This window comes from Typopeltis vanoorti, chromosome 3, assembly GCF_054136105.1.
Source record: "Typopeltis vanoorti isolate ZY-2024b chromosome 3, IOZ_Tvanoo_1.0, whole genome shotgun sequence".
NCBI lineage: Eukaryota > Metazoa > Arthropoda > Arachnida > Uropygi > Thelyphonidae > Typopeltis > Typopeltis vanoorti.
This window is the reverse complement of record NC_143551.1, coordinates 108,581,404-108,698,977: the sequence shown is the minus strand read 5'-3', so window position 1 is coordinate 108,698,977 and position 117,574 is coordinate 108,581,404. Positions and strand designations below refer to the sequence as shown.

The 117,574-nt window shown below is 36.8% G+C and overlaps 1 protein-coding gene across 2 annotated transcripts; it reads right to left on the bottom strand.

Annotated features, from left to right (window-relative positions):
- Window positions 1-26,357: 26,357 nt before the first annotated feature.
- On the bottom strand, window positions 26,358-114,042 carry LOC150108457 (mitochondrial potassium channel-like). Of its 2 annotated transcripts, XM_090390796.1 has the most exons (4): window positions 113,664-114,042; window positions 86,451-86,597; window positions 36,910-37,453; window positions 26,358-31,442 (listed from the first exon to the last, which is right to left on the bottom strand). In XM_090390796.1, exons 1-4 carry the CDS (start codon window positions 113,907-113,909, stop codon window positions 31,351-31,353), a joined length of 1,029 nt encoding a protein of 342 aa, XP_090246922.1. In that variant the 5' UTR covers window positions 113,910-114,042; the 3' UTR covers window positions 26,358-31,350. The 2 variants fall into 2 exon arrangements, with proteins under 2 accessions (XP_090246922.1, XP_090246921.1); XM_090390795.1 differs by lacking the exon at window positions 26,358-31,442 and having other exon boundaries at window positions 36,654-37,453.
- Between the last annotated feature and the right edge of the window lie 3,532 nt (window positions 114,043-117,574).

Below are 117,574 nucleotides of genomic sequence, written 5' to 3'. Positions count from 1 at the left end.
ACCAATCTGCCATCTTGTGGTCTCCCTCCTATCCTTTGATTCGATTGCCAGCTTTCTTGTTTACTCATTCATTGTATCATGATAGATGATTTCTCTCATCAGATTTATCTATCATTGCTAGGTATTCCAGAGTTTTCTTCTTTCTCTCTATCTATATATGTCAGTGGTGAAATCTTGAAATTCTATATATATAGTTTTGCTGACAGCACACTATTCCTCTTCTTCATTCACAAAACCTTTTAGTGCTTTACAGTGGCGTAGCTGGGGGGGGTCCTCCCCAGGCAGCACTTTAACAACTATACTTACAACTAAAATAAACATAAACAGTGATTTACTTTATTTCCCTATACTTCGTTTTGACTTTTTTTTATAGTATTTTTGGTGTGTATTGATAGGAGTGGCAAACTCAGGAACCGGTCCTGGGGACAAAAGCTCTAGCTACATCACTGGTGCTTTAATGATTTCATGATCTTCCATAACCAATGCCCTGAAACTGATCTCTCTATTTAATCAGAGGTGAAGAGTGTATCAAAATATAATCCTGTCTTATTACTCAAAAGTTTGGAAATCTCGCACCACTCCCCATTCATTTCTGTTAATATTCCATTTGCCAGTGAAAGGTCAGCATTGCTTCTTGGAATGACTTTCAAATCTGGTCTGTCTGTCTGTCTGTCCTGGCATAAAAGCATCTATCCACTATTCATCATCCAAAAATCTTGGCACTCTTTCCATTCTAAACACCACTTCTGGACAACTCCTAACACTTTATAAATCCACTTAAATAAACATTCTCTTTCTCTCACACAAATTTCCTCCAGTTGCCTTTCTCAGATGCTGTTTTGGCATTGTGTTTCCTGTAAATATTTTTTATGTTCACTACTCCACCACCACTCTGCTTCTCTTCTCTAATCACATAAGAACATGGGCAGCAATATCTATAAGCAGTTTCAGCTCCAATCCTTTTGCAACTTATCTTTTATTCCATCTACCACTGTTCTTTGGAACAACCTTCGTGATACCATTTTCCCCCAATGAATTCAACCCTCAGCTCTTCAAGAATATGCATTAGCATTATTCCTTCTTTATATTAAAGATGCCAATGAATTATAGTATCGGTTTAATTCCTTATTCAAGTGCAAGCAAACAGTGTTTGCTTACACTTGAATAAGTGAAGTATCTTCACAACTGGACTACTTGTAAATAAAGAGGCTAATTACTTCGCATCAATTACTTTAGAACGTCATAATGCAAAGCACACACCCTTTCAGATGTGTGTAATGCAATGCATTATGGAAAAGGTATGTTTAGGTGCAGGGACATCTCTCCAAAAATTCTGCGTGATCTACAGGATCACTCTAAATCTCACTGACACTAAAGGATCACTACTATATTATTCATCTATGATATACTATATCTATCATAGATGAATAACTATATTCAAAATCGATGAATCACTCTAGGACAGGAAACTCACCAGTGTTTCCACCCAGTGACAGGCAAAAATACACCAACAAGTAGAACCTCTCTACACTCCAGGAAGTAAGCAAACACAATGACGAATAATAAACATCAGTGGGAGCTAGACCAGAAGAGATACCAAGGTTGAAGTAATGCAGAAGTCATATTAGCCATATATAAGTACTTGAAAGGTGTCACACATTATTATTAAAATACTCTGGATTAACCATCTAACCGGCCATTATGGATCAAATATGCATCCTCATATGCTTTATATCCATCATATATTTCAATGTAATATCAATGGTATTACAATTTTAATATGCACTTTCCATCCATGATAACCTTAACATCTATAGACGTCTTGGCCGCTAGTGTGGTTAAGGATAGATGTTGAAAGAAGTTTTTTCACTTGTTATACTATAAATTAGAGATGCCAAGAAATTATATTCTTGGTTTAATCCTTTTTCCCAAGTAAACAGGTAAGTCAAGTTTGTGTCTGAAGTATTTTCAGGTCTGAGGCAACTTGTAGTAACAAAAAAAAAAAAAATTCTTCGTTTAATCCTTTTTCACAAGTAAACAAACAGGTAAGTAAAGTTTGTGCCTGAAGTATTTTCAGGTCTGAGGCAACTCGTAAAAAAAAAAAAAAAAAAAAAAAAAAAACCTTTCAGTCTCTATATAAGTAGCCCTGTCACTGAGTGGAACCACTGAGTGATCCTTTGGATCACTCACAGAGATTAGAGTGATCTGGGGGATCACCTGAGTTTTTGGAGACCTTCCTTTACTTATATATATATATATAGTATTTGAGCTATTGCTGAGTTTCCTGTCCTGTAGTGATGACTAGTAGTGATACTTTGGTTACTGGTGGAGATCTCGTAGATCGCCATGAGTTTTTAGAGAGGACCACTAACCAGACCTGTTTCAACTTCAATAAAGGTTGAAACAGGTCTGGGTAGTGGTCCTTCCCATAATGTGTTGCATTGTACACATCTCAAAGGGGTGTGTGCTTTTGCATTATGGGATGCTAATGCAATTGATGTGAAATCAACCTCTGTATACAAATAGCCCAGTTATGAGACTTCACCTGCAAACATTGTTTGCTTACACTTGGATGAAGAATTAAACCAAGAATATAATGAAGGAATAATGTTGAAAGTTTTTTTTTCAACATTCTTTGGTGATTCCAATGAGAGTCAACTCACAAAAACCAGGAAAAAAAATTTCTAGGAGTAGAGAGGACCTTACTTGCCTTCTTGAAAGATAAACCGATGCTTAATCTTTCATGAAAACAAGTAGTTTTTTATTTATTTTTTTAAACCTCTAAACAGACTAGAATCAAAGCTGTAATTGTTTACAATATCTAACATCATTAAAGTTCCAATAAGACCACTGCTAACCCACATTCGAGTACAAAACATGCACAAAAGTATAAAGCAAAATTTTTATTATACGTAACATTTGCTTTAAAAAGGAAGGATAATATATATACTTATACGTAGGTAGTCTGAACACTTCTCGGCCTAACAACGAAGAAACGAATTTATAATTTCAAAATTATTTTTATTTTTCAACATAATCTCCCTGAAGTACATTTATTCCGGATGCTCCAGCGCCATTATCCCATCCCTGTAGTGATTCTCAGTAAGATCTGCAAAATACCCCTCTACAGCTACAATCACCTCTTGATTTGAAGAAAAACACTGACAGCAAGGAAGAGTTTTAGTTTTGGGAAGAGATAGAAGTCAGAGGGAGCCAAATCTGGGGAATAGGGTGGATGTTCCAACAATTCATAGTGCAGATCCCTTAATTTACCCATTGCCAAAACACCTTTGTGGGTAGGTGCATTGTCCTGATGAAAAATGATCTTTTTCTTCTGCAAGCCAGGTCTTTTCTCATGAATTTTTCCATCTAGTCTGGTTAAAAGATTGGAATAATATTCCCCGGTTATTGTTTTGCCCTTTTCAAGATGATAAACAAATTTTAGCATCCCAAAACACCAATGCCATGACCTTGTCTTCTTTGGCACTGAACAACTGGATTCTGTCCACTGTTTTGACTGCTGTTTGGATTCTGGTGAGTCCAAGTCTCTTCCATAGTACACGAAATCAGTTTTATTCTTGTTAAAACGCTCCAAGCACTGTTCAGAGGTTTACATGAGAGTACGTTTTTAATCTTCTGTGAGCAAGTGCAGCACCCAACTTGTGAAAGCTTTTTCATTTGCAATTCTTCATGCAAAATATATATTATACGTTCTTTTGAAATGCCTATAGTCTCAGCAATTTCACGCACATTGACTGGCCAGTCATCCAATACCATATCGTGCACTTGATCAATGATTTCTGGTGGTGTTACACTTTTTGGATGCCCTTCACGTGGATCGTCTTCAAGACTGGTACGGCCGTGTTTAAACTCGGCAGCCCATTTCTTAATTGTTGAAAACGAAGGAGAAGAGTGCCCATAAACTTTTATAAACTTCGAATGAATTTCTTTTGGTGATGAAACATTTAAAAAGAATTTTATAACTGCACGATACTCATTATCCATTTCAAAGGATACAGACAACATTTTTGTTTCAGACAACTGTATAAAGCAAACTACTTGTAGAATGACTTGCAATTTCACATGGATGCTTATGACAGATGTATCAACTTAGAAAAAAAAAATCTTGCCGATAGTGTTGCCATCTGTGGTTGAGGCCAAGAACTTTTCAGACCATGTTTACAAATTTTAACACATTTGGTTGAATTTTATTGCTGCTTTGCAGGGGAGGACTCACACATGTAACTAATAAGTTTTTAGTTTGTTTTGTTGCATGGGTAAACTCAGTTTGCAGTGCGACATATTGTTTTGCTTGAGTCTATAGAGCATAGTATTTGTATGAGGGGACATGATTTATTAATTAGTGTCGTTTTTATCCCGGTTGTCTCTAATTGCACTACTTGTTGGGAAATATATTACACAGACTGCTCATACCTTATTCACTGACATAATAATGGTACTTGTTTTTCTTGCCTCTGCAGTATAGTGGCTATTAGGGTGGTTGTGTTGTTTACCACGGGAAGCAAGTTACTATCGCCAAGACGTAACGTATTTAAGCTTTTTATCATGTCCTGGGTATCAGCGAAACTTTTTAATTTCTTTTTTTCGAAAAGTAAAATCAGGGATGCTGGTTGTATGCAGGGTCGAATTATATTCGAGTGAGCACTGTATTTCAACTATGGATAAGTACATAATTACCTTCTTTAAATGAAAAAACAGCTTGAATGACTGTGATAATACAAAACGAGTTTGTAATGACAGTTTGTGTGTAGTTTTTGAAGAGAAAGATCTGTAACGAATCCACAGAAACAGAATTCCCACCAATTGCAATGCGATAATATTATTACATTGAACGAAAGGAAAGATTTGCCAAATTGCTGGATACTCGATCAGTGGATCGCAATCAAAGATAAATACAACTGGTTATTTTGTAAGGACAGTGGTTTGGGCATGTATAACATGTGCAGAGGTACAGACCCTAGGCCAGGAGTGGGCAACCTTTTTAAGTGTGTGTGCCAAAATCGCCAAATCTTTGATTGATGCAAAATTTTCTCACGTACTAAACGAAATTTAGGGGAATATGACTTGGTGTCTTTTAAGTATTGGGAGAACCTTTTCAAATAATCAAAATCACACTAGAGCAGTAAAATCAAAGAATATTGTAGTAAGTCATGAAACACTGAATGAACGTAAAAATTAGCGACGGAATTTTTGTCTTTCTATCCTGTTGATAGCATGGATATTTTTATTGCCTTTAAGTGTAATTCTAGCTGCCATATACTGCTACACAATTTAAAGATGCAATTTTTAAGATCAGCAAAAGAGTAAACAATAATCTTGAGTTTTTTGTTTTTTTATATAAAGATCAATCAGACGTAAGTTTTTCCAATATATTACAGTGTACAATCTCCTAATCGTTTTACTTGACTAAAGCACAATAAAAGAAAATAAAATGAAACATATATTCTTTTATTAATTCTTAATCCCTTTCGAGTAATACATAAAAACTGCAGATAAAACAAAATGTTATTTTACCTACATACTATCTTAAACAAGTTAATCTTTACAATTTTTAGCAGAAAACATCAAACCACAACTAGAGAAAGAAAAATAGTGGACGTTTTATTTATTTAGCATTAATGAGACTTCCGCTGCTGTTGCATCACTTATGGCAGATAATTTAACATTATTATCAACATTTGACCTCCATGGAGTCAGAGACTCATTATGGGAGGTACTCACTATTGCATACAATGCTCATCCAACTGTGTGTTAAATTGATTCAGTGTGTCCATATCCACAACACACTGAGGCAATGCATTTCACTCACTAACCACTCTCCATGCAAAGAACCTGATTCTCACTCCTTTGCTCACATCCTCCTTGTACAGTTTCCAGCAATGGTCTCTTTTCTACTTCCCTCTCCCATTCTATGAATAATCTCTTCCATGACTACCTGATAACAACCCTGACCAGCTTATATGTCTCAATCATATCCCTCCCCTTCCTCCTATTCACGAGGCTCTACAAATTACATTCTCTCAATCTGTCCTCGTATTCCTAAGACCACTGACTACCTTTGTGAATCTTCTCTGTACCCTTTCCAACATATTTTCGTCACCATGAAAACCCGACGACCAAATCTTTGCACAGTAATCCATATGAGACCTGATCAAGGCCTTATAACAATGGAATCATAACCTCTCTATTTAAATTAAGGGGATATTAAATCCCACATTGTTTTAAAACTGAATAAGAAACTCAAAGATTAGAATCAAAGAGTTTCATGCCGAATATAGTGTAGTAAACTATAAAAATATCGGCGTGAGCTAGTAGTCGCCGATATTTTTATATACTTACTTTTATATTTTTATATACAGACTTGGACTACGTGTCCAACATACTTGGACACGTAGTCCAAGTATGTAGTACAAACTTGGGCAACTCGCAGCAAAGGTGGTAAAGTTCTGATCGCTATTCTTGGTATTTTCCATAATGTAAAATACATTTCCTTGGAAATGTATGCTGTTATTACATTATGGTGGGAGTTCACTACCCAGACCGGTTTCAGCCTTTATTGAGGCTTCGTCAGTGAGTAGCTAGACCAAATTAATATTAATACCAAAGGGTATAGCGAAAAGAACTTATATACTCTGCTATACGAGTTGTCAAAAAGGTGCACCCATTAAGTTCCTTAAATATAAAAAGCCAATAGGCTTCATTTCGGCGATATAAATATTATTTAAATTAAGGGGACATTAAATCCCACATTGTTTTAAAACCGAATAAGAACCTCTTTATTTCTGCATGTCAGGGTTCTCCACATCATTGCCATTATTCGATGTAATGTCTTCACAACTTGTGCAATGTGGCCCCTGAATTTCAAGTCCTTGTCCACCATCACTCCTAGATCTCTCATCTCCTCTACTTCTGTTAAAGTTTTCCCACCAAGTGTATACTTTGCATCCCATTGTTGCTTAGCAAATCTCAAAATCTTACACTTGACAACATTGAACTGACAGTTCCACATACCTGCCCATTCATGCAATCTATCCAAGTCCTCTTGTAAGGCATTAACATCAGCCTGACTGTGCATTGCTCTCTCCAGTCTTGCATCATCCGCAAACAGCTGGATATCACTAGCTAAATCCGACCCAATATCATTAATCCCCTAACGTACCAATTAAAAATCAGAAAGCAGCGTCGTTTTTCTGCCAATTTTTTGGGCGAGGGTAATTTGCTGGATCAAATTTACCATTATTTGAAAAATAATGAATTTGTGCAAATGCAAACGAAATAGCCGATACATGCCGTTGGCAACTTTTCTCGACTGAAAGGAAATAGGCACAAGATTGTCTAGCGTCTATATTCGGTTGTATTTATATGTGAAACAAAAATTCAAAATCAATTTTGGTGCAATAAACAAAAGACGTGTCAGAGACGTCTTTGTATGTTAAGGGGTTAACATACAAATTGAACAACAAAGGCTCCAAAACTTACCCCTGCAGCACACCATTGGTGACCTTTCTCTTTCAAAATACTGCACCCCCATATACAACTTTCTGATACCTATCTGACAGTCAGAAGGGTGTATACGGGGGTGCAGTATTTTGAAAGAGAAAGGAAATCATTCATGCTTAAGCTCCACATTCATCCATTTAACATGTAGTGTCTTGTCACTCTGGATTGAGGATTGTAACCAAAAAAGAATACCTTTTAGTGCAGGAAACATTCATTCAAAAGCTCTCAATATTTTTACCTCATTGAAAGTGACCAAATTTCAAGAGGAATCTCTCGGCAATACTCATAGAAGGGTTGTAAGTTCTGTTCGCTACAAACTTGATATTAACTAGGTCTACCTACTCACTGATGAGACCTCAATAAAGGTTGAAACCGGTCTGGGTAGTGACCTTCTCTCATAATGTAGAACAGAAATACAGCTCCTAGGAGCTAAGTTCACATTATGGGTAAATATCAAGAATAGTGATCGGAGCTTGCTCCACCTTAGACATGAGTTGCCTCAGCTTGCACTACCTTTAGGGTCAGTTGCTGCAATATCAAGGTATTTGCTTACGCTTGGAATCGCCGAACTTTATATAGTTTCTACTATATTCGGCATGAAACTCTTTGAGTTTCTTATTCGGCTAAGAAACGATATGGGATGTAATATCCCATATCGTTACTTAGCCGAACAAATAAATCCATTTAACACCTACCTTATTTAGCCTTTTGGACACATTCGTACATGATGGTGTTATGTATTTCTTTGTAAGTTCCCACGCACCATTTATTTCCTTACCGCTCAACTCCTCGTTTCATGTTATAGCTCAAAGTTGTCTCCTAAGCTTGTCATAATCACCAACCTTATAATTCCACATATGCAGGCTTTCCTCGCAAAAACCTGCATATGACTAGCCACAACATAGCTGATTCCTTCACGATCACTTTCACCAAATGGAGGAAAATGTGAAACCCCTCTAATAATTACATCCTCTGATGAAATGATCAGATCTAGAACTCATGATCCTCGCCTGCCTTCCTTTATGTGCCACCTGAGATAGTTATCTCTCAAGAACTCGAGAAATTCACCTTCCTTATTCCGAAATGCTACATCTTCATTCCAATCTATACTTCCATAATTAAAATCACCCACAATAACTATTAGGTTTATATCTTGTAAACTTTAGAGATATGCATGTGATACTAGTTTCATCTATAAGGCTTCTTCTATTACGAGAATTAACAAAGTTCATCATTGAGAACAATGATTCACAAGAATATGTAGGTACAAAAATGGATAGTAATGCTGTTGCAAGGGTTTTTAAACATACCAAAGTTTCTGGAATAGTATCCCAAGTCGTTAGTACCTCGTTTTCCGAGCTTATCTCTGTTACTCCCGTCTCCAATCGTTCCCTTTCAGTATTTTCTAAGTCAACTCTGAGGTCAACAAACTTCTGCCTCCAAATTGAGCTACTTTGAAAATAAATCAATCAACTGCATTTCAAAATCATCCATATTTATCCACGAAAAAATCTACAAGGTTAATTCATACAGCTTTATAGTGGCTGAAACTTAATGAATTTTGTAGTCTCTTGCAATTCTCTGAACCAAATCTTAAAAAGAACTGCTCAACAATTGACACAATGACGTTTAAAAATGACCTTTTGAAGACATTGGCAGTCTCTTTTGGAGATCATAGGTATATTTCTTTAGGTTTGGAAAATATTTAATCTCATTTGTTGATTAGTCAAAAAGAGATTTAATCCATCTTGGTTAATCTAGGTGATTAGCCAAGTCAATCACCTAGATAGCTAAACAAGAGGAACAGTGTGTGTGTGTGTGTGTGTGTGTGTGTGTGTGTGTGTGTGTGTGTGTGTGTGTGTGTGTGTGTGTGTGTGTGCGTGCGTGTGTGCGTGCGTGCGTGCGTGAGAGAGAGAGTATTTCTAAAAAGAATCAGCAAAATCAGTCAATAAAATTAGTTAAGAATACAATTTCTGGAAAACTAAGTGAACTTTAAGTACTCACGTAATTAAACAACAATGTGCTAAAATGAATAACAATATATAGTATTAATAGTGATAAAAATGGAATAAGTGTACAAAACTGAATGTAACTAAGAATGTAATTATTATTATTATTACTTGACACCTACAGGGAGTCCCAGACTCATCGAGGGAGGGTACTTGCCCTACAACTCTCCGTCTCCACCACTCAATCCTTTACCTACAGCGAACCACATCAACTACATCAACGCCATCTACTGCCCACCACCACTAGTCTTCTCATAGACAGACAATCACAAACATCCACGCCCATGGCAGGATTCGAACCCGAAGCCTTTTGGCTGGAGAGCGGATAAGCTAACCACTAGGTCAACCATGCCAGCATGTAACTATTCTTATGTAATTAGAAATAAGTATGGAAACATCAGTGTGTCACAGATTTAACAAGAAGTACCTTAAATATAAAATAATTTTAAAAATTGGTCAAACTAAAACAGAAATGAACTTACATATAAACTATGATCCTTTGTAGGACTATAGAATGTGAGAAGTAATTTCACAAAATTAAATAGTTGTAGCAAATAATGATACCTCTCAGGGTAAAAGCAGTTGTATGTATTGTGAATATTATTTACTGTGGTGTATGTATTTATGTATGGTTTAACAAAATAGTCTCAGTGGAAGATCTCGTACTGTTTAAGACACCAACATATTATGTTAGGAATCAAAATATGGCAGCACTTCTTTGACAGTCTCCACTGGATGTATTTATAATTAGTAATAGTCTTGGGCCATCTATCTCTGATTACACTGGACAACACATAATTTGTCTCTGAAATGAAAATAGCAATTCTTAACTAATTTCTCTGTGATGAACACGAAAATGACGAAAAACTATCAATTGGTTCTTGTTTAGGAGAGAGACTCCGTCTGCGGTGCATACATAGGTATCATTTGGCAATGCTGTTTTCAACTCCTGATTGCAACATAGTAGTGTCATATTACATCAGCCAACCGTGCATAACCCCAGGAGCTATTGCATCATTGACTTTTGCAATGCAATTGAGTCATGGCATCGCTGTTGTAAAACGATGCAAACATTAGTATAAAGTGAAGTCTTGTAGGGTGAGCAAGTGTTTGTGTGACTTCCTGGACTACACTTCCATTTTGTCTTGGATCATTTGTGTAGTACTTATGACATGTGTACGTATGATGTGATGCCTCGTACTTAATAATGAATTAAATAACTTTTGTTACATTTGCAGGGAAGTGAAGTTTGCAAGCCAAAAAAAAAAAAAAGTCATCATTCCGTTAGTGAAAAGGGCATATCAACTTTATTTCAAATGTAAAATCGTGGACCAGGAAAAGGCCTGTGCCCCACACATATGCTACAGTACGTGTGCTAGAAATCTTCCGAAGTGACTGAAAGGTGGTCGAGTGTCAATGCCATCTGCTATTCCTATGGTTTGGATGGAACCAATCAATCATGCAAATGACTGCTACTTCTGCATAGTACCTCCTGCTTTGGGAGGCATCACGAGAAAAAGAAGTGGACAATAGCGTAGCCGAATATACCATCTGCACTCCGACTAGTTCCGCACAGAGAAGGAATATATATTTCCAAACCGCTGAAAGAATTTTCCATCGATTCTGAGAACGGAGATGCACTGATGTCCGGTTCTCCTGAGCCTATGGCGTCTAATGATGATCCATATATCGGCCATGGTGCATCATCTGCACAACACATTCTCACACAAGAAGAGCAACGATCTTGTTCATGATCTGGAGCTATCCAATGCTAAAGCGGTGTTACTGGGATCAAGACTTCTTCAATGGACTCTTCTCAAGAAAAATGTCTGAATGGCTGTATCACACTCGTCATGAGCAGTTTGCACCTTACTTCTGAAAAGAAGATGACCTTTTGTTCTGCTACAATGTAGACAGACAATGAATGCCCTTTGAATCAAATATGACCTGCACGAATGGCGACTATTCATAGACTCGTCGAAATTGAGTCTCAACACGGTGTTGCTGCATAATGGAAACCAGCTTTCATTCGTTCCAGTCGGACAAGCTGGCTATATGAAAGAAACCTACGACAACCTAAAACAGCTGGAGGACTGTTTTCAATACAGCAAGTATGGCTCGCATCTCTATGGTGACTTGAAAGTAATGTCTGTGTTGATGGGTCTGCAGCTGGAACATACGAAGAACTGATGTTTATTGCGGGAATGGGACAGCCAAGCAAGGACTACACTATCCGAAGAAAGAGCCTGCGAAGAAATCTCTGAAGGTTGGAGAGAAGAAATGTGCAACACCCAGCAGTGGCAGAAATGCACAAAATTCTGCTACTACCGTCCTTACACATTAAGCACCGCCTGATAATAAAAAAAAACTTCGTAAAAGCCATGGACCAGATGGGATCAGCTTTCATATACCTGGCTGACAAATTCTCTCGACTCAGCGAAGCGAAAATTAAAGACGGAGTTTTTGTGGGTCCTCAGATCCAATAGCTTTTCATTGACGTGATGTTGGACAACCTGCTTTAGAGCGATGAGGAAAAAAAAGCTTGGGTTAAAAAACTTGGAAATGTCAAGGCAGAAAACTACAACTGTTCGAGGACTTGTCTCTGTATCAGAACCTTGGTTGCAATATGTCCTTAAAAATAAGCTTGCTCTATTTCCACTTGGACTTCTTCCCTGACAACTGTGGCATGGTTAGTGATGAGCACGTGGACGTTTCCATCAGGAAATTTCGATGATGGAGAAATGATACTAGGAAAAGTGGTCCACTTCCATGTTGGCTGACTATAGTTGAACGCTCGCCAGAGATGATCCTGAACGATAGGCAAAGCGACGTCGGACGTACAAGTGGACATTTACCGGAATATGTGATAAGTATGTATTATTCTATTATATAAGAAACTATTGCGGATCTCTCACAAACAGTAACCAATTTTGCATTTTCATTGTCACATTCGTCTTCAGTCACTCGAAATCTATAGGAAATGACTGAATTAATCTGGGAGAATGACTTTTATAAAATTTTGTTTTCCAGTTTCAGCTATTGGTGGAGACTGAAGTCTCCACTCAATCTTGAAAAGTAGACAGGACTAAACGGCATCGCCTACTTCCTATAAAGGAATAGGTGTTAGTGGATTTTTTTTCCGCTTATGCCACTACAATCCTGTTAAAACAATAAAATCCACTAATTCCTTTAATTTCTTCAGAGGAAGTAGGTGAGACGGTTCTAGTCCTATCTAACATTTGGAGGCTGAGTGGTCAGCTCAGTCTCCACTGATAGCTAATCAGAGATGACTGGTTGAAGACTACCACTAATTAAGCAGCATCCAGTAAAGAGAAAGCAGAGTGCCACTATTTCTTGGTCCCTAGTCCTAACAAAATGTGTTAAATTTCTGAAATAATGTGGATTCTAAAATTTATTTTCTCCGTTTTAAGGGATGAGAAACCTGGATTTCTGGAGAAAAAAAAAGGCTCATGCCAGATCTCTTCGATAATTCAGGAACCAGTGGAAAAGACGCTTAGAAAAAGTTGCTCTGTTCAGCAACTAGAGAAGAATTGAACTTAGGTTTTTCTTCGGGCGCTGCACGTGCCGCTGTGGAAGCAAACGTATTTCAACTGAGCTACGCAGGCCTTTATTACTAATTTCATTAAATAAAACAGCTTCATTAGTAGAATAAAAACTGCAATCATTGCAAGAAAAGGAGAATGTTGCTACGTCTCATTACTTATTTTCTAAAAGTGTATGTGTTGAAATGAATTTAAGATGTTCATTGAACATATACAAAGAATTGTGCTATAAATTAAAAAGTAATAAAATAAAATAATTATTATTATCATCATTAGAGACCTCGAGCGAGTCAAGGACTCATCGAGGGAAGCCTGAGATCACCCACAGCAGATACCATATCTTCTCTTAAATTAATTCACTCTGAGTGCACTCGCTATTTTAACAGGTGAACTGTTCTAGTCACTCACGGTTCTATGAGAGAAAAATCTACTTCTCACCCCTTTCTTAACTGCGCACAAACTTAACTTCCATGAATGTCCCCCCCCCCCGTCCTTCACCACACCTGCCATATAACTAACAATTGACTCATGCAACATCCTATAACACTCATGGAGAATTTTATAGACACTTATCATATAATCCTTCTTTCTCCAGTTTAAAAGGGTCTGTCAGTTCACACAATCTACATCCATAATTCCGATATAATTTTTTAAACTATTTTTTGCACCTTTTCGACAGTGTCTTTATATCATTCAAACCCAAGAGATCAAATCTACAATGACGGTATTCTATGTACTGTCATATGAAGGCCCTGTAAGTAGGCAAAATTACTTCTTACATATGAATCGTTTCAACACAGCAATTATTTTTCGAATAAAATTTACATCTTTTGAACGTGCAAGTTAGCCGTATAAAGTTTTATGCACTACTTGTGGAGCTGAATTTTCTATTGAATATGATAGTCGTTCAGATATTATATAGCACACTGCTAAAATGAAGCTTAAAGAAACAATCCAGCAAAAAGTGTAAACTCTAATTTAACTCTTTCATGACAAAACAAGACGTAAATAGTGAATGGAAATGTCTCACTGCACAAAAATAATCGCTAGTTTTCCATATCATCATGAAAAATTATTCGTTTAGTTGAGCACATCTACCATCATATCATTTATTCTAACCAAGATTCACATACGTAAGAGCAAAATGAGAAAGTATAGATGGGAACGTATTGGCTTCATTTGAATATCGTGAAGTGATAAGTGTCTTACGTGAAGCAAAATATGTATCTTTTATGGCAGACTCATCAAATCACTGTAACTTGATGTCAGTCTCAGTTTTGGTGAGGTAATTTATACCTACGAAAAGAATGTAAATGAAGTTGTTGGAATTTCTTTCGCTCCGTGCAGTAGCATATTTTGCCGCCCCGTGTAAATGCACTTCATTAGAGTCGGCCCTGCACGTAGGGGAGAAACGGTTGAGATATTAGTGGACCACATTCTGTCCATATTAAAGAAATATAAATTAACCGACAAAACAGAAAGCATTTTGCGGTGACATCTGCATCACTATCTTCTGTGTCATTGCGAGAAAAGGCAATAATGAATCTGTCGTAAGTTTAGCAAAACGTGTAAATGAACATCTTGGAGTTGATTGTACTGCACATATCGTACATAATTCTTTGAAAACAAATTCAAGTATGTTGCCAGTTGATGAAGAATCAAATATTAACAAAGTGTTTCAACATTTTTGTTTTCACTACTATAGTCAAGTCTGAAATTTTGTTGAATTTTTATACAAGAAAGTTCTAGGGTAGTGTGAAGATGAAATGGCTTTTCATGCTGCCTGATGTAGAAGGAATGATCAAAATGTTTGATAGTCTCAAGTCATATTTTATATCAACATAAAATCCCCAAACCCCTGATGGATTTTTTTTTCAATAATCCACAATCTCTTCTCTGGTTCGAGTTCACCGAAGCCAATTTCAATTATGCAATAACACTATAAATAAGATTGAACGATGTAGCATTTGTGTCAATGAAGTCGGAAAGAACTGATTGTCCATCAGAGATGTTGAATTTACTGATGCTTGCATCAATTTCTGCGATACTTTCCTACAATACGTGAAAAATTGGACCAAAGCTTTTGCAGAGGTAGGTGATTTAAAATGGGCTTTATGGAATATCCTACCGTTTTGAGGTGTGGTTCAAAATTCTGTCTAAAACATATCGAAAATTAATATCAACATTCTAAAAGTGTGTTTATGTCAATTTTTGAAGTTGAACTATTCAGGGAAGCGAATCTAGGATTGATCATTGGAAGAAATGTGGTGCAACAACTAGCGAGAGTTGCACTGAGACAATTTCAGACAAATGAAGAATCAGTTTTATGAATAATATTTATCGAGAGTTTTGGACAAGAACTGATTGTCCTGACAACAAATTCTTAATAGAAAGGAGCACCTTATATATATATATATATATATATATATATATATATATATATATATATTTAAAAAATACTTAAATTTGGTATTTTTTTAAATTTTGTTTTGATAAAATACTTATAAGCTCTGTATTACTTAACCTTAGTATTTCCCAGCCTGACTCCCACTGATGAGACCTCAATAAAGGTCGAAACTGGTCTGGGTAGTGACCCCCCTTGCCTTTAATGCATAGCATCATGCATCTCGTCAAGGAGATGGGCTTTGCATTAAGGATAAATATTAAGAATAGTGATCAGAGCTTATTCCAACTTTACCACGAGTTGCCTAGACTTGTACTTGTATATATATATACACTTGTACTTATATATATATAAATTTAACTGATTAGAACCCGAGAAAGTATAACAAAAACCTTTAACATGTTCATTGCCAATCAAGCGATATCGCGTGATACGAGTTCTCACCAAACGGCCGATCACGCGTTATCGCGTGGACGTCGCTAACTAAATAAAAAAATAAAAAAAATTTGGCCACCACACGAAATTCCAATTTTCAGCTTGGCAATGAAAGTGTTAATCCATCACGACTAGTTTCATCGGTGCTCCGACTTCTTCAGGTGAGAAATAAAAAACATAAGACATAAAAATAACAAGGTAAAAAACATGGACTTTCCAGCTTAATAAAAAGTAGAATAGTAACAGTCATATTTGAATAGGTGACCGCGTGCTACCGTTGGCATGCGTTGAATGTGTGCGGCAGCTAATTTTAGAGCGCCAGTACTGGATTACTGCGCTATCAGGCAAATTGTAGCTTAGATTGTTGTTCAAATGTGAAGGGTCCAGAACTATTTCTTTTGATTCGATACTTCTTTCGAATTCATCCTTACATATATATAAATTAGTAGTGCGTTCCCAGTCAACTTGATGTGGCTGTTCTTCAAGGTTAGAGTTTGCCGAGAAGAGGACATGATTGGAAATGGTGCTCGCTCATGTTCTATTGTAAGAGATGACACGTCTATGTTCCTCAAGACGAAGTGAAACAGATTTATCTGTCTGGCCAAAATAAGGTCGACCACAGTCGCACAAAACTTTATAAACACCAGGAAAATGCAGTTGGTTGTGTTTTGGTTTGGGTCGACTCAGAAAAGAACGAAGTTTTTACAGAGTAGTATAGTCGGTCTTTATGTTGAATTTCTTCAAAATCTTAGCTAGTTTTGGGGTAAGAGAGCTGATAAATGGTAACTGTATATGAGTGATAGGGTTGGAATCATCTTCTTGTCGAGGATGTTGGCGTAGTCTCAAACGTTTAGTGATGTTACGAGAAGAATATCCACTATTTAAGGTGTTTTTCAGGAAGTTAAGCTCTGTTTGAAGGTCTTTTTCTGTGGAAGTGAGACATATTGCTCGGTAGGCAAGGGTGGAGATGATAACCAGTTTCTGAGGAGGGAAGTGATGAGAAGAACCATGTAAATATCTATCAGTGTGGGTGGTTTTTCGAAAAATTGAAAATTTAAGACAGTCAGGTAATCTGTTCATCTTTAGATGCAAGAAGGGGAGAATGCCGTTAATCTCTAGTTCTGATGTAAATTTAATGTTCTGATGTTGGTTATTTAAATGGTTTAGGAAGTTTTGCAGTTCCTCTAAACTATGTCCCCAGATAAGGAAGACGTTATCAATGTAGCGTAACCACAGTTTAGGTTTTAAAGTAGCTGAAGAAATAGCTTTCTCTTCAAAATCTTCTAGGAAAATGTTAGCTAAGACTGGGGATAGATGGCTGCCCATAGCTAACCCGCTAGTTTGTATATTTTATCTTCGTAGCAGAAATAGCCGGAATTGATGCAGTGAGTTAGAAGAGCAAACATTTTTTAGAAACCTTGTCCTTAAGAAGAGTCAGAACTTCATCTGTAGGTACATTTGTAAACAGATATTATTTTATCTACTGATGAAACTAGTCGTGATGTATTAAAGGTTTTTGTTATACTTTCTCGGGTTCTAGTCAGTTAAATTAATTTTTATAAATGTATACATCCCGAGTAAATCCTAATTTCAATCATATATATTATATATATTATTGAAATTAGGATTTACTCGGGATGTATACATTTATAAAAATTAATTTAACTGTGTGTGTGTGTGTGTGTGTGAGTGATTGAAGATTTACTCGGTTTGATATCATATTTAAAAATAATTTAATGACTAGAACCGAGGTTTAAATAAAAAATTTTAAACTTCGTTCCATCTTAAGTCGTTCTAAAACGAAACACAATAATCTTAAATATCCTGGTGTTTATAAGATTCTTTGCGATTGTGATAAGGCATACTTCGGACAAACGGAAAAATCTATCGAACTCCGTTTAGAGGAACACCAGAGAGACATTACTTATAACAGAACTTGAGCCAGTACCTTGTCCAGTCATGTGTTATTTTCAGTGAACTCAAATGATGCAAGTTTTCCACATCAGATACTCTGGGATGAAACTGTCAACGTACACTGATGTTATGAAGAGTTAGAGAGAAGAATTTTAGTCTAAGGAGATAGTTATCAATCCCGTCCATATTAATAACAACCAGACTCTCACAGCTCAACCATTCAATATTGGCGCTCTCGAGATCTTATACGCGAGCATGTGCATAACGATACAGTCAGTTCATTCTTCTATTTAAACTCTAGCCTTTATTCTCTTTAGTGTTAGATACGTTACTCTGTTTTTAAAAAAAACAATTCCTTTATATTGGTGAATGGTATTTATATGTTTATCTCACACCTGATGAGGTCTAGATTTAGACGAAACTAGTAGTGTATTCTCATCTCATCTTCTTTTTTCTCTCTTTTACCTTGCGGTGTCGAAGATTTATTAATCATCGGACCTCAAGCCGTTCACAGGATAAGGTGATCAGCCATACGCCTCGATGTATCCTATGTCCGTGGTGTTGAGTTCTCAATGCCAGTTTGCCTGCTTTGAAAAACCCCAGGATAGACTGGGGAAAAAACCCTACTGTCTACGCCCAAGACTAGCTGACTTGGCTATGGCTGAGGAAGATCCTTCAGCTCCTCACGTCACCGACGGGAATCGAACCTAGGACACTCCTTTCCCAGGCATATGGTTGCGAAATGCACATCCACTAGGCTAACCGCGCGGCCAGTAGTGTAATTAAAGTTTTTATTTAAACCTCGGTTCTAGTCATTAAATTATTTTTAAATATATATATTACCAAAGCTTTTACAGAGCTAGGTTAGGAATATCCCACCGTTTTGGGGGGTGTGGTTCAAAATCCTGTCTGAAACATATCGAAAATTGATATCCACATTCTAAAAGGATGCTGATGTCAATATTTGAAGACAAACTATTCAGAGAGGGGAATCTAGGATTGATCATTGGAAGAAATGTGGGGCAACAACTAGCTAGAGAAGTGGACCTAGACAATTTCAGACAAATGAAGACTCAATTTTATGAACATAATACTTACCGAGAGTTTTGTGTTAGGAATACCGGACACAAATGCACCATTAGCTGTTTTAATGAGCGCATGATGGATTGATAAAAGTAACCAGATATCCATCGAAACCGTACAGTCAATAATAACAAAAACATATTTTGAAGACATTTCTTGTATTGACAGTTTCATAACGGAGCAACTAAAACTTTTGGAAGAAATTCACTCATCTAAAAATATGACAAAGATACTAGATGGTCTTGGAACATTTGTTCAATAAATATTTATGTAATTTGACACTGTTAATGTGAGAGTAAGATGGAGATAAATATACAAGTAAGATTTGTTAATGTTGGTCAAGTAAACAGTTATGGCTAGTTGGAATGGAACTAATACAAGATGGTTTGAATTATAACAATCGATTCATGTCAACTCACCATGAGTGTCCCATTTTTTGTTTTGTTTTATAAATCTGGTCAACCTATATTAGGTGTGGGGGGAAAGGAGAGAGTTTAGTATTTTAACTACTATAGGGAGTTATAGTCATGCGTACCAAAAACTAGTGCATTTGATGGCAAGAATAGCATTATTAGAAGAGCAGTGACTCTCTGCCTTAGAGCTTTTTGAATACTGTAGAAAAATGAAATTTTTAAAAGGACTGTGACTACTATATCTGAGGAGGGAAGCCACTTATTTGATTTATTTTGAATTGTGAAATGGATTTTTACACACATCAGCCACTGGATTAGAAATCTTTATGCAAATGTACGTGAAAGTCATTTATGCAGCGTGTATACAAAATACTTGGTCACATGTTCTAGGCATCTATTTGCGCATGATGCTGGTCAGTAATCGTCAACAGTGTGGATCACAAAGGGATAAACACATGATCATGATCTTTCTGAGTTCGATAAAGGGCTTATTGTGGATTCCCGTCTGGCTGCAGCCATGATTTTGAATAAAACAGAGCTTACTGGTTTCTCAAAAGGTAAGTTATCCCAGGTGTTTAATCAGTGGAAAAATAATCTACATTGCTTGTATAAGAGGTGTCATTGTGGAACTAAGACAGCATGTCAGGAACGAGATCGCCATTATCTGAGAAGGCTTGTACAGACAAACAGAACCTCCTCTGTGCAGCAACTGACCAAGGCATTTAATGAAGGCTGTTCCCGACCCATACCACACAGAACTTTGCATAGGGAATTGAAGAGGATCGATATTGCAAGTTGCGTACCTATACGGAAACCAGATTTCAATGAAGAAACAGACAGTTTGCCTACATTGGTGTCCGTGACTAAACACTGGAAAAAAGTCCGACTATTTACAGTACACTATGATCTGCACTGGTGGCAGCCAGAGAATTTGGCAGGAGACCCATGAAACAATGAGCCCAGCTTGCCTTGTAAACAGAAATCAAGATTCTGGATGTGGCCATGATGTGGGACATGTTCTGTTGATTTGGAATGAGTCCACTGATATTGCTGGAAAGTGGGTGTCCTACAAGGATTATATGAACATTGTTGCTGATTAAGTACATTCTGTAATTATTATTATTATCCCAAGACCTCATGGAGTCAAACACTCATCTGGGAGGTCTTTTTATCACACACACATCTCATCATACCATGTCTTAAACACACTCAAACTCCTTGCAGACACCACACTCTCAAGCAAGGCATTCCAGTCATTCACAACTCTGCACGAAAAAAACCTGCCTCTCACACCCTCTTTATAGTTTCCAGGGATGACCTCTGGTTCTCCCACTATTCTCTGTAGAACTTCTCCACCATTGATCCTATAACAACCCCTTACCAACTTGTGTCTATCCTATCTCCCCTCTTCCTCCTGTCCACCAGACTGCAAATTACATCTTCTCAATCTTTCCTCATACTCGACATTCCAGAGGTCAGAAACTGCCTTGTTAGTCGCCTTTGGACCCTTTCCAAAATCTCTTCATCCTTCTGAAAACCCGGTGACCAAATCTGGGCACATAATCCATGTGTGGCCTAATCGAAGCCTTATACAACGGAAAAAGAATCTTCCTACTTCTATACATCAGTGTCCTCCACATCATTCCCGGAAGCCTTTGTGTTGTGTTCACAATTTTGGCGATGTGTCCACTAAATTTTAGATCATTATCCACTATCACCCCCCCCCCCCCCAATCTCTTATTTCCTCTACCTCCAATAATATATTCTCACCAAGCATAAATTCTGCATCCCATCTTTGTTTTCCAAAGTTAAAAACCTTACATTTTGCAACATTGAACTCACATCCCCATTTCCGTGCTCAATCACTCAATTTATTCAAGTCTTCTTGTAAGGCCACATCTTTACTCTTTATGGTTCGTCCCAACTTTGCATCATCTACAAACAACTGAATATCTCCATCCAAATCTTCGCCAATATCATTAATATTCAAATTAAACAGTAATGGACCTAAAACAGACCCCCTGAGGCACTTTACTAGTGACTTTCCTTTTCCTGGATATCACACCCCCATACACAACTTGTTGATACCTATCAGATAGCCAGTCTCCAATCCAATGCACTAATTTAACATCCAACCCCATATGCTCTAGTTTGACTGTCAACTTATCATGAGGTACCCTATCAAAAGCCTTTGCGAAATCCAAGTATATTACTGTGTATCCTTCTCCTCTGTCCAAGGAAGCAGTCACTTTATTGTAATAAGTAAGTAGATTACTAAAACATGACCTCCCTTTAACAAATCCATGCTGTCCATCAAAGATAATACCATTGTTGTCAACTCAACTCTGGATCCTAGTTCTCACAAGCTTCTCCAACACCTGACACACAGATAGGCCTATAGTTTGATGCTTGCATCCGATCACCTCCTTTATGAAGTGGCACAATCTTGCCCTCCTTCCACTCCTCAGGAACTTGACCAAGTGCAATTACTCGTATTAAAAAAATATGTCAAGGCATGTGTCAACTCCCTGGCACATTCCTTCAGAATATGCGGTGATATATTATCAAGTCCCACAGCCTTATTTACACCTAGTTTATTTACTCAACTCCCCAAACGCTTCTTGCTCACTTACAGTCAGTCTCTCCTCTCCATCATCAACTGCTCTCAATCTCTCCATGAAGTCACATTCACAAGATTGAAAGATTTTTATGAACTGCTCATTAAGTATCTCCACCACACATTCTGCAACAGCTGTCTTTATACCATTTTCTCCAATCAATGTCATCCTTCCATAATCATTCTTTCTTTTGCTGGTAGCATATCGAAAGAACTCCCTAGGATTCTTTTTGGCTTCATTAGCTAACTGCTGTTCATACCTCTCTTTAGCTACTCTCACCAACCAAGTCACCCTCCTTGCCTGGTCTCTGTAGACCTCATGAAATTGGTTATTTCCACTTCTCTTATGCTGCCTCCACAATGCCCTTTTTCTCTGTATCGCATGCTTAATCTCTTTATTTATCCATCTCACACCTACCTTATTTAACCTTCTCACCCTTGGAATACATTTAAACATTGCATCTACTAGATAGTTTTTGAAAATCCCCCAATCTGCATTGATCTCTTTTCCAACTAACTCCTCATTCCATGCTATACCTGCAAGCTGTCTCCTGAGCTCTTCATAATCATCACCCCTTGTAGTTCCACATATGCCCTTTTCTCACAGGGGTCCTCACACTGCTGGCAACCACCCAGGTAATCACCTCATGGTCACTCTCACCAATTGGTGGGTGATTGGACACTTCATTTATAATTACATCCTCTGATGAGATGACCAAATCCAAGACTCTCAATCCTCGTATGCCCTCTGTTACATACTGTCTGAGGTAGTTATCCCTCAAAAACTCAAGAAACTCATTTTCTTTACTTCCAGTTGCTATCTCATCATTTCAGTCTATATTGCCATAATTAAAATCACCCATAATCATCACACTTTTATTTACTTGACTAATTTGACTATACATTTCACTATCACCACCATCCACATTACCTGGATGGTGTTGACTTTTTATACAGAACGTGACAATTATTTCCATGGAAGACAATGCCAATGTCCATATTGCAAGAATTTTTGTTCAGAAAACATGGCAGCAACTTCCCCTATCTGTAGCCACTAGAAAACTCAGATATGTACCCCACCGAGAATGTAAAACATGGGAACAAAGTTCTCTTCCATCAAATCTGAGCCAGTTAAAGGACTGTCTTTGAACACCTGGTATGTTGTAGATAGATGCAATCAGTACCTTGTGGAATCTATGCCAAATCTGTACACAGCAGTAATTCGAGCTAAAGGAGGTCCAACACAGAATTAAAGTTTTTAATCCACTGGCCAGTATGTGTAGATATTGATTGCTCAAATGCACTAGAAATGTTTATTTATAAACCATGAAAACGAGTAAAAAGACATCTCCAAAAGGCAAACAGATCACCAAGCAGGTGGGAAAAAAGCCTATTTCTGTCAAATCAAGTTCTCTGTATTTTTTATTCTCCATGTGAAATAGCCAGCATATACTGTAAATTGGGATAATTGAATGTGTCTGGAAATGGGTCAATATTATTATTATTATTGTATGAGTGCCTCCATGAAGTCCTAAGACTCATCATGGGAAACCTAAACTATTGACACAATATCTATTGTACCTCTCCTTGGAAACCATTACAGCCAAATCATGAAACCCATTCCATTCATTCACCACTCTCCAAGTGAAAAATCTAGTCCTTACGCCTCTACTAACCACATTCTTATTCAATTTCCAGTAATGTCTTCTTCTGCCCTCTAACCAAATGCTAAAATAATTTCTTCTGCATTAATCATATAAAATCCTTTAAGTAACTTAAAAATTTCTTCATATCACCCCTTTTTTGCCTATCAACAAACCCTCAATCTAACCTTATAGGGAGCATTGTGCAGACCACTCACCATTTTGATCACTTGCCTCTAGATCCTCTCAACCCCTTCTTCATCCTCAAGAAAACCAAGTGACCAGACCTGAGCACAGTAATCCAGATGTGGTCATATTAAGGCTTAATGAAGATGAATGATAACTCCTTTATCTCTGCTTGTTAGTGAGTTCTTCAATAACCAAGTAGTCCTCTAAGCTATCCTGCTATTACTGTAGCAATGTGTGTTCTAAACTTCAACTTCTATCTCTACTATCACCAAATCCCTTGCTTCATCAATTTCTTGGAGTATAGTTCTCTCAATGTGGTACTCGGTTGTAATCTTTGTGCTTTTATGGCATGGTCTTGACTGAAAGTTATATTTTCAAAAAGTGAGTTTTCAGTCTGTACACTTGTTTAATGCACAGGCTAAAATAAGTTTACATGAACCCATTTCTATATGTCAGCTCTCAACTTTACCAAACCTCCACCACCAATACAACCAAAATTTTGGGAGTCAGAGGAATTACCAAGACTATGAATTTCCATTCATAGTCTTGGTAATTCACTGTAGCAATGTGTGTTCTAAACTTCAACTTCTATCTCTACTATCACCAAATCCCTTGCTTCATCAATTTCTTGGAGTATAGTTCTCTCAATGTGGTACTCGGTTGTAATCTTTGTGCTTTTATGGCATGGTCTTGACTGAAAGTTATATTTTCAAAAAGTGAGTTTTCAGTCTGTACACTTGTTTAATGCACAGGCTAAAATAAGTTTACATGAACCCATTTCTATATGTCAGCTCTCAACTTTACCAAACCTCCACCACCAATACAACCAAAATTTTGGGAGTCAGAGGAATTACCAAGACTATGAATTTCCATTCATAAAGCCACGCTGATCCAATAGAATATCACATTTCTGTCCACTCGTTTTTGAATTCTACCTTGTACCAACTTTTTCAACACATTGATCAGGCTATAATGTACTATATAATGTCTTGGCAACTGTGACATATAATGGAGCTAGTTTGTCCTCTATAATAGGATCTGCACTTAATATATTAGCGATAGTATATATTTCTGTAAATTTTATTCTTACTTTATCTCCTCTCATAAAATTAGATACGCTACCATTTATTTTTTTAATATATTTTTATATGCTTCATATTCATTTTCACAGAGCTATGATTATAAGTTATCTAAGAAACCTATCTATTTTCTAGAATTATCTGTAAAATATTTTTTGACATGTCAATGGAGCTAAAGACTTACTGTAAGAGATTGACTCTGTTGTTTACACAATACCTATCATACCTCTCTTTAAACTCATTCACTGACGAAGCAATCAACAACATTAAATATAACCATTATGGTGAAGCAGGCCTTTCAGACCACGCACTCAACACCTTACACCAAATCAACTGGAAAAGTACAGTAATATATTTAGATCTTGCAAAGGCTTTCGATAGATTGCCACATGACAAACTAGTAGTTAAATCGGAACAGATAGGGTTGGATAGTAGATCAGTATTGTATTGGAGATTGGCTGTCTGATAGTTATCAGCAGGTTATGTATGGGGGAGTGATATCCCAGAAGAGGAAAGTCACTGGTGGCTGTCCCAGGGGTCTGTTTTGAGGACACTATTGTTTTAACTTGCATGTAAATGACATTAGAAAGAGCTTAAATGGTAATATACAGTTGTTCGCAGATGATGTAAAGTTTGGAAGAGTTATGTGAAGTAGAGCAGATGTTATAGCAAGAGGACCTAAATAGACTGTCTGAATGGGCAAGTGTGTGGGGATGTCAGTTTAATGTTGCAATGTGTAAGGTTTTAAAATCTGGAAAGCAAAGATGGAATGCAGAGTATAGAATTAGTGGGAATATTTTAGAAAAGTTGGAGAAGATGAAAGATTTGGGAGTTATGGTGAATAGATTTGAAATTTCATGGAAATATTTTTTCTAAAATTGTGAGGACAACACATGGGATTATGAATGATGCAGAGAACCCTGATGTGTAGAAGTAAGGTTGTTTTGATTCCACTTTACAAGACTTTGATCAGGCTGCATATGGATTACTGTACACAGATTTGGTAGCCAGGTTATCGAATGGATGATGAGATGTTGGAGAGGGTTCAAAGACGATTGAATAAGTTGGTTTCTGGTCTTCGGAATGTGGAATATGAGGACAGATTGAGAGAATGCAAATTACAGAGCCTAGTCGAGAGAAGGAAGAGGGGAGTCATGATCGAGACATATAAGTTGGTAAGATGTAATCAGCAGATTAGCATGGATATTGTTCATAGAATATTTGTAGACAGGGAGATATAATACACATAATACAAAAAAAAAAAGGGACAGGGAAGTTGATCTTAGGTGAGATCTTAGTAGATCTAATTTGTTGAGCCCTAGTTCTAAGGATAAGTAAAATAGATGAGCAAAACAGTAAGTCACTTTTTTCCACTAAGTCAAATAAGCACAAATAAAAGGATTTTTCATTTTTTAAAACAGTGAGATAAAAGAATCAGTCTGATTTTTAAAATAATAGTTTATTATTATTAACAATAGTATTTTCAACATTAACAAAATAAATTATTAGCAAATTATTGTTCTGTAGTCAAAATATATTTATCTGTATTTAAACATTGAAATCAACACAATATTGCTCATTTAATAATATGTAATACAGACTCACACACACACACACATATATATATATATAGCTATGTATAAGTTAAATGTCCAAAAGAACAAACTATGGAACAAATATTTGCCTATTTACAAAAAACATTTTATGTATTTCCAAAGAGATTACACTTTTTTTTTTAGTTAATAATATACCAATCATTTATTATCCTCAAGAACGAAATCCTAAGTAAATAAAATTTTGTAGCACTATGAAAGTATTAAATTATAACACAGTTTGTCTTCTGTAATAGGTGGAATGTATTAACTGATAAAAGACAACTAAAATATAACTGCAAATATAAGACAACTGCAAGGACAAAAGTATTTGAATAAATGGATGAACTACTAAAATTAGGTTTATTTTCAAAAAAGTCATTATTACTTCTGTTAAATCAATAACTATAATTTGCTCAGAACAGGGGAGGGGGAAGCAACCTGCAACTTTCAAGCCAAATGCATCTGAGAAACTTTTGCAGCTTTTCAGAGAATAGTTTATTTATTTATGAAAAGAATTGGAGAATAATCTATTTCTATTTTCTGAAAGCCTTTTTCATGGTAATATGCATATAATCACTTTAAATCAGAAAGTGCTTGTATTACTTATAAGAGTTGCAGCTCACAAAACATTCAATTGAATGCAATTTTCATCAAAATACAGTAAAAAAATGCCAACCACTGGTTCAGATGGGCCATCAAGAATTATTGAATGGATTACTTGATCATGAATTTATATCATATGCCATAATACAGAACAAAGAAAATGTATGCATCATAATTATTCTAATTACTCTAAATTTAGTTCCATTCTTAAAACATTTCAGAAAATTTCCACTAAGATTAATCATGTTCTCTCTCTCCCTTTGATTTTCATTTTTTGAAAGATGATTTGTTTTTTTCTTGAATGAAAGATGATATCAGAGCAAGTAAGGCTAGACAGGGAGATTGAACATTTCTTCCTAATAATTGCATTTGTTCTCTGTAAGCCATGTTGGAAAAGAAATGTGATGTGATAAAATAATAATTGGCATGAATGCAAGCATACAGATAGGGAGTGAGAGAGGGGGAAATGTATTATAAAAATACTAAACAATATAAACTTATATAAAACTTAATATTCAACAAAATTAATGCAAAATTTATTTAAAAAAAAAAAACAGAAATTTAAAAAAGTTTATTTTTCAGAAATTAGAAATGAAACTATACTGTATGCAATACAATGTTATAAATGACAACAGTAAAAAATAGTTTCAGGAGAATGGGCAAAAATAAATTCAAACTAGTACAACATCCTACTTTAAATGCTATTACTGTAAATATGTTGCTGAAATGATAATTGCCTAATTATCATTTCATTATTTTAAAAACAACTATCATTCTAAGTATCCAATAATTTTCTTAAAGAGAACTTTACAAGATAAATTTATAATTAAAAATTTTTTATTTTCCAATGGTGATGGTGATATGTCATTAAAACTGTAAAATGTTTTTACAGTTTTAATTAATTCTGATGTTTTCTAAGTAAAAGAACTGGAAGACAAAATGTATTCATTGGAAGCCATAACATTTCCCAATCAGCTTAAGCCAATGTGCAATTTTAACAGTACATGTGAAGTTATAATTATGGAAGAGTGTGCATATACACATACACACACACACACAATTCTCATTCAAGCACATGAATACAATGAGCTTGGAAACCATTTGCTGAAATTACTGTTTTTCCTATGCCAATTATATCTAAAGAGGCTATACTATATATCTATACATAGCAAGTATCAGTTTGGTACAGCTAGTGTTGTTGCCAACACTACTACCATTAAACTTTAAATGATATAAATAGTAATAAGAGATATGGAAAGACTAGTAACATATGCCAATCTATAATTAACTATGTCATATCTTTAGATAGCCCATGGATATAAAAATATACTAAATGAAATTCATGACACTTCATCTTTAATTCAACATGTTAGGCTCAAGGCCTTGTCATAGCCAAATGAGTTAACTGTATACAAATTAAGCAATGATAGGATAGTTAATCCTATCTAAATACACTGATGTTTCAGACCCTATATGTTTTTGATTAATAGTGCCTGTTTTATAGGATGAAAAACAAACCAAGATTTTGGGAGAAAAGCCCTTTTACTTCCATATGAGATTGCTAACTCATTTTCAGTTAAAACTTCTTAAGGATACTTTGTATATTGTGGCAGGACTCAACCAAATGATGAATATACCTAGGTTTTCACATGAAGAAGAAAAACAAAGAAATGAAAGGAGTCGCATATAAGAGACTAAGAAGGTGAATCTTTTTTATATCAGTAACTGACTGGTTGATTGACTGCTCAGTTTCTGCTGTTTTGGACTAATAGGCTGTGGATTTGAGTCCCACTGTGACATGAATGTTTGTGAATGCAGTTAAGTGGCAGAGGATGTTCATTATTCAACATGAGACCACCTACCTGCTTACTAGGCCTGAAACAGCTTGAAAAAAATTCCATATTTGGTCTTCACACCAGGAATTACCCAATCAATGATATTAATATGCTATAAGTTAACTTTTCATAAATGGAACTGATGGAAAAAAAAAAAAATCTAAACCAGATACAAGCTGTGCTCTGTTTTCATGTAATACCTTTGTAATATAGATAAAACCCTTTGAATGGAAAGACTGATTTAAATCCCATTTAAGATGTAAGGAATCTTTTTAATTAGAGGGCATTCTATGCAGAGTTAGCCAATATCACACAGAAGTCAGAGGGTTGTGAAACAGACAATCAATCACGTGTACTAACTACCAACCCAGGAGAGTATGGAAATAATGATAGGATTAATCACCCATCATTATTAAAATCAGATGTTATAAGAAGCCAAGCTATTTGAATATAACAGACCAATCGGTATAATAAGTTTAAAGAAACTCATGTGGCTCACTTGATATTTCCAAGGCATTTAATAAAGTCTGGCACTGTGGTTTTCTTACCAAGCTACCATTTTATGGTAGTGATGTGTTATCACTTCCATAAAAGCATCACGCGTGGTGATATGTCATCAAATCCTATGGCCTTATTGACATCAAGTTTATTCATTTCCTCATATACCTCCTACTCACTCACAATTAAGCCATCCTCTCCATGCTGAGTACTTCAACAATGGCTTCAGCAGAAGTTACCATTCTACCATTTTCATCCATCAACTTCATCCCACCAGAATGATTCTTCCATATCAAAATATCTTTACTATGATAGTATTATCCATATTTTTAGTGCACTCACTGCATTCTGTCTCAGAATGCAGTGAATCTTTGACTACAAATGGAGTTAACACAAGAATTTATATATGGATATCTTACACTACACACTTTTCTTTCATTTCACAATTCATAGAGTAATAAACATATACTGTACTAATCCAATGGTTTTACTGATTTAACACTTGAACCACACTAGTTTTAATAACATACTAGGAAGGAAAGTGTTATTTAAAATGATTCATTTCATAATAAGCAGATTGCTTCATTTAATATTCTGCTGGTATTTGGTTTGCATCACTGGTTGTGGCTGCTTCCAAAATTACAGCAAAACAACTAAGATGATACAGCCTGTACTCTGTCTCTAAACTGCAAACAGAGTACATTTCATTGTAGATGAAAAAATCCTGCCACTTCAGTTAGCCATATGAGATCGTAACTACATTATCTGTATTGTTTGAAATTATCAAAGTGAGAATATAAAAGAACACTGGTATCTTCCAAAGATAACATGAGACTAAAGAATGGAATAAGTAGTGACTACAAAGTACAAAATGATATTTCTCTAAAATTTCTTTAAGCATAGTGACATCCATTGGTGCACTCCCAGGGAGGGGGGCCAGGGGGCCCTGGCTCCCCCCCCAAAAGAAAAAGGAAAAAAACACTAGAAAAATTTCAAAAAATCTTTTCCTAATTAAAATTCGTTTTTTTTAAAAAATTTATGTTGTGTCGTGTCTTCTATTTCTATGCTACTTATGAATTATTGGTCACATAAGGTGGGAATACTCTACAGCACTCGGAAATCCTGGTCACTGTGAATGCAAGGCGAATGAAGTAGTGCTCAGGCACAACTTCGTTTGCCTGAGCCAGGCCAGAGGAGATCATGTATTGGCAGATGCTCAGTCATAGCTCGTATGCAATGCGTAGTGTGTATTCTCAAATTGTCTACTCACCCCCCCCCCCCCCCCAAGATTAAATCTTGAGTGCTCGGCCCCCCCAAGATTAAATCTTGAGTGCGTCACTGGTGACATCACATTTTGCATAACTCCATCACTACACTATTACAAGCCAACAGTTTCTGCAATTTTAAGTTGATTCTGAACTGTAACTATTGTCACATTCCAAAAATCAGAAAATTAAAATTCTATAATTACATTTTGGATAACTTATTCCATAATTTCTGAAGTGGCTGTCTTGACTCAAACAATTACCAATACACCAAAATAGTTGTTAGTAATGCTAATCTGTCTTGGTATATTATTCATTGAATTATATGAGAAGCAGGGGAGAGAGGACTTTTCCTACTCTATACCATGGCATACTTAAAACTTCCTTGTGCCTTAATTTCCAAAATGCTAGAAGAATATTTTGATCAGTGAAATATAATTTTCACTCAGAAATTGAACTGAATTGTTCAAATTAATCTAAATAAAATGTTGCTTAAAAAACTTTTGTGAACATTCCTATACATTATCTCTAGGCTAGTTGTAATCCAATTTAAACTGATACTTTAATGTCAGATAATAATTGTACTTCGAGTTCAAACTTAGTCAAAAACAAGTGACACAATAGGTATCCAGAATTCCAGAGTACACTTGTATGTTTCAGAGGACTAAGATGCAATAAACTTCATTAGAGTAGAAAGAATATAAGTACAAACACTGCACTCAATATTACTCTTAACTGGTACTTGGAATGCTGTGTCATCATCCTTTGCAAACTACCTGAGAAAACAATGGAACCTTTTATATACTTCAACAGTACAGACTTTTCCCTCTATTTATAAAGAAAAAAAATCTGGAATATTTTGTATTAACTATTGTACACTGAATGAGCAAATATTATTCAATATGCCATAAATAACACATAATTCTCTATATTTCATGTTATTCACTGAATATGCTTGGACAATGGACAACTTCTCTATTTCATTAACTACCAGTTATCCGTTCAAATTTCACTGTTTAGGTGGAAGATGATTTTCAGTACTCAATTATTGCCACTCATTCTCTTAACAGCAGCCTGAAGTGGTATGATAAATATATGTCTTTATCATACCACTTCATTTAACATTTATTCCACATCAGAACTTGGTACCCATGTTCTGATGTGGAATAAATTTCCAACCTCTCTTTGTCACCAAGATTAAGATTAAAAATAAATAAATAAATAAAATGAAATATTCCAGGAAGTATTAACATTAAAAAACTAAGTTTTTTTAATACTAATATTTATTTTAGTTTATCTCCCATGTCATTTTCTCTTTACTACTATAAGTAATCCCCTAATTTGAAACTATAATGTAAACTTATGTACAGTTAATAAAATACTTTTTTTGGGGGGATTAAATTTCGTTATATATATTCAAACTGTTACCTTCATACATGAAGGGCTAAATATACTTTTTAAAATTTAACACACTTTTTACAGTTTTAATCCAATTAATGCATTTTAATTTGTTATTCAATCATATTAAAAGACTGCATTTCAAAAATTTAGATAATTTTCAGTGAACCAATAGATGTGTGTGTGTGTGGGGGGGGGGGGAGCATCATCAGTATCATCAGCAGTTAACTATTGTTTTCTATCATATGATAGAAAACAATAGTTAACTGCTTCAAAAATAAATGAAGGCACAGGATATTACTACAATATGCTAATGTATTAGAAGATAACAGCACAACTATATTTCAGAAGTAGGTAAGAGAGGGCAAAATCTTACAAGTGAGAGTAAATCAATTTTGGCAAATGATACTTGCAAAAAAGATATGATTTTGAAGATGGTCACACACCTATAAAAATTTCTTTTCAGAACGACACCTGATCAATAAGCTGTGCTTTCATACACTTCTGAAATAACTATGGAGAACTATGCAATTGTAATGTTTCATGCATTACAGATGCTCATTGAGGGGGGGGGACATCTTTTTTCAGAAGTCAATCAATCCTGAATCCTTTTTTACTATAATGATGGTTTATCTCCTTTTTTTATTTTTTTAAAGAATAATAAAAATAGTGCTTGATTGAAGAAAATCAATCATAAAAAGATGCATTTCATAACAGCATTATGTTATGAAAAAATGAAACTAGAGCGATTTTTGGCTTTATGCATTACAGATATAATTCTTTTTTTGTCTACTTTTCTGATTCTAATCAGATCAAATTTCATGATGGCTAAAGTGCAATTTATTACTGTATTTTTGAATATTTTGCTGAATTTTGTCAATAAAAAAGTTTAGTTGTAACTAAAGCAATGAGCAGACACATTTTAGCATACATCCAAAGCAGTAAATCAAAATTTCCTGCAATTTCATCCAAAATTATACTACTTTGTATAATTTCACAATAGAACCACTTAAGGATAAAGTTAGATAAATGGGAGATGTCACATAGCTTATAAGAATGTAGAGAACCAACTTATATCCAATACCTAATCCACATTCTTCTGCGGTGCACTATCACTAAGTATAATCATAGAAGCTGAATGAATGAGGACAGGCTGGCAATTTGGTACTCAGATGCCCCAAATGCATTCTGTACTACCTGAAAGCACATCTACATAACTTGAAGAATAAAGCAGCTAATAATACAACAGGTGGAAGAGTTTGCAGCAACTTTGTAATAGTTATCTGAAACAACATATATGTGAACCTACTTGGTTCTTGGATTTCATAAAAATACCACAGAATTAACATGAACCATATGATAATTAGAAAGCATTAGAGGTGATATTTCAAAAAAAAAAAACCTTTGACAGTATAATAATTATGAGATGAGAAGTATTAACTGAGACATTAATTAATGAAATGATATTAATGCAAAATGAGTAACACAGAAGGACATCAAGTTTAATTTATTCTGAGAAGTAAACTTCAAACTAAATCTTCTAATGGTTAGATGATTAAGTTTTTAAAGAATAATGTAAGAAAAATACTATGGAAATAATAGATTTGATAAATCAGATACTAAGTAAAAGTATAGATAAAAAGTATAAGCAACAGATTACATTAACTAAATTGTTAATTAAACACTTTGAAACTATATTTGAATTACAGCTGGCTAAAAATGATAAGATTATTCCAACAAGGTTTAACAGACAATACGTAAAGAGGGATAAGGATAATAGAAATAAATGAAACATGACCAGCTAATCATAAATAATTCCAAATGATCTAGATGGAATTGAAGAAGTTAATTACTACTTTTATGTGACACCTCCAGGGAGTCCAAAGACTCATCGAGGGAGAGTGTGCCAACACATCGAACGATTGGATCCCCTTCCAACTACTAACCATACTCAAACTTGCTTAAGCCATTAGTAGCAGAGGCTCTACCAATCGACCAACCTTCGCTGGCTTAATAGATATTTTAAAAGTGTATATGGTTGACACACACATTACAGCAAATAATGCAATAAAAAAATTAAAGATAAAGTACTTTTTCTCACTATCATAAACCAGCAAAATGTCCAGACCAAAGCTTCATGGTAGAATGCTATGCATAAAAAAAATTCATTATAGCAAACTATCTAACTATAACAAACTATTCCTCTGATCCCTATAGTCTGCAATAGTGAGCATTGATTGTATATATATATTAACATTAGTAAAGTTAGATGAGGAATTACTACAGGCAAGACTTGCCTACTGATGTAATATTGGAGCAGGAGTTTGTTTTGGAATTACAGCTGAAGCAACTAGGACTACAGACCAGCGTATTATGTCTATTAATTGATGTATTTTCAGGCTGATTTTTCTGTTTTTGCAGATTGAAAACCAGTTTCCACGTTAAAAAACCTGCTACCTCTATATGAGAGCAGGAGGAGGAGGATACTATTACTATTTTAAATGACCTAGCACTAGCAATTGATAAGGGCAGAGGTAGGAATGATATATCTCAAGTCGTGGTAAGGAGATGCATGTTAGGGTTAATCAATTCACTTTTGATCATATGATACTAGGAATTTTATGTTCAGAGTGGAAATTTGCAGGTGTTATTTCAATCCCTAAGTGGGGGGGGGGGGTATGGCATAAAATGGAGAATTATAGACTACTGCTTGGTTAGCTAAGCCATAGCCATTCTCCAACCAGAAGGCTGTGGATTTGAATCCCACACTAGTATAGATGTTTGAAAATGTTTCTAGGTGGTAAATGAGCTTTTAATCACTCAGTGTGACACCAACATCCTATTATATAGAATATCTGAAGTGCTCTGAGAAAGCTTCAAGTTTGGAATCTGCTCTAGGAGCAGAGTTTCCAGATTTTTTTATTATTATTCATTTGCATACAAAAATAATAAAAAGAATAAAAATACATATACATGAATATGGAAGGGGGGGGGGGGTCTTAAATTATGTGTATCAGTTTGTTTTCACTGCTATTTTTCTTTCTTTTTTTTTTTTTTTTAATCTTTTCCAGAAAACTGGTCTCTGTAGTGGGATTGATTTTCTTCTAGTTGCTGAATTATATTACATATACTGTAAACAGGCCCGGCTGGTGGCGTGTGCGAAGTGTGCAATATACACAGGCACCGCAGAAGAAAAGGCACCTAAAAGATGTCAAAAAATATGAGATAACAGTTTAAATGAACAATGAATGGTACATATAATTATGAATGTACGTTATCTGTTCGGGCCCCTTCAGATCTTCCTGGAAACGAAGAAATAAATTCTGAAATTGTATCCTGGGCCCGATTATATCACTGTAATTTTTGATTAAAATTTACGAAAATATACCTAAAATAGTTCTTTATTTTTTGATGTATCATAAATCAACTTATGATTAATTGTTGAGTTCTGTGTAAGGGCCGTATACTAATTTTAATCGGATCAGATGCATGTGGTCCGGCCCTAAAAGTCAGCTTACTACTGATAACTCATTCTTCTCGACTTTATTCAAAAAAAACGTTTTTGGAAAGGAGCCAAACATTAATCGCACACACAAGAAAAATACTATGCGCCAGTCCTGACTGTAAAGGTATGACGTATGAATGTGAATAATGCAAGTTCTTCCCCATTACCTTCCTAAATGGAGTAAGTCTCCTATTGGAAGCCGATAATAATAACAATAAATGTCAACATTTGTTTGATATAACTTGGCTATGAAATATACATTTTTCTCCTTCATTCCTAAAATATTTAGTTAATTTGTGTAATTTTACAAAAACATTTCCACACAAAATTTAATAGTTGACTGTCAATGATTGATAGTGTAATCAATGTGGTATCTCTAATATAATAAAACAGTTTTATTTAAGATGGTGTGATATGATGGATATGTTTCCAGTAACACTTTCTATTGCATCTACCAGGTAGCAGACCTGTCAGTATCAGCAACACAATGTCACCAATAAATGTTTTCATTATTATTCTATTAGTTAGTTATTTGCTGTGTGTGTGCGCGTGCACACACTATAGTTCTTAAAGAAGAATATAGTAAACATAGTACTGTAGACTATTCATAAGTGAAAACTTGTTACTGACTTCAAATTTAGATGAGGATGAATCAGCATAATTATATTACTTGAAAATACTATTTATCCTGAAGATAATATTACCTTTCAGCAATTTTGATAACTGTGAATAAGTGTAATATGCAACTTTATAAGCAGTAATTAAATAATTGGAAATGATACAATTAGTAATTATATAAATTGAATATTGTAACAACATGTTTAAAGCAATTTGTCAAGTCAATTGGCATAAAAATCATTGCAAAAATAAATAAATAAATAAAGAAGTAGAGACGCAACTATCAAAGTTTAAAACACCATATAATAGATACAGTAATGAACAATGCAATATCTGTACTGACCAAACATGAAACTAAGCTTCTTACCAAATGATATTTATATTCCAGATAACTAGACTTTCCATCTGTTTTGTGAGTTTTACTATATTTAAAAAAATACCAAATATTTTCTAATTATACTCTATACTGATCTGCTGCAATATACAAACTACTGAGGTGTGTCAATTATTATAAATGGGTCTAGGAATATTTTATTATATATCTTTAAAAAACTGCATGACTAGTGGAAATGTAACTACGACTGTAGCATAAACAAAGGCAACAGTAGCAATTGAATTAATTTTCATTCTCCATTCCAGATTTTTCTGGGCATTACTTACTAATTTCTTGACATCGTCCTCAATATAAACAGTCCCAGGAGAGACAGAGTCATCAGCCTTACCTGACATCGATGTTTTCAGAGAAGATATAAATGTTTTAATTTCTTTCATTTCTTCTGCAATAGTTGTATCCTGCTTTTGAATAAGGTCAAGGATTCCATCAGTCTGAAATTCTAGTTTCTCAAAAGGTAATTCAGCATCCTGCAAATGGATATCTGAAATAAGACTTGGTTTACTCATCTGCAGTCCCAAGGTATTTTTTAAATCTCCAACAAATAAAGCCATTTGATGATGCTGTGACTGCATAACATTCATAAGATCAGCAACCAATCCTTGAAGCTTGCTTTGACCAGATGCCTCTTCAACTATTCCTTGTAGTTCTCGCACACGCAGTTGAGAACTAATATTAGTTCCAATGATCCCTATCACTGCCCCAATAATGGACCCAATTATAGACCAATACTTAGTTTTTTCTGCTTGAAATCTTTCCTTTTCATGACTTTCCCTTAATGCTAAGGAAAGTACTGAAAAATAATCTCGTTCTGCTTTTTCTAACACTTTGAAATCTTCAAGCAAATATTTCTCTTCTTTAATAACAGCATGCTCCTAATCAGAAAAAATATAAGTTTACTTTTCTTATAAATAACATTTACTTACTATACAGAAATTATTAAATATAATAAACAACTCTTGCAAGTTTCAGAATTCTGAGAAAATAAACTTCTCCCCTCCCCTCATCCATAATCTTTGTAAAACTGTAAATCTTTACTTATATGGTTTTATGAAAAATAAACCACAATCCCACTTAGGTGAACTCTGAATTAGTTATGCTACTCACTGTTATGTAAATAGCACAAGATGGAGGTATTGTAGAGATATTTAGTGATCACTTTGCTGAGGTATTTCACAGTAATGCTACAGACAGAATTTTGAGAGAGAGAGAGAGGTATGAGGGGATGCCGATAAAGTTTTGGGAAAAGTGTGTACCTGAAAAAATAACAATTTCCTTGACTTGGTTATTTAATGAGCCTCGTAAGAATTCAAGTGGAATGGAAGCAAGGTAAAATAGTGCCAATGCACAAAAGTTGATGCATTGATCTACAGACCAGTTTGTATGTCTGGAGTGGTGATTAAAGATTTGAGAGAAATTGATTAGGATTAGGAATGAGGGAATGAGAACATGATTCTTTGTGAGACACAGCATGGACTGTTTTAGTAATCAATTTACATTCTATAACATAACAGTAGGTTGATAAGAGGAATGCATATACTAACTTCTGGATTTTACAAATGCATTTGAATAACTGTTCTATGGTGAATTAGTGCTGCTTAAACTGTGAGAAATAGAATCATAATAGGTAAAGCATTAATTTGTCACAATGCAATCTGAATTGAACCATTACAAGATGTTTTGATTAGATGAGAGAAAGGAATCAATCAAAATGGCATATTTCTCATTGCATAGATATTACCATTGTTACTAAATTTACACATGCACAACAAAAATGAAGTAACTTAAAATTATACTATTGTAATAACTAAACTACATTTATTGATTATATAATATTTTAAAAACTACACAGAAATGCTGAAATTGAATTTTATTATAAAAGTATCATATATCATAAAATATGTTACAATATCATAATGTAAGAAAAGGAGTTTATTAGAGTATACTTCTGCTCTTACAACCTAATTGGTTCTTTGACAGTCTTTGTTAACTGAGTCATTGTAAGTTAAACCCCAAGCTCAGTGTCATAATACAGTTTAAACCACCACCAAATTGCCACAAAACTAAAATGTGGCACTTAAATAATGAAATGACAAACATATTTAATTATGTAAAAGAGAAATATGTTAAAAAAAAAGTGAGATTCTTAACATAAAAACAGATTAGTTTCTTCTGAACTTGATAAATTTCTCTGTGGTATGACAAGGCATTCCCAACTGTGGCTAAGGGCTTCAAGCTCCATTTAGAATTGGATCATCAGTTTCCAAATTTTTTAGATCAAAATCATTTTTGTTTCTGATGATATAACTAAGAGCTATGCAGAAATGAATATTAAATCTTTGGAAGTCTCTGTGTGAATAAATCTTTAAATATTGGTTTTTCTAATAATTTTTTTTAATCAAGAACCAAAACCAGGTCATATATTTATTATTATTATTATTACACCCGCCATTAAGCCGACAGACTCATCGTGGGAGGTTCATTCAACTGACAACATATTTATCATATAGAAGCTTAAAGTCCTTAACACTCCTTGCATTAACAACACATTCTGGCAATGCATTCCATTCAATGACAATTTTTCCATGTAAAAAACTACTCCTCACACCCCCTCTTCACCACACTTTTACATAACTTCCAGGAATGACCTCTGGTTCTTCCCATCCTCTCACTAACTTAAATGTCTCTATCATATCACCTCTCTTCCTCCTATCCACCAAACTCTGCAATCCACACTTCCTCAAACTCTCCATAGCCAGCATTCCACTGTCTTCACATAAGATTGAAAACCACGCGATCAGATCTGAGCATAACAGTCCAAGTGTGGTCTGACCAGTGCCTTATACAGTGGCACAACCACTTCCTTATCCTTGCATGTTAGAGTTCTTATCATAGCAGCACTACAATGTGCAACCTTTGCAACACTAGCAATATGCCCTCTAAACTTCAGTCTACTGTCAACCACCACTCCCAAATCTTTAATCTCATCCACTTTCTGCAGTACGGTACCATCGATATAGTACATAGCCTTATATTTCTGCACTCCAAAATGTAACATCTTGCACTTATTGATATTAAAACTACAACTCCACTCTTTTGTCCAAGTAAAAAGTCTATTCAAATCTTCCTGAAGGGATTCAGCATCAGAAGCGCTACTTATAATTCTTCCCAACTTTGCATCATTAGCAAATCCCCAGTCAGTCCACATGATATATCGTTTACAAACAAGTTAAAGAGTAGGGCCCAAGAACAGAACCATGGAGTGCCACTTTACCCTTCTTTTTTTTTTTTGAGATACTGTCTCAAAATCCCAATGTTTGATCCATCTATCCGATATACTCTCTATTCCCATCCTCTGCAGTTTATACACCAACTTATCATGTGGTAATCTATCAAAACACTTCTGCAAAGTCTAAGAATAACACTGTATATGATTCTCCCTTATCTAACACACTTGTCACCTTATCATAAAATGCAAGTAAATTACTGAAACAGGACCTACCCTTTACAAATCCATGCTGACCATCATAAAGAATGCCATCAACCCAATTCTGTATTCTATTCCTTACCAATCTCTCCAACACCTTGACCACAACTGCAGTTATACAGACTGGCCTATAGTTGGAGACCTCTGTCTTAGAACCATGCTTGTGGAGTAGTACTATTTTGCCTTCTTTCCACTCCTTAGGAACCCTACCCTCTGCAAGACTTTCATTAAATAACCCAGGTTAAGGGCATAACCAAATGTGATGCACATTCCTTAAGCATACGTGGTGATATGTCATCCATTCCCACAGCCTTATTCACATCTAACCCAACCAACACCTGATACACTTCTGTTTCTTTCACTTCCAATTTTCCTAATACTTGCCTCTCTTCTATATATTGCACCAGATCATTTACACCAGTCCAGTATGATAAATGCTGATAAAATGCTCATTCAACAATTTCACTATATCCTTTGCAGCTGTTAAGTCTGCTGCCAAGACTATCCACCAATGTTAGTCTGACATAATTATTCTCCCTCTTGCTTGCCATGTATAAAATCTCCTCTCATACTGCACCTTTTCTTTCTTTCTTTACCATGCTTGTCACCTTTCTAGCCTGCACCTTCTACTCTTCATGGATCTGATTACCACCAACTGTCTTGTACCTCCTGCATAACATTTTCTTTTCCAGCACAGCTTGCTTGATTTTAATGTTCATCCATTTCACTCCTACTCTATTTACTCGCTCAACCCTTGGTATGCAGTTATACATTGCTTTTGTCAGATACTGCCTTGTGAGTTTCCATGCATTGTCAACATCTTTTCCGCTAAGCTCATTTACCTAGCGTATTGATGCTAGCTGACTAAAGAGCTTCCTATAATCGTCTGCTTTATACTTCCACATGTATCCATTTTTGACAGTAACCTTTTCTTGTTTCATCACTTCCTAAACAGTACTGCATGATTACTCTCACCAACCGGCGGCAGCATCAACACCTCTTAAACAACTACATCTTGTGAAGTTATCGCCAAAACATTCCAAAATGGTTGCTTCAATCATGCTGCTTAAGATACTCATCTCTTAGAAATTCCACAAGCTCATTTTCCTTGTTCCCATACACTATCTCTTCCTTCCAGTCTATATTCCTGTAATTAAAGTCTCCCATCAGGATCACTTTCTTTTTACATGCCCAACTAATTTGCCTAAACATTTCACAGTCAGTATTCTCTGCATTCCCTGGCCTAGAACAGCATCCTATCAGATATACTAACCTGTTTATTTCAATTTTGCACCACACAGATTCAAAATCTGTGCACAGACCATCAACTTCCACACTTTGTGGACACAAATTCCTCTGCAATCATTAACAGAACCCCCCCTCCTCTTTTCACATCTCTATCCTTCCGGAAAATTATATATCCTACTAATTCTATTCCTGACATCACATCCTCCTCAGGCAGCAAAGTTTCACTTATTCCAATTACTTTTGGGCACACACCATCTCAATCGACGCCACAAACTCAGCTCTCTTGTTTTGAATACTCCTTACATTTGTGTATAAACATAACAATCGTTGTGTGTGTTTGAGGCCATCCTACATGCACCAATATTTAGAATATCTTAATTAACACTCATAACAAAATTCACACAAAAAAGAAATTAAATCATTTTGACTTCCTTAAAATAAAGGAAATGATAGAAAATATTAATAATTTATACAAAAGCTACATGTATTATGCTATGAAATGTAACATAAATCATTGCATAATAGAACAAAGATTAAAATGTTCTTACTAAATAGCTTAAGGAAATTACAACGTACAATAGAATATACATTAAAATAAATTTTAATACACTTCCAATATTTCGGCAATGTCATGTTGCCATTATCACAGGAATTTAAATACAAGACATGTGCATGCAAGCACAACACACAGTAAATGAGGAACGAAGCAGGAAGCTATTCTTTCTCCTAAAATTCCTGATGGTGTTCCCTAGTGGGCAATGTTGGTATTCTTAGCCAATTGGGCTGAAGGTCTTCTGATGTAGATTTCCCAAATTTGGGGCAGTCTCATGCAACCAAATTTGTTGAGGTTTGGATTGTTTCTTGGGGTTGAGGGTGATTCCATGAGTAGCCTTTCGTATTTGAATTTACTACGGTGTATTATTGTGGCTTTCTTCCACTGTATTCTATGGCAGGTATCCAGCGCATGCTCTAACCATAGAACTAAACCACATTCTCAGCCAATGGCTAAGGTCTATACAAGAAGTTAAGTCATGTTTTTTTAGGATTTTTGTAATTTCTTCCGAGGTGCCTCGGATATAGGGAATGGTGATGGATTTAGAGTAATCTTTGTTGTGAAGGGGGGAGTAGGGTTGTGGTTTATTGGTTTCAATATTTTTTGGATTTTTTTGGGGGTAGCCATTGGCTAAGAAAGTGTTGAGAATGTGGTTTAGTTCTGTGGCTAGGGTATTGTCATTGGAACAGATAAGTTTAGCCCTCTTGTGTAGTGTCTTAATGACTCCATACTGTTGTGAGGGTGGGGAGGGGGGAATTGTTGTTGAATGTATCTGCCTGTATGGGTGGGTTTTCCATAAACTGAGAAAACCAAGGTTCCCTCAGGCTGGCGGGTGACTAGTGTGTCTAAGAAAGGAAGGCAGTTGTTTTATTCTTCTTCCAGGGTGAACTTGATTCTGGGGTGTTGGTTGTTTATGTGTGTTAGGAAGGAGAGCAGTGCATCGGAGCCATGTGGCCAAATAGTGAACACATCATCAACATAGCAAAGCCATATGGTTGGTTTTTTGTGGGGCAGAGTTTAAGGTTTTCTTTTCAAAAGTCTCCATATAAAAGTTGCCCAAGGGTGGGGAGAGTGGAGAACCCCATGGCTGTTCCCTCTATTTGTTTATAGAATTTTCCTTGCCAAACAAAATAGCCTGAGTTCATTGTGAACTGATATAGGGCTGTGATATCGGGAGGAAATTTAGCTTGATTAGAAAGATTAGCTCTAAGGATTCTTTGAGTGGGACATTTGTGAATAGGGAGGAGACATCAAAGCTGACCATTATGTCAGTGTGTTTGAGTGTAAGGTTTTCTATGCTGGCTTTGAAGTGGGCTGAGTTTTTTATGTGTGAAGGTGTGTTGCCAGTATAGTGTGTGAGGGCTTTTGCCAAATGTTTAGCTAGTTTGGTATGGGGGAATCAATGCCATCCACTATGGAACATAATGGCACATTTTCTTTATGTATTTTTGGGAGTCCACAAAAACCAACCATATGGCTTTGCTATGTTGATGATGTGTTCGCTATTTGGCCACATGGTTCTGATGCACTCCTCTCCTTCCTAACACACTTAAGCAACCAAAACTCCAGAATCAAGTTCACCCTGGAAGAAGAAAAAAACAACTGCCTTCCTTTCTTAGACACACTAGTCACCAGCCAGCCTGATGGAACCTTGGTTTTCTCAGTTTATAGAAAACCCACCCATACAGGCAGATACAACCAACAATCCCCCCCCCCCCCCACACACAACAATATGGAGTCATTAAGACACTACACAGGGCTAAACTTATCTGTTCCAATGAATGCCCTAACCACAGAACTAAACACATTCTCAACACTTTCTTGCCAATGGCTACCCCCCCCCTCAAAAAATCCAAAAAATATTGAAACCAATAAACCACAACCCCCTCCCCCTTCACAACAAGGATTACTCTAAATCCATCACCATTCCCTACATCTGAGGCGCCTCGGAAAAAAATGACAAAAATCCTAAAAAAACATGACTTAACTTCTTGTCAGACCTTACAAAAAATTGGCATCCCTTATCCGCTCCACTAAAGACCAACCTCCCCCCCCCCATCACCAGACCTACTTGGTGTATACCAAGTCCCTTGCAGTTGTAAGCTGTCCTACTTTGGTCAAACAGGCAGGACAGCTAATATCAGAATTTCAGAACACAAGGACTACATCCGTTTTCACCAATACAGCCACTCTGGTCTTGCAGCCTATGCGCTGAATACCCACCATAGAATACGGTGGAAGAAAGCCACGATAATACACCGTAGTAAATTCAAATACGAAAGGTTATTCATGAAATCAGCCTCAGCTCTAAGAAACAATCCACACCTCAACAAATTGGGTTGCATGAGACTGCCCAAAATTTTGGAAAACTACATCAGAAGACCTTCAACCCAATCGGCCAAGAATATCAACATTGACCACTGGGGGGCACCATCAGGACTTTTAGGAAAAAAAATAGCTTCCTGCTTCGTTCCTCATTTACTGTGTGTTGTGCTTGCATGCACGTGTCTTATATTTAAGTTCCTGTGATAATGGCAATGTGACGTTGCCAAAACATTGGAAGTGTATTAAAATTTATTTTAATGTATATTCTATTGTACGTTGTAATTTCCTTAAGCTATTTAGTAAGAATGTATAACCAACGTCTAAGCCTTTCCACGAGAAAAAGATTAAAATGAGAAAACATGGCTGGTTTCTGTAATGCTAATATTGACAACCTTTGTAAAATTTTTACAATTAAGATATTTACTCTGTTAAAATTGAATTAGTATTTGCTGAAAAGTATTAAATTTAATTATACATTAAATTTTATGTTAAATTTGGAAGGGAATTTACCTTGTTCAGATTTAAAACTGTCAATAGCTAAAGTAGAGTTGTACTTGGCAGAAAAAAGCTATATCCTAACACAAGTGCAATTTGGAAAGGGAATGGTAACACAATAGCTGTGAGAGAGAGAGCATTTCGTAAGAGACAAAATACTTAGTCAAAAAATAAAATAAAATAAATGAATGGTTAAGCCAATAAATAAATAAATAAACAAGCATGTGAAATATCTTTGCCACTCTGCTATTTATATATAGAGAGAGTAGCTGTGCATCAGGTTTCTCTCTCATATCTCATAATGCAAAGCACACTCTCTTCTCAGGTAATGGTGCATTATACCATGGCATGCATGCTATTTTAAGGAGGGTTGAGCATCTTGAATGCTTCTTTTTGATCAAAGTTTAGCTGGATTTAGTCAAAGGACTGGAGCTATTCGAAATATTAAGATATGTATATCCAGGTAGATACCTAACAGGATGCACCATGAGAAGTGAGGATTGAATATTAGGTCTCAGAAGCCATGGTCAGTTCTCTGCATTCCTTTAAAGGAATGCAGTATGTGGAGGTCTCCTCTCAATTATTAATTTGTTTAGCAAAACAAGTGTTCTCTGTCAGGTTGGCAGGAAAAAGACCCAAAGGAAGACCAAGATAATAGGCGGATTGATACAGTAAAAAGTGCCTTAGAAGACAGAAATATAAGATCTGATAATGTTGGAGTCTTGAAAGATAACAGATTGATTTGGAGGAAAATTGCTGATAGGAAGTTAGTAATGATGTAAGTTCTTCATGTAGTACTATCATAATATCTTGTACATGCCTTGAGGGTACATGTCAGGAATTTGATGGTGATGATGAAGATATGCATTTGTTAGCATTTATCTCTTAGAAAGAAATGTTATAGAGATAGCTCTGTAAATTTAAAAAAAAAAAAAAAGTAAATGGAGCTTGTTTAGTACTAACTTTCTGAAGACAGATTAGCAGCCAATCCATTCTTCAACTTCAATGATAATGAGTTCATTAATAGCTTGAGAGAGGTCTTAAGTGCATCTTCCCCAATGTCAGAACAGTATTCCAAGGCTGGGCAGATTTGATATTCATATGATTTATGTAGAATAAGCAACTGTACAGAAGATAAGTAATGTCTTCAGCAAAAAAGGGTGCCAAATTTTTTAGAAGCTGATGCTATAAATTTAAGCTTCAGTACTAGGGAAGGTGCCAATAGAGTGGAATGAGAACAAAATAGTCCAATTACATAAGGCATACGCCAAGACAGAAGTAGCAAACTATAAGCCAATCTGCATCTCAGGAATGGTGGTGAAGGTATTGGAGAAATTGATGAAAAAAAGAATTCAGGACTGGATTCTTTGTTGGTAAATAGGAATATGATACTATATAAGGAACAACATGGTTTTGTGAAGGGATAAGTCTTGCTTCAGTAATTTGCTTACTTTTTATAATCAAGTGACAACTGAGTTGGATAAGGGAAATGGCTACTCAGCGATACTGCTAGATTTTGCAAAAGCATTTCACAAGATTCCATATAGAACTCTATTGAATAAATTGGAGCAAATAGGGATGAATATAAATCTGGTGATTTAGATTAGAGGATGGCTGATGGACAGATATCAAGAGTGCTTTATGGAGGAGATGAGTCCAGGAGAAGAACAAGTGACTAGTGGCTCAGTACTTGGTCCTGTGATGTTTAATTTGTATATCAATGATATAGGAAATGATTTGACAGGAAATATTCAGTTGTTTGCTGACAAAGGTTGGTCGATTGGTAGAGCCCGTGCTACTAACAGCTCAGCAAAACGTTAAGCAAAATTGAGCGAGGCTAGTAGTTGGAAGGGATCAATCATTCGATGCTGTTGACACACTCTCCCTCGATGAGTCTTTGGACTCCCTGGAGGTGTCACATAATAATAATAATGCTAAAAAAGGAACAGCAATGGTAAACTAAGGTAATGCAGAGATCCTGCAGGAAGACTTAAACAGATTAGCAGTATGAGCAAAAGTAAATGTTATATTCATCACCATTTGCTCCAATTAATGCAATAGAGTACAATATGGAATCTCGTAAAATGCTTTTGCAAAGTCTAGCAGTATCACTGAGCAGCCATTTCCCTTATCCAACTCAATTGTCACTTGATTATAAAATGTAAGCAAATTACCGAGGCAAGACTTATCCCTTAACAAAACCATGTTGTTCCTTATATAGTATCATATTCCTGTCCTGCCAGTTCAATGTTGCCAAGTGTAAGGTAATGCATTTTGGGAAGAGATCAGAATCTGTGTACTATACTGATGGAACTGAACTGCAGGAAACTGGTGAGGTCAGGGTCTTAGGTGTGATTGTGGACAGGGAGTTATCTGGACTACCATGTACAGATCTAGACTCCTGGTGATGAAGAAGTTGTGGAGTGGGTTCAGAGGTGGGTGACAAAGATTGCAGCAGGTGTGTGTAACACTCCCTATGAGAATAGATTGACGGTCTGTACGATTCAAAAATTAGCTGATAGATAAAAAAAAAACAGGAGACATGATAGAAACATTTAAGTTATTAAAAGGATTGACACTGATTGACGGTCTGTACGATTCAAAAATTAGCTGATAGATAAAAAAAACAGGAGACATGATAGAAACATTTAAGTTATTAAAAGGGTTTTATAGGATTGACACTGAAGACTTTTTTCAGTACATGACAAGAAGGGAGAGAACAAAGGGTCACCAGTGGAAATTGTATAATAGTGTGGTTAGCAAGGGTGTTAGGACTAGGTTTTTTGCTTGGAGGATGGTGAATGGGTTGCCAGAGGTGATTGTGGGTGCTTCATCAGTGAATGAGTTTAAGGAGAAGTATGATAGCTATTGTATGAATGATAGGTAGTGTGCAAATAAATGAATCTTCCATGATGAGCCTTCTGACTCCATGGAGAACCTGTATAATAATAATACCTATAATAAGGTGTTTTCTTTTTTTTTTTTTTGGACTTTCTGGCATACTTTTTGAAAAACCATGGCTTGGATATAAGGTGGGAATTCTGAACAGAGCGAGGAATGAAAACTTCCATTCAAACATGGATAGTTTCTGTAACATGATCACAAGTATCTTGATTTGTAAAAGAGAAACCATAGTCTGACTATCAAAAGGATGATCTAAGTCATGGAGATCTCACTTGCCATTGCGGTGCCAAAGTGAATAAGGTTGTGAATGGCTGGGAGAGGATGTTCCACTAGAGATGAAATTTGAATAAGATTGTGATCTGACTTACCAAGAGAAACAGTCACCTCAGTAAATGGAAAGAGAAATGGTTAAAAAAATACCTAGTGTTGGATGAATGGAGAGAATTGTCAGGGATTCTGGTTAGGAGATGAATGATTTATTTTGGATCATTAGTTACAGCAAATACCTCTACTTCTCTGCCAGCTTGTCAGTAGAATTGGAAAGAAAAAAAGTTTGAATTGTGGACACTCAAGTCGCTAAGGAAGATGACTTTGCTGTTGGGAATTTGGATTGCACAAAATCAAGCTCCAAGGTCAAAAAGGAGAGACTAAATTAGAGATCCTCTAGTAAGGAATATCAGATCATACAAAAGCCCAAGTACAACAGGAATCATACATAGTGTAGCTTGGACAGTTAAGATGGGCTGTGACAATTTGTAGGAGATCTGAGGTTCAGTCAAAAAACAGATCAGGTTCGGATGTCTGCAAGTGATGATGCACATTATTTAGGTTTATTTCACATCCAGCTTGGTATATCTTTTTTTTGGGGGGGGGGGGCAGAATCGAGGCAAAAACAGGTGACTAGTAGAGTGCTGCAAGGTTCGGTGCTGGGACCATTGCTGGTTAATTTATACATAAATGATATAGGAAATAACTGAAAGTAAAGATACAGTTGTTTGCTGATGATGCAAAATTAGGTAGAGTAATAGTTAATCAAGATGTGGAGAGCTTTCAGGATGATTTAAATAGGCTGTCAGTATGGGCAAAAAGTTAATGGGTGTCAGCTTAATGTCGAGAAATGTAGAGTTATGCATTTTGGGATAAATAGATTACAAGCTCTGTATCACCTTGACGTCACTGTACTCCAGCTAGATATTTAGGGGTGGTGGTAGATAGACAGTTTAAAGTACATATTGCTAAAGATGCCCATAAGATTACTTGCTATTACAGAACACATTAACAAGTAGGGATAAGGAAGTTATCATTTCTCTTTATTATAAGGCCTTGATACGCCCACATCTGGATTACTGTGCTCAAGTCTGGTCCCCCCCAGGTTTCTTGGGGATGAGGAAGCAGTGGAGAGGATTCAGAGGCGAATGACCAAGATAGTGAGTGGCCTACGGAATGTTCCCTATGAGGATAGATTGAAGGTGTGTGGAATTGCAGAAGTTGGTTGATAGGAGAAAAAGAGGGGGGATATGTTTCTATCATATCAAATTGCAAATAAACATTTAAATTGCTTAACACTTTGAGTCCTAGACCTACTGGGACTTAAAGAACCCTGTGGACCATTTTTAGCTCTATTTAAGAAAACTGCTGTGCAGTATTTCTATGGAATATCCAAATAATTATTTCTTATATTTTAGTTAGCATCTTTGACAATTAATTGAAACAAAAATTTTAGTTATACATACATGTGGTATGAGCTCCAGAAATGGGTTGCAAGAAATCAAGGTTTTTGAAACAAATAAAAAGTTAATTTATTGTTAGTTTCTACATATATTTACTTCTTTAGTGTTCAAAATTCAACAAATTCAGTCAAAATATTGCTTAGATGTAGAAAGTATTTTACCTTGGGTATAATAAATGTTAAAAATACCAAGCAATTTTAAACCTGGTTTTACTTCATTTCCCAAGTAAGCAAACAGACAAACAAGTCAAGTTTGCACCTGCAAGTGATGCAAGTCTAGATGATCCTACAGGTAGTGCAGTCTACAGGTCTTGCACTACAGGTCCTACAGGTCTTGCACTACCTGTAGGATCAGCTAGACTTGCATCACTTGCAGGTGCAAACTTGACTTGTTTGTCTGTTTGCTTACTTGGGAAATGGAGTAAAACCAGGTTTAAAATTGCTTGGTATTTTTAACATTTATTGCTTAGATGTTACATAAATAATGAAAATTATAAATAAAATGTATGTGTGTTATTATTATGATGAAAATATCATTTTACATGGGGTGTGCATGTAAAATGATATTTTACATATCATTTTACATGCACAAAATAATTATCCACTATTGGCCATAAAAATCGAGTGGTAAATTATTGAATTAGGCCATTCAGTTTTTGAAATGCCACGACCTCACGTGCAATCGTGAACACAACTCACTGGATGGCCTCGAATTTGGTCACCCCTCGTTCAAAGTTCTAAGTCACTGTCACTTGACTCAGAGCTCACATTTGTGGGGAGATCTGCTTCCTCTTATTCTCGATCACTGTCTGCCCAATCATCTAATTCAGATCCTTTGTTATTGAGTGTTTCCTCGAGCATTTGTTCTAATTCGCATTCACTCAAGAACCGTTTTACACCACTGCTTTGGCCGCCACTGGGTCCTGATTTGCCATGATGACAGAGAAATTTAAACTGATTTCTCAGGTCACAAGAAGAGAGTCGTGAATCCCTTATATTGTTTAGATTGAAGCAGTCAGAGTTATGACAGTGCGATGTAATATAAACATGAATATGTGTAATCGTACATGACGCAGCTGATGGGCAAGCATTACGATATACTAATATAATTTCCCTTTTTTATTGATAAAAGTCAACCATCCTCATGGATAATGAAGTTGAAGGTTCAAATTTAATTACAGTAGTCTGATAATGAATTTCAAGCTTATATTATTATTTTTGGAATTTTTAATTTAGCGATGTAAATATACATTGATGGGATTCTGTGTTCTGTATCGATGTATATTTACATCGATAGGATTCAAAGTGTTAAAGGATTTTATAGGATAGATGCAGGGGAAATGTTTCGGCACTTGGCTAGAGAGACATCTGTGGAAATTGAATAAAGGTGTGGTAAGTAGAGGTGTGAGGACTAGATTTTTTGTTTGGAGAGAGTTGTGAATGAGTGGAATGGGTTGCCAAAGTCAGTTGTGAGTGCTCTGTCTGTTAATGGATTCAAGGAGAAGTATATAGATAGATTGTGTGGATAGATTGGGTCTCCCACGATGAGTCTTCGGACTCCATGGAGGTGCCTGTATAAATAATAAATTATACCAGGAATGTTGTTAAAGAATTTTTTTTTTTTTTTTAAGTTTTAAAATTTTGGGGGAGAAAATTTTTGAGGAGGACGTAGGCATCTGGAGAGATTGCTGTCTTGAATGAGTCGGTGTGTCAATGCAGGGAAACTAGAATGTCCAGGGTGGATGGTAGCAGGGTGGCCTCTTGTGGGAATGGGTACTTGGGAGAAGGGGGACGACATCAGGTAATGCTGAGCCCAGTGGAGTCTAGAGGGAATAATGCTGGGTATAGAAATTTTTATGCCAGGAGTATCCGGAATAAAGAAGAGGAATTGGTGGCACTGATAGCATCAGCCTGGACAAAGATTATTGGGATCACTGAGATGTGGTTGACAGAAGAGGATATAATAACAGGAATAGAAGTAGCAGTGTACAGCATTTTTCGGCAGGATAGGAAGGGAAAGCGTGGTGGTGGAGTACTGCTTATGATAAGTGACGACTTATGTCCTCTAAGAGTGGAGGCTTTGGAAAGCAGTGACACTAATGATTTTAAAAGCATATGGTGTGAGGTAGAGGTGGGCAAGACAGGATATTCAGTGGGGTATTGCTACAAACCAAGGAGCACAGAGGGTTGGGACCAGGAGATGTTTAGACAGTAGAGCTTGGCAAGTGCAAGAAGAATGATTGTTATGGGAGATTTTAACTACAGCAGTATAAATTGGGGAGAGGAAGATGCATGTAGCAATAAGGGAATGGAATTTATAGAATTCTTCAGGGACAAATGTCTTAGGCAACATGTAATAGAGGGAACAAAAGGTTCAAGAGTTTTGGATTTGGTCTCATAGCATCAGAAGAATTGATAATAACTGAGATGACATCTCTCCAACCAGTTGGAGAGAGTAACCATGTGGTTTTGACTTGGAAGATGAATAGACATGCAGGAGTATCAAAGAGACGGGAACATATATAGAATTATAAGGCAGGTAATTATAATAGTCTTAGATGTCAACTTGGGGAAGTTTCATGGAGGGAGGAATTGAAAAGCAGGGATATCATTAGTGCTTGGGAAATTATGAAGGAATATTTGTTAGCAGCAGTAGTAAGTATTCCACAAGTGAAGAATAGGACACAATTTGGAGTAAAGTGGATGACAAACAATATTAAACGAACTGCATGCGAAAAAGACGCTATGGAAGAGATATAAGGAGACAGGTGAAGAGAAGATGCATGAAGAATATAAGACACAGGCCAGAAGAGTGACGAGTATGGCAAGGAAGGCAAAACTGGAATATGAGAAGAGATTGGCCCTAAGATCCAAAGAAAATCCTAGGGAATTTAGCTATGTAGCCAGTAAGAGGAGAAATGATTGTGGAAGAATGACATTGTGAGATAAAAATGGGAATAGTGTGACTGATATCCAGAGGACATAGTGGAATTGTTCAATGAACACTTTATTGGAGTATTTCATCCTGGAGGAGTAAATTTTAATACTAGAGGGATAGGGCAGGTTCGAGGTGCAGGAGGAGAGTGTGTTCAAAATACTGAGTATATTCTGGATGCGAGTAAAGCTGTGGGACTGGATGGTATTTCCCCACGAGTTTTCAGCATGTGTGCTAAAGAACTGACAGCTCCTTTGACCTGACTTTTCAATGAAAGTCTGCCTACAGGAAAGGTGTCCAGGGAATGGAAGTGTTGGATCCTATTTCTTCTTAACCTATACCTTGGATCCATCAATTTGTCACTACGATGTTCTTAAACAAACAAAAAAAAAAAAAAAGTTTCTAGTTGATTTCTAATCCAAATATAGAGAAAATTTGTATTTATTGACTGCGCCACTCTATATCTAAATTAGTCAAAGAATTAAAGTAAAACCAACTCTCAACTATTTCCTTTTTATGTGTTGTTATTATGTATACAGGCCGAGTTTATTTAACTTATTTATTTCGCTCGCTTTGGTTCGATTATTTTATGAACAGTGCAGTAAAAGAGATTCAGGCAAAGTACAACTTTAGATCAACAAAATAAACATTTAATATAGGCTTACAAATTATACACTTTAGTTTAAGTCACTGAATAAGGTATTACAAACATTTTGGCTCATCTGGTAATTTAGTCATATAATTTCAGGCAATGGTTAGTCTGTTGTCTGAAATACAGCTTTCACAAAATTCAATTAACCATTTGAAAAAGTTCAATGTCATAAGTTCCTTAGTAACCAACTACAATAATATCTTATAGTTACTTAAGTTTCAAATACAATATAAGGGCGGCAATGCTTCTTCACAAGTATACACTCTTAAATCCACACTCCAGCTATTCTCTGCAAAAGTTACTGTTAATGTAGGGATATTTTAGGAAAAAACACACACATATTCTCTGCACAGGAGTAACAAAGTTGGTTAATTCTTACTGGTAAATTTCCTTGTTCATCTACTTATGTATGGACACCTTTTATAACTGTATTCACTTAAAACAATTAACAGCACTCATTAAAAACAAAACAAATCCTCTTAGTAATAACTGAATAAATTAATGGTCACAATTCACATAGTTAAAAGGTTCTTGCTTGGAGCAAAACGCTTGTACTAACTCATGAACTAAGGTAACATGCAGTAATTCTTTAACTTGAAGTTTTTATGCACAGTTGCCTATTCTTTCAGCATTTAATTAATCTTTCAGGCACTATATCTCTTAGCACAGCTATCGTTTAAATTTAACTTTGCTGCTTCTACTTATTCTCTTAGTTACTCCGTGCTATTCTTCAAGTTTCTGTGTGTCCCTGAAAGGTCGGTCTTGAGTCAAAATCTCAACTAAATTATCGCTAGTCATCCAGTTGCTACTTTGCTATCTTCCGTTGCTTTATTTGTCATTCTGCAACTTACTAGCTAACTCGCTCCTCGACTAGTAGACCTTAGCAAGCTACTTGACTGACTCACCGACTCACTGTTATCTCTCTACTCGCTATTATCTCACTCTGATTCCCCGAATGAATCGTTTTGTCTGTTCTTCGCTTATATATATCCCTTCTTCCCGCCGAAATTATTCTCATGCTCTACTTCTATTAAAATCCTTTTCCAGCCCTTCAATACCGATCTGCCATGTTCTGTTCTAAGCTCGCGCTCGCTATCTTACATACGTCTCCATGACAACTAAAACAAAATATAATAAAACTGAAGCATTGCACAACGTTATACCTCTACATATAGGAACAAATAAGGAATGTTTACATTTCAATTAATATGCAGTTAAAATGTTGAATACAAATTGTTATAATATTAACATAGCAATAAATAAAATAAACTGAATAATATTTTAATACAGTGTCCTTTCACTATTATTATATATCCTTAAATAATTAATTATTAATAGAACTTAAAGGTAGTTACATGAATATTAATTTATAAACAAGTGATTTACATTAAATAATAATTACAAGTCTAGCTTATGAGATGGAAGATCATGTTGGATTCTGAAGTAAATATTAATTACTCAAATCTCTATATATTCAGAATCCAACAGAAGGAAGGTAAGATAGTGCCATTGCATAAGGGCAGTAGCAGACTGGAAGTGTCTAATTATAGGTCGGTTTGTGTGTCATCAGTAGTTGCTAAGATCTTAGAAAAATTAGTGAGGGACCGTATACAGCACTGGGCAGTTGATAAGCTGAATGTTATCTGTGAGAGTCAACATGGATTTATTAAGGGGCACTCTTGATTTAGTAATATGCTAGCCTTTTATAATAAAGTTACATGAGCAGTAGATGAGGGAAAAGCATATACTGCCATTTTCTTTGACTTAGCAAAGGCAATTGATAGGGTGCCACATGATAAGCTGATATTTACGTTGCGGCACATGGGTTTGGATGTCACGTTGCTCAACTGGATTCAGGATTGGCTGTCCGATAAGTATCAGAGAGTTGTGTATGGTAGGGTAGTTTCAAGAAGGCAGAGAGTTACAAGTGGGGGTTACACAGGGCTCAGTACTGGGACCTATATTGTTTAACCTTTATATCAATGACATTGTCAGAGGATTGCAAGGGGATATTAAGTTGTTTGCAGATGATATGAAGCTGGGAAGGATTATTAGTAACAGTGCAGATGTGGTAGCCCTGCAAAGAGGATTTGAATAAGCTAGATAGATGGGTAAATGAATGGTGGATGTCGGTTTAATGCAGCAACATGTAAGGTCTTGAGGTTTGGGACACATCGATGGGATGCTGCATACTCTATTGGAGGAGCTATACAGGAGGAAGTAGGGGAGACAAGAAATCTGGGGTTGATGATTGATAGAAACCTGAAATTTAGGGGACATATTGCAAAGCTGACTTGCAGAGATAAAAGAGTTATCATTCCGTTGTATAAGACCCTAATCAGACTACACTTAGACTATTGTTCTCAGATTTGGTCCCTAGGATTTGAAGGGGGGATAAATTAACTGTGGAAAGGGTACAAAGGTGGATAACAAAGATGGTTTCAGGACTGTACAATGTTAGTTATGAGGATTGGCTGAGGGAATGTGGACTGCAGGGTTTGGTGGATAGGAGAGGTGATATGATTGAGACTTTTAAACTGTTGAGAGGTGGTTACAGGGTTGACACTGAGGAGTTCTTTGGCTTGGTTGAACAGCGGGAAGGAGTGATGACAAGGGGTCATCCCTGGAAGTTACGAAAGGAAACTGTGAGCAAGAGGGTGAGGAGTGGTTTCTTTGCATGGAGGGTGGTTGAACCGTGGAATGCATTGCCTGATAGAGTGGTGAGAGCGAGAACGGTTAATGAGTTTAAGGAGTGGTATGATAGACTGTGTTTCCTAGGAAGGACCTCCCACGATGAGTCTTTTGACTCCATGGAGGCCTGAATAATAATAATAATAATAAAAATTTTTGAGGAAAGATTGTTATTTAATTTAATCACAGTAACACTATTTATTTGGGTTTATTTACTTGGACATTAATGGCTGGTGATTGTACAATATATAACCTTTTCCAGCCAAGTCATCCTCCACTTTCCAATGGTATAATCTGTTTCTACAAATGGAACTCTGGCAAGGCAAGTATTGTCACCTTAAAAACATACCTTCCTTCAACTAGAGGTCTAGCTGGAAGAAATGCCACCTAGACCTCTAGGTGGCCCTCGCTTGGTGAAACACTACCATCCTGCTTTTTTTTTTTTTTTTTAGCATGAAGTGGCCTTTACCATGTTTCTACTCATACTCACTCTCTAGAGTAGAGTTTGCAGTCAATTTTTTAACCCCCTTCCCTTTTCTTACTACATACAGTGTAGATAAAGGCTTATCTGTTCATGCTCTCCACATTCAAATCTTTTAACTATCCTCTATTTGAGGATACAACTATAAAGAAGTTTCTGCAGGCCAGCTGCCGGGTAGTATACAGAACTGAACCTGTTGGTAACTTTTCAGGAGCTTTTTCAATCAAGTAGCAAATAATCCTGCTGCTGCTTAATTTGCTAGGTTGTGCCTAAAGAGAGTCCAAGAACAGTAGCTTGCAGGGGGGCTTTTCTAGACCACAATTGGATTGACATCTGGATACTCCCTGTGAGAGTGATGATCCTCGAGTCCTTCATCCCCTTCCTGATGATCCCTGAACCACAACTGGTATCCTCTACAATAACAATTTGCCTCAACATTCCTCATTACATCATCCATGATGCCTTTCACAAGAAGGGTAGGACCTATGCTTCAAGTCATCTTTTTGACCACACCTATATCTGAAAGTTGATCACACACAGTCTAACTAATCCAACAGTGAGATAGTCTTCCTCAGTGATTTTAACATCCATAATACAGACTTGCTTCCCTTCTCCAACTTCACAGACCAAGCTGGTAAAGAAGTTGAACTGTTTACTATCAGTAATGATTTACCACAAATTGTCGAGCAACCTGCTCAGAATTTCAGATAATCCTCTTCATTCTCCCAACATCTTGGACTCTATTCATGGCTGACTATAACCTTGTCTATGTCTCCTTTGTTACAGATCTTCCTTCTTCTGGTCATTCACAGCTTCATATTCTGTGGTACTATAACAAGAACAGTGCCAATTGGAATGACCTTTAGGACTTCATGACTCATTTCCTAGTCTGATTATTGCTTTCGCTCTTCTGATCCTAGCATCTGCTCTGATCTAATAACAAATATTATTCTCATTGCGATGAGTGCTTTTATTTCCCACTCCACTCAAAATCCTTTACCCTTTTTCAAACTCTGGTTCTCCCAGAACTGTGCCAAAATGGGCCAAGCCAAAAATATCATCACACGAGATGGTATCAAAAAGTTTCAAGACTAGGTTTGTAACATGCCAACAGATGGCATGTTACAAACTCCCTGTGACTGCATGCACAGTCACAGGGAGCACCTACCTTCATAAGTCAGTGTGCCAAAAGACATTGTCCTGTGTACATCGGGAGCTGAGCAATTGATGCTATTCTGACCACCTGCATTACCACATCTGCAATTTCATCATGGACAGCAAATTAGAACAAAGAGCAAACGTGAAATTCTGCATGAAACTGGGCAAATTTGCCACAGAGACGTTTGACATGATTCAGCAAGTTTACGGTGATGCTGCAATGAGTTGTTCGAGGTATTTTGAGTGGCACGCATGCTTCAAGAGCGGGAGAACATCACTGAAAGACGATGAGAGATCAGGAAAACCTTCAATGAGCTCAACCCCCAAAAATGTCGAAACCATTCGGCAACTTTTGCATGAGGATCATCGGAGAACACTCCACAACATTGCTGCCATTGTCCTTGTGTCATAAGGAACAGTCCAGGCAATCCTCACGTGTGATTTGAACATGCGCCGTGTTGCTGCCAAGTTCATCCCCAGGCTGCTGACACAGGAGCAGAAGGAACACCACGTCGAAGTCTGCCAAGAACTCCGTCAGCGTGCTGTGGATGACCCATCCTTCATGTCGAGGATCATTACCGGTGACAAAACTTGGGTGTATGGGTATGACCCTGAGACAAAGCAACAGTCTTCACAGTGGAAGAGCCAATCATCTCCACGACCGAAAAAGGCGAGGAAGGTCCACAGCTCGACCAAGTGCATGCTCATCGTCTTTTTCGACATTCGCGGCATTGTGCATCAAGAATTTGTCCTCAGTGGTCAGACCGTCAATAGCGAGTTTTATTATTATTCAGGCCTCCATGGAGTCAAAAGACTCATCATGGGATTGCCAGGTTTTCAGGCGTCTGAGGGAGGACATTCGGCGAAAGCGACCAGATCTGTGGCATGCGAAAAACATGCTCCACGATGACAATGCACCCTGTCACCGAGCTCTCCTTACACGCGAGTTTCTCACCAGAAACAACATGATCTCACTTCTGCACCTACCCTACTTGCCATGCTCCTGCAGACTTTGCCCTTTTTCCAAAGATGAAGATCCAGCTCAAATGTCACCGTTTTGACACCTTTGCAGAGATCCAGCGAGAATCACAGAAGGTGCTTGACATGCTTCGAAAAGAAGACTTCCAGGACACATTCCAGAAATGGCAAGAATGCTGGGAGTGCTGTATTGATATGCAAGGGACTATTTTAGTCCCTTGCATATCAATACAGCAAGGTGATAGTGTGTAAACGTAGATAAATAAAGTAATTTCTCGTAAACAGAGCTAGTCTCGAAACTTTTTGATACCACCTCGTACGCCCAGATGATCCAGTCAAATATTCTAGCCTCTCAATGAGCTTACACTACAGCTCATAACAAATGCAAAAATCATCCATAAATCCAAAGCAGACTTTGTCACCAAGTTGTGGGATGCAACTTCTGTCCTTCCATGTTTCCACTTCTCTCACATTCTGAGAGTACAATCAGGACTCCAGAAATCCCCTCATTCATTTGCCATGTGTAAGTTATCATAGACAAGTGGCAAGTGATTTTTCAGCCTCATTCTAAATGCATTCAAAATGTATTGTCTTATTTTCTTTGCATAATTCACAATTTTTTTTTTTTTTTTTCATTTTTAAGCATTATCTCTTTCATTATCAACTTATATCATCACGGATGGGCTCCAATTAATGCAATAAAGAAGTTTTATTTTCAACCAGAAGATAGATGTAATTAATTTAATAAGTTAATTCCTTTGCAGACTGTCTGCAAGTGACAAAAGATAGTTCGCACAGAGATACTCTCAAATATACCTTGCTGCTCTTTCCAAAATGTGAAGTAATTCTTGTCTATGACAACAGTAATGCTATTTATCTCTCAACCTGTTATAAACTAAACCTACCTCGCATCTACAGATTAATTTTGACATAAATAGTCAAGCAGTCTCAAACATTTTGTTTGTATACGTTGCAAATAATCACCATTCTTATAAAAATCAGAGATAGCATTAAAAAAAAATTAATTTAACATAAAATATGTAAAATTTCGAAATAATGTTGGATTTAATACCCACTTAATTTATATAATTTCGCATCGCTGAAGTGAAGTCTTTTGGCTCTTTATTTTAGTAAATACTTCATGCACCAACCAAGAGTTCGCCTACAGAAAAGACACCTCTCCAACACTTCAAGTTCTTTAGTACTGAGAGTTTTTGCTCTCTTAGGTTTCTGATGAAAACCAACCAGTTTGAAACAGCTTTCAGGCCAGTGAAACCTTATCAAAATAGACCAATAGGAGGCAAATATATGGACACTAGTGTTCATGTCTCCTATTAGGTTCAGCTAGGGCAACTCAAAGTATGGCTGTTAGTGTATTCCCATTAGCTCTCTGGTCAAATTTTGCACGCAACTTTCACAGTTTCTGTATTTCGCTTTGAAATAATGTTGGATTTAATATCCACTTAATTTATTTAATTTAACAGGCTGATTTTCATTTGTTTCTGCCAACTGTAATTGTCCCAACATCCAACCCTTAAGTCAAAGTTGTAATGTAGTATTGATATAAGCTTATTTTCAAAATTCACAATATAAATTAGTTTAGTGTAATTATACTATAATTACAATAACACTATTGCAATATAATAATACCATAATTAATAGTGTTATTATAAAAACAGTAATCTTGCAAAGACAAGTCAGAGATCTGATCAAGTTCCTGACATTACATCATGAAATGTTAGTCTGCTCCATTGCCAGTGTAAACCATTTCCTGTTGTTTTCCTATTGAATTTTTATGGGTAATTTACATAAATTCAACCTTAATTATAGATAATAAATAAAAGGAAATGATGCAGTCCACACACTTTTTACTTTTGGAGTGCAAAACTGAATGTGAAGGTAAGGGACCAGAAAATATTAAAAACTGGAGAAAAGAGTTCTATTGTATCAACAACCATAAACAATTAATATGTGCTTTCTAAGACAAATGGTTCAAAGAATTCGAGTGGCATTATGCTACAAAGACTAAGTAGCATTCTGTAAAAAAATATTCTGAAACTGATGACAGAAACTCTAGATTACTACAAACTTTTCGAGGTCTTTTTAAAATTGAACCATAGGTTTCATAAGACATTAAATTTTAACACAAAACGATGTGACAGACTTGGCAAGAAATCACCAGGGAAAAAACACGTTTAACTGCTTTCCAAAGAAAGATATTCTAAAATGTTTAAACACTTGATATGTCTTTTCAATACAGCCTATAATAAAGCTAAATTCAATAAACTATTTACTGTTTTAAAAAATGTATAGGCCCAGTAGCAGAACAGTATCAAAATGATATGTAATGTAAAGAATTTGTGTCGGTTACTGCTGATGTCATTAAACAAAAATTAGCTAAGGAAATCAAAGACTCGGGTAGTAAGTCATCTTCTCAATGCTTCTTCAGATATTTCAAATGAGGAGAAACTCGTCCATTATATGAGATTCATAAATAAAAATCGGAAGAACTGTTTAAGGTTATAATACTGTTCTAAAGAAGACAATGTGGCAGATATTGAAGAGAGCAGGAATAGATGAAAGAAGAGTAGAAATAGTGCAGATATGTACCAGGGATCTAGGTCTGCTATAAAGATGGTAACAAATCTTCAGAGGAATTTATTACTAACAAGGGGTTCAAGCCCCTTGTTAGTAGTAAATTCTGATATTCTTGTTCAACAGCAGATCCCTTTGCCAACCTTACCACCTTTGGACATATGCTATGGAAAAGTTCTGAGAAACTCAAATGGCTACTCTTGATATTTCCAATCTGATTAAGTCTGGCAGTGTGGCTTTCTTACCAAGCTGCTATCTTACAGTATTTTTCCTTTCCTTTGTGAATGGAGTGTTAGCTTCCTCTCCAGTTGTTCACCGAGTGTTGTAGTGGATGTTTCCTTTCATCAATTTTTTTTTCAGTAAATGCTGATGTATCCCAGAGTTCAGTGTCATCACCTATACTATGACAATACTCTACTCTCCTTTCACTTTCGAAACTTTACAGTGTTCAGGTAATTCATGCTTCAAGATCTTCTTTAACCAATGTCTTAAACATGAACCTCCTTGCCATTCTCAAATGAGAGGAGGAGGATAACCTCGTGAATTTTAATGCCACCAAAATGCAATCCTATCTCACTTCCAGAAAGAAAGACCATGCTACTCTCTCTCCCCCTCACTTTTTACAACATTCCTCTGACCAGTTTTTTCTCGTTGGGTAACTCTGACATCTAATTTATCCTGGCACAAGTACATCAGGCCCATAACTTCTTCAGCCTTGCTTGGGTAGTCCAAATTGTACTTCTCTCCTAATCAACTCCTGACACTTTATAAAGCCCAAACCTGCCCAACCCTAGAATACTGTTCCCACATTTGGTGTGGGGGGGAGATTAAAACTCAGAATGCTTGATTGTATAGAGAAGAAAGCAATTTGCTGAACTGATGATCCTTCTTTCATTGACTTTCTCCAGTCACTTTCCCACAGATGCCCTGTTGCTGCATTATGTCTCTCCTATGGGAATTTCCACGCATGCTGCTCCACTGAACTGGCTGCTACTATCTCTCGACTTTTCTATATTCATATACAAACATGATCAGCTGCTGGTCAACACTCAACATATAGTTCAACTCCAAACTCCTTGAACCAAATGAAGGGAGGTATGGATCTATACAGTATGTTCAGCATGTCAGTGATGGGTATCACTCACATGAAACGTTGAAAAATGGTGGGAAGGAGAGGAGAAAATAAAGGTAAGAACTTGATGGCAACTGATAAATGTAACTTAACAGCAGGTGACAGCAAATTGTGTTAGAGGAACAGTATTCTGGAAGAGAGTAGTCATTAATGGTGTGCTCCAGGGATCTGCTTTAGGACTGCTGCTGTTTAACTTTTATATGTGTGATATTGAGAGAAGTTTAAATGATAGCCTGTTGGGTGTTACATAAGCATGTGACTAATCATGTTTCTTGGTTATCAAGATTAGTAAAATTAGCAAGGCTGTCAAGGATGCAAAGAGGTAAAGTGAAAGTTTTGATTGTTTTAGGAAGTACAAATGATTTGAAAGGTTCAAAGTATGATATGGTAAATGATATGAGTTATTAAAACAAGTGAAAAAGTACAGACTATGAATCTACTGTCAAGTTATGAAAGAAGTGAATTGAGAAGGAGGGTCATAACTGCAAATGAGCTTATGTGTTTCCCTGCATGCAGACTCATGTGTGTGTGTGTGTGCAGGGAAACTAGAGCTAATGGCTGAGGGAGGAGGTGAAAGTGTGTGTGTGTGTGTGTGTGTGTGTGTGTGTGTGTGTGTGTGTGTGTGTGTGTGTGTGTGTGTGTGTGTGTGTGTGTGTGTGTGTGTGTGTGTGTGTGTGTGCGCGCGTGTGTGCACGCGCACACCTTTGAGGCCAGTTAGTGTAAGAATGCAATTAAAACCAATTTAAAAAAATGCAGTCTCTCAGGTAATGAATGGTGTAGTCTTTATAAAGTGTAAAGGTTGTCTGGGCACAAGAGGATAATGCCATTTATATACTAGTGCCAAAAACATCAGGAATAAGAAGGAAGAGTTTTCAGCACTTTTTTTTTTGGTGTAACCTAGCCAAAAGTTATAGGCATAAATTAAATTTGGTCACTGGAGGTCACAGTATTTTCAAGGAAGGAGGGGAGAGTAGAATGGGGGAAGGTTACTTTCCCCATTCTATCCTACCAGAAAGATAGGCAAGAGGACAGAAATAAAGAACACAGACCATTTGCAGCTATCTGGTGTGAGACAGAAGACTAAGATAAAATGCACAGTCAGGTACTGCTAGAGATCAGGCAATGCAAGATATGTGAATGACATACATAAACAGATTAGCGCAATGAGTGCATACCAAGTAATTATTATGTGGAAACTTCAGCTTTTGGGACATAGATTTGATGGAGGAAAGAGCACACAAAGAGAAGGAAATACAATTTATACCTAATAAGAGATAATTACAGTGTGACTGCCTTTGTCCATAACAAAGGCAGTCACACTTCCTCAGAATGGGGAAAGAGAGAGAGCCATCATGAAATGACGATCATGAGGAAAGGGGGGGGGGTTGTCAAATATGGACTTTGAAGGGCAAGTGTGACAAGCTTAGGAGACAGCCTGAAGCAGTGCATGGGAGATGATCAATGGATGCTCGAAAGAAACAATATCTGACTGTATACCCAGGGTCAGGAGGATAAATCAGGTAGGAGCTACGTGAATAAATAGTATCATTAAGTAGGAGCAGCAAAAAACAGTAACCATTGTGAGGATGTGTAAGGAGAAAAGAAACCAGAAAACTTACAAGTAGTACAAAGCAGAGTCGAGAAGAGTGACATCAGCGTGATGAGGCAAAATCAGATTATAGAAGAAATCAGCAAGGTAAGCCAAAGGAAATAGCAAACAGTGCTTTCGCTATGTTGTGAGTAAATGGAAAAATGACTTCCATATCCATTCCCATTTTCTCCAAATTATGTAATAGTTTTCCATGTAGCCATTTCCTTTATCTAATTCCAATGTCATCTTAATATAAAATGTGAATAAATTACAGAGGCAGGACCTACCTTGCACAGTGAGCAAGAAGCCACGGTATACAGATGCTGGATTAACTAACTGGCTTAAGGTTAGAAAGGGAGGTAGGCAAGATGCCTACTTTCTCCTCACCTGTTAAGTATCTATGCCAACACAATCATGCATGAAGCACTGGATGAGCTTAAGAGAGGAATTAGGATAGATGGTAAATTGATCAATTATCTGAGGTATATGCTGATAATACAGTACTCCTTTGTAATGGCAAGGAAGAACTAGGATAAATTCTTCACAAAGTTAACGAGATCAGTACGAACAGGGAACAGACAGGAAAGCTCCTGAGAAACAAATGCACGTTAATGGAGAAAGAAATGAGGAAGTCAGCAAGTTTGAGTACCTGGGATCCATTATTAATGTGAAGATTCATGACTTATTTTTCACGGTATTAACACCACAAACACTTTTATCAACAAGGATGTTTTATTAACGCTAATATTTCGCTGATTTTCAACTCAGCATCATCAGAGCACGACACACATGTAAACGCGACAGTGAGTGAGTGAAACAATATAATTACAAAAGACAAAAGATCTAAAGTCCTATTTTTGGCGCCCTCTAATGGAAAAAAAAAAAAAGCAGCAGTTATCCAGGAGTTTTTCTTAGGATAACCGTCTCCCAAATTTTTGACAAATTAATGCAACCATATTTGTTAAGGTTGGGAGAATTCTTCAAAGCCATTGCTGACTCAAAAAATAATCTTTCAGATCTATAACGACTCCTAAATAGCACATTCGTTTTCCTCCATCTAATCCTGTGTGAAGGAGTGTCCAAAGCGTGGTCTGCCAGTCCCGACTTGCCATAGTAATAGTAGCGAATGTATCTTTCATGTTCTTCCAGGCGGATGTTCACTGATCTTCCTGTTTGCCCATAATAGGCCAAGTCACAGTCACATGGAACTTCATACACTCCTGGGTGTGCTAAAGGGTGAAGTTTATCCTTTGACGAGCGGATCAGAGTTGCCAGCTTGACATGAGGTTTGAAGGTGGTGTGAAGGCCATGTTTCAACAATACTTTGGCTATCTTTTCCGATGTACCTCTGATATAGGGAATAGAAATGGTCATGTTGTATTCTTGTGTATTAGGGGAGGGAAGAGTAATGGGCCTATGTAGTATTTTATCTATTTTGTAGGGATTGTAACCGTTGGCTAAGAACGTATGGCGCAGGTACTGGAGTTCAGTGGTCAGAGCTGTATCGTTAGAACAAATGGCTCTGGCTCTGTGTGTAAGTGTTTTTAAAATGCCGTACTGTTGGACTGGATGATGATGTGATTGTTTATGTAGGTATCTTCCTGTGTGTGTGTAGGCTTCCTGTAAATAGAAAAAGATAGTGATCCATCTGAAAGGTGGGTGACTAATGTGTCAAGAAATGGTAAACAGTTATTTGATTCTTTTTCTACTATGAAGTGAATTTTGGGGTGTTGGCTGTTTAAAATTCACTTCATACTCTTACTTGTTATGTAGCAAAAAAACTCTTTTGGATTTACTTTGGCCTTTTTAGCTCATTTAGCCTTCCTTATCATACTAGTTACCCTTCTTGCTTGTGCTTTATATGGCTCATGGGCATGCTGATTACCATGTTCTTTATATTCTTTCCATAATGCTTTCTTTTTTTTCCCAGCTCCTGCTTTATATTGCTACTCATCCACTTAATCCCTACTTAATCCTGACTCTAGGATTAGCTAGTCTCATATGAAGGTAGAGGATTTCTTCTTCTGGAAACACGGTTTTTCATCCCTCAGAACAAGCATTCTAGCCATTAGAACACATACAAGTAACATAGATGATACACTGGCCTTATTGCCTGAGTTGCTTCAGCCATGAATCTAAATAAACCAACCCAACTAAACCCTAGGTATGCCCTCTAATACTGCCTCACTCAAACAAATCCTTGACCCTTCCCATGCATTAATAACATACATTCCATGTGGTTTCTTATGCCATAGCACTGCTTCAAGTTGCTTGCTAAATTTTTCATAATCACCAGCTTTATAGTTCCACACATAACCCTTTCTTGACTGAAATTTCCACATGTTGAGTAACCTTCCAGGATGAGACTGCATGGTCACTTCAGCAGTAGGGTTGCTACTGTTAGTTACAGACAGATCTTCTGATGCTATTACCAGATCCAACACTCTCAAACCCCTGGTCCCTCCATAATGTGCTATTTCAGGTAATTATTCATTAGTAACTCTATAAATTCCATTTTGCCATGTGAATTCTCCAATGATAATTGCTCAGCCTGCACTCATTGTGCTTTTCTGATGATGCATGTCTTCCACATCTTCTGGACCTGCAGGTCTATAGCACAACTAACAATATATTTTGTCCTACTGACAAAATATATGTCTATCTCACACCAGCCTGTCTCAAATGAACCATTTCCCTCAAATTTATAATCTTCCTTAACTTCTATTTTTGTTGGTTAAAGTTCTTCAGCTATCATTAATAATACCTCTCCTCCTCCTGCCCAATTTCCTCTATCTTCTCTGAAAATACAATATTTATTAGATTCTACTCTGTAACTATATCATTCTCTGACAACCAGGTCAAGATGACCAATGCGAAAAAAACTCCACTCCTTTATTCTGATACTTCAGACATTCATGTATATGTTTCAATGTCCCCTTGGGCCCACAGTTACCCTTATATAATGCCATTAACTGCCCATTCAGATTCAAAACCTGGGAAACTGTACCCAGTTCTTCACAATCATTCCTGCACTCATACTTATCTATCCCAGGGGTGGATATTTTTGCACAGCCATTCTGCACTCTCACTCATTTGTCCCAGGGGGGTGACTAGATGTGATTGCTTCCCCCCTATTATCTCTAGTTTCTCTGGTTTTGAACTTGCAAACTCTCACTGAATAACATTTTCTCCAAGCATAAGTGCAGTCCATCAGGCATATATAGGTCCTTATGTTCATCAAATTCACTCCACTCATCTATAAACTGCACACCATTCCTCCTGCACAATCTTCTCATTAACAATCAGGACCCTTCTTCTAAATCTGTCTGATCATAACAAAGCAGCAGACTTACTCTTCATTATTGCTTCTTCTAACAACTCTTTCATATCCTCTCTCATTGCATATTTCTCACCTTTTAAATCATTTGTGCCTGCCAAAACATAGGGATAGTTATAGTTCTATTAGGATTAACTATCCCCAAATCCCCCCCCCATCCCCTTCAGAACAAAATACTCCATCTTTCCTGTCTTCTTCTCTCTTAAAGCCATAGCTTCACAAGAGATTGCCAAACCTGCTATAGAAGCAAGAGACCTGTTTCTGAAGGAGTTGAACACAACATGGAAAATTGCAGATAGTGACAGTACTCAAGAAACAAGATGGCAAGCAACAAAGGTACCAGTGATAGAGTCTGTTTTTGGTGAGTCAAAACCCAATACCACTGAAAAAAAGGTATTAATCATGCAATTAGTAAAACAGAGATCTGATATTCAAACAAACATCAGTTTTTGAGTGTGCAAATATGCACAATTTTGAGATGAGAGAAACTAGGAAGGTCACTCTTAATCCAGACCAATGAAAATGTCGAAAACATTAGTGAGCTTGTCAAACAGTGATCATCAAATCCAATAAGTTGAATACACAGAAATTAAATATTAGAAAAGAAGCAGCACATTATTATTATTCTAAGACCCCATGGAGTCAAGACTTATCTAGGAGGTCCTTTATCATACACACAGCTAATCATTCAATGCCTCAAATACATTCAAATTCTGTATACACTATGCTCTCAGGAAATGCATTCCAATCATTCACAACTCTCCATGCAAAAAAACCTGCTTCACACTCCCTTGCTCACACCCTTCTTATACAGTGTCCAGGAATAACTGCTTGTCCTCTTCCCATAATTCATTTTATGAGAAACCTCTTCATCAATAATCCTATAACAATCCCTTACCAACTTGTACGTCTATCATATCACCTCCTCTTCTTCCTATCCATTAAACTCTGTAAATTGCATCTTCTCAAATTTTAGTTGATCATCATTCCAGAGAACAGAAACTACCTTAGTCAGTGACCTCTGGACCCTTTCCAACATCACTTTATCCTATTGAAAACCAGGTGACCAAATTTCCATACATGGCCTAATCAAGGCCTTATGCAATGGAATTAGAATCCTTAATCATTGTGTTGTCCTCACAATTCTGGCAATGTATCCTCTAAATTTTATATCTTTATCCACCATCATCCCAAGATCTCTTATTTCCTCTACCTCCAACAATATAACTCCACCAAGAGTAAATTCTACATCCATCTTTGTTTTTCAAATTTACAATTCACAATATAGGGCTAAACAGCCTCGCCTACTCTCTATACGGGAATAAAAAGGCGTTAGCTGATTATTATTATTATTATTTTTTTTACAACATTGAGCTGGCATCCACACTCCTGTGCCTGAGTCCATTCACTCAGTCTAATTCAAGTTTTTTTGTAAGGCTACTCTGCTTCTCCTAGTTCTTCCCAACTTTGTATCATCTGCAAACAACTTAATATCCCCATTGAAATCTTTCTCAATATCATTAAATATTAACATACAGATTAAATGGCAATGTCCCTAAAACTATTCCTTGAGACATAATACTAGTGACGTTCCACTTCCAGGATATTGTTCTCCATATACAACTTGCTGATACATATCAGATAGCCAATCTCCAGTCCAATGCACTAGTCCAATATCCAACCTTATCAACTATCAACTCATTATGTGATAATCTATCAAAAGCCTTTCTAAACCTAAGAATACTACTGTGTATCCATCTCTCTCATCCAATTCAGCTGTTTCCTTATTGTAATATATAGATTGCTAAAACATGACCTCTCCTTTAGCAAATCTGTGAGCCATCAAAGATACCACTGTTGTCAACCCAGTTCTGGATCCCGGTTCTCACTAGCATCTCTAACACATTAACCATGTGCGATGCTTGAGTTCTGAAACCTATCTTATAAAGCAGTACAATATTGCCTATCTTCCACTACTTTGGAACTTGACCCAATGTAAGAATCACATTAAACAAATATGCCAAAGCATATGTCACCTCTCTCTTTCTCTCTCTCTCTCTCTGGCACATTCAGTCAAAATGCGGTGATATATCATCAAGTCTGGTCTGGTCACATCCTCATATACCTTTTGTTCACTCACAGTCAGTCTCGCTCTCTCCATCTCATCATCCAATGCTCTCAAACTCTCCATGATGTCACATTCACAAGGATACAATATCTTTACAAACTGCTCATTAAATATCTTGACTATATCCTCCACAGATGCTTAAGGGTCAAAGCTGTATAACTGAGAGGGGACCTCCACAAAGTCTTTAAAGAAATGCAGAGAACCGACCAGGGCTTCTGACCTAATGTCCAATCCTCACCTTCTTGTGGTGCACCCTGTTGGGAATCTATCTGGATACTGAACGAACAAGGATTGGCTGACGATTTGGGATTTAGCCAAACAAATTATATTCTTATTGGCTTAAACCAAAATACAAAATGATGGTACAACATGACAAATTTTCATGCCGGCTGGGGCATCACCTGGTTAAACAGAACCCCCCCAATGTTTATGCCAGGGAAGCAGAGCGAACAGCGAAAAGTCAGCTACTGGAACAAATATGAAAACACACCCCAACTTAACATCACCAGAGTTAAACATCAGTATTATCAACATAAGAAGCCTGAATGGCAAAGAAATGGAGCCAGCTGAGGAATTAGATAAGTACCAGATCGACATAATAGGGGTGACTGAAACAAAAAAGACAAAAACTGGTGAGATCTTTCTGAGCAATAAATACAAAATGTTATATTCAGGCTATGACAATCAAGGAAAAGAAGGAATAGCCATAGTATTTAATACTAAATATGAGGCTAATCTTCTTGAATGGCAGGCAGTCTCAAGTAGAGTGATGTGGGCAAATATCAGAATGGGGAACTGGACAATGAGACTTATTTATACCTAGGGTCCCACAGAAGGCTCTACTAAGGGAGAAGTGGAGGAATTTTTTGAGGCTCTAAAGAAAGCTACTGACACAATGAAAAAAGAAAAGTTGAGGATCTAAATAGCAGAGTAGGAAGTGATTGTCAGACATTCAAAAATGTTTTGGGAAAATTTGGAGAAAAGCTAATAATAATGACAAATACCTGTTGGATTTCTGCTCAGGACATGGACTGGTTATTAATAACACAATGTTCCAACATAAAACTGTACACAAATTCACATGAAGAGAAGAGGCAAGGAATAAGAAAAATCTCATTGACTATGTTATTGTTGATAGCAATGCTTTCCCACTGGTGCAGGACGCTAGAGTGTACAGAGGATTTGAAATTGGAAGGATCACCATTTAGTCTTCAGCAGGATAAAATTGAATTTCATATTGAAAAGAATAACATGTAAGAAAGTTTTAAAGCGAATAAAAGTTGAGCAGCTCTCAGATGTGAACTATAGGCTAAAATACACAAAGATTATTGAAGAAAAAATGAAAGAGTTTGAGAACAAGAACCAAACCTTGGAGATTCAGTGGCAAACCTTGACGAAAATCCCGATTGATTAAACCAGAGAGGCATGTGGTGAGGTTGTCTGCTAGGATAGAAAAATCAGTACTCCATGGTGGACACAGGAAGTTAAAGAGGCAGTGAAGGAAAAGAAGAAAGCATATCAAAAGTTCCTCACAAATAAGTCAGCTTGTGCTCATAGAGAATACAGAGACAAATGTAAGAAAGCTAAACACTGTGTAAAACTAGATAAACAAAAGTCATGAGAGGACTTTAGCAGGAACATAGAAAATAAATATCAAGAAGGTGACAAAATATTCTGAAGGTTGTTGAAGAAGCTTAGGAATGGAGGAAAGAGTGCTGTAAAAGGAGTTAGAGATGATAAAAGTGACATGAAAATTGGAAAAAAAGATATCCTTGAAGTATGGAGTAATTACTTCAAAAAATTGCTAAATGAAACAAGCGTCACAGTGGTAAAAAAACACTCAACAGGCATACAGTCAGGAATACATATCCATACTTGAAGAAGCCATCAGACTTGAAATCTGGAAAGGCAGCAGGAGTAGATGATATTCGACCAGAAATGCTGAATATGGTGGTATAAAAGTCTTAGAGCTACACTAAATAGTTCAGAAGGCCTAGACAGAGGGATGAATTCCCGACAATTGGAATAGAGCTCTCATAGTATCAATTTTAAAAAGGGAAATAAAACTGAATGCGAGAATTACAGAGGTATTTCCCTACTGAGTGTTCCTGGTAAGATTTATGCAAGTATACTTGAGAAACGGCTGAGAAGAATTGTGGAATAAAAGCTTGGTGAAGAACAAGCTGGATTCAGGCCAAACAGAGGCTGTCAGGATCAGATCTTCACTTTATGACAAATAGTTGGAAATCATGGGAATATAACAAAGATCTGTATTTAAGTTTTCTTGATTTGGAAAAGGCATATGACAATGTGCCAAGAGAGAAGCTATTCAATATGCTACAGTTATATGGTGTCAATGGGGCATTATATCAAGCAATACTTAGTCTTTATTTGAGTTATAAGTCAGCAGTTAGAATTGAAGGAAGTACAGGAAGATGGTTTAATGTTAAATCTGGTGTGAGACAAGGATGTACATTATCCCCTCTGTTATTCATTATCTATATGGATCACATTATGAAGAAAAGTGTTATTAAACATGATATCAAAATTGGAGATGTTAATGTCAGCTCTTTACTTTATGCAGATGATGTTATACTTCTAAATAATTCTGCTGCAAGTCTGCAAGATTCCCTGACTAAAGTGAATAACTGTTGTAATAAATATGGTATGAAGCTCAGCAATAAAAAGACAAAGACAATGAAAATAGGCAGAATCACCGAAAATGTCAACTGTGCTGTGAACAGAGAACTTGTGGAACAAGTAACACATTTCAGCTACTTAGGCACAATTTTTAGTGAAGATGGTAAATTAAATATGCTAATAGACAACAGAATCAACAAAGCTGGTATGGTAGGAAGTCAATTGAATAAATTCATATGGAATAAGAGAGAAATTATTCGGAACACTAAATTAGCTGTATACAAGACAGTGTTCAAACCAGTTTTAACTTATGGATCTGAGAGCTGGGTCAGAAGTAAAACACTTGACCAAAGACTAGAGACTGCAGATATGAGAGTCCTGAGAAAGATTATAGGCATGAACAGATGGCATCAATGGCAATATCATATTAAAAACGAGGATATTAGGAAAGAACTTGACATTGTCAGCATCCAGGAATGCGTTAGCAGAGCTAATCTCAGGTGGTATGTCACTAAAACAGAATGGTTGAGGAAAGATTAGCAAAACAAGTGTTCTGTGACAGGTTGGCAGGAAAACGACCCAGAGGAAGACCAAGATATAGGTTTATTGATATGGTACAAAATGCCTTAGATCATAAAAATATAAGATCTGATAATGTTGGAGTCTTGACAAGTAACAAACTGATTTGGAGGAAAATTGTAGATAGGAAGTTAGTAACGATGTAAATTTTCCATGTTGTACTGTCATATCCTCTACACCCCCTTGCAGGTACATGGCAGGAATTTGATGATGATGATATCCTTCACAGCAGTTGTCCTTATACTATTTTCTCCAATCAATGTCATCCGACAATAATCATTTTGTTATTTTTACTGGCTATATATCAAAAGAATTCCATAGGAATTTTTTTGGCTTCATTAGCTAACTGATGTTCATGCTGACTTTTGCTACCCTTGCCAACCAAGTCCCCCTCCATGCCTGTTCTTTGCACTCCTCATTGAATTGATTATTACCACTCATCTTATGTTGCCTTCCTTAATGCCTTTCTCTGTATTGCAAGCTTAATCTATTCATTCATCAATTTCACATCTGCCTTATTTAACCTTCTGACACTTTTAATACATTTAGACACTGCTTCTACCAGATAATTCTTGAATATCACTCAAGCAGCATTGATTTCCTTTCCACCCAACTCCTCATTCCATGCTACAGCTGACTCCTGATCTTTTTGCAATCACCAGCCTTGTAGTTCCACATATATATCCTTTCCTTACAGAAGTTTTCACATGGCTGACAACCACCTATATAATTACTTCATGTTCACTCTCTCCAACTGGAGGGAGATTTGACACCTCATTTATAATAATAATATCCTTGGATGAGATGATCAAATCTAAGACCCTGAATCCTTGTGTGTCCCTGTTACATACTGCCTGAGGTAGTTTACTCTCAAAAACTTGAGAAACTCATTTATTTACTTCCAGTTGCTATCTCGTCATGCCATTCTATATTATAATAATTAAAATCATCCATAACAATCACCCTTATTCTAAGATCGAGAACTACGAATCTATGAGTTTCATATATACCGAAAAACTATTGGCGAATCCAAGTATAAATGAACACTTGGTAGTACAACACCAAGGCAACTCGAAGCAAAGGTGGAGCAAGCTCCCTTTTTTTCTCCCTCACTATCCTTGATATTTTTTCTTATAATGTAAAAACACAGCCCCTAGGGGATGTAATACTATAATTACATTATGAGAAGAGGTCACTACCCAGACCGGTTTCAACCTTTTTTGAGGTCTCATCAGTGAGTAGGTAGACCTAGAAGATAACAAGGTTTAAGTGAAAAGAACTTACATACCTTTACTATACGAATGCCATAAAGGTGTGTTTGTATATTATAACATAAATTGAAAGCTAAACGGCTATTTTTTTGGTGTCCTTAATAATAATTAAGGGGATACAAATCCCTTGTTGTTCAACTGCCAGTAAGCAAAACTCTAAGATCAAGAACTACGAATCTATGAGTTTCATAGATTCGTAGTTTATTATAATTATGTTATAATATACAAACACACCTTTATGGCATTCGTATAGTAAAGGTATGTAAGTTCTTTTCACTTAAACCTTGTTATCTTCCAGGTCTACCTACTCACTGATGAGACCTCAAAAAGGTTGAAACCGGTCTGGGTAGTGACCTCTCCTCATAATGTAATTACAGTATTACATCCCCTAGGGGCTGTGTTTTTACATTATGAGAAAAAATATCAAGGATAGTGAGGGAGCTTGCTCCACCTTTGCTTTGAGTTGCCTTGGTGTTGTACTACCACCCTTATTCTATTCGCTTGGCTAATTTGCTTATACATTTCAATGTCACTATCCTTCACATTGCCAGGCCTACAGCAACATCAGATAAGTATTTCATTCTCTTCACCTCTGTCTTGCACCATACTGTCTTTAAAGCACAGCCACTATTCCCCACCTTGCATCTCTACCTTGTATGGATGTAACTCTTTTTGTATCATCAGTAGCAGTCCACCTCCCTTCCTACTCTTTCTATCATCATGAAAAACATTATACCCTTCCATCTCTATTTCTGTGAGGATGTCATCCTCATCCAACCATGTCTCACTTATTCCAACAATTTTTGGGGTGAATGAACTCAATCGATGCAATCATTTTATCTTTCTTGTTTCTGGTACTTCTAGCATTCATATACAAACATAACAGCTCGTTCCTGGATCTATAACAAGTTTCACTGATACCACTTATTACATGTGACTTCTGCATATCTTCCTCAAGCCATTTCTTTTTTTCCTTACTTATCCCAGAATCTTCAAATCCAACTGTTTTCTCTACATCCTAGGCCATCCCATTCCCTTCTTGTTCATACACTTGCACGTGTCACTCTTCACACCTCCTGTCTACACAGTTGCACTCACATTCTCTATACTCATGCTACTCACTTCTTCATTCATAAGTACTACTTTCAATTCTCCTTCCTTACTCTCCTGCTCTTTCACATTGCTTCTTACTTTCTCAGATTCATTCTCTGCACTCATCTCTCTCTTCTAGCAACAGTCTCAACCTTCAACTCATTCCACACATTTTGACTCCTTGAGCATTATGTTACTTGCTGTGAAATTGTTGATCAAGACCACACCATTTTAGAGAATAACTGTTAATGAATCATGTGCTTCCAATACAATCCAGAAACAAAAAGGTAAGCATGAAAAGGTGACAGCTAACATCTCCAAGATAGCAAAATGTTCAAATACAAGTCTCGAATCAAAATAATGTTGATTGTTTCCTTTGAAGTTTGTGGAATTATTCATAGGAATTTGTTCTGGAGGGCCAAATGGTCAATGGGCAGTTTCTGCATGACAATGCACCTGCACATTGTGCATTAAAAGTGAAACAATTTCTCACTTCCAAAAATCCACCACGGTGCTTACACACGTCATATTCAACAGAAGAGGCAATCAGACTTTTTTTGTTTCTATAATTGAAAACAAAATTCAAAGGATGTCAGTTGATGAATCAGTGGAGGTTATCAAGAGTGTGACCACCAAGCTCAAAGCTATATTTTTAGAACCCTACCAGCAGTGTTCTAAAATTTGTATGAACAATGTATATGTTGTATTGAGTTAAAGGGTGATTATACTGAAAATATATGATTTTTCTTCCTGTAGCTTCTCTTCATTTTTATACAAATTTTGTCTTTAATTTAACAGGCACATTCATTGTATGTATACCATCAACGTATCCAATTTGTTTCAACAGTTAACTTGCATACTACCTGGAATTTATCAATTAATAAATGATCACTGATAATGGGTTTTGCCAATGTCAATCAGCAGGGGATCTCTTGCTTTTATCATCCACCTTAGACAATATCTTGAAACATTTGGCTGATCTCAAGTAGTTGTGCTATCTCATCTCTCCAACAAACAAGCTGTAGATTTGAATTCCACTGTGGCATGGATGTCTGTGAAAGTAAGTGGCAGACAATTTAAATCTACAGCTTGTTTGTTGGAGTGCAAGATCACCATCACAACCCTGAGTAGTAGAAGCCTAAAACAGCTTGAGAAAGTTCCATAGTTGAACTCTAGAATAGGTTTGCAAGATTATATAAAACTAGTTTACCTATAGTATTAAATGCAAAACATATTTTCAAATTTTCTTGGGTGAGATGCACATAAAAATATCAGGTATAACCTAGTCTTTTTTAAAACTTAAAAATACTGATATTCTTTATTAAACCTTACAAGGAGACTAAATTAAATTATACTTAACAAGAATTATATTCTTGTTTAAGCCTTTATTCACATATAAGAAACAAAGTTTGTATGAGAAGTATCTTCATGACTAGATCTTGTATAGAGGATGTTGACTGCACATCGTTTTATAAGTATTCCATAACGCAGAGAGTCACAAACTTTCAGTTTAAAATGTTAGTAACATGCCGTACCAGGAGAAGCTAAAATAATATTTCATTCAAACACAAATAATTGTAAAGGGTTTTTTTTTCTTTTTTTGACATTTGCATTATAATAAATTACAAATATGTGAAACATTTTTTAAATTATTAAATACATATCAGTTCATATGAATCCAATATACACACAGTAGAAACAAAAATTATAAAATTTAAATGTATAATAATAAAAAAGTTTAATGAGAGAAATGAAATTTAGTAGAGTTCCAACTGCATGGTTCAAACTATTTGAATTTAAACTTAATGCAAACAGTTCAAAGCACACTGTTAGAATGCAATTGTGTCATCAATCAGATGTGTCCCTAACAGAGGTCAGTTCATACATGCCAAGAGACATTGTTTAAAACTTCCTTTAGATTTTTTTAATTAAAAAATTAATTATAGAATAGACATGCACTTATTTCAGACAAAAATATAAAAGTAAAAAAAAAAGTAATCAAAATTTTAAATGAAAAAGTGAACTGTACACCCTAAAGAACTTTCACGTGTCCCGGGGGGGGGGGGGGGTTATACATACCATACGTTGGAAAACATTGTCATAATGCAAAACACACTTCCTTTTGAACATATACATTGCTGTGTACTGTGGAACGGTCACTATCCAGACTGGTTTCAATCGTTATTGAGGCCTTGTCAGCAGGAGCTGGATCTAGTAAAATAGCAAGGTTAAATTAATGCACAAGTCAACCATGATAAGCCCCAATAATGATTGAAACCAGTCTAGGTAGTGACCCTTCCATAACGCATAGCAATATGCATGTCTGAAAGGAAGTAGGATTATGCATTATGGAATACATACAAGTAGCCCAGTTGCGAAGATACTTCATGTGCAAACTTTGTTTAACTTAGATAATGAATTAAACAATAATATAGTTTCTTAAGTATAGTTTACTTCGTGACCATGTGAAAAAAACTTTTTACAACTTCCAGTGAGACATGTGACAGAGGGCACTTTTATGAAGTGATCTACAGCTGACATGTAAAAAATGGATTTATTGCTTCCAATATTTCATCCTTATTACCATGACATTGTGAGGGAGAAAATAAAAAAAATGATAAAAAAAACAAACAAAAACATGCAGTACTAATATAGGTCATATAACGTGAATTTACTCCTTCAGTTTTAATCACAGCTATGTGAACATACTATTAAAGTTCAAAGAATCACAAGCAGTTATGTTAATTAAATACAAAAGTTACATATATCAGCAAAAAATTATGTTCAAAATCTGATATTCTTCCACTTAGGAAGAAATAGACAAATTTAAATCTACTTGAGTAGCATATCAGATTTTGATTCCTGCAAACTCTGTAGATAATGCCATGGAAAGTGAGGCCCATTCGCATTTATCAGATTCCAAGTACTTGATGTAATTTTTGATTTAGAGGTGTCTTGAGAAAGTGCTTTTCACTGAGAGTTTGGAAGAGCAGAGTCAGAGAAACTAGAGATTTCAAGGGTGGGAGCAAATGAATAGAAAAATGATCAGATGACACTGACTGTTTCTCCTCAGGTTCATAAAAAAACTAAGTAGGATAAACACAAAGTATGAGGGAGGTTGTGGGTCAAACAGGATACTGTAGTTTATATATACTAATGCTACATGCATCTGTAGCATAATGTCAAAAATGTACAGTTGGTTATTGCTATAGGCCAGGAGAAGCAGGAAAGAAAGAGAGAGAGAGAGAGAGAGCAGGGATGCAAACACATGCATTACCCAATTAGTGCAAATTAAAAGTAGGACAAGTAGTTATTATGGGAGACCTTCAACTATTGGAACATACGAGGTGTGGCTATTAAATAATGAGACAAGGTGCGCTGTGAATCGTGTATTCGTAGCAGTGGGATGCACTTGCACCATGAATGAAGTTGAAGGTTCTAAAAGCAGCTGAGATAAGCATTGTTCACTGTCGCTTGTAGTTTGGTCTGTAGGCAGTTATAAAAGAAACACATGTAAAATCACTTTGCCGGAATAATGTCTAACGTTAAACTCGAGCAGCGCATTAAACTCAAATTCCTTGTGAAATTGAAGAAATTACTGACGCACTGGAGTTTTCCAGTGCATCGCTGACTGGACAATCGATGCACTGGAAAACTTCCACATCACCGAGAATGAAAAAAGCAAGAATGAGCAAGTCAAAACTGAAGGTGTTGATCTTTTTTTATATCAATGGTGTGGTAATGGTTGAATGGGTACCAGAGGGTCAGACAGTTAACCAACATTACCTTGAGGTTCTTGCCAAGCTGAGAGAACGAGTAAGGAAGAGACCCAATCTGTGGAAGAACAACACTTAGATTCTCCATCAGGACAATACTCCAGTCCACTGTCTGTAAAGAAGTATCTGGCTGATAAGAAAATCCTAGTGCCGGACCATCCACCTTACTGGCCGGACTTAGATCCATGCGACTTTTACGTTTTACCAAAATTGAAATCTGCATTGAAGGGTACCCATTTTCAGTTAGTGGATGAGGTAAAGGGAAAAACAGCAGTGCTACAGAAGCAGATAACATCTGATGACTTGAAGCACTGCTTCCAACAATGCAAACTTTGTATGCAATGGTGTAAAGATAGAGGAGGGGAGTATGTTGAATGGGATAACAATTAAATCGTACAATTTTAATAATAAACCACATTTTTGTAACCAGTCTCATTATTCAATAGCCACACCTCGAACACTGGAAGGAAACACAGTCACAGAGAAGGAAAGAAATGGAATTGATACATCTGATAAGAGATAATTACTTGAGATAGCATGTATCAGAGGGGCTAGGGATACAAGGGTGCTGGATTTGGTGACAGCACTAAAAGACTTCACTAAAATACTGGGACCTATATTGTTTAACCTTTATATCAATGACATTGTCAGTGGATTGCAAGGGGATATTCAGTTGTTTGCGGATGATGCGAAGCTGGGAAGGATTATTCGTAATAGTGTAGATGCGGCAGCCCTGCAAGAGGATTTGAATAAGCTAGATAGATGGGCAAATGAATGGAGGTATCAGTTTAATGCAGCAAAATGTAAGGTCTTGAGGTTTGGGAAACATCAATGGGACGCTACATGGGAGGAGTTATACTGGAGGAAGTAGGGGAGACAAGAGATCTGGGGTTGATGATTGATAGAAACCTGAAATTTAGGGGGCATATTGTATTGCAAAGGTGGTGAAGGTAACAAAGAGGATTTCTGCAATAATGAGAAGGACGCTGACCTGCAGAGATAAAACAGTTATCATTCCATTGTATAAGACACTGATCAGACCACACTTAGACTATTGTTCTCAGATTTGGTCCCCAGGATTTGAAAGGGATAAATTAACTGTGGAAAGGGTACAATGGCAGTTATGAGGATCGGCTGAGGGAATGTGGACTGCAGGGTTTGGTGGATAGGAGAGGTGATATGATTGAGACTTTTAAACTGTTGAGAGGTGGTTACAGGGTTGACACTGAGGAGTTCTTTGGCTTGGTTGAACAGCGGGAAGGAGTGATGACAAGGGATCATCCCTGGAAGTCACGAAAGGAAACTGTGAGCAAGAGGGTGAGGAGTGGTTTCTTTGCATGGAGGGTGGTTGAACCGTGGAATGCATTGCCTGATAGAGTGGTGAGAGCAAGAATGGTCAACGAGTTTAAGGAGTGGTATGATAGACTTTGTGTTTCTTGGGGGGGGGGAACCTCCCCTCGATGAGTCTTTTGACTCCATGGAGGCCTGAATAATAATAATAACTAAGGTAGTGACAATACCTCTGATTGGGGAGACTGATCATGTGATCTTGATCTGGGAGATTGCCAGACAGAATTTTTCAGTTAAAAATGGGATATATATATATATATATCTGTCTGTCTCTCTCTCTCTCTCTCTCTCTCTCTGTATGTGTGTGTGTGCGCGCGCACGTGTGTGTGTGAGAGAGATAGAGAGATTACAGCGCAAGTGAATTATGACAAAATGAGGAAACAAGATTGAAACAATAGCATGGAAACCTGGAGGGTAAAAATGTTGGCAGTGTATGTGGGAGATAGTCAAGGACTATTTGAAGGAAGCAGTATCAGAATGTATATCCAGAGTCAGGAGGATAAAACAGGTAGGAATTAGATGGATGAATAGTATCATTAAGTGAAATCTCATTTATGGAAATATTTCAGTGCCAGATGTGGTATTCACTGATTAGAATAGAGGTAGATGAATTGGAGATGCTTACAATATTGCAGAACCTTGATGAAAACACAGCAACAGGATTAGATGGCATATCAGTGTCTTGCATATTAAGTGAATATGCAAGAGAATTAACAGGTCCTCTGACTAAGCTGAGCACCAAGGGATTGGAAAGAAGATACAACAGTTTCATTGCACAAAGGAGGCTCCATGACAGAGGTAGCAATTACAGACCCATTACAGATATAGAAGTTGGTAAAAACAGAATTCAAGAATGGGTGTAGAGCAATATGATACCTCATGGGGAGAAGCATGGTTTTAGGAAAGATAGGTCTTACCGCAATAATCTGCTCACTTTTCATAATAAAGGGACAATTCAGTTGGATAAAAGAAATGGCTACACAACAATACTGTTGGACTTCACTAAGGCTTTCAGCAGGATACCATACAGAACTCTGTTATATAAACTAGAACAAGTGGGGTGGGATATGAAGCTGTGATGTGAATAAGAGATTGGCTGATGGATAGATATCAAAGAATAGTATCTGAGGTAAATGATCCCAGGAGAAGACAATTAACTAGTGGTATATTGCAGCATGGCATACTTGGGCCACTGCTTTACTCTGTACACCAGGGATATATAAGAAATAATTTAAGCAGCAAGATCCAGTTTCTTGCTGATGATGCAAAAGTGGGAAGATCAATAGTTAATGAAGATAACATAGAGATACAGCAGAATGAATAAGATTGGTAACATGAGGTAAAGAATAATAGGTACCAGCTTAATGTGGCAAAGTGAAAGGTCATGCACTTTAGAAAGAACAGATCACAAGATTCACATACTACACCAATTCAACTGGACAATAGGAAACTGATGAGGTCAGACAACTTGGCATGATGGTGAACAGGGAGTTGAAGTCTAGAGGACATATTGCAAAGATTTCCAAAATAGTGCAGAACACTGATGAGTAAGGATAAGGTGGTTATTATTTCTCTTTATAAGGTTTTCTTAAGGTCACATTTGGATTACAATACACAGGCTGGTCACTGGGGATGTGGATAGGAGAGGAGACACAACAAAGGTATGAGGGGTTACAAAGGCTAGTTGAAAAAGAAAGGGATATGACAAAAACATATAAGTTATTAAGGAGGTTTTATAAGAATGATGAAGACTTGGCAGGAAGTGAGAGATTGTAGATCACCATAGGAAATAATGTAACAGTGTGGATAGTAAAGGGAGGACTAGATCTTTTGCTTGGAAGGTACTAAACCATTATTTATATATACTGATGAAGCAATTTGCCAGTGAATGAGTTTAAGGAGAAGTATGACAAGTAGTGTACAAATAATGGTTAGTATAGCATCTCTGAGGGAGTCTTTGACTCTGCCAGAGATGCTAAAAAAATAAATAATAATCTTGCTTGAATTCTAATCTCAACAGCAAAACAGCTTATCAATTCAAAATTCATACTCTCTGATGCCATTTATCCTTGGTGGATTGTTAAAAAAAAAAAGAAGAAAGTTTCTGAAATGGTTTGAAGGTAGCATGTAGATTAAATGAGAGAGAAGAACTTATGCTGTTTATCCTGATGTCCCTTCAAAGGAGAATAGGGCATGGCAATTCTTTTAACATTTGATTATGGTCTGGCTAAGGAATGATAGTTATCAAAGATCTTAGAATAGTAGCTTGGTTATAATCATAGTGAATTTTATTTTGTTTTGTTCTTTTAACAAAAGTGATTTAGCAGAACAGATGGATGTACCCCTCTTAATAAAGGAAGATTTTCTGACAGAAAACTGAATGCTGCCTGTAATTAAAGTATCCAGAAATAGAAGACTGTTGTTTGATTCACATTCAATTGTGAACATGATACAGCTATATATGGAGTTTATTTTTATTTTTTTAATGTGACTCTCACCCATGGGTGGGCAGACTAAGGATTTTTTTCCTTCTTCTTCTTCTTCCTTAGATTTTAAGCCAAGTGGCCTGTTCTAGTCACATGCCATTGCTTTCTTGGTCTTCAATTCATTTTTTTCCATTTATTTTATATCCATCAAGTATTTTTGGAAGTCTGCTATCATCCACTCGATTTAGATGTTCTAACCATTTTTGTTTATATTTACCTATATAGTAATTAATTGGTTTTATATTCAGGAACTGTAAAATTTCTTTATTTGTTTTATGGTCCCACTTGGTATATCCAGCTGTTTTTCTGAGAAATTTCATTTCTGTTGTTTGAATCATTTTTTTTTTAATTATATATATATATATACAGGGTGTTCGGGATAAATTTGACATATTTATAATTAATTATATTTTTCCGTAAGTTACATGTATTAACACACACTTCTCTTCATTTAAAAGTTTGGACCCTTCTTCATTCATATACAAGATGTCAGAAAGGATGGATAGCTGGAACCCACCTGAATCATGGAAGAGAATAACTTGTATCATGATGATTCGTGCCCGCCATCAAAATAAGGATATTACGACTGCTGCCCAATGCTCCCTGAATACAGTAAAAACAATCAGGCATGAACTAGAGACTTGCAATGGTGACTACGAGGATGTAGCAAGAAGAAAGATCCCTAGCAGACGATCTGATTGCGTTCGTACAGCAGAATTCCTTGCAAATCTGCAGGAACAGGTGTTGAAGAACCCTGGCATTGGAATTCGGGCTTTGTTCGTGGAGTTGCTAACTGTAGTCAAGCCCTGGATAACAAGGGTAGCCAATGGTATGTATGGCAGCAGGATTCGGCCCCTTGCCACACCTCTGGGAAAAGTCAAAAATGGTTGTCTGAAAATTTCTACGACTTCACCAGTCCAAATGTTTGGCCTCCAAACTCCCCAGACCTTAACCCCATGGATTATTTTGTATGGGGCGCAGTTGAAAAAGACACCAATCGCACTTCCAGTAATACAAAAGCCCAGTTAATGGATAAAATTAAAACAGTTTTTGCGGCCCTTCCCAGGGAGACTGTAGCATCAGCTTGTTCGAGGTTCCGAAGCAGAATTGAAGCTGTGATCGATGCTAATGGTGGTTATTTTGAGTAAATCTTGTTGATAGTATTGTAATTAACTCTGCCTGTAATGTTTTTTTGTCAATTCATTAAATTTAATAGATACAAAGAAGATTTTCTTTTTCCTTACGAAACTGTCAAATTTATCCCGAACACCCTGTATATATATATATATATTTGCTGTTGTTATATTTTTATGTATTTTTTACATAATCTGGAAACAATACTCTTGAGACCAAACATCAAACATGGAACGTCTTCAAGCCACTGCAGGCCTCCAATAAGCAGAGAGGTGGCTCACATCAGGCAATGAACTTTATCTCCCTAAAATTGTAATAATTCAGTTACTGAGTTTGACCAGACTGAAAGATGTCATGAACAAAGTAAACACGACTTTAATAATAGATCAGCTAAATCGTGATAAACAGCAATTCCACATGAACAATGTTCAAATGAAAGATCAAATATTTTTTTAAAAAATCTGTCTCTAACAAGACTATTTATTATCAGTCTCTACAATAGCATTAGCTTCATCCAGAGAAGCTTATTCCAAATGCAAGCTTGAATTATTAGAACAGAAAAGGCACAACAAAAGTTAAACTATTACCTGTATCTAAACCAAAACAAATGAGCCATTTACTGAAGATGAATTAAATGCGCTATCAAAATGTTCTGATTCTGCCTTAAAGGTAGAAATTATTAGACGTGCAAAAAGATATATGAGAACAGTATACAGAGCAAGACAAATTATGATTTGAGACTGCAGATTCTATATAAAGCTAAATCTTCTCTGGCAAATATGTCCTCAGAACTGCAAACTTTATGACATAACAGGAATATCATCATCATCACTAGAGATGATGAAGGTAATGTTACTGTTCTGATGAATATTATGATCCATAACAGCAAACTTAATGCTCTACTTATGGATAGATCTACCTATAGCACAATCAGCAGAATTGCATAGTAGTTACAGAAATAAACTGAAGGTAGTCCTGTGCAGTCCTATGTATCATGCATTTGCAGACCATTTCATTGGTTACAGAATACTCAGAAAGCCAAATTTTAGCACATGTTCCATCAAACTTGTTATTTGGCTTCATTTTTATACATGATATATTTAAATCTAGTCCTGCTCAAAAACTGAATTATTACAACTCCTAAATCAAATAATCTCTATGTATAAGAGGATTATCTTCGCCACTGAATATGAATCAAACAACCTTCCCTTTCTAGATACTTTAATAACACATTTCCACAGGAACATTTAATTTTATATCCATTAGAAACAGTCTTTTACTTGAAATGTTAGCAGAAATGTGTGAAGAAGTGCAGTTTGTTAATGTATGGAATGAGTTTGAAGGATGAATTAAACTGTATAAGAGTGATGGACTGCATTTGAATGGTTATGATACAAGTCATTTGGAGAGTGTTGCTGGAAGAGAGAGTAATGAGTGCAGAGAATAAATCTAAGCAAGTTAAGAAGCAATGTGAAAGAGGAGGAAAATAAGGAAGGAGAGACTGAAGCATAGCTTATGGGAGACATGGATAGCATGAGTGTAGTAGAGAATGAGAGAACAAATATGCAAGAAAAACAGGGAAATGGGAAGATGAGACTCAGGGAGGGATGCAAGAACACAGCAAGAGAAAGGCTGATGCATAAAGAGGAAGCAAATGTGTATGTGTGTGTGTGTGTGTACAGAAGAAGGGAATGGATGACCCTGGAGGTAGAAAGAACAGTTGGATATGAAGATGGTTCTGGGATTGGTAAAAAGAAATGAAATGGCTCGAGGAAGATATTGAGAAGTACATCTAATAAGTGGTATTAGTGAAATTTATTATAGATCCAGGAATGAGCTGTTCTGTTTGTATACAAATGCTAGAAGTACCAGAAACAAGAAAGATAGAATGATTGCATTGATTCAGTTCATTCACCCAAAAATTGTTGGAATAAGTGAGACATGGTTGGATGAGGATGATATCCTCACAGGAATAGAGATGGAAGGGTATAATGTTTTTCATGAAGATAGAAAGAGTGGAAAGGTAGGTGGACTGCTACTGATGATTCAAAAAGAGTTACGTCCATACAAGGAAGAGATGCAAGGTGGGGAATAGTGGCTGTGCTTTAGAGACAGTATGGTGCGAGACAGAGGTGAAGAGAATGAAATACTCATCTGATGTTACTATAGCCTGGCAATGTGAAGGATAGTGACAATGAAATGTATAAGCAAATTAGCCAAGCGAATAGAATAAGGGTGATCGTTATGGGTGATTTTAATTATAATATAGAATGGCATGACGAGATAGCAACTGGAAGTAAATAAATGAGTTTCTCAAGTTTTTGAGTGTAAACTACCTCAGGCAGTATGTAACAAGGACACACAAGGTTTGAGGGTCTTAGATTTGATCATCTCATCTGAGGATATTATTATAAATGAGGTGTCAATTCTCCCTCCAGTTGGAGAGAGTGAACATGAAGTAATTATCTAGGTGGTTGTCAGCATGTGAGAACTTCTGTGAAGAAATGGTATATGTGGAACCACAAGGCTGGGGATTACAAAAAGATCAGGAGACAGTTTACAGCTGTAGCATGGAATGAGTTTAGGTGGAAAGGAAATCAATGCTACTTGGATAATATTCAAGAATTATCTGGTATAAGCAATGTCTAAATGTATTCCAAGGGTCAGAAGGTTAAATAAGATAGATGTGAAATGGATGAATGAGATTAAGCATACAATACTGAGAAAGGTATTATAGAGGCAACATAAAATGAGTGGTAATCCTCAATTCCATGAGGAGTTCAAAGAACAGGCAAGGTTACTTGGTTGATAAAGTTAGCAAAAGTGCAATATAAGTACAGTAGCACATGGTATAGGTCTTGCTAAATAAGCAATCAAAAACAGACATTACCTATACTGACCATATGCATGTTTGAGGGAAAGGTGCTAACTACTAAGTTTTGGTAATTACATGATATATGAATGTAATCAAAATCTGTCTGGTAGTTGAAGCAAATAGCAGGGAACAGGTAGATACATCCCAGAGAAATTCATTCCTCACTTGAACATTCTTATGTTATAACATCAGATGAAAGGAAGACCATCAAAATTCACTTTTAGAGATTTTTTAAACTTAACATAATTACCTGGGTGATATGCTTCAAATATATGTCGTCTCCTCGAGATGTTTTATCTAGATCTTCATGTATTTCCTTTAGTTTTAGTTGAATCTTCTGGATCTCTTGTTGTCTTACTCTGCGCTTTTCTTGTGTTTCTATAAACCGTTTTTCTGCCTATTAAAAATATTCTGTTTTTATTAATAGCTAATATTGGATTCTACTTAACTATATACGATGTATGCTTAAGTCAAAACATGTACAGAATTCAACATATAGGTATATACAATAATTTTTTCTAGATTTTGCAAAAGGATTTAATTGAATACTGCATTACAAGATAGTATTACAGTTCAAGGCAAAGGTTTACAGCAATGGATTCTAATGAGTTGTGTATGGGAGCAATGTTCTGGAGGATAAGGGTGATAACTGGTATGCCAAGTGGTTAGCTCTGAGGTTATTATTGCTTATTTTTTTTATCATTGTTAGAGGTAATGACCTCCCTCGACTAGTCCTTGACTCCAGGGAGTCAAGACTTCCTCAACTAGTCAAGGACTAGTCGAGGGAGGGAGGTCATTATCACCTACATTAGCTGTTGAACCTTCTCTTAAACTCATTCACGGTATATACACTCATCACTTCAAAAGACAAACTGTTCGACTCCCTCACTTCTCTGTGAAAAAAGCCTAGCTCTCATCCCCTTTCTCAACACAGAAACTTAACTTCCACAGACGTTTCCCTGTCCTCTACCCATCTACCATATAATGAAAAATTTCATCAAACTATATCCTATAACACCATTTCAAAAGTTTAGATTTTATCATATCACCCGTCTTTCTCCTGTTTACTAGTTTGCAGTCCATACACAATCTCAACCTACCCTCATAATCCGCATTCTATAATCCTGATATTATCTGTTTCTTTATCCCCCTTTGAATCCAAGAGACCAAATCTGAGCACAGCAGTCCAGGTAGAGTCATATCAAGGTCTTGCAATGAGGCAAAATGAATTTTACATTTCAGCATTGCAATTATCCTCTCACAATTCTTGTTATGTGACCTCTGAACTTCACCTTCTTATTCACCATAAGTTCAAGAACTCTAGTCTCATCAGTTTCTCCAAGCATAATCCCACCAACATAATATTCTGTTGGAAATCTCATCATGTCAAGGTGAAATACTTTGAAATTACTAACGGTGAGTTAGTATCATTATCATTTCACCACAGTTCCAGTGTATTTAAATCATTCTGTAAGGGATGCTGCTGTGTATCAGCAGCATCCCTGATTTCCCTGTCTATCTTTGCCTCATCAGCAAACAGTTTATACAGGGTGATCCATAAGTCATGGAACATTCCATAGAAAGGACCTGTCTTTGGAAAACGGAAGGCATTTATGTGATATATGGTTTTTCATAACCAATTAAAAAAAATTAGTGATGTTAAAAAACTTATGCAGTTGCTTTACAAAGACAAGCCCTTTCTTCAACATGTTCCATGACTTATTGGCCACCCTGTACATTGGACAACAATGGCGAAAGGACTAATTCCTGAGGTACTCCACTAATCACCTTAAATATGGGAGATTTGCATATCCAGTATACCACTTTCTGATACCAGTCTTTGATTCACCCACTTAATCAAGTTAACAGTTTATATCCAATCCTATATCCTTTAATTTATTTAACAGCATTTCATGCAGTATTCTATCAAATGGTTTAGCAAAATCCTACAATATCACAGTGCATTCATTCCCTTTATCCAAGTCGGCTATAACAATATGTTAGGGCTCAGTTGGATAAAGAGAATAAATACACTAAGTGAGCACTCATTATTTGAACAATTGCACCTGCTTCTGACACAAGGGTAGGTTTGCATTCAGTAAACATCTTTCCTTAAAACAACTTGTAACGTTTCTAGCCTGAGATTTATATATTTCATAACTCCTCTCCTCCTTAGTCTCATGATATACCTTCCATATCTTCTTCTTCTGATAGATCTCTTGCTTAATAAGGTTGCACATCCATTTTACTCTCACCCTATCTGTTATTCAAACTTTAGGGACACATTCATCTAGGGATACTGCATCACTTTAACATATATTCACTGCTTCACATGCACTGATCATATTCTTCCTATTCAATAACTGATACCATATGACCAAACATAGCATTGAGTTTGTCATAATTTCCACCTTTGTTGGTTCAACATGTAATGTTTCCTAATCGAAACATCCATATACTTTACTACTTCTCAGGTCAGGATAAAATGGTCACAATCACATTTTTAACTGATGCTATGATCATATCTAACACTCTTTGAATGCTGAGATCCTTTTATCACATGCTGATTAAGAAAGTTGTCTTGCAACAGCTCAAATTTCCCTTCATTCTTATCAACAGATTTCACCTATCCAAACAATATTTGGGTATATTATTTGGATAATTTTGATTCATATATGATTACTCATTTAGTACTCATAAACATAATTTGGTGATGTATTTCACCTTCTTAGCCTCCACTTCATACTAGATAGTCTCAAACTAACTGCTACATGGACATTTTTACTATTTCTACAGCTCTTAATGGGTCCTTAAGTATCCAAGGTAGCCTTGGATTTTGTAACAATGATTCCAGGATAAGTATATTCTCGTAGACAAGCTTATACATTGGTTATGCATTACTAAATCACTTAAGGAATTGACAACATAGATAAGAATATAAATTAAATTACACTTTAATAAATATTTCCGATATTTCGGCAACATCACATTGCCATCTTCAAAAGGAATTTACAAAAAAGGCACATGCACATAGGCACTACAAAACAGTAACTGAGAATGACATGATGAAGCTATTGTTCTCCTAAAAGTCCTGATGGTGCCCCCTAAGCAGGTGTTCTTTGCCGTTGGGCTGAAGGTCTGCTGATGTAGGCCTCCCAAATTTTGGGCAGTCTGATACAACCAAATTTGTTGAGGTTTGGAGAGTTTCTTAGGACTGAGGCTGATTCCATGAATAGTTTTGAATTTGTATTTGCTACGGTGTATTACTGTAGCTTTCTTCCACCGTATTCTGTGGCATGTATCCAGAGCATGGTCTGCAAGACCAGAGTGGCTGTACTTGTGAAACCAGATGTAGTCCTTGTGTTCTGAAATTCGGATATTCGCTGTCCTGCCTGTTTGGCCAAAGTAAGACAGTTTGTAACATATCAAAAACCAACATATCCAACAAGGAATATAAAGCTCTGCAGGAAATGAGGAATAATAAAGAAATAGTTATCACCAAAGCGGATAAGGGAAATGCAATTGTAGTACTTAACCAAAAGGACTACACAAGTAAGCTTAATGCTCTTCTATTAGATTGGGCTACTTACCTCCCTATCGAATGCAAAATATTTATTAAAGTGCAATTTAATTTATATTCTTATCTACGTTGTCAATTCCTTAAGTGATTTAGTAAAGCCAATAAGTATACTTTGTATGTAAATTACATCTGTCTTCCTGGCTGGTTTGCCTGTATGTGGGATGAAAAACCAGGAGGGAAAAACTCTGCCACCTCATGAGACCGGCTAACTCACCTCTGCTTGAGAACCCAGATCTTTCTAACAGAAAGACATCATCAAAACTGATGGAGGCTTTACTTCATGGGACATTATTATCAATATTGTTTTCAAGGGTTTCTTCCATAAATGGGCTCAAACCATCTGATATCATTTCATCCTTAACACTTGATTCCAATTACTACATCTGACTATAAGAGCAAGCTTTCTCTAGTGCCAACATCTGAGGCCATAATATATTCACCAATGCAATAAACCCTTTTGTTCCTGATGCTCCTAAGAATTTGAAAATAGACATAACAAGTACATTTGCAATCTACTTGAACTAGTTTTGCAGCCCTTCTATTTCCGATTCCACCTACACACTAAAAAAAAAAAAACAAGTTCAGAACCCAAAGCGCACAGGTCCACCCCTTCACCAGATTCATAACCATGCTCACTGACATATTCATATCATTATCAGGTTTGCATACTTATATAACATCCCTGTTATATAAGTATGCAAACCATCAAACTTCACTCCACACACCCAAAAACACATACAAATTTCATCTACACAGCCTGCACACAGGAAGGTTGACAGACAGGAAGATCTGTTAACATCTGCCTTCGAGAACATAAGAAATACATTCACTACTATTATTATGGCAAGTCTGGACTGGCAGACCACACTTTGGACATCCCTACACATAGGATTAGATGGAAGAAAACCAATACAGAAGTAATGACAAGTCAGAAAGATTATTTTTAGAATTAGCAATGGCTATAAAGCATTATTCCAACCTTAACAAGTAAGGGCTGCATTAATTTGAAAAAAAAAAAATATTATTATTATTATTATTCCGGGAAACTCCAAGGAGTCGACAGACTCATCGAGGGAGGCCCTAACATCATGTCAAGAACAACTATTCAACATTCACACAGTATCTATCATACCTTGCCTTGAACTCATTCACGGTCGTAGCACCCACAACAGACTCTGGAAGCTTATTCCACTCATTTACCACTCTCCAAGTAAAGAACCTAGCTCTAACACCCTTGTCAACCACGCTCTTGCCCAGCTTCCATGCATGGCCCCTAGTCCTCCCACCACCAGTCATATTTTCAAAAATATCTTCTAGATCAATCTTATAAAAACACTTCAGTAATTTGAATGTCTCAATCATATCACCCCTCCTTCGCCTATCGTCCAATTTCTGCAACCCACAAATCTTCAACCTATTCTCATAAGGTTCATTCCACAGACCTGCTATCATCTTGGTCACTCGTCTCTGGACCCTCTCCACTTCCTCCCCATCACGAAGAAACCCTGATGCCCATAACTGGGCACAGAAGTCCAGATGGGGTCTTATCAAGGCTCGATACAGAGGAACAACAACTTGTTCGTCTCTGCATGTTAAAGTATTTTTCAGAAGCCAAGTGATTTGGTGAACTGTTTTAGTTACTTTTGCAATGTGCCCCCTAAACTTCAACTCCCTATCCACCAACACTCCCAAATCCCTGGCCTCATCAATCTCCTAGAGTATGGTTCCACCAATGCGATATACTGCTGCTATTCTTTTCACCTCAAAGTGCATAACCTTACACTTTGCCGCATTAAATTGACATCCATTTTTCCTAGCCCAGTCCTCCAAACTATCCAAATCATCCTGTAAAATTTTGACATCCTGTGCACTCACAATTGCTCTACCCAACTTTGCATCATCAGCAAACAAGTGAACACTTCCTCTCAGATCCTTTCCAATATCATTGATAAACAAATTGAAAAGCAGTGGTCCAAGAAGAGCCCTGTGGCACTCCACTACTCACAAGACGTCTTTTAGACTCCACTCCTGAATAAACCACTCTTTAATATCTCTCCTTCAACCACCCTCCTGTCCATCTCACCAACCCTATATCTATCCCCATCTGCTCCAGTTTACTGATTAGGGTTCCATGTGGTATCCTATCAAAGGCCTTGGCAAGGTCCAGTAGTATCACTGTAAACCCATTACCCCTATCCAGTTCAGCCGTCACTGTGTTATAAAACGTGAGCAAGTTACTGAGGCATGATCTACCCTTCACAAAACCATGTTGTCCCCCATACAATATCCCATTTTCATCTATCCAATCCTGTATTCTTTTCTTGACTAATTTCTCTAAGACCTTGACAATGATTCCTGATATGCTAATCGGTCGGTAATTTACAACAGCAGTCTTGGAACCACCTTTATGCAGTAGAACTATTTCCCCTCTTTCCACCCGCTCGGGACTAACCCAGACCCGAGACTCAAATTAAACAAAATGGTCAAGGGTACTAACAATTCTTTAGCTGCTTCTCGTACAACAGGAGCTGGTATACCATCCAATCCCACAGATGTATTGACATTGAGGTTATGCAATAGACTACTCACCTCCACTTCATTAACCACAATTCCCGTATAATCTACTGGTTTATTCGTTTCTGCAATGTCACCACCTGGATGATATACTCTTGTAAAGTGCTCACTCAGTAACTCAACTATCTCAACTGATTCAGTTACCTCCCTACCATCGGCATTCTTTAAAATCAATTTGCCATGTACATTTTTCCTTTTACTTGCTACATATCTAAAAAACTTTAGGATTCTCTTTAGCCTGCATGGCCAATGTTCTTTCGTAATCCTTTTTTGCTTTTCTTACCACGCTCGTCACCCTTCTGGCCTGTGCTTTATACCGTTCATGTGCCTGCCGGTCACCCTTCTCCTTAAATTCCCTCCATAGTTGTTTCTTTTTTTGCAGCTCAAGCTTAATGGTGTTATTCATCCATTTAACCCCTACTTGATTTATTATTCGGACTCTAGGTATACAGTCAGCCATTGCTTCATGCAAGCACTTCTTAACTACCTCCCATGCACTATCAACTTCTAGTCCTTGCAGTTGTACATGCCATGGCACTGAACCAATCAAACTCCTAAGCTTGTCATACTTTCCAGCCCGATAATTCCACATGTACCCTGTCTTAATTGAAAATTCTACACCTTTAGCCACCTCCCAAGTTAAGACCCTATGATCACTCTCACCGATTGGTGGCAATGTGGTCATATTTGTTACAGCTAAATCCTCAGATGTAATTACTAGCACTCAAGCACTCTCTGACCCCTAGTATTTTCCATTACATGCTGTCGCAGATGGTTATCCCTTAATAGACTGTTATCCTAAAATCAATTCCTACACAATTGTCATACTTCTTTTTTACAACATTAGAGGATGCCAAATTAGGACTTACGTTTTGTCCATTACAATTTGAATCATTTCATTATTCATTGTGACATGTAAACCGTAGTGCTGTTTTGCTCTGAAGTTCACTTAAGTTCATATTTAAGTTCTTTTTTACAACATTAGAGAATGCCAAATTAGGACTTATGTTTTGTCCATTACAATTTGAATCATTTCATTACTCATTGTGACATGTAAACTGTAGTGCTGTTTTGCTCTGAAGATGCTGGTTTGAAATCCAGCAAAATATAAGCCAGTTAATAAATATTTTTTATAATTCAGTTTGTTTGGTGCTGTAATACCATTAAAACAAAGAAAATATTGTATATTCTTTATTATCAATAATCCCTATAAATTTAACACATCAACATTCTGTATACAAGACTAGAATATTGTGAATTTATTCTTAGGCAAACTAAGAATAAAATAGAAAAACAGAAAATTCATGTCGAAAATATAAACATTTTCCACTTAAGTTTTCCGTTATTTTATTTTTAGCATTCTGAACATAATTTGTGGAAGGGCTGTTGATCAGGCCATTGTCTCTTCAGGGTGCTGTGTGGGGTGTGGTGTGGTGTGGTTTGGCTTGTGTGTGTATGCTCCGGATGATGGCCTTGGTGTGGGGGTCAGGATATCAGGAAATTGAAATGGTTGTTTGTGGAGTCTATAATTTGTGTGAAATGAACCCTAAAATATATTGATTGCACAGTGGACTTTATTAATATAAAAGTCAGCTTATGGTGAAGGTTATTAGTTTCATTAGTTTTCAACCACTTCAAAACTTTCAACAATTCTAAATGCTGGTCTAGTTGGCCAAGTGGTTAGCTTATCCACTTTTCAGCCAAGAGGCTGCAGGTTCAAATCCCGCCATGGGCATGGATGTTTTTTGATTGTCTTGGAAAATACTAGTGGTGGTGATCAGCGGTAGATGGTGTTGGTGTAGATAATGGTGGTAGTTGCAGCTCGCTGCAGTTGGTGAATTGAGTGGCAGAGACGAGACAGCTGCAGAGTAGGTGCCCTCCCTTGATGAGTCTCTGGACTCACTGGAGGTGTCATAATAATAATAATAATTTCACAATGAATTCCATTTTCATTCACCAATCTATATGAAATAAAAACATATCTGCTCTGTACATGATGTTCACTGCACCTCTATACAACTTTTAAGGATGTTGCATAACATATGTTATATAGGGATGGCCTCATGCTGTCATTAGTGAGTGATCAATCCAAATATAACTGATCGTATTCTGTTAGAAAATATTCTACCTCTTATCTCTCCCCTCCCCCTCTCTCTTCACTCTGACCTATCTAGTTTCTCTCGTAGAAAGACTTATACGTTGATTACACATGATTATTAATTAACTTAAGGAATTCACAATGTACACTAGAATATAAATTAAATTAAGCTTTAATCTATATTTCCAATATTTCAGCAACGTCGCATTACCATCTTCAAAGGAACTTACAATAAAGACACATGCACGTAGGCACTACACACAGTAAATGAGGAAAAGCAAAGAAGCTATTGTTTCTCCTAAAAGTCCTGTGGTGCCCTTTAGCAGGCTATGTAGGTATTCTTGGCCGTTGGGCTGAAGGCCTCCTGATGTACGTCTCCCAAATTTGTTGAGGTTTGGCATGTTTCTCAGGACTGAGGCTGACACTTGCTACAGTGTATTATTGTGGCTTTCTTCCACCATATTCTGTGGAAAGCAAGAGCACCAAAAATCAACATATCCAATAGTGAATATAAAGCTCTGCAGGAAATGAAGAAAAACAAAGAAATAGTAATCACCCAAGTGGATAAGGGAAATGCCACCGTAGTACTCAACCAAAGAGATTACATAGGTAAGCTTAATGCTCTATTATTAGATCAGGCAACTTGCCTCCCTATTGAATACAATCCCGCCAACTCACAAATCAGAAAACTCCATAGGCTCCCTAAGAAGGTCACTTCTTGGCCTGTAGAAGTTACTAACAAATTAAAACTGTTTAACTCTACCCCCCCCTCTACCCCCCCCCCCCCCGTATATATGGACTCCCAAAAATACATAAAGGAAATGTGCCATTACGTCCCATAGTGGATGGCATTGATTCCCTCACATAAAAATTAGCTAAACATTTGGCCAAAGCGCTCACACACACTATACTGGCAACACACCATCACACATAAAAAACTCAGCCCACTTCAAAGCCAGCATAGAAAACCTTACACTCAAACACACTGACATAATGGTCAGTTTTGATGTCTCCTCCTTATTCACAAATGTCCCACTCAAGGAAACCTTTTAGCTAATCCAAGCTAAATTCCTCCCGATATCTCAGCCCTATTTCAGTTCACAATGAACTCAGGCTATTTCGTTTGTCAGGGAAAATTCTACAAACAAATAGAGGGGTCAGCCATGGGTTCACCACTCTCCCTACCCATGGCCAACTTCTTTATGGAGACTTTTGAAGAGAAAGCCTTAAACTCTGCCCCACAAAAACCAACCATATGGATTTGCTACGTTGATGATGTGTTCCCTATTTGGCCACATGGCTTCTTAACACACTAAACAACCAAAACCCCAGAATCAACACCGCCAGCCTGATGGAATCTTGGTTTTTCTCAGTTTATAGAAAACCCACCCATTTCACCAACAATACCCTCCCCTCACAACAATATGGAGTTATTAAGACACTACACAACAGGGCTAAACTAATCTGTTCAAATGACAATGCCCTAACCACTGAACTAAATCACATCCTCAACACTTTCTCAGCCAATGGCTCCTCCCCCCCCCCCCAAAAAAAAAAAATCCAAAAAATATTGAAACCAGTAAACCACAATCCAACCTCCCCCCTTCACAACAAGGATTACTCTAAATCCATCACCATTCTCTACATCTGAGGCACCTCGGAAAAAATTACCAAAATTTAAAAAAAAACATGACTTGACGTCTTGTTACAGACCATATAGAAAATTGGCATCCCTTATCTGCTCCACTAAAGACCAACCACTTCCCCTAGACCTAAGTGGTGTATACCAGGTCCCTTGCAGCTGTAAGCTGGCCTACTTTGGTCAAACAGGCAGGACAGCGAATATCAGAATTTCAGAACACAAGGACTACATCCGTTTTCACCAGTATAGTCACTCTGGTCTTGCAGACTATGCTCTAGATATACGTCACAGAATACGGTGGAAGAAAGCTACAATAATACACCGTAGCAAGTTCAAATTTCAAAGACTTTTCATGGAATCAGCCTCAGCCCTAAGAAACATGCCAAACCTCAACAAATTTGGTTGCATGACACTGCCCCAAATTTGGGAGACGTACATCAGGAGACCTTCAGCCCAACGGCGAAGAATACCTACATAGCCCACTAGAGGGCACCATCAGGACTTTTAGGAGAAACAATTGCTTCCTTGCTTTTCCTCATTTACTGTGTGTAGTGCCTGCATGCACGTGTCTTTATTGTAAGTTCCTTTGAAGATAGCAACGAGACGTTGCCGAAATATTGGAAATATAGATTAAAGTTTAATTTAATTTATATTCTAGTGTATGTTGTGAATTCCTTAAGTTAATTAATAATCTATCTAGTTTCCCTGCTTACTTCTGCTTATACATTCACTATCATGACTTTTTACTATGCCACATCACATTCCACGACCTATTTCTCAGGCATCTAAATCTTTTCTCTTCTTCAATCAAAAAAAGAGGTAAGATCTTATAGGAATCCTGCATTAAATCAAAGTAATATATGGAAAATAAATCGGTGAATTATTTTCATACATATTAAATCAGCGGCAAATCATGTCTTCAGGAAGAGGCAATTGAAATATTGTGTGGGTGTGAGGGGGGGGGATTTGAGAAATAGTTCTTAGTTCTAAAATTTCTTTAGTGTACCTCTGTACCACTGGTGAAACAATGATAGAACATGTATCCTTTGATTAAAAAAAGACCAAAAGTTCAATTTCTGTCATAAGAAAAAGTTTTATATGAGCTTTTCATTATAAGTTGGCCAAATCTCATACAAAGGTAATAGGGTTTTTTTCCTTCTGAAAACTTGGACTTTTCATTCCACAGTAAATCAGCCTGAAACATATAATTAATCATCATCAAATCCTTGATTTTACTCATGGGCCATACAGGAAAAATATGACTGCTACATGAAAAGTTTACATTAAAATTCTATTGTTAGGTTCAATCAATCCACATCAGGCCACTTAAATCTTTGTCTTCCTCTGGGTCTTTCACCTGCCTTAAGAACAAGAAAAAAACCCTGGGTAAGACCAAATTAGCAAAATACCTGCTTCGCTAACTTTTCCTTCTCCCATTTTGTTAAAGTGACCATTATCACTTGAGATTACCTCTGTTTACATATGCTTGAATGCTAAAAACATCAAGTTTGTCCCTCCTTAATATCTCCATTTTTAATATGCTTCTTCAACTGATGCAATCTGTTCACTTCTCCAGTTTTCCTCAAACACACAGTGGTTTACTCATCAACTGTTATTTCTACCCCAGCTCTTAGATCTCTTTATAAATGATCTGGAATGTTCACTGTGCACACTTGACAAACATGATAGAAATTTGTATACTGTGCATAGGAGAATTAATGGTTTTTGTTAGTTTGCTAGCAAGAGTTAACTATACAGTTATGTTAGTTTTCTAATTCCTATCTTATTCCACATAAATTTATATCATTGACTCCCAACCTCTCAGCTTTGCTTATTCTAATGTCTATTTCCAAATTTAATGTCATCTTCATGAAAATTCTGCCTAAATAGCTGAAATCTTTTATCTGTTCTATAGATTTCACACAATGTTCCTGCCTATGTTCAGTCTATCATGCCCAAACTTATTGCTGAAATGAAAACAAACTCAAGTGGTTTAGTTAAGGAATTCTACAGCCCTATACCAGATTCACAAAAGAATATAACACCTGCATAAATTAAGGGCTGAGATTACTTATATCTCCAACTGTGGCCACTTTCCTTGATGAATGGAGATAATGTGTACCCTTGTCTCAAAACTGACTTAACATCAAACCACCTTTCTGTACTTCTTTCAATTCTAACGGCTGATATTCAGATAGAGACTATGCACATTCAATACTGTCCTGTTTCTGCCATACACTTTTAGCATTTTATTATTTGGTAACCTTCATGGAGTCATTAGACTCATCATGGTAGGCCCACTCAACCAGCAACATGTCTATCGTAATGAGCTTTGAAGTTATTTACACTACCTGCACTAGCAACACACTCAGGTAATGCATTCCACTCACTAACAACTCTCCACAGAAAAAATCTACTCCTCACTCCCTTCTTCACCACATCCCTATACAACTTCCAAGGATGGCCCCTCATTCTTTCCATCTTAACATGCACTCTTTTTATAATTTCTTCTCTAGTAATCTGATAAAATTCCTTAGCTAACTTGAAGGTTTCTATCATATCTCACCTTTTTCCTTCTATCCACCAACCTCTGTAATCCATATTCTCTCAAATGCTCATCATAATCCTTCTGAGTCTCCAACACAGTAGTTGTATCCATAATTCTTGCAGTGAATTCTGATCAATGTGTTGCCACAAACGAAAGGAAGCTCTTCATAACCAACACTCCAGAATCCTAATATCACTTTGGTTGCTCCATAATACACAACTTGCTGGTATTGTTCAGAGAGCAAATCTCCAATCTATCTAACCAATATACTATCCATTCCTATCCTATGCAGCATGCATACCAACTTATCATGTTAACCTATTGAATGCTTTTGCAAAGTCCAAGAATATCACATATGAAACATTCACTGAATACCACATCATTATTACCACACAGGCACCTCCATGGAGACCTAAGACTCATTGTGGGAGACCTAAACTATCCATACACTCTATTACACCTTTTCTTGAGACCATTAACAAACAAAGCACTCACAACTGACTCAGGTAACCCATTCCATTCATTCACCATTCTCCAAGCAAAACATCTAGTTTACACACCCTTACTAACCACACTGTCACCCAACTTCCAGTAATGACCTCTTGTTCTGTCTTCTGTCTATCTAGCCAAGTGCTGAAATATTTCCCATGCATCAATCCTATAAAATCCTTTAAGTAACTTAAATGTTTCTATCATATCCCCTCTTTTTTCCTATCAATCAACTTTTGCAATCCATAGACTCTCAATCTTTCCTCATAAGGTTTTTCACAGACCACTCAGTATCTTGGTCACTCCCTTCTGGATCTCTCCACTACTTCATCCACAAGAAACCCAGGTGACAGGACTCAGGTCTGGTCACCAGAAATGCATAACTTGACACTTTTCCACATTAAATTGACATCCATTATGTTTTGCCCATACTGTGAACCTATTTAAATCATCTTGTGAACTCTCTACATCACTTTGATTAACTATTACCTTTCCTGTTGCTGCATCACCAGTAAATAACTGAATATCTCTCTTCAGATTATTTTCTATATCATTTATGTACAAATTAAAGAACGGTCCAAGTGCAAAATCCTGCATCACACCACTAGTTGCCTGCCTTCTCCTGATTCTGTTCTTCCATATTCCACTTTCTGGTATCTGTTCATCAGTCACCCTCTTATCCACATAACCAGTGTCATATCTATTCTCATTCGTTGCAGTTAGTATAACAGAATTCCAATAGCCACTCCTTTTATCTAGCTCAGCTGTCACTCTATTGTAAAACGTTAGTAGATTATTAAGGCATGACATACCGTTCACAAAGACATGCTGTCCCTCAGAGTATCATATTCTTATCTACCCATTCTTGAATTCTCTTTTTGGCCAACTTTTCTGGTTCTTTTACACCACTCCTGAAGTATTAATTGGTCTATAATTTGCTACCACAGAATTGCTCCCCTTCCATTCTCTTGGGACATTATCACAGCTGAGATTCTTGTAGATAAACTTATACATTGGTATAATAACAGTTAATTTTTAGGGAAAGACAATGTATAGTATTATATTAATTAAAAAACTTTAATTAATTAAAGTTCCACAGCTGAGATTGAAATTATACAGCCTAGTCAACGGTATCACTAGTTTCCCGTCACATTATCTTAAAATGTGAGCCAATATCCCACCTAATCCCAAAGCTGTATTTGCATTCAGATTCTGTAATATACTAAGTACCTATGATTCTTCAACCTCTGTTCTCACATCCAGCTCTATCACCTTGGCCATAACAATATCTTCACTTGGATGATATACCCTTGCAAAATGATCACCAGTAACTCAACAATTTCACCTGCCTCCATTACCTCTCAACCATCTACACTAATTAAAGTTATCATTCCATAGTCATTCTTCCTACTACTCGACGGCTTAATGAAAAAGCTCTTTGGGATTTCCTTTTGCCTGCTCGGCTATTTTCTTCTCATAATCTATTTTGTCATCCTTATCATGCAGTTACATTTCTAGCCTGTTCATGAGTTAGCTGCTCACATTTCTTCTTATATAAGAAGAAATGCCCATGGAATGGAAGGAAGGTAAGATAGTGCTATTGCATAAGGGTGGCAGCAGATTGGAAGTGTCTAATTATAGGCTAGTTTGTGTGTCATCAGTAGTTAGTAAGATCTTGGAGAAAGTAGTGAAGGACCATATACAGCACTCAGCAGATGAGGGTAATGTTATCTGTGAGAGTCAACATGGATATGTGAAGGGGCGCTCTTGTTTTAGCAATATGCTAGTCTTTTATGATAAAGTTACAAGAGCATTAGATGAGGAAAAGACATATACTGTTTTCTTAGACTTAGTGAAGGCATTTGACAGGGTGCCACATGATAAGCTGATATTTAAGTTGCAGCACATGGGTCTGGATGTCAAGATTGGTCAACTGGATTCAGCATTGGCTGTCCGATAGGTATCAGAGAGTTGTGTATGGTGGGGCAGTTTCAAGGAAGCAAAGGGTTACAAGTGGGGTCCCACAGGACTCAGTACTGGGACCTATATTGTTTAACCTTTATATCAATGACATTGTCAGTAGACTGCAAGGGGATATTCAGTTGTTTGCGGATGATGCGAAGCTGGGAAGGATTATTCGTAATAGTGCAGATGCGGCAGCCCTGCAAGAGGATTTGAATAAGCTAGATAGATGGGCAAATGAATGGAGGTGTCAGTTTAATGCAGCAAAATGTAAGGTCTTGAGGTTTGGGAAACATCAATGGGATGCTGCATGGGAAGAGTTATACTGAAGGAAGTAGGGGAGACAAGAGATCTGGGGTTAATGATTGATAGAAACCTGAAATTTAGGGGACATATTGTATTGCAAAGGTGGTGAAGGTAACACAGAGGATCTTTGCAATTATGAGAAGGACGCTGACCTGCAGAGATAAAACAGTAATCATTCCGTTGTATAAGACCCTGATCAGACCACACTTGGACTACTGTTCTCAGATTTGGTCCTCAGGATTTGAAGGGGATAAATTAACTGTGGAAAGGATACAAAGGCAGATAACAAAGATGGTTTCAGGACTGTACAATGATAGTTATGAGGATCGGCTGAGGAAATGTGGACTGCAGTGTTTGGTGGATAGAAGAAGGAAAGGTGATACGATTGAGACTTTTAAACTGTTGAGAGGTGTTTACAGGGTTGACACTGGGGGAGTTCTTATGCTTGGTTGAACAGCGGGAAGGAGTGATGAAAAGGGGCCATCCCTGGAAGTTAAGAAAGGAAACTGTGAACAAGAGGGTGAGGAGTGGTTTCTTTGTATGGAGGGTGGTTGAACCATGGAATGCATTGCCTGATTGAGTGGTGAGAGCGAGGGTCAATGAGTTTAAGGAGTGGTATGATAGACTTTGTGTTTCTTATTTCTTAGGGACCTCCCCTCAACGAGTCTTGATAGACTTTGTGTTTCTTAGGAAGGACCTCCCACGATGAGTCTTTTGACGTCTATTAAGTGTATCATAATCATCTGCTTTGTAGTCCCATTCAATCGTACAGCTGTGTTTGCATTCAGATTCTGCAATATCCTAAGTGCCTTCAAATTCATCAACATCTGTTCTCACATTAGTCCTTGTCACCTCTGCCATAAAAATATCTTCACCTGGATGATATTCTCTAGCAAAATGGTCACCCAGTAGTTCAACAATTTTAAACATCTTTTCTTTTGGAACCTTCTCATATGTCTTTTCTAGATTCACAAAACTTAAATACAGATCAGTTATATTCTCTTGATTTCTTATCTGGTTGTCTTAAAGTGAAAATCTGATCACACCTCTCCTGACAACATCCATTTGATCTAAACTCAGTTTGTTCCTAGTTTTTCTCTTCCACAATTTTTCTGTCATTCTCAAGAGGTATGCTTGCATAAATCTTACCTGGAACACGAAAATCTCTCTGTATTTTCAGTGTTTGCAGAGAGCTACCGAAAAGATAAGTGTTATTTTCAGAATAAATTGGCAGTATTGATTTAATCTTGATGTGGTACTGTTTGTTTTTGGTAGTTTGGTGTGTCTGTATGATTTTTGGTGTGATTTCCACTTTAATTAAACTAGTAGTTTAAAGATACGATTGATAGCACATGGCCAATGCAACGAAAAATAATGGCAACCAATACTTCGCCATCTTTGTTCAAAAACTTTAATGTAAGGGAATTTGTCCAGTGTGACATGTGTGGTATGTATGCATTCCTGAAAGAGGCTGGAGTTTGGATAGATAATGATAATGGTGGAAGACTATGCCGAAAGTGTAAAGAAAGTGAGGAATTGAAGTGTAGGTCAGGTCGTGAATTGACAGTAAATTGTGATATTGTACAAGATAGCAATGAGAGCGGTGATGAAAGAGAGAGTGGAAGTAATTATACAGAGAGAGAAAATGGTTTCAATGATAAAAAAAATGAGAATTTAGCTGTAATGAGTGAGATTGCACGGTTAAGTGGAGTAATACAATAGGGCGAAGCAGCAGTTGAAGAGACTGCAAAACTCTTTCCCAAGTGCCTCGGCAAATGGAAATAAGCAAGTGTACGAAAGGAATAATAAGCATATGATTGGGAGTGTTTCAGAAATGAAGAAAAGAGTGTTGTACGGTGACTCGTTAGTAAGATGTTGATAGATGAGAACTTGACTAAATCGTACTTACCAGGTACAAAAATTAAGGATATAAAAAAAAAGTGAGAGTATTAGTGCACAGAAGCGGAGGGTGAAAGAAATGATAGTCGTAACGGGAACGAATGATTTGAAAGGAGATAAATTTGTTATGAGAGAGGACGTGAAGGAATTATTAGAGGCAGCAAAAGAAAAGAGTAACAGAGTTAGGATAGTGAGTCTGTTGCCACGGTATGACAGAGAAGAGGTTAGAAGGAGGGCCATAATCGCAAATGACTTTATGCTCAGGTTATGCAGACAGTGTGGTATGGAGTTTGTGGATGTGTGGAGTGAGTTTGATGGGCGAAAGGATTTGTACAAGATGGATGGCTTACATATGAATGGATTTGGTGTGCAAAGACTGGAAAAAGTGTTGCTGAGTGAAGTGAGAGTGGATGTGCAAAATCAGGGAAACTAGAACTATTAAGGAGGGGAAGAAGTGGATACGCAGACATCAGTTGAGGCAGTTGAGTGTAAGAATGTTTATAATGTGCCCGAGCCAGTATGAAGGACAAGAAATCAGAATGGGATAGTTAGTATAACGCATCAAGATAGAGGTGGGACAAATGGACTTCTGCATTTCATGCCAGGAGTAGTAGGAACAAGAAGGAAGAATTTTTGGCCTTGATTGGCTCTTCCTGGTCATAGGTTATTAGCATTAGTGAAAACATGGCTGACAGAAGATGATATAGTTAGTGGGATAGAATGTGTAGGGTATAGTGTGTTCAGGAGAGCCAGAGAGAATAAAATGGGGGGAGGAATGTTATTGATGATAGCTGATGAACTGCAACCAAGGAGAATAGAAGTTGTATTGCAGGATAGTGAAAGGAGCTCATTTGAGGCTATTTGGTGTGAGATTGAGACTAACAGAACAAAATGTACAGTTGGATGCTGCTATAGACCAGGTGATGGAATAGATGGTGGAGATAGTATGCATAGGCAAATTGATGAAATAAGTGGAAGAAGGGTAATTATTATGGGGGATTTCAACTATAGTAACATTGATTGGAAGGAGGAGAGGACACATGTGAGGAAGGAACTGGATTTTATTCAGTTACTGAGGGATAACTATCTGAGACAGCATGTAATGGAAAATACTAGGGGTTCGAGGGTGCTTGACCTATTAATAGCATCTGAGAATTTGAATGTAATGAATATGACCATGTTGCCACCTATTGGCGAGTGTGATCATAGGGTCTTGACCTGGGAGTGAAATTTTCGATTAAGACAGGGTACATGTGGAATTAACGTGCTGACAAGTATGACAAGCTTAGGAGATTGCTTGGTTCAGTGCCATGGCATGTAAAACTGCAAGGTCTGGATGTTGATAGGGCATGGTAAGTGGTCAAGGAGCATTTGCAGGAGGTTATGGCAGACTGTATACCTAGAGTCCGAATAGTAAATCAAGTAGGGATTAAATGGATGAATAACACCATTAAACTTGAGTTGTAAAAAAAAGAAACAACTGTGGAATGAATTTAAGGAGAAAGGTGACCTGCAGGCACATGGACGGCATAAAGCGCAGGCCGAAATGGTAACGAGTGTGGTGAGAAAGGCAAAAACAGATTATGAAAGGAAATTAGCCATGCAAGCTAAAGAGAATCCCAAACAGTTCTTTCAATATGCTGCTAGTAAAAGTAAAACTGTACACGGCAGAATGATTTTAAGGAATGCCGATGGTAGGGAGGTCACTGAATCAGTCAATATAGTGGAATTACTAAGTGAGCACTTTGCAAGAGTATATCATCCAGTTGGTGACGTGGAAGGAATGAAGGAACCATTAGTTTATGTGGGAATTGTGGTGAATGAAGTGGAGGTGAATAGTCTATTACAGAACCTTAATGTGAATACATCTGTGGGATTGGATAGTATACTGGCACGGGTCTTGCGTAAAGCGGCTAAAGAATTATCAGTGCCCTTGACTATGTTGTTTAATCTGAGTCTCGGATCTGGTTTAGTCCCGAAGGTGTTGAAAGAGGGGAAAATAGTTCCACTGCATAAAGGAGGATCCAAGACTACGGTTGCAAATTACTGACCGATCAGCATATCAGGAGTCGTTGTCAAGGTCTTGGAGAAAGTAGTCAAGGGTAAAATACAGGAATATATTGATGAAAATGAGATACTGTATGGGGGACAGCATGGTTTTATGCAGGGTGGATCATGCCTCAGTAACTTGCTCAGGTTTCATAACACAGTGACGGCTGAAATGGATAAGGGTAGTGGGTTTACAGTGATACTGCTGGACCTGGCTAAGGCCTTTGACAGGATACCACATGGAAGTTTAATCCGTACACTGCAACATATGGGAATGGATATAGGGTTGGTGAGATGGATAGGAGGGTGGTTGATGGAGAAATACCAGAGAGTAGTTTACTCAGGAGTAGAGTCCAAAAGACGGCCTGTGACTAGTGGTGTGCCACAGGGTTCTGTTCTTGGACCACTGCTGTTTAATTTGTTCATTAACAATATAGGGAAGGATCTAAGAGGAACAGTTCATTTGTTCGCTGATGATGCTAAGTTGGGTAGGGCAATAGTGAATGCAGAAGATGTCAAAATTTTGCAGGATGATTTGGATAGATTGGCTAAAGAGAATGGATGTCAATTTAATATGGCAAAATGTAAGGTTATGCATTTTGGGGTGAAAAGATTAGCAGCAGTATACCACACTGGTGGAACTATACTCCAGGAGATTGACGACACCATGGATTTGGGAGTGTTGGTGGATAGGGAGTTGAAATTTAGGAGGCACATCGCAAAAGTGGCTAAATCAGCTCATGAAATCACTTGGATGCTGAAGAATACTTTGACGAGCAGAGATAAGCAGGTTATTGTTCCTCTGTATCGAGTCTTGATAAGACCTCCATCTTGATTACTGTGCCCAGATCTGGTCACCTAGGTTTCTTCTTGACGGGAAGGAGGTTGAAAGGATCCAGAGGCGGGTGACCAAGATGACAGCAGGTCTATGGAATGAACCTTATGAAAACAGGTTGAAGATTTGTGGGTTGCAGAAATTGATTGATAGGCAGAAAAGGGGAGATATGATTGAGACATTCAAATTACTGAAGGGTTTCTATAGAATTAATTCAGAGGATATTTTTGAGTGGTGGTGGGAGGACTAGGGGGACATTCATGGAAGCTGGGCAAGAGTGTGATTAGTAAGGGTGTTAGAGCTTAGTGTTGAATGAATAGAATAAGCTGCCAGAGTCTGTTGTGGGTGCTATGACAGTGAATGAGTTCAAGGCAAAGTATGATAGACACTGTGTGAATGTCGAATAGTTATGATGGACATGATGTTTAGGGCCTCCCTCAATGAGGCTAAGGACTCCTTGGAGTTGCCCGTAATAATAAAAATAATAATTTCTCACATTATGTTCATTTTTAAACGTGGGTAACATAAGAGCTCTACTCCATATAAAATTTGCATTTCTGATCAAACGTTCAAAATTATGCAGTGCACCCACTACCTCCATACTTTAGCATTTATGATCAAATATCTTCTCCAGATGCCTTTCCACATTTCAAGTGGTTGATGGTTTTTAATTCTTGACAAAGTTAACAAGATCAGTAATAACAGAGGACTTCAACTCAATTCTAGCAAGACAGAGATCATGGTTCTCAAACGAAAAACAAACAGAGAAGCTCTTGAGAAACAAATGTATCTTAATGGAGAAAGAATTGAGGAAGTCAGCAAGTTTGAGTACTTGGGATCCATTATTAATGTGAAGAATTGCTGTTCAGAAGATGTCAGAAAAAGGTTAGGAATGGCTAAAACAACAGGCAGAGACCTATCTAAAATCTGAAAGGATAGATCTATCTCCATGGGAACAAAGTTGAGGATTTTAGATGCAGTTGTTTTTCCAACAGCGACTTATGGATGCGAGACTTGGAACCTAAAGAAGTCAGATAAGAAATAGATATCTGCTTTTGAGATGTGATGTTACAGAAGGCTGTTGAGGATATCATACACTGAAAGGTGTACAAATGAATGGGTGTTAGAAAAGATTAGTAGAACTTTAAGGCTCCTTAAGGATATTGACAGAAGAAAGTTAAAATATTTTGGACACATGGAAAGGATGGAAGGAGGACTTCTCAGAACAGTAATAGAAGGTAAAGTTCCTGAAAAAAGAGGCGGTGTAAACCATCAATGAGATGGATGGATGGTGTGTGTGAAGTGACTGATCTTCAGAGAGTTGAGGCTGCTAGAAGGGCAAACAACAGGACTACATGGCAAGGCCTAGTGTGGAACATCATTGAGCATCGGAGTGACCATACGGCATCTGTAGATGCCCAGTGAACACAGACAAACAGATGGTTTTTGATAGCTCTGGCATTTATATATACTGATTACATTACTCTTGAATATTTTTACCATTATTCTGCTACTGATGTTTCATTTAGCAATCCCAAAATAATTACTTTAGACATCTAGAATATCTTTACTGTGTGGATGTTGAATAGTTGTCCTTCACATAATGTTTAGGGCCTCCCTCGATGAGTCTAAGGACTCCTTGGAGTTGCCCGTAATAAATAGACGCAATGAGTGGAAGGAGGGTAATTATTATGTGGGATTTCAACTATGGTAACATTGATTGGAAGGAGGAGAGCACATGGGAGGAAGGAATTGGATTTTATGCAGTTATTAAGGGTTAACTACCTGAGACAGAATGTAATGGAATATACTAGGGCAGTGTTTCTCAAACTTCAGATATCTGCGTACCCCTTCTTAAATTTTCATTATTACCAAGTACCCTCTAATTAATAAATTAAAAAATAAATAACTTAATTAAAAATAAATAAATTAATTTAAAAAATTAAAAAAATGAGCCCAAACAGTCTGGACTTGCAGAGTATGCTATACACTGAACATATGATGGTGGTCTGAAAAGTTCTCAGCCTCGACCGTAGATAACGACACTATTGGCAAGATTTTTTTTTCTAAGTTGGTACATCTGTCATAAGCATCCATGTGAAATTGCAAGTCATTCTATCAAGTAGTTTATTTTATACAGATGTCTGAAGTAAAAGTGTTGTCTGTATCCCTTGAAATGGATAAAACTAAGAAATAGTTTAAACGTGGCCGTACCAGCCTTGAAGATGATCCACAAGAAGGACGTCCAAAAAGTGTAACACCACCAGAAATCATTGATCAAGTGCATAATATGGTATTGAATGACCAGCGAGTCAAAGTGCATGGAATTTCTGAGACTATAGGCATTTCAAAAGAACATGTAGGATGTATTTTGCATGAAGAATTGTAAATGAAAAAGCTCTGCACAAGATGGGTGTCGCGTTTGCTCACAGCAGATCAAAAACACACTCGCAGGAAACTCTCTGAACAGTGCTTGGAGTATTTTAACAAGAATAAAACTGATTTTGTGCATCGATTTATTACTATGAATGAGACTTGGTTTCACCATTACACACCAGAATCCAAACAGCAGTCAAAACAGTGGACAGAAGCCGGTTGTTCAGTGTGCCAAAGAAGACAAAGTTGGTTCCATCAGCAGGAAAGGTTATGGCATCGGTGTTTTGGGATGATAAAGGCATTTTGTTTATTAATTATCTTGAAATGGGTAAAACAATAACTGGGGAATATTATTCCGATCTTTTAACCAGACTAACTGCACCATGTTTTCTCTTGCACTATAGAGAAAACATGGTGCAGGAAACCAGACTAGACGAAAAAATCCGTGAGAAAAAACTTGGTTTGCAGAAGAAAAAAATCATCTTTCATCAGGACAATGCACCTGTCCACAAAGGTATTTTGGAAATGGGAAAATTAAGGGATATTTATTATTATTATTAAGTGACACCTCCAGGGAGTCCAAAGACTCATTGAGGGAGAGTGTGCCAACAGCATCGAATGATTGAACCCCTCCCAACTACTAATCACACTCAAACTTGCTTAACTTTTTGCAAGCCATTAGTAGCAGAGGCTTTATGAATAGACCAACCTTTGCTGGATATGCACTGTGAATTGTTGAAACATCTACCCTATTCCCCAGATTTGGCTCCCTCTGATTTTTATCTCTTCCCAAAACTAAAACTCTTCCTCGCTGGTCACCACTGGAAATGGAAACTTTTCAGACCACCCTCATACAGTTTACTGGAACAAGACAAGAGTCCTTCATAAAAATCATTTCCTATAAAACGTCTTTATGAAGAAAAATGTGAATCTTTACTTCACTGTCCTAACTAAAAAAGATCTGACAGTCTATATCTATACTCTTAATGGGAGATAGTACTTTTTAAATCACTAAACTTTTCGAATTACTTTGCTCCTTTGCCTAATACAAAGATATTTTGGGAAAATTTGGAGAAAAGAGCAAAGCTAATAAAAATGGCAAAGACCTGTTGGATTTCTGCTCAGGACATTTACTAGTTATTACTAACACAATGTTCCAACATAAAAATATCCTGAAATTCACATGGAGAGAAGAGGTAAGGAATAAGAAAAATCTCACTGCACCATGTTTTCTCTTGCACTATAGAGAAAACATGGTGCAGGAAACTAGAGTGTACAAAGGATTTGAAATTGGAAGTGTTCACCATTTAGGCTTGAGCAGGGTAAAACTGAATTTCATGAAAAGAACATAAAAAAGTTTTAAAGCAAATAAAAGGTGAGCAGCTCTCAGATGGGAAATATAGACTAAAATACAAAAACATTATTCAAGAAAAAATGAAAGAGTTTGAGAACAGGAACCAAATCTTGGAGATTCAGTAACAAATCCTGAAGAAAACATTGATTGATTCAGCCACAAAGCATGTGGTGAGGCTGTTCTGCAAGAATAGAAAAATTAGAACTCCATGGTGGACACAGGAGGATAAAGAGGCAGTGAAGGAAAAGAAGAAAGCATATCAAAAGTTTCTGGCAAACAAGTCAGCTGGTGCTCTTACAGAATACAGAGAGAAATGTAAGAATGCTAAACAAAAGTCATGGGAAGACTTTATTAAGAATACTGAAAATAAATATCAAGAAGTTGGCAAAATATTCTGAACTTTGCTGTATAACGAAACCTGTGGCACATTCATGACTAAACATATACATGTAACCACGGTAATAATAATATTTACTTATTAAAAAATCTTATCACTGTGGTTTTGTGTGTATGTTTTAGTCAAAATATTCTGGAAACTGTTGAAAAAGCTCAAAATTGGAGGAAAGTAATCAGAGATGATAAAGGTGTGATAAAGAGATGAGAATGATAAAGAGATGAAAGGAAACTGCTGTGAGCAAGAGGGTGAGGAGTGGTTTCTTTGCATGGAGGGTGGCTGAACCATGGAATGCATTGCCTGATGGAGTGGTGAGAGCGATAACGTCAATGAGTTTAAGGAGTGGTATGATAGACTGTGTTTCTTTGGGGGGCGGGCCCTCTCCTCGATGAACTTTGTGTTTCTTAGGAAGGACCTCCCACGACAAGACTTTTGACTCCATGGAGGCCTGAATAATAATAATAATAAAGGTGACATGAAAACTGGTGAAAAAGATATCCTTGATGTATGGAGTAATTACTTTGAAAAATTGCTAAACGAAACAGCCAGTGACAGCACAGTAATAAAAAACACTCAACAAGCATGCAATTAGGAATACATATCTATACTTTATTATTATTATTATCCAGGCCTCCATGGAGTCAAAAGCCTCATCGTGGGAGGTTTTTCCTAAGAACATAAAGTCTATCATACCACTCCTTAAACTCATTGACCTTATTCAAGAAAAAGTGAAAGAGTTTGAGAACAGTAACCAAACCTTGGAGATTCAGTAGCAAATCCTGAAGAAAAAATCGATTGATTCAGCCAGAAAGCATGTGGTGAGGCTGTTCTGCAAGAATTGAAGTAGAAAAAGCCATCAAAAGCCTGAAATATGGAAAAGTAGTGAGAGTAGATGATATTTGATCAGAAATGCTCAAGTATGGAGGCATAAAAGTCTTACAGTGGCTACACTGCATAGTTCAGAAGGTCTGGAGAGAGGGATGAATTCCAGATGATTGAAGAAGAGCTCTCATAGTACCCATATACAAAAAAGGAAATAAAACTGAATGTGAATGTTCCTGGTAAGACTTATGCAAGTATACTTGATAAACAGTTGAGAAGGATTATAGAAGAGAAGCTTGATGAAGAACAAGCTGGATTCAGGACAAATAGAGGCTGTCAGGATCCGATTTTCACTTTACGACAAATAGTTCAGAAATCATTGGAATATAACACAGATCTGTAGATCTGTGTTATATTAATTATAATAATATAATTAAAACTGTGTTATATAATTATAATAATATAACACAGTTTTGTAGATCTGGAAAACCATATGACAAGGTGCCAAGAGAAAAGCTATTCAAAACGCTACAGTTGTATGGTGTCAGTGGGGCATTATATCAAGCAATACTTGGTCTTTATTTGAGTTGTAAGACAACGATGTACATTATCCCCTCTGTTATTCATTATCTATATGGATCACATTATGAAGGAAAGCGGTATTAAACCTGATATCAAAATTGGAGATGTTAATCACAGCTCTTTACTTTATGCAGATGATGTCATACTTTTAAATAAATTCAGTAAAAGTCTGCAAGATTCTCTGACTAAATTGAATAACTGTTGTAATAGATCTGGTATATAAAGGTCAGCAATAACAAGACAAAGACAATGAAAATAGGCAGAAACATTGAAAATGTCAACTGCATTATGAATGGAGAATCTATAGAACAAGTAAAACATTTCAGCTACTTAGGCATGATTTTCAGTGAAAATGGTAAATTAAATATGGAAATAGACAACAGAATCAATAAAGCTGTTATGGTAGGAAGTCAATTGAATAAATTTATATGGAATAAGAGAGAAATTAGTCAAAACACTAAAGATGTATACAAGACTGTTCAAACTAATTTTAACTTATGGATCTGAGAGCTGGGTTAGAAATAAACACTTGACCAAAGACTAGAGACCACAGATATGAGAGACCTGAGAAAGATTAGAGGCGTGAACAGATGGCATCAATGGCAATATCATATTAAAAACGAGGATATTAGGAAAGAACATTGTTAGCAGAGCTCATCTCAGGTGGTATGGTCACTTAAATAGAATGGGAAAGAAACGATTAGCAAAACAAGCGTTCTCTCACAGGTTGGCAAGAAAAATGACACAGAGGAAGACTAAGATATAGGTGTATTGATACAGTAAAAAGTACCTTAGAAGATAGAAATATAAGATCTGATAATGTTGGAGTCTTGACAGGTAACAAATTGATTTGGGGGAAAATTGTAGATAGGACGTTCGTAATGATGTAAGTTTTTCATGTAGTACTATCATATCCTGGACACCTCTTGAGGGTACATATCAGGAATTTGATGATGATGATAGCATACTCAACATTTTGCCATCTTCCTGATATTTACTTTCTATATTCTCTCCATGACTTTGTTTAGCTAATTTTACATGTTATTAATACATAATTAACAGATAAAAATACCACCTAATGAGTAATTGAGAGTGCAAATGGTATTGTGCAGAGTTGCTTGGAAGAATTAGTCCTTGGACTCCACTGAGATATGGTGTAATAAATTTTAAAGGAAATTTAAATTTTTCAGCGCTGAAATTTAGTTTAGATTTTATTTATATTATATTACATACTTCAAAAATCATATAGATAACTTTTGTTGATGTTAATTGAAATTTTTCAATATTATTTTTGCTCCAATTTCTTGAGGGATGAAGACTGACTTCTCCAATCCCCTGGATCTTCTCTCAATATGCGTTTTCCAAGATTTACTTTCAATGAAGTTAATCAAGTAAAACATTATAGCGGAAAAGGGGTCGGCAATAAATTACTGCTTCCGGCTGTAAAATTTGGGACTTTAGGTGCACTATAATTACTAAAATTAAATGTATCTTTTTTTTATTTTATTTTTGCAGCAAAACCCTCGCCGCGAATAATGGGAGTTTAGAAATTCAGCAATGAAAGTGACAAAGTAACTCCACTGTTATCAGTGGGGGTAAAGTCACTATTACATGACATTACGTTGGCTTAACAGATCCTGATAGCTTATTAAGGGAGCCCAAATATCGTGGCTACGTGTCCGATAAACATGGCATGTTTTATCGGATCCTAACAATCTTTTTAAAGATATGGAGAAATCCATATGAAAATATTTTATCCCGAGATGGCAAATCACGTATGTATGATTTTTGCTTTTTACGTAATACCTCCGAGGAGCCCAAGGACTCATCGCTTTTATTTATTTTTACATATTCATTCAATCGGTGAGGCTCCGCTAAAGAATAAGATTCGAATGTATGCTGAACTACTTGTTAAACCAAACATTAGCTTAAGTATTTTTGCTCTCTCTCTACCTGTAGAACTTTGTTTTGAGCTTCTTTTACTTCTGTTAGACCCATAAAGTCTTCGTACTGTTGCAACCATGTCAGTACTTTCTTTCGTAGTGGTGAAGAGAGGAACGTTAATGAATCAGTACTATAACGGATTCTTGAGGTGTTATATATCCAATTTAAGGATTTTAAAAAAGTCTGATTATGCACACACTTTAAAGTATTTGTAGAAATCGGAGAAGAGTGTCTGAATCCTATAAATCCTGCCATGACCGGAAAATGACATTAAAAAACTGTTGTTGTTGTCTTCTTGGTAAATTACGTTGACTTAACATATATATATATAAAATTCTCACAACATAAAAACAGCAGCATATTTTAAACACTCACAATAACACATGAATATCCTAATAATAATAGCAATAAAAAAAAAAAACGGATACAAAGGAATAACGCGACATCTATGCACGAATATTATCGAAAGTTATCGGGCGGGAAAGTATGACAAGCTTAGGAGTTTGATTGGTTCAGTGCCATGGCATGTACAACTGCAAGGACTAGAAGTTGATAGTGCATGGGAGGTAGTTAAGAAGTGCTTGCATGAAGCAATGGCTGACTGTATACCTAGAGTCCGAATAATAAATCAAGTAGGGGTTAAATGGATGAATAACACCATTAAGCTTGAGTTGCAAAAAAAAAAGAAACAACTATGGAGGGAATTTAAGGAGAAGGGTGACCGGCAGGCACATGAACGGTATAAAGCGCAGGCCAGAAGGGTGACGAGTGTGGTAAGAAAAACAAAAAAGGATTACGAAAGAACATTGGCCAAGCAGGCTAAAGAGAATCCTAAACAGTTTTTTTAGATATGTAGCAAGTAAAAGGAAAAATGTACATGGCAGATTGATTTTAAAGAATGCCGATGGTAGGGAGGTAACTGAATCAGTTGAGATAGTTGAGTTACTGAGTGAGCACTTTGCAAAAGTATATCATCCAGGTGGTGACATTGCAGAAACGAATAAACCAGTAGATTATACGGGAATTGTGGTTAATGAAATGGAGGTGAGTAGTCTATTGCATAACCTCAATGTCAATACATCTGTGGGATTGGATGGTATACCAGCTCCTGCTGTACGAGAAGCAGCTAAAGAATTGTCAGTACCCTTGACCATTTTGTTTAATTTGAGTCTCGGGTCTGGGTTAGTCCCGAGCGGGTGGAAAGAGGGGAAAATAGTTCCACTGCATAAAGGTGGTTCCAAGACTGCTGTTGTAAATTACCGACCGATTAGCATATCAGGAATCATTGTCAAGGTCTTAGAGAAAATAGTCAAGAGGAAAATACAAGATTGGATTGAAGAAAATGGGATACTGTATCGGGGACAGCATGGTTTTGTGAAGGGTAGGTCATGCCTCAGTAACTTGCTCACGTATTATAACACAGTGACGGCTGAACTGGATAAGGGTAATGGGTTTACGGTGATTCTACTGGACCTTGCCAAGGCCTTTGACAGGATTCCACATGGAATTCTAATCAGTAAATTGCAGCATATGGGAATGGACATAGGGTTGGTGAGATGGATAGGAGGGTGGTTGACGGAGAGATATCAGAGAGTGGTTTACTCCGGAGTAGAGTCCACAAGACGGCCTGTGACTAGTGGTGTGCCACAAGGATATGTTCTTGGACCACTGCTGTTTAATTTGTTCATAAATGATATAGGAAATGATCTGAGAGGAACAGTTCGTTTGTTTGCGGATGATGCGAAGTTAGGTAGGGCAATAGTGAATGCAGATGACGTCAAAATTTTGCAGGATGATTTGGATAGATTGGAGGTCTGGGCTAAGGAGAATGGATGTCAGTTTAATGTGGCAAAATGTAAGGTTATGCATTTTGGGGTGAAAAGATTGGCGGCAGTTTACTGCATTGGTGGAACCCTGCTCCAGGAAATTGATGAGGCACGAGATTTAGGAGTGTTGGTGGATAAGGAATTGAAATTTAGGGGACACATTGCAAAAGTGACCAAAACAGCTCATCAAATCACTTGGTTGCTGAAGAATACGTTGACAAGCAGAGACAAGCAGGTTATTGTACCTCTCTATCGAGCCTTGATAAGACCCCATCTAGACTACTGTGCTCAGATTTGGTCACCTAGGTTTCTTCTTGATGGGGAGGATGTGGAGAGGATCCAGAGGCGAGTGACCAAGATGATAGCAGGTCTGTGGAATGAACCGTATGAGAACAGGTTGAGGATTTGTGGGTTGCAAAAATTGGTTGATAGGCGGAGGAGGGGAGATATGATTGAGACATTCAAATTACTGAAGGGTTTCTATAAAATTAATTCAGAAGATATTTTTGAGAACAGGGCTGGTTGTGGGAGGACTAGGGGACATCCATGGAAACTGGGCAAAAGTGTGGTTAGTAAAGGTGTTAGAGCTGGGTTCTTTACTTTTAGAGTAGTGAATGAGTGGAATGCGCTCCCTGAGTCTGTAGTGGATGCTGTGACAGTGAATGAGTTTAAGGCGAGGTATGATAGATACTGTATGAATGTCAGATAGTTGTGATGAATATGATTTGGGGCCTCCCTCGATGAGTCTAATGACTCCCTGGAGTTGCCCGTAATAATAGTAATATACATAGAAGCTACATAATGATAGTGAAATAAAGCAAATTTTCGATATATTTGATTTTATTCTATATATTAATGGTTAGAGACTATATTGTGACAGGTAGGTTTATTTAACACTCCTGGAAAATTAGTGATTTCAGTCTCCTTTCTTGTGTTATTTTCTTAGAATTATTAGTATATTTACTAATTAGTGATTTCAGTCTCCTTTCTTGTGTTATTTTCTTAGAATTATTAGTATATTTACTGCTGACTTTCATGTATTTATAGTATTTGATATATTTCCTGATATTATTATTATCATCATCATCATCTGAGACCTCCAGACAGTCAAAGACTCATCGAGAGAGGCTATAAATTTCCCAAACCAGCCGTCATAACCTTCCCTTAACTTCATTTACACTAGATGCACTAACTATCCCCTAAAGGCAAACTACTTCCACTCACTCACTGCTATTTGAGAGAAAAACCTAGCTCTTATCCCTTTCTTGATTGTGAACAAACTTAACTTCCATGGATGCTCCTACCCACCTTCCATATAATGAAAAATTTCATTAGATGATATCCTATAACACCCATTCAGAAGTTTATAGACTTCTATCATATCACCCCCTCTTTCTCCTCTTAACCAGAGTCTGTAATCCACATATTCGTAATCTATCCTCATAATTTAAATCCCATAATCCGGATATAATCTTTGTAATTCTTCTTTGCGCCTAAACCTCGCAGGAAAGCAACAAAAAGGAGAAATTATTATTATTATTATTATTATTATTATTATTATTATTATTATTATTATTATTATTATTATTAAGCCCAATATACTTGTTCGAATACCTTACGCCATATTATCAGAAAATATTCTACCAAGCAAGGAAAGTAAAAACAGAAAACAATTACCAGTTTATATCGATAAGAGACAGCAAAATATTCCTTAGAAAGACACAAGACGCAAAACCAATCGAAATAAAATCCGTAGATGACCTCAACAGGCTGTCACATTGAAAGGAATATTGACAACTCGTAAAGAAGGAACAGCACACCAACCAACATGAATGCAGACCACCAAGCAGACGTAATCACCCTGGAACATGATAATTGCCACATTCTGAAATCAATAACAGAATGGAAACAACTGACAATCCCCAAAAAAGGACTATATATTCTCCACATCAACATCAACATCAGAAGCATTCAAAAATACTGGCTGACCCTGCAAGCTTCTCTGAAGGAAGATATAGACGAAATAGACATTTTAATACTGACTGAAGTATCTACGACAAACGAAGAGGCATCCTCCTACCAAATGCCACACTT

What these genes read in the sequence shown, in the direction of transcription:
- LOC150108457 (XM_090390795.1), bottom strand. Translation starts at nt 113,909, where the DNA reads ATGGCAGGATTTATAGGATTCAGACACTCTTCTCCGATTTCTACAAAT. An exon ending in CTCAAAACAAAGTTCTACAG is followed by an intron (nt 86,598 to 113,663) that starts GTAGAGAGAGAG and finishes TATTTTTAATAG; the next exon opens with GCAGAAAAACGGTTTATAGA. An exon ending in ATTTGAAGCATATCACCCAG is followed by an intron (nt 37,454 to 86,450) that starts GTAATTATGTTA and finishes TTTTCTGATTAG; the next exon opens with GAGCATGCTGTTATTAAAGA.